This window comes from Vicia villosa, linkage group LG6, assembly GCF_029867415.1.
Source record: "Vicia villosa cultivar HV-30 ecotype Madison, WI linkage group LG6, Vvil1.0, whole genome shotgun sequence".
In the NCBI taxonomy this organism is placed as follows: Eukaryota; Viridiplantae; Streptophyta; class Magnoliopsida; order Fabales; family Fabaceae; genus Vicia; species Vicia villosa.
In genome coordinates this window covers 163,038,773-163,180,535 of record NC_081185.1, presented here as the reverse complement: position 1 = coordinate 163,180,535, position 141,763 = coordinate 163,038,773, and the positions used below count along the sequence as shown (strand labels likewise).

General features: G+C 32.1%; 8 protein-coding genes and 1 pseudogene across 12 annotated transcripts; 3 read left to right on the top strand and 6 right to left on the bottom strand.

Moving 5' to 3' along the window:
• Positions 1 to 18,997: 18,997 nt before the first annotated feature.
• LOC131610939 (uncharacterized) lies at positions 18,998 to 41,373 on the bottom strand. Of its 2 annotated transcripts, none has more exons than XM_058883035.1 (10): positions 40,857 to 41,373; positions 40,363 to 40,552; positions 40,125 to 40,258; positions 39,917 to 40,029; positions 39,701 to 39,824; positions 38,209 to 38,364; positions 31,099 to 31,251; positions 30,910 to 30,989; positions 19,260 to 19,309; positions 18,998 to 19,173 (listed from the first exon to the last, which is right to left on the bottom strand). In XM_058883035.1, exons 1-10 carry the CDS (start codon positions 41,244 to 41,246, stop codon positions 19,043 to 19,045), a joined length of 1,521 nt encoding a protein of 506 aa, XP_058739018.1. In that variant the 5' UTR covers positions 41,247 to 41,373; the 3' UTR covers positions 18,998 to 19,042. The 2 variants fall into 2 exon arrangements, with proteins under 2 accessions (XP_058739018.1, XP_058739017.1); XM_058883034.1 differs by lacking the exons at positions 18,998 to 19,173; positions 19,260 to 19,309; positions 30,910 to 30,989; positions 31,099 to 31,251 and adding exons at positions 34,512 to 34,760; positions 34,843 to 34,892; positions 35,037 to 35,116; positions 35,222 to 35,374.
• A 6,666-nt stretch (positions 41,374 to 48,039) lies between these two features.
• LOC131613064 (uncharacterized) lies at positions 48,040 to 53,767 on the bottom strand. The gene is made up of 10 exons (XM_058884780.1): positions 53,378 to 53,767; positions 52,964 to 53,153; positions 52,736 to 52,869; positions 52,541 to 52,653; positions 52,282 to 52,408; positions 48,848 to 49,009; positions 48,602 to 48,757; positions 48,410 to 48,489; positions 48,266 to 48,315; positions 48,040 to 48,174 (listed from the first exon to the last, which is right to left on the bottom strand). Exons 1-10 carry the CDS (start codon positions 53,762 to 53,764, stop codon positions 48,047 to 48,049), a joined length of 1,527 nt encoding a protein of 508 aa, XP_058740763.1. The 5' UTR covers positions 53,765 to 53,767; the 3' UTR covers positions 48,040 to 48,046.
• Positions 53,768 to 59,472: 5,705 nt separating this feature from the next.
• On the bottom strand, positions 59,473 to 68,522 carry LOC131610938 (uncharacterized; annotated as a pseudogene).
• A 1,606-nt stretch (positions 68,523 to 70,128) lies between these two features.
• On the bottom strand, positions 70,129 to 71,219 carry LOC131615214 (uncharacterized). Its single transcript, XM_058886692.1, has 3 exons — positions 71,004 to 71,219; positions 70,801 to 70,922; positions 70,129 to 70,162 (listed from the first exon to the last, which is right to left on the bottom strand). Exons 1-3 carry the CDS (start codon positions 71,211 to 71,213, stop codon positions 70,129 to 70,131), a joined length of 366 nt encoding a protein of 121 aa, XP_058742675.1. The 5' UTR covers positions 71,214 to 71,219.
• Positions 71,220 to 80,168: 8,949 nt separating this feature from the next.
• Positions 80,169 to 84,391, top strand: LOC131610937 (uncharacterized). Its single transcript, XM_058883032.1, has 3 exons — positions 80,169 to 80,879; positions 81,088 to 81,210; positions 82,616 to 84,391. Exons 1-3 carry the CDS (start codon positions 80,403 to 80,405, stop codon positions 83,990 to 83,992), a joined length of 1,977 nt encoding a protein of 658 aa, XP_058739015.1. The 5' UTR covers positions 80,169 to 80,402; the 3' UTR covers positions 83,993 to 84,391.
• A 3,604-nt stretch (positions 84,392 to 87,995) lies between these two features.
• Positions 87,996 to 98,188, top strand: LOC131610935 (secoisolariciresinol dehydrogenase). Of its 4 annotated transcripts, XM_058883031.1 has the most exons (5): positions 89,843 to 90,307; positions 91,196 to 91,467; positions 93,358 to 93,461; positions 97,037 to 97,074; positions 97,158 to 98,188. In XM_058883031.1, exons 2-5 carry the CDS (start codon positions 91,440 to 91,442, stop codon positions 97,936 to 97,938), a joined length of 951 nt encoding a protein of 316 aa, XP_058739014.1. In that variant the 5' UTR covers positions 89,843 to 90,307; positions 91,196 to 91,439; the 3' UTR covers positions 97,939 to 98,188. The 4 variants fall into 4 exon arrangements, with proteins under 4 accessions (XP_058739012.1, XP_058739011.1, XP_058739013.1 ...); XM_058883029.1 differs by lacking the exon at positions 97,158 to 98,188 and having other exon boundaries at positions 87,996 to 90,307; positions 91,196 to 92,898; positions 97,037 to 97,061; XM_058883028.1 differs by lacking the exons at positions 93,358 to 93,461; positions 97,037 to 97,074; positions 97,158 to 98,188 and having other exon boundaries at positions 87,996 to 90,307; positions 91,196 to 93,349.
• Positions 98,189 to 100,554: 2,366 nt separating this feature from the next.
• Positions 100,555 to 105,276, bottom strand: LOC131610934 (uncharacterized). Its single transcript, XM_058883027.1, has 10 exons — positions 104,871 to 105,276; positions 103,868 to 103,951; positions 103,645 to 103,778; positions 103,457 to 103,554; positions 102,329 to 102,417; positions 102,128 to 102,245; positions 101,694 to 101,845; positions 101,548 to 101,618; positions 101,090 to 101,204; positions 100,555 to 100,985 (listed from the first exon to the last, which is right to left on the bottom strand). Exons 1-10 carry the CDS (start codon positions 105,075 to 105,077, stop codon positions 100,824 to 100,826), a joined length of 1,230 nt encoding a protein of 409 aa, XP_058739010.1. The 5' UTR covers positions 105,078 to 105,276; the 3' UTR covers positions 100,555 to 100,823.
• A 6,238-nt stretch (positions 105,277 to 111,514) lies between these two features.
• Positions 111,515 to 117,780, top strand: LOC131615213 (uncharacterized). Its single transcript, XM_058886691.1, has 7 exons — positions 111,515 to 112,081; positions 114,394 to 114,628; positions 114,748 to 114,860; positions 114,997 to 115,118; positions 115,266 to 116,707; positions 116,906 to 117,225; positions 117,721 to 117,780. Exons 1-7 carry the CDS (start codon positions 111,515 to 111,517, stop codon positions 117,778 to 117,780), a joined length of 2,859 nt encoding a protein of 952 aa, XP_058742674.1.
• A 275-nt stretch (positions 117,781 to 118,055) lies between these two features.
• LOC131610933 (uncharacterized) lies at positions 118,056 to 127,022 on the bottom strand. Its single transcript, XM_058883026.1, has 8 exons — positions 126,890 to 127,022; positions 126,706 to 126,808; positions 126,499 to 126,603; positions 126,309 to 126,394; positions 125,583 to 125,824; positions 124,483 to 124,672; positions 123,932 to 124,115; positions 118,056 to 118,581 (listed from the first exon to the last, which is right to left on the bottom strand). Exons 1-8 carry the CDS (start codon positions 126,940 to 126,942, stop codon positions 118,282 to 118,284), a joined length of 1,263 nt encoding a protein of 420 aa, XP_058739009.1. The 5' UTR covers positions 126,943 to 127,022; the 3' UTR covers positions 118,056 to 118,281.
• Between the last annotated feature and the right edge of the window lie 14,741 nt (positions 127,023 to 141,763).

Below are 141,763 nucleotides of genomic sequence, written 5' to 3'. Positions count from 1 at the left end.
TTTAGACATTTAAATTTTTGATCACTCAATAAACTGATTACTCAATATATGGTTTCTGGTATTCCAAGTCTTGAGATGCCTGTCGAATTCTGAAGGTTGTTTAGTCGAAAAGCAATCGAGAAATTCTTTCATTTCGACTATGCCAATGAGATCACCCTGCATACTCGAAGTGGTTCACTCAGATGTATGTGGTCCATTCAAAGAACATACCATTGCCAGAAACAAATATTTTATTTCGCTTGTCGATGAGTATAGTAAAAAGTTATGGGATCTCTGAGGTATATGTGTAACAATTGACCTGATATAGGTTTCGCAGTCGGATTAGAGAACAAATACATGAGTGAACCAAAGGTGTCATACGTGAAGGATGAAAGAAGAATTCTAAGATACTTAAAAGAATCGATAGAGTATGGAATTCTATTTCGACGAAACTCTGAAGGCAAAGAAGCAACATTTACTTTTTTTCCAGATGTTGATTGGTGTGGAGATAAGAAAGATCGAAGAAGCACAACTGAATATTTTTTTCAAGTATTTGGTGCCCCAATTTCATGGTGTACGGAGAAACAATCTGTGGTGGCATTATCATCGTGTAAAGCTGAATATATAACAGAATTCTATGATGCATGTCAAGAAATTTCGATTAGATCGGTACTTGAAGAAATGGAGCTCGAAGTAAAGAAACTTCTTGTGTTGCAAATCCTCAACAAGTCAACCATAAATTTGGCGAAGAATCTAGTTTTGCATGGAAGGAGTAAGCATATCGAATCTAGATTTCACTTGAAAAAAAAGATAAATCGGGGTGAACTTGAAGTTAGACATTGTTCAAGTGCAGCATAATAGGCTGATATTTTCAACAAAGGATTGAAGATCGACATATTCCTAAATTTGAGAAAGAAATTATGAATAGTTCAAATTGACTATTTTTAGAGTATGTTCGACAACTTGGATTATGGGGGATATGTTGAGACATTATTGAGATTGATATTATTGAGATATTAAATATAATTAATATCAAATCTAATCTAATCTAATAATATCAAATATAATTCAAGTTGTGTAAGCCCAAGTCCAATTAGGGTTGTACATAAATAGGCATAGTCTGTATCATTATTTATACCATTCAAATGAATAATATAATTTTTATTTTCTTATTACTCTCTCTTTCTCTCCTCACTTAAAGTGTCTCATGCACTAACAGAATCATTCTTCCATATAGATATATATGGAAGAAGATTCGACTCCATATTTTTAAATTAGAGAAAGGGAGAAACAGGTAAAAATTGGTGAGTAGAGGAAAAATATGTTTGAAGGAAGAGAGAGGGCGAGTGATGGAATGAGTTAAGGTGAGGTAAGGTAAAGATTGGTGAGAGAGGGAGAAAGTGAAAGATGAAGCCATTGTTATCAAAAGGATGGAGTGAGAAATAAAAAGAGAAAGAGAAATAAATAAGGTGAATTGTTTATTATTAAAGTGACAACATAAATTTATAAAAAGAAGAAAAAAGAATTAATTTATTAGTGACACATCATCATAATTTGTTGATTGATTTAAGTGAGATGTCAAAATTTAGAGAGCTTGATATTATATAAGCGAAATTCACATTTTTTATATGATTTATTTTCGAACTTGTACCAAATAAACCAATTCCACCGTCCATTAGCGGAGGTTTCGTTTAAAATCTAAATAATACTATAAAAATTGTTCGCACTTAATTAAATTTGAACTCAAAACTTTGAGAGCTCTTAAAAACCTCCACGACTAAAGAAACCCTTGGGATTTTCAACCATTGATAATTTACTAACCCATCTTAAAAGCCATTTTAGACCTCTTCTATATAATATGATAAAGAATGTTTGAACTTAATTAGTAAATTTTATTCTTAAATAAAGCTACAAATTATTATATGAATTTAAGTTGAACAATTATGTCATTTTTATTGAAAGCAAGTTATTAGTTCGAATTGTACCCACTAATTTTATTGTAAATTATTTGTTAATAACTTTTTTTTATCAGTAAATTTGACTGATAATTTGAATGACCATCTTTAATAAATCACTTCTCTTTAATAATTCTTATTCACAAAACTCGAACTCAAGATCTATTTTTAAATTCTAGGATCATTGTGTCATTTGACAATGTCACATGTTTATATTTTATATTACTCTCCCAAAAGGTGTTGGTTGTCAAAGTGCATGGAAATTCTTGACCATCATGAATCAACAAATACATAGACTGTGTTATAACTAGCTGGGTGTGAGAATCTGCCACATGCCATGCCATCTATATCATAAAAATATCTCAATATTTTATTTAACTAAACTGACCAAAATTACAAGCCCGTGATTAGGCATAACTAATTGAGTAATATAAATACAAAAGTAAATAAATATATTTCATTTGGAAAGATGATTAAATTATGCTACAATTTTCTATTAAATCAAAATATCTTATCTATTTTAAATATATTACAAAATATAACTGCCTCCCTCCATAAAAAATAATTAAATTATATTTTCATCTCCAATTAAATTCAAATTTATGCTTTACTCTATTATAAAACATTTTAATTTATTTTACTATATTTAAACCGATAAGAAATATATTTAATTTTTCTCGATTAACAATATCATTAACATTTAATTTTATTAAATTGATAAAAAAATATAAATTAAATTTTATATTAAAATTTTTTTAAATGTTAAAGTTAAATATCATTAGTATTAAAGGTTATTACTCCCTCCGTCTCACAATAGGTGTTCTCTTTGAGATTTTCACACTTTTTAAGAAAATGAGTAATTATATTGATTTCAGTGATAAAATGAATCTAATTTACTAAAATAACCTTATTAATAATAGATAGTAGAGTACTTAAATGAATTAAAATACAATAAATAAGGGCAAGTTAGTGGAAAGAAATATCCCTCCGTCTCACAATAGATGTCATCTTTCCTATTTTTATTTGTCTCAAATTATTTGTCCATTTAGAATACAATGTGAAATTTATTATTTATTTCCATTAATTTACCCTTATTTATTGTATTTTAATTCATTTAAGTACTCCACTACCTATTATTAATAAGGTTAATTTAGTAAATTAGACTCATTTTATCATTGAAATCAACATAACTATTCTTTTTCTTAAAAACGTGAAAATCTCAAAGAGGGCACCTATTATGAGACGGAGGGAGTAATAAATTTCACATTGGTATTCTAAATGGACAAATAAATTGAGACAAATAAAAATAGGAAAGAGGACACCTATTGTAAGACGGAGGGAGTAAATTTAGTATTAGTGCAAAGGTGATTAACTATTAAGGTAGAAATATTAAAAATTGTCTTTGTTTGACTTTTGAAGTTATTGATTTTTTACATAACAATATTTATGGGGAAACTTTAACGACATGTTTCTCCTGTTGAATCTTTGGCATGGTTTTTTTATTGAAACTGTTTGGTCAGAAGAATCCTTAATAAGTGCGTCTTTGCCATATTGGACAACTCCTTTGATGATTTATTATGAAGTTTTTGATAATCTGAGGGAAAATCTTCAGGGAAGGGGAGGTAGCTCTCAATGAACTTAACGACATCAAAAAGAGCGTTTCTCTAGAGGAATGAGAAAGGGTAAGAACCATCCATAACTAGTCGGGTCTCGCCTCTATCTTTGCAATCTGAAGTGGCTGCTAACAGCCTATTCCCAGGGACCAGAGAAGAACCATCCTCTACTTGAGAATCTTGGAGGAAGGTTTGTCAAAGACTAGGCGACCCTCGAGGTGTTTCGAGGCCTCCTTTGAAGCCTCGACAACTAAGCGATTGGGGAGGGTAGGGAATGTTCGGATGTCAGCCTCTCCTTCCTCTTAGCTAAAGGGACTAGTGACATTTTACCTGGGAAAAAGACAGAAGAGAAAATCTGTTAGAAAAATATTCAAGGAACAATCCCAAAGGTTTTCTAGTAACAAATTCACCTAAATAATAGTATATCTCGCTATCATCACCCTTTAGATCCAAGTAGATCAAGGTATGGGAGCACACATACTGAGAGCTCGACAATTTGTGAACCATGTTCCGCTTGAAAGGGTGGCAAACGGGTATGCCCACCACGTTTAGACCCGCCCCTCAAAAGCCCTCGTAAAAATAAGAAGGGGAGAGGCGTGCATAGTTGAGGGTGCGAGCCTAAAACCTAGGGATAACCCTAAAAAAGTGAGGGCAGAACGGGGCAAACCCACATACATTGCAACTTTTAAGCCTAAAATTGTAAAATTTATGTTAGTGTTTGCACTAGCAAAAGCTCACAAAAAAAATACGGCGAGATGAGGCGGACACATTAGAGAGTGCCTGACTAAACGCTTGGCCCACCCCGCACTAAATTGAGTGTAAAATGGGCATGACCAATGGGACTGACTCATTTTGCCATTCTTACCCGCTTAAAGAGTTTAAGGTCATCACAAGAGAATCATGAGGAAACCTTTGAGTCACTCCTACATGATAATGGGAAGCGGGAAGCACCTGTCGCCCCATTTGACCATTAAAGTATTATCTCACTCCTAATCGTGACAAACTTATCTTTCTAATCAAGGTAGAGGTTGCAGTAGGGACATAATATTTTTCTTTTTGGAAGGTTGAATAAGGTCACTCAGTAGAACAATTAGAAAAATTAATGAGCTTGCTTCACTTAAACTTTACTAATATGTAGCTAGTCTGCAACTAATCCGTAGCTAATTCAAACACATCATTCTTATGACCTAAACTTCGTTATTTTTCATGATTTTTTTGCAAGAAAGTTTTTCACATAAAAAGGATCTCTCTCACAAAAATTTATTTATTTTTGACTTGAGATGAATTAAATATGATTTTTTTATGAGTTAATTTCCTTCAAAACAGAAATAAGGAAAATGTTAGCATATGATTGATTTTTAAGCTATTATTTTGCAGGGAGTTATATCACAACACATGAAAAGGATCTACATGATTTATTTTAATTTTTTGATCAAAACACATTTAAATGTGTTTTTTTTCAAGTGACGAAATGATGAATTTAACCATATTGATTGTAAAATGGCTGACATGCTTTATTTTTTTTTTCAAATTATTGTCTCACGTTATAAGGATCTCTCCCACAAAAATTGAATTTTTTCGGCAAGAGGTGAATTAAATAAGAATTTTTAAGTGGCGGTTTTCCATGAAATGAAAACAATGCAACATTGAAATACGATTGATTTTTAAGCTAATACTTTGTATAGAATTATATAATAATACATAAACATTATCGGTAAAGTTTCATGGCATTTAGAATAAGTCTCGATTTATTTTGATTTTTCAATCGAAACACATACATGTGGTTTGATAAAAAATTAAAATAAATTGAGACTTCTTCAGAATGTAATGAAGGTTTGCAGAAACTTTATTTATGTTACGATATAAACTCCCTGTTAAATAATAGTTTAAAACTCAATCATATGATAATGTTTCCTTGTTTTAATTTTTTAGAAATTTGACTTGTAAAATAATTTATATTTAATTCAACTCAAGTCAAAAATAAATAAATTTTTGTGAGAGAGATCCTTATAATGTGATAAACTTTCTTGCAAAAATCATTAAAAAAGAAGAAGTTTATGTCATAAGAATGACGTGTTTGAATTAGCTAGGAATTAAGTATTGATTAGCTGTAAATTAGCTACAAATTCGCTGCGATTTATGAGTTTTTGTATGGCGTTCATGTTAGCGACATATTTTGCGACGACATATTTTGCGACAAAATATTTGTTCTTATAAATAAAATTTATATTAAAAATATTAAATGAGAACAAAATGTCATATGACATGTCAACATTTTTGTCACGCTAGCATTGCCATGTCGTCAACTTTGTCAACGGACAAACGTTAGCAGAAGAGATAAAAAATGTGGATGAAAGATTTTAAAAGGGACTAATTTTTTTTTAAAAATTTTTAGAAAGACTAAAATTAAAAATAAGTATATTTATGAGGACGAATAACAAATTTACCCCTATATTATACTTACACCTTTAATACATTATTATTATTTATTATTATTATTATTATTATTATTATTATTATTATTATTATTAATAATAATAATATTAATATTATTATTATCATATTAAATTAAAGTTATTTTTTCTCAATTGCTTTTCTTTTTGAAATAATCCTGTTATTTTATTAATCTACATTGTTTGTTTATTCTCTTCAAGTCTATAGTTATTTAATAAGATAGATTAAACTTATAAATATAAATTTTGATCACCTCTCGTATATGTTTTTACACGTGTGTGTTTGTGAACAAATTAAACCCAGCAAGCATGATTATGATTTTTGGTCAGACTAAAAATATTATCTTACGTAGGAAACCTGACCAGAGAGGTTTTTCCTGGTTGTGGCTTTCATACATACATTCCTAAAACAAATTTTTACAACTTACTTACTCCCTCTGAATTTATTTATATGTAAAGATTTTTTTTTGGTTTATTAAATAATGAATGTATTTTGTCTTTTATGTAAATCGGATACATTCATTATTCAATAAACCAAAAAAATTTTTTTTCTTATAAATTAGGTCGAAGTAGTACAATATATGAACAAAAACAATGTATAGATATTGCCATCGTTAAATTATTTTATATTCTTCTAATAATAAAATAATATATTAATAATATATAAAAAAAATTCTAACAGTATAAAAAGTTGAGATCAGGAAATACAAGAAGTATTTACCAATCTCAATATGATTCAATAAAAAGACAAATCAAATAATTAGGGAGAAACCAACTCAATCGAACTCTCACACATAGGACAAGAGATATTATCAAGGCAACAATCATCTTCATTATAAACAACAGATTCTCTATAAAAGAGAACTCATTTTAGAAGAGTTATAAAAAGAAAATACTACAATAGAGGAGCCACAACTAACTCAATTGAAAGGTGATATCAAGATCTCAATCGCGGGAAAATGAGCAGAAGAAATCTTAAGATCTATTCGAGCTTGATAAGTAAAGACTACATAAAATACCATATCTATCATATTTAAATTCCACTTGTCTCTTTCTTGATTCAAAGTTAAACTATGAAGAACATAAATTAAACTATTAACCAGAAGGTTCTCATGCTCAAAGAATGGTCTTCTTAAAATTTCAATACACAATCCTACCTACCATCCAACTTAATTCTCCAATAGACCCATCTAGATGGTTAGATACGATAAAAATCTTAGAAAACTTAACCTTGAAGGAAATATTTACAACCCATGGGTCCCCTCAAAACTGACCCCACTTTCTTAACAATATCATCTACAAATCAATTAACGCAATCATCCTCTTGGAACCTAAGATGAGATACTCCTTTCCACCCGGAGGATGATGATGATCATCAAAAACCTAAATCCCTCCCACGTCTTAATGAATAAACTACTAGAAGACCATATCTAACTACCAATATATCAATCCAAAAACCAGAAATATACGAGATCGGTTTCCATTTCCATTTGGCAAAGAGAGCTAAATTGACCAAATGGAGATCTCTAACCCTAAACCTCCCTTAAACTTCGGCTAACAAACATTAAACCACTTAATCCAAGAGATCTTAGCATCACCTTTAACTCCCCCAACTAAAACCTCATTTGGATCATAATTATTTTCTTCCAAACCATCACAAGCATTTTCGGGAACGATAAGAAAAAAATAGGAATATCATTCAACACAAAATTAAAAAGGACCATTCGACCCTCAAGCTAGCAAATATATGCTTCCAAGAATAGAGCCTCTTAAATAACAAATTAACTAGAGAATCCCACGTGCCTCTAAGTAGGGGATTAACTCCCATGACCATCCCTAAGTACTTGAAAGAAAGGAACTCTAGATTGCAATGAAAGAACTCACTAGCTGAAACCAAAAAAGGATATCAAACTACTCTTACAAAAATTATCTCAAATGCCTGAAACCTGCTCAAATCCCCTAAGGATCGCCATAATACTCCACATATTCTCAATAAAAGGATCAACAAAGATAATGTTGAACAAGTGACTCCAAGGTTACGAAGAAATCGTGATTGAATTAAAATTAATTAATAAAAAACAAGAATTTATGTTAGTATAGTTAAAAATAGAGATAATTGCAGCGAAAAATGAAAAGATAGAAATGCAGAGGAAAGTAAATAACTGAAAGTAAATAAAGAGAGGTAAGAGAGGTTACGCCAAAGTTTAAAGAGGTTTGACCAATCTCTTTGTCTACTCCCTTGATCAAGACTTTTTTTAGGGTACCACTAATAATATCTTTTGAGCTTTTATCAGGTTATACCCAATAACCTTATTACAATCGATTAAAATATTTTGACAGACTGATCCCTTAAATCAAATGGAGTTTTTCACAGGCTAAACTTACGAACAATGAATGAGATTTTGACCAGTTGATCTTAAAAACCAAACCGAAATTTTACCAAGATCACCTCAACAACCAAATAAGAAAAACTTCAAGAGAATTATACTATCGACAAAATAGCTAAAATAGTTCAAAAATCAATAAAAACGAGTTTTTGTTTACTCCCCTATAATTTATTTTTGAATTTCTTCTTTATAATGTAAAAAGTATGTTGTTTTGAACCCCTAAGTTGGCAACTTGACAAGAATTTTTCATTTTTTATGACGTGACCTAATCTAAGTCATTATTTTTTACAATCCATGTGAATTTTTTTTATTACAAAATTGGCACATCGACAGCTACAGTAAGTCCGAAGAATTCCGCCCACCAAACGTTCTCTTGCAAATGTAGCCCTGGCTAGACCATCGCTTCCTATAAATTTATAAGCTTCGGAACTCCTCTCGGGACGTGCGGAAATTACAAGCAAGGAGATTAGTTAAGGAAGCGTCGTTTTACATGTAGAGTGCAGTTACTATAGGTAAAGTTAATTAAGGTAGTTGAGTAAAGAGTGTTATTGTAGTGTGAAGGAGTTGTGTAAATTGTTGATATGAAAGCAAGGATCTGGTGTGAAATCAGATGACTGGTCCCCGACCTTTTAATCGGTCATCGTTGCAGTTGAGTTGGTGTGATTTTTGGTTTTGTTTGAGTTAATGAGGTGAGTTTAGTCATGGTGCAAAACAGGTTCAACTTAGGAGTGGATCCTAATTGTAACCATTTTTTGATGATATTTATTGTCAAAGAATACAAGGTTCATTGTTCTGTTTATTAAGTGCAAAACACGAGAATGTGAATTTTAATAAATGTGGCTTAAAACAAGCTGCTATGGCAAATAAATGTTTTTTTTCATTCATTACCAAATTGGTTCAAATCCCCAATTGAAAGAAACTTGCACAAATTACAAAAAAAAAAAAAAACTTATTGTATGGAGGCATTCTTTGATAAAAAGGTTGTTGATTTTATTCCATTGTAAAAAAATAAATCAATTGGATAGATTTTCAAAAATATTTTATTTTTTAAAAATAGTTTAATAATATAGTTTATTGGTGATTAGCGTTGATCTTGGTAGGGAGGACCACGGTTCGATATCCCGCACCTGCGACCTGGAGAGGGCTGAAACCACTTAAAAATAAACACATACCGTTACATTAGGGGTGGTAAAATGGGTTGTGGCCCGCCGGCCCGGTCCGCGCACCTGCCAAAATTTGGCGGGTTGGGTTAACATTTTAGGTCCGCCGTCCGCCATAGCCCGCCCCGCCAAAACCCGCCCCGCTATTTTTTTTTTGCAGGCATATGACGGGACGGGGCAGGGCGGGGCGCGCCGCCCGCTTTGCCACCCCTACGTTACATGAAGAATAATTGAAAACATCGTAATAGCCGAAAGATGGATGATTTAAAACATAACTCGTTTCCATGACAACGAAAAATGTCATGAAGATGCACTTCTCAATTATCAAAGAAGATCATCACCTCCCACAGCGAGGGAGACATTGCTAGTATTTTACTCAATGCATTTCTTTGACTCTGCTCCATCATGACACTTCTATTTTATATGTCTAATCTTTCCATATTTCCAACATCTCACATCCATTTCATTGTTTTTCTTCACATATGACCTTCCTTTAGCAACCAACACTGAGTTTGATGAAGTATTATTCTCACCCCTTAATCTTCTTTCTTCATAAATAATCTTACTAGCAACTTCTTCAAAACTCAAAGTTTCCTTCCCATATATCAATACAAGTTTAAATACTCATAGAAAGATGAAAGAGACCATATGAGTCTCAAAACTTTATCTTCATCTTCAATCTTGACTCCAATAGTTTCTAATTCAAAAACAATACCATTGAGATCACTTAGATGATCAGATACTTTCGCATGGTCATCCATACTCAAGCTATAAAATTGCTCCTTCAACAACAAACAGTTTGATATACCATTTTTTTATATAGCCCTTCAAGTTTCTCCCAAAGCTCTATGACTGGGGACGTACCAAGAACATTCGCAAGAATATTCTTAACCAAAGACACGCAGATTGTACTAAAAGCTCTCAAATCTAGTTCCTTCCAATTCTCGATGTCCATGTTGGAAATGTTTCCTTTCAGTGCCTTTTCTAATTCTAATTTTATCAAAATATATTTGACTTGAATTTTCCACAAGGAAATATTGAGTATTTCATCAAATTTCTCTAAGTCAATCTTCATTACACTTGAAAAACTTGACATTGCAGCAAAAAGAAAAGAGTATAAGAGAAAATATAAAAAGTAAAATACAAATTTAAAGTGTTTTTTATTTGTGCATCTTGCAACGAAAAACTTGAATCCTTTATATGATCTTGGACTCTCTCTTCCTTCACAAAACTTAGCGATATGTGAGACTTTTTTAACATGTATATTTTTAACCTACCCCAACAATAAGATCTATTTCAACAAACAAAGGCAGAGTTCAACAACTCACTCATAAAAATTACTAGGAGATTATGACTCTGTTTGGTAAGATACATTTTTGAGTTTATACCTTATAACTTATAGCTAAGCTCATATGACAATTTAGTCTGTTGGTAACAGTCTTTTTACCATGAGTTTATAAATTACTCGTTTCGTTTCTTTTTAAGTGTCTTTTTTTTTGTTGACTTTTTGTACATACCAAAAAAGCTAATAAATTTTACTTCTTTTAAAGTAATAATTGTCTTTTGTACCTATAATACCCTTAATTATTTATTAATTCATTTGACTTTTTCTCTCTATAATAAATAGGTATGGGTAATTTTTGACAAAACGATATTTAATGTTACCTTGAGCTTTGAAGACGACAGTTAAAAAATATTTTTTTTACATAAAAGCGACACTTAATCAAGAAATGAGGAAGTATTTTACTAACTTATAGCTTTTTTAGTATAAACCGGGTATCTTCTGCGCACAACTGCAAAGACTAATCTCTCTAGCCTAGTAGGACCATAATAGGCGGCAAACTCTCTCTTAGAAATTTAACACTGCTGCGCTCCCATGGCTAAATTCAAACCCGGGACCTCTGATTAAGCTAGAAGAGATCCTCGTATCTCATCATCCAAGTGTTCTTGGGTAACTTATAACTTATTTTCAAGACGCTATTCCAAATAGCGTTTCAACTTATAACTTTTAATTTATCATATTTTCTTCCACTTTTACCTTTATTATTTTAACAAAAACTCACTCTATCCTTTATAATTTATTTTAATTTTAAATAAAATAATTATGTATTAAATATTTTTATTTCACTTTATATTTATAAGATAGTTAAACCGTTAATTTTATCAATCATCAGTCGTTAACTATATATTATAAACTATTTACTGACTGATGATTGATAAAAATGTGACTTTATGTGAACCAGCTACAAATTGACTTTATGTGAACCAGATAGTAATATTTCTTGAAAAAAAATTATAAATTATGAGTAGTGTGAAAAGTTTCACTTTGATTAAAAATGTGAAGACTTAAACATTTATAAGTAAGAGAATTTATATATCTATTACTTTAAAATTTTGTGTGAATATGTGGTGTGTCTCTCACAAAGGTGTGTTCTTCTTCTTCAATTTTTTTTTTAACAATCTGTTTGTTTGAGGTGATTAAGGTGTGTTCTTCTTCGAAAGAAAAATTTCTAACAGTCTGTTTGTTTGAGGTGATTTTAAGAAGAGAGAAATGTAAGAGAGAGAGATTAAGATGAGAAATGTATATCTTCTCCTACTTGGTTCATTAGAGAAATAGAGACGACAAATTAAATATTGTGGGCCCATGCACTTTTGCTCTCTCCGCACATTTGAGAAGAAAATGAACAATAACAATTATTTTAGTTCTTTTTCCACATATACCCTTTATTTCATGGACATCTATCAATGCAGACTATTATTTTAATTTATGTAATAATGTATAGTAATACTTATTCTTTTAACTATGTATTGCTAATCAATGATATTTGTGGGGCTGGCTGTCAGCGACACTGAATCTTGACTTTAGAATCTCAAATTTGGAGGATATTTGGAGTGGAACAAGGAATCAATGGAATTCCCAATGTATGCTTGTTTATAAAGTTGCGGTTATTTTTTTATCAATTCTATTTGGTTTTCCCGTAACTTTGTCAGGTTTAAAGAGACTCGGATGTCTCTGGCTTCCTCTATTGCGGGTATTGCTTTAGCGTGTGGTTTGGCTGGTAACACCTTCAGTACTCCGGGAGACACTAATATGCAGGATTTTGTGATTTTGAAGACTTTAAAGTCAATATCCAACCTCCTTGTGCCCAAAAACGTGGAAGTTATTTGGCAGCCCCATCCGTGGATGGATTAAACTCAACTGTGACGGTGCATCCCTTGGCAACCCGGGTCCTTCGCCTTGTGGAGGCATTGCTAGAGATAATGAAGGTAGGTTTCTCGGTGCTTTTGCCAATTTCCTAGGTATTTCCAACTCTCTCATTGCCGACTCACTGGTGCTATGTTAGCTATCGAGTTCGCCCATGAGAAGGGTTGGAGGAAGATATGGTTAGAATCCGATTCTTTAGCGGTAATTCGTACTGTCTCCCCACCACTTTTGGTTCCTTGGCAAATCCGTACTAGATGGTTGAATTGTGTTAATATCATTGGTAGGATGTCTTTTGCTGCCTCTCACGTTTTGAGAGAAGGTAATAGCTGTGTGGATTCTCTGGCAAACATAGGGCTAACGGTTACTGCTTATACTAACTATAGTAGTATTCCTATTTTTTAGGGCAGATTTTGTAAAGAATAGGCTAGATTTACCTTTATTTATGTTCACATCTCCTTGAGAGGGTTTTGGTTTGATCCCCTCTCATTTTGTACTGTTTTCCTTGATATTTGATAATCTTATTATAAAAAATGATAAAAATTAAATTATATATTCAATTAATTTATAACTAACTTAAAAAATTAATTTTAAAAATAATTACTAATTAAATTAAAAAAAAATATTTAAATTTACATTGATAGAAAATAATCTTTATATATATATAAGAATTATTAGAAAATTTATTTTAAATAATAAAAATAGTTGCATTAATATTTTAATTTAAGAGTATTTTTGTACTTTTCAAAATAGTTACACTTCTCTCTCTCTCTCTCTCTCTCTCTCTCTCTCTCTCTCTCTCTCTCTCTCTCTCTCTCTCTCTCTCTCTCTCTCTCTCTCTCTCTCTCTCTCTCTCTCTCTCTCTCTCTCTTATTTCTTTTATACTTCTCTTATAAAAAAGGGTTAAATACTATTCACAAAAAATTTAGCCTTCGCCCCTTAGAAAACAAGATTCTGTTTCCAGGAATCCCCTATCACCTGTTTGGCTGGCTGGGCGTATGACATGGCTGCTGCATTTGGAAAACTTGAAAAATGAAAATTAATAAGTTGCAAAACCTGGGATTCGAACCCAAGCTTACCACCAAACCATGCTTATTTTGTTGTTTATAATTGCAAATCAGTTATATATATTAATACTCTATTATTTTTCAATAATATATAATTTAAAAAAGCTGTACATATATAAATGTATTTTAATTAATGTTTTTTTTATAAATAATTTAATTAACGTTTTTAATTATCGTTTTTAATTAACTTTTTTTTATAATTACGTTTTTTTAATTAACTTTTTTCAATAATTACGTTTTTTTAATTAACTTTTTTTAATATATAAATGTTAATTAAAACGTCTTTTTAAATAATTTTATATAATTATATAAATAAAACGTTAAAAATTTATAAAATGTTATAATATGTTAAAAATTTATAAAATGTTATAAAATTTATAAAATGTTAAAAATTTAATTTTTTTAATTAAATCTATATATATATTTATTAACGTTTTTATTTACGTTTTTATTAAAAATATTTAAATTTTTTTTAGCAGAAATATTTATAAATTTTTTAAAAATATTTAGCAGAAATATTTAAAAAATTTATTAACGTTTTTAATAAAATATTTTAAATATTTATAATAAATTTTTAACGTTTTTAATAAAATATTTATTAACGTTTTTAATAAAATATTTTAAATATTTTAAATCTATATATTTATTAACGTTTTTAAATATTTTAAATATTTTAAATCTATATATTTTAAATATTTTAAATCTATATATTTATTAATGTTTAAAATTATTTTAATTAACGTTTTTTTATAAAATATTTAATTAACGTTTTTAATTAACTTTTTTTATAATTATGTTTAAATGTATTTAATATGTACAGCTATTTTATATAAACATTATATATTATTAATTTTAAATAATGATTTTAATAAACATTTTTTTAATAATAAACATTTTTAACATTTTAATAAACATTTTTAATATAACATTTTAATAAACATTTTTAACATTTTTATTGCCCAGGTTTTTTGAAAACGTTTTATACATATATAGGTATATATAGGTAGTTTATTAATATGTTAGTTTATAAAAAAAATTTAAAAAATTATTGTTTTAATGTTAACGTTTGGTATTGGTAGTATAACTATATCAAAGTCATAACTTATAACAGACAATATGTGCAGTTCGTTTGGTAGCTTGCTCCCATGATAACCTCATGCAACCGGGTTAAAAACCTGGCTGAGACAAATTTTTGATTTGTTATTTTTCCAGCCTTTTCAAAGAAATCAGCCAAACAAAGAAAAGGAAGCCACGTCAGCAGCCAAACAAAGAAATCAGCGCCCAGTCAGCCAAACATGGAATAGCATGGAACAGGGGGTTCCTGAAAACAGAATCTTTTTAAGGGGTAAACCGAATCTCGCTAATTTGGCAGGGAGGTGAATAGTATTTAACCCTATAAAAAATAATCTATCAAATTTACTATATTGCTCACATCTTTCTCTCTTCTCATTCTCTCTTACCTATTTCTCTCTTTTCACTTTCTCCCCTTAACGCCTTAACCAACCATAGTGTAAGTGTGAAGATACTCCATCATTTATAAGTAATACAAAAATAAATATAAAAATTTTCTTTCGTGTTGACCAGTTGACCCTACAAATTGCCCAACAATATTACGAGATGTGCAAAACTATTTGACATAAAAAAGTACATATTCTGCTAAACTCTTTTTTATTTTTAATTTATAGAGCTTTATTTGATTGTTAAATTTTAAAATAGTAACTACTTATATTTTTTTCAAAAATACAAAGCGCCTATGTCTATTTATTTTTTCTGACCCCTTGGCCTATCTGAATTTATTTTCTTTCTATTTCAGGGAAGGCGTGAGGATGGGCCAACCAATCAATGGCCCACAACATCAATGTACAATTTTCAAAAAAATTAAGAAATTAATCTGTCATCTCCCAAATTATATATGGTACCCCTCATTTTCAATTATTTTAAAATTGCTCATAAATAAATTTGGGGGTGCCCCAAAACAAAATTTCTGATAATTTTTGAAATTTTCAATATAGCTTTTTGATTTTTTTTTATTGTATTGGAAAATTTGAAATATACTCAAATTTTCGATAGTGTACATCTTTTTTTCAAAATGCACTATCGGATTAATCTGATAAAATTTTGAAAATTGCGGTAATTTTTTTCGGAAATTTTGAAAAAAGTTCAGTATTTCAATAAAATTTTCGATTAACACAAAATTGGACCTACATGTATTCTTTCTTTTTCTTCTCATATATGACAAAAAAAATACTCTTATATACCATTTTATTTTGAAATGATAAAGATTGATTAATTTTCTTTCTCTGCAACAAAAAGAGAGCGATTGAATGAAGTAAACGACACGTGCCAATTTTGAGGCCCAATAAAACAGTCCAGTAGGGCCCAATCACTCCTGAGACTTATTGTCACTCTTTAAAAGGAAATTGTAATATTATTGCATGCGTTATTATGGTTTGATTACTACATGACATGAATAAATAATCAATATAATGTACTATACTAGAAACAAATTGAACATATTATATACATTTCCACAACAAGAGAGATGGAGACTTGTGAAAGGTTGATTGGGTTCCTTTCACTCTAGGCTGTATTGATAGTGAAATGACTAAGTTGGTCTTAACTCAGATAGATATGCATGTGCGAGCTTTTATAAGCATATAAGGTGTTTTCATAAAGTGAAGTCTTTTGTTATACCTGTTTTCTAATTAAAATGAAGGCTTTAATTTGGTTCTATATTGAACCTCTCTAAAATGATATGTAAAATAAAGATGAAATCTCTCTTATGGTTGAGCTATACTACTTCTTTGTCTTACATATTTAAACAAAGAAACATATTTTTATAAACTAATCAAAATATTGTCAAAAGCTACTCAAAAAATTGTAATAGGTTAAAGAAATCTCAACTCGTGTAGCTGTAAACACTAACGATACCTCAACAAAGATGATGGAAATAGGTCAATAGAAAAAGTAACGATTGAGATATGATCGATTCTCTATTTTATGTATTTAGTAGTCGTCTTGATATCAAATTCAATGTCTTTATGTGTGTATATTTTTGAGCTAATCTCAAAAAAATCACGCCTTTTATTATCAAATGCATAATGAAATACCTTATTGATACACAACATATGAGTTTATACTATCCTAAAAAGATGTATTGCACTTTGGTAGGATACTCTTATTTAGAGTTTGCAGGAAGTAAAATATTAAAATACTACTAGTGCAACTAGACATTGTAACAAAATCCGTGTGTATCCATCTGAATCTGTCCCGAAGTTGACGGGGAAAATTCACTTTGACTGGATTTGAGTTGAATTTTTTCGATTATAAAAGATTGGATGAGTCGGATAATGGGGACACTAGTACCCATCTTGAACTCCACCTAAACCCCCCCGTTTATTTCGTTATGTATATTACTATTTATTTTTTATAATTTAAAATATTAAATATGCGATCAATTTGATAATTTAACTTTTATTTATTATTTAAAATATTTGAAATGTATGTATGAAGTTTTTTGATATTGTTTTATAATGTAATATAATTTGATTTTGGAAAATATGAATATTTTTATTAAAAAGATTGATTTTACTAAATGAGTGGTGGCGAAGCGGGAATATTCGAATGAATTTGAGTTTTAATTCTCCATCCCATTTAAATTTGAGGCGGAAAACGGAGATTCTTTAAAGATTCAAATTTGAATTTAGAAAAGATAAAAGCAACCCGTGCAACATGCCAGTTGCTTGAAATTTTTTTATATCTTGGCACATTAAGCAAAAACAAGTGTTGCATACCCATTCTTGAAGGAGGATATATCGTTGGAGATAGTTGTTGTGCGAGAAGAGTTTAGATGAAAAATCAATAAATAATTATGGCATTAATTTTAAAAATATTTTGATTAAGTGCGACACCACTAATGTCACCAGTCTAATAATTATTTTGATTCTTTACTCTCAGACTAAACATTTCTCAGACTAAATATATTGAAATTAGACTCCATTTTATTAGAAAACACATTTAAAAAAGGGATTTGAATTGAGAATATTTAATCAATCGTGCATTGAGTAAATTGTTGCATCTGTATTTTTTATTTTTCTACTAACTCATTTATCGAGTATGCTAACAAGTAAATGCAAATTCTTCTAACAAGTAAATCGATAAAATTTAGACAAAGAATAAAAGATGCAAATTGATCCAAATATCCACATAGGCTTCAAACTTGAGCCCAACATCAACCCAAAACACTAAATTTGTAATCTCATCAATTTTCCTATTAACTTTGTAAATTACTACGAAAATATGTGACTTATTATGTGCAAATGTGTTGTATATCAATTTTCCGTAAATAAATTATTTTTTTCAAATATTTTTGTAGTTTTTTATCTATCTGATCAAACCAACCCGTTGTTTTTTGGTTCAGTTTGGTTTGGACTTTATGACAAAAACTTGCAAATCCAATACAAACTAATCCATTTATTTTTCATTGATTTGGGTATGAGATTCTCCCAAAACTGAAGCAAACCGGTCCGCGAACACCCCTAATAAAAAGAGGGTGATATATATATATATATATATATATATATATATATATATATATATATATATATATATATATATATATATATATATATATATATATATATATATATATATATATATATATATATATATATATATATATATATATTATGGAACAAGATCAAATGACACTAAGGTGTCAAATTTAGTAATATGACACCTCTGATAACTCTTTACCGTATATTTGTTTAACAAAATCTACTGTTGGATTGAAAGCTAACATCATATAGATCATGTCCATAAAATTTAACATCAATAAAAAATCATTTGATATGTCAACGAGATGTATAAAAACCAACGTCTTACAAAACTTTAACAAAACTGCTAATTTTGATCATTTTCTTTAACATATCAAATAATTTCTGATCAGTATTAAATTTTTTGGACATAATCTATATGATATTAACTTTCAATCCAACTGTTGATTTTGTTAAACGAATATGCCGTAAAGAATTATCGGAGGTGTCATGTTACTAAGTTTGACACCTTGGTGTCATTTGATCATGTTCATATATAAAAATAAATAATGGAGATTTCATAAGAATGAATCTGAACTATTAAATTTTAAAATAAATGGTGGAGATTATGTGTTATTTTTTTTTCTGTCATTAATTTCTCTAAAGATTAAAAGCATTCCTTAATTTCACATTATATCTTAGCTATGTCTTGATAGTATTGTTTGATCCAACTTGCTATGATCTCTACCTCTTGCTTCCTTATGTCTTTAAGCCACTTTGGATCTTCCTTAGTTGAGTACCTTAGATCCACATGATGAGCTCCTACCCACACAAACACAACACACATTAATTATAAAAATACATAAACATAAAAAATGAAGAAAAAAAATGCAAATTATTCAGTTAACCTTCTTTTGCAACTATAGCAACTATAGATTTTGTTATATTCTTCAACACTCTGCAACCAAACACATCCATAGTTAGTATAGTAGAATGAGAAATTGTAATAACCAATTTTAACATATAGTGAATAATAATAATAATAATAATAATAATAATAATAATAATAATAATAATAATAATAATAATAATAATAATAATAATTGTGAGATTTTGGATCGAACTCTAGTATGGCCGAAGGGTAGCTTCTTGGTTCGACAGGGTTAAGCATGAAGTCGAAGGTTGTTCACATGCTTGTGTCGAAGATGCTAGGGTTGTTAGCATGTTAAATTAGGTTTTAGTGTTTAAACCCTAATTTGTTAAGTTAGCTTGTTTATTAAGTTGACTTGTGTAATGGGCCTTGTGGAAAAAGCTCATTAGTTAGTATGTTAGGTTTTATTATAAATAGCATACTAGTCTCTCATCATTGCTAAGCTGCAAATCCTAATTTAGGGTGAGAGAGGTTATTTGTTATTCTTGTAAACTTGTAATCTTGTTTTAAGAGAAAGTAAAAGAATAACGGTTATAACCAATTATTGTGTTCTTCTTCTCCCCTATAATTCCCTATTATACTTTGTTATTGGTATCGTTTTTCACAACAAATTGGTGCGGTGAGCGTGGAGAAGATGCCGTCAACAAAGTATGAGATTGAAAAATTCACCGGAGTGAATGATTTCGGTCTGTGGCGCTTGAAGATGAAAGCCCTACTGGTTCAGCAGGGTTGTTTGGAAGCGTTGAAGGGAGAGGCAGCCATGAATGCTGCATTAACGGCAGCGGAGAAGACAACTATGATCGAGAAAGCACACAGCGCAATTTTGTTGAGCCTTGGTGATAAGGTTCTCCGACAGGTATCAAAGGAGACGACGGCATCAGGGTTATGGGTGAAACTTGAAAGTTTGTATATGACCAAATCGCTGGTAAATCGACTCTACCTGAAGCAAGCTTTGTATTCATTCAAGATGATTGAAGACAAAGTATTGGCTGAGCAGTTGGATATGTTCAACAAGCTGATTCTTGATCTTGAAAATATTGATGTGAAGATCGATGATGAAGATCAAGCGCTGTTACTATTGTGTTCTTTGCCTCGATCACATGCTCACTTCAAAGAAACTCTCTTGTATGGAAGGGAGTCCCTGACGTTTGAAGAAGTTCAATCAGCCTTGTACTCTAAGGACTTGAATGAACGAAAGGAGCATAAACCTTCGACTGTTGGCGAAGGTTTGGCCGTTAAAGGAAAACTCTTACGAAAGGATGGTAAGTTCGACAAGAAGAAAGGCAAAAGCCAGTCGAAGTCTTACAGTGGCGAAGCATCTGGCATTCGATGCTATCATTGTAAGAAGGAGGGTCACACAAGAAAGGTGTGCCCTGAACGCCTGAAAGATCATGGAGGTAAGGATAATGGCAATGCAGCCATTGTTCAAGATGATTTTGAATCATCTGATGTTCTTGTAGTTTCAAGCAGTGACTCGAGAAGAGAGTGGGTTATGGATTCAGGGTGCACTTGGCACATGACTCCAAACAAAGACTTGTTCGAGGAATTATGTGATCAAGATGGTGGATCAGTATTGCTGGGAAACAACAAAGCTTGCAAGATTGCAGGTGTTGGATCTGTGAGATTCAAGCTCCATGATGAGTCAATAAGGTTGTTGACTGAAGTCAGGTATGTTCCTGATTTGAAGAGAAATCTGCTTTCTCTTGGTGAATTCGACAAGAAAGGATATGTTTTCCAAGGAGAGAAAAGTATCCTAAGAGTCATGAAAGGTTCGAAGGAAGTCTTGAGAGGCGTGAAGAAACAAGGCTTGTATACCCTTGAGGCTGAAGTTGTAAGTGGTTCGACAAATTTTGCATCCACGAAACCTTTGTCGAAAACAGAAATCTGGCACATGAGATTGGGCCATGTCAGTGAAAGGGGTCTGGTCGAATTAGGGAAACAAAATCTGCTTGGTGGAGACAAAGTCGAAAAGCTGAAGTTTTGTGAACCATGTGTACTTGGAAAATCTTGCAGAGTGAAGTTCAACAAAGGCAAACAAAGAACACATGGATCCCTTGATTACATCCATGCTGATCTTTGGGGGCCTGCAAGGTGTCCATCACATTCAGGAGCAAGGTATTTTCTATCCATAGTAGATGATTATTCCAGAAAATTATGGGTATTCATCCAGAAGACTAAGGATGAAACTTTTGAGAATTTCAAAAGTTGGAAGACTCTGGTTGAAAATCAGACTGGCAGAAAGGTCAAGAGGTTGAGAACCGACAATGGCCTTGAATTTTGCAATGAGGCATTCGACAGTTTTTGTGCTGCCTCTGGTATTGCAAGGCATAGAACTACTGCAGGTACTCCACAGCAAAATGGTTTGGCTGAAAGGTTTAATCGAACTATTTTGGAGAGAGTCAGATGCATGTTGACTAGTGCGGGGTTAACAAAGGTGTTCTGGGCTGAGGCTGTTTCGACAGCAACATATCTGATAAACAGATGTCCTTCGACAGCGTTAGATATGAAGACACCTGAAGAAGTTTGGTCGGGACATCCACCAGATCTCGACAAACTGAGAGTATTTGGCTGTGTAGCCTATGCTCACATTAGGCAAGACAAGGTCGAACCTAGAGCTCTGAAATGCATGTTCATGGGATACCCTGAAGGAGTCAAAGCTTATAGGCTATGGTGCCTAGAGCCAGGTGTCGCACGCTCGCGAAAAATGAACAGAGTCGCCACCAATATATTTATCCCCTAAGGGAAAGGAATATCAGAAAACCTAACAAAGGAAGGAACAGGGTCTTGCGACCAGAGAATCAGGGTACGGGAGTCGGTTACGCGAGGGGAAGGTATTAGCACCCCTCGCGCCCATCGTACTCGATGGTATCCACCTATGTTTGTTTCTATCTAAAGGGTGTATAACTATGTCTATGTCTAAATGCGAAATGAATGCAAAATGTAGGGAAAATAAAGAATTGTACTCGCACGGGCCCTACCCCGCTGCCTACGTATCCTTTTCAGGAATCAGAGTTACCGTAGCTCGGCTCACGATTTTCTGTTTGTTTTTGTGTTTTTTAGTTGGGCGGCGTTAACGCTCACGCTCTTGCACAAGGGGACAGCCTAGGATGCAATGGAGCGGAGATAACTTGCCCTTAGAAAGAAGAAAAAGAGATTGGTTTGTGTCTTTTAAGGGTAATTCCATGATGACGAGAACCCACTACAAGGTCTCGCATCACTTCCTTACTTTTGTTTTAAGTCTGAACATTTATTAGGTTTTTTGAAGTGTTTTTGGTTGGTGTTTTTTTAGGGGATTTAATTTGTGACTTAGATCATACCAAAAAGAGTTTTGTTTTGCATATTTAGAGAACGCACATCGAGGCCTACGCCACAATCGTTTCTCTAAATAGCGGTTAAGAAATATATCGAGGCCTCACACCTCAATCATTTCTTCTCCGCTAAGTAAAGGGAATACAAAAAGAAGTTTTTTTTATGAATATTTAGAGAATGCACATCGAGGCCTACGCCACAATCGTTTCTCTAAATAACGGTTAAGAAATACACTGAGGTCTCACACCTCAATCATTTCTTCTCCGTTAAGTAGAAAAGAACATACATCGGGGCCTACGCCCCAATCATTTCTTTCCTACTATGAAATATAGTAACGGTATGATCCCTGTCGGTATTTTATTAAGTATTTTAAAAGTTGAAAAGAAAAGAATGAAAGAAGGGAACTATCTCTAAATTCTAGTCTAATTTGTCTATACAAGGAAATCGAAAATGATAAAAGAACTATATACCTCATTAAAGGAAAAAACTATACACGGAATGGGTGGAAGAAAATCAATATACGGCGAATAAAATTGAGAACTACAACAAGTAAATGATATTCGCAAGCACACATACATCAATTAAGTCTATGGAAAAAGAATCGGGACTAAAATTAATCCCTAAGTCTATTAGCAAGTTTATTTACAAGGAAGTATTAAAAACAAAGAAATTTCAAACATATTGTAAAGAAAAAAGTTTATTAAAAGGACCAAAAACAATTAGAAAAAATAACAAAAATCGTGACAATTATTTACACACCCTAAAATATCTAAAACAAATTTTTATTGGTTTTTTTTTTTTAGTGGAAAATTGGTCAATGAGTCAAAAGTTATGGGGGAAACAACATTGAAAGCAAAATCTACATCTGCATAGAACTGGGGGTGTTGCAGTAATCAGGAAATGAACTAAATCAAGCCAAGTTGTGCGCTGGGCCTCATGACTGGGTGGTGTAAATACGGTTTGGCCTTAGGCCCATAACGCAGCGTGGCCCAGGTTTAATTCATTGTTGTTTCATTTTTACTCCATTTTTCATTTAGCATATGCACTATTTTATTCACAGCAAGTGTTTTATCAAGGTTTGTTTATTATGCAACGTGACTCACATATAGTATCCACATGAAATCAATTGGTCACAAGAATGTTAAGTCAGATAAGACGAAAAACACAGATGGACCAATGGCAAACCCACACCTCATCATCTAATCATTGTAGCAAGGATAAAAGCATCAATATAATGGAAAACACAACGAATTGCAGTGCGCCACCTCACCAAACGGAAGCAGCCCCATGCAAAAGACACAGACGCCGGAGCCTAGCTCCGGTCGTCTTCTCCGGCGAAGCGCCGCCGTCGACCCACTCAGAATTAAAAGGGGGACCACTTTCCCACTCGGTTTTCTCTAATGAACACGAATCCGGCATCGTTTTCCTCTAAATCTTTCTCTATCATACACAACGAACACCGACTCAATGCCCTAACTCTTATGAACTTCACCAAAATCAAAGACTTACACATCACTTAGATTGTCTTTACGCGCAGAGCTTACATACAATATCAGACGCCATGAAGTAAGAGCTAACAATCATGCATCTGAAGCTAACTGAAATCTTGTAAGACACTCACACATATACAACAAATAACAACACAAATGCACACAGCTACATACTCCTAGTCGTGAATGCTATGATAGGCCCAGCAAGATCAAGGTGACTCACCTGAGAACCTTGGATTTGAAGCTTAAAGGAAAACTCTTATGATCGATGCTTCCAACTGGTGTTACCGATTCTTGATGTTAATTCCTCGATGTTGATCCTTAACTGAGAAATAAACTCAGTGATGAAGCGTAAAAGAGAGTTGAAGCTGAATGATGAGATGAAAGTTGTTGTGGTGGTTACGAGATTCGGTTGAAGTTCACGTTAGAGGTAGTTAGAGGTTGATGGTGATTAAGGTGATTTGCGAAGAAACTTTGTTACAGGTTGTTAGAAGAAGATGAAGATAGTGTGTTGTTGTCGTGGTGGTTCTTGCATGGTGATGAAGAAGATGAAGATTAATGGAGGACGGTGGTGTTGAAGGTTAGTTATGGTGGTGGTAGAAAGTTGTTACGAGTTTGTTAAGTTTGTTGGGAGGGAAAGATGAGAGAGAATGGAGTGGGGAGAAGAGAGAGTGAAGATGAAAATGGAAGTGTGAGGGAGTTGATGAACGAAGGTTGATGGTGGATGATGGTGGTTGTCACGGTGGTTAGAGTTTGTTACGGTTGGGGTTTGTAGGTGGTGGATTCGGTTAGAGGTTGTTGAGTTTGTTGGAGAGTGAGAAGAAGAAGAGAGAGAGTGGAGAAGATGAGTGAGGGTAGAGAGAGATCCGAGAGAGATGGAGAGTAAAGTGAGGAGAGAGCTTTTTTTGAGAAAAATGAAGGAGTGTAAGAAAATGAATGTCTTAGGAGAGTGAGGTGGAGTGATCTTATATAGAGTGCATGGGAGTGTATGGGAGTTGTGTTGTGTTGCTGTAGCTGATATTTCCCTGGAGCTTAATGAACAAGTTAGGATTTGCAGTAATGTTTTACGTGTAAGATTCTTGCATGGCTTACTCCTTTTCCATGCCAAGAGTTACATGTCCATGGTACTGACTTTGTGTGCTTATATCACCTCTCTTAAGTCACCATTCTTTTCAAACTTAAGCTCAACATAAAGATGGGATGGCATGGAAGAGGAGTGGTGTTTGGAAGATTTCAAAATGATGCCTGGAGCATGGAGGAGAATTGCCTGAAACACGGTGACACACGGTGGACCTAGGCCGCACGCGTGACTTGACTTTGGCCTATGACCTTGGCAAAGGCGTGACTAGACCGGGGCATGACTTTGAGTCTTCGTATCCTGGTCCCTATATGTTCAATGGTCGCCATCCATGGCTTGTTAGAAACAGGGCATGGCAAAGGAGAGTTTGGCACCAAGATTGTCTTCAATGGAAATTTGTAGACTTCTAGAATTGGCTTCAAAGTCAGCACACCATGTGTTTGATCAAATGCATGCGTGTGCCTTGGGATTCTGACCCAACCTTATGCCACGAGATGTTTTGTGTGATCACTACTTTGAGGGCTCGTAATTTTTTCCACACTCATTCAATTGACATGATTCTTGCTTCAATGGGTAGAGGACATGGCGTAGAGTAGATGCATACCTAGTTTTCGTTTTTAGGGTTCCTGAATTGCCTTGGAATTGGCTTTGAATATAGCACACCACATGTTTGATGAAATGCTTCACGTATGCCCTGAAATCCGCCCAGCTTTGTAACTTGATCCCAGTGAAAAACTTCAACTTAGAACTTCAATAATTCTTCAACCAAGAATCAAATGAAAAAGTGTCCAACTACAAAGTTGTTCTCCTCCATGAGAGGAACAACTTTGATGTTGGAATTTTCTTCAAAAAATGCCATTTGCCACGTGTAATCTAGTGCTGAAGTAGGTTGCTCAACAAGATTTAAAGCTCCAAAATTTTTTCTAATTGTTGGAAACTTGTCTTTTTACTATTTTTCCAACTTTTTGCCGAACTCCCGATTTTATCCATTCTTCGACTTTTCTTGATTAATTTTCCACCAAAAGTCAATATTTGAATAATTTTCCCGATTTTGACCCAAAAGTCAACTGTTCCGATTCTTCCGGCTATTGATGGAATTCCCGACTAAATCTCTTCCAATCAGATCCAGTTACACAAACACATCCACACAGTCAGTATGAGAATTTTTCCACATGTAGAGTCCATTCCTGATCAAATGTTGACCAGAAAGTCAACTGGTTGACTTTGGTCAAAGAAACCCTTATTTAAAGAACCAGACGATTTGCAAGCTTGCACTCCTCAATCAATGCCCTGATTTGAAGCAGAGAGACACCCCAATGCAAGAGGACTTCAATGAACATAGAGCCACATGATTGTACCTTAGTTTTCTTATTCTCTGATCAAACTTCTTTGTAATTGAACTTTTTCTTGCTAGCCTTGGATTGATACCAATGATATGCATGCATGGGTATGGATTATGACCTAGGTGATGTATGTACATGAATGTAAAGCCTAAGCCAGTTAGAAGTAAAGGGGTAGGACAAATTTGGGGTATGACACCAGGTCACAGGAGGTGTATCACCAGTCGAGATGTAGTTTTCAATGAAGTTGAAATGGCTTTTAAGAAAACTGATGATGTTGGTCGAAGTACAGAAACATCTGACGAAGAGCTGGAACAGGTAGAGATTCCTGTTGAGGTGGAGCATGTTGATGCTGAATTGCATATCCCAGATGAAGTCGAAGAAGAAGCAGAAGATGCTGAAGTTGAGGAAACTGACGAGGACTACCTATTGTCGAGAGATAGGTCGAGAAGAGTCATCAAGCCACCTCAGAGACTTGGATATGCAGATCTTATAGCTTATGCCTTAATCTCTGCAAGTGAGGTTCTAGACGAAGAACCTAGAGACTATAAGGAAGTTATGAGGAGTCGAAATAAGATTGAATGGCTGAAAGCCATGGATGATGAGATGAAATCTCTTCATGATAATCATACTTGGGAACTGATCAAGAAACCTGTTGGGGCAATGTTAGTCAGCTGTAAATGGATTTTCAAAGTTAAGGAAAGAATTGAAGGAGTGACGTCGAAAAGATACAAGGCAAGGTTAGTTGCAAGGGGTTTCACTCAGAAAGAAGGTGTCGACTTCAATGATGTGTTTTCTCCTGTTGTGAAGCATAGGTCCATTCGAATGTTGCTTGCCATGGTGGCACAGTTCGATCTTGAACTGGAACAGATGGATGTGAAGACTGCGTTCTTGTATGGTGATCTAGATGAAACGATCCTGATGAGGCAACCTGAAGGGTATGTCGAAAAGGGGAAGGAAGATTATGTGTGCAAGTTAAAGAGATCTTTGTATGGTCTGAAACAATCTCCTCGACAGTGGAATAGGAGATTCGACAAGTTCATGGCACGCATAAGTTTCATTAGAAGTCAGTTCGACCACTGTGTTTACTTCAGATTTCGACCTGGTAATTCATTTGTTATTTTGTTGCTTTATGTGGATGATATTCTCATAGCAAGCAACAGTGTCGAAGATGTGATGAGGGTGAAGGCTGAACTCAATAAGGAGTTCGATATGAAGGATCTGGGAGCTGCTTCCAGGATTCTTGGAATTGACATTCGAAGAGATAGAAAGAAGTCGAAGTTATGTCTATCTCAAGAGGCATATCTACGGAAGATTCTTGAAAAGTTTGGTATGTCGAATTCGAAGCCAGTTGTGACTCCAACAAACCCTCAATTCAAGCTGAGTGTTGATCAGTGTCCCAGTACTGATGTCGAAATAGCCTATATGAATAGCATCCCATATGCTAATATAGTTGGTTCTTTGATGTATGCTATGGTCTGTACTAGACCCGACATAGCTTACGCAGTCAGTCTTGTAAGCAGGTACATGGCGAATCCTGGAAAGGCTCACTGGCAAGCATTGAAGTGGATTTTAAGGTACATAAATGGGTCTCTGAATAGAGTCCTAATTTATGGTGGAGCCCTGGGTGAAGATAGTAAAGCAGTAATAGAAGGATATGTCGACTCTGATTATGCAGGTTGTATGGATTCTAGAAAGTCTATTTCTGGATATGTTTTCACTATGTTTGGCACAGCAATTAGTTGGAAAGCAACTCTTCAGAAGGTTGTTGTTCTATCAACCACTGAAGCGGAATATATTGCTCTCACTGAAGCTGTGAAAGAAGCATTGTGGCTTGAAGGTTTTGCAAAGGAGCTGAAACTTCAAGGTCGAAGTATCACTGTTAAATGTGATAGTCAGAGTGCAATACACCTGTCGAAGAATTCAGCCTATCATGAGCGAACTAAGCACATTGATGTGAGGCTGCATTTCGTCAGAGGAGTAATCGAGCGTGGAGAAGTCCAAGTGCTGAAGGTTTCGACTGAAGACAATGCTGCTGATATGATCACCAAGACATTGCCGAGTTGCAAGTTTTTCCACTGTATGCAGCTGATAAAGCTGCATGAAGAAAGCTAGTTTGTTCCCTTGATGTTGTAGAGTTAGATCCAAGGTGGAGATTTGTGAGATTTTGGATCGAACTCTAGTATGGCCGAAGGGTAGCTTCTTGGTTCGACAGGGTTAAGCATGAAGTCGAAGGTTGTTCACATGCTTGTGTCGAAGATGCTAGGGTTGTTAGCATGTTAAATTAGGTTTTAGTGTTTAAACCCTAATTTGTTAAGTTAGCTTGTTTATTAAGTTGACTTGTGTAATGGGCCTTGTGGAAAAAGCTCATTAGTTAGTATGTTAGGTTTTATTATAAATAGCATACTAGTCTCTCATCATTGCTAAGCTGCAAATCCTAATTTAGGGTGAGAGAGGTTATTTGTTATTCTTGTAAACTTGTAATCTTGTTTTAAGAGAAAGTAAAAGAATAACGGTTATAACCAATTATTGTGTTCTTCTTCTCCCCTATAATTCCCTATTATACTTTGTTATTGGTATCGTTTTTCACAACAACAATAATAATAATAATAATAATAATAATAATAATAATAATAATAATAATAATAATAATAATAATAATAATAATAATAATAATAATAATAATAATAATAATAATAATAATAATAATAATAATAATAATAATAATAATAATAATAATAATAATAATAATAATAATAATAATAATAATAATAATAATAATAATAATAATAATAATAATAATAATAATAATAATAATAATAATAATAATAATAATAATAATAATAATAATAATAATAATAATAATAATAATAATAATAATAATAATAATAATAATAATAATAATAATAATAATAATAATAATAATAATAATAATAATAATAATAATAATAATAATAATAATAATAATAATAATAATAATAATAATAATAAATAATAATAATAATAATAATAATAATAATAATAATAATAATAATAATAATAATAATAATAATAATAATAATAATAATAATAATAATAATAATAATAATAATAATAATAATAATAATAATAATAATAATAATAATAATAATAATAATAATAATAATAATAATAATAATAATAATAATAATAATAATAATAATAATAATAATAATAATAATAATAATAATAATAATAATAATAATAATAATAATAATAATAATAATAATAATAATAATAATAATAATAATAATAATAATAATAATAATAATAATAATAATAATAATAATAATAATAATAATAATAATAATAATAATAATAATAATAATAATAATAATAATAATAATAATAATAATAATAATAATAATAATAATAATAATAATAATAATAATAATAATAATAATAATAATAATAATAATAATAATAATAATAATAATAATAATAATAATAATAATAATAATAATAATAATAATAATAATAATAATAATAATAATAATAATAATAATAATAATAATAATAATAATAATAATAATAATAATAATAATAATAATAATAATAATAATAATAATAATAATAATAATAATAATAATAATAATAATAATAATAATAATAATAATAATAATAATAATAATAATAATAATAATAATAATAATAATAATAATAATAATAATAATAATAATAATAATAATAATAATAATAATAATAATAATAATAATAATAATAATAATAATAATAATAATAATAATAATAATAATAATAATAATAATAATAATAATAATAATAATAATAATAATAATAATAATAATAATAATAATAATAATAATAATAATAATAATAATAATAATAATAATAATAATAATAATAATAATAATAATAATAATAATAATAATAATAATAATAATAATAATAATAATAATAATAATAATAATAATAATAATAATAATAATAATAATAATAATAATAATAATAATAATAATAATAATAATAATAATAATAATAATAATAATAATAATAATAATAATAATAATAATAATAATAATAATAATAATAATAATAATAATAATAATAATAATAATAATAATAATAATAATAATAATAATAATAATAATAATAATAATAATAATAATAATAATAATAATAATAATAATAATAATAATAATAATAATAATAATAATAATAATAATAATAATAATAATAATAATAATAATAATAATAATAATAATAATAATAATAATAATAATAATAATAATAATAATAATAATAATAATAATAATAATAATAATAATAATAATAATAATAATAATAATAATAATAATAATAATAATAATAATAATAATAATAATAATAATAATAATAATAATAATAATAATAGAAAAGATAATAAGAATTTACCCTCCACCACTCCAAGGGTCTCTTAGTCCATTAAAAAATATGATGTTACCCGAAGATCTTTTCAAAACTATCTCAATATCCTGCATATAATATATAATAGATAAATATTTATAACATTGAATATTTGAATTATTGCAAGCATGAAAATATTGAAAATTTATTTATATGAAATTAAAAATGATAACCTACATGACCACCAAATTCTGATGTAATCCAATTGGGTCTTGGCAATATTTCGTACTCATTTTTCCAGGATGTAGAAAAGTCTTCGAATGACCACTCATATTCAGAAAAAATACTTGCATTGTTTGAGGCCATTGGCATTACCATCTCTGTACAAGCCTTTATTCAAAAGAAATTGATTAGGATAATTTTATCTCTGGTTTAATAAAATAATTTTGAGTTTTGTAAGAGAATATTTTATTAAGATTTGTTTTTTTTAAAGTATTCAGATATAATTTGTACATATCGAATATAAAATCTGTATATAACCAATTAAATTACACTATATAAAATATACATTTTTATGGGATTAATTTAAAGAGTTGTATATGTATTTTCTATTATCTTAAAAAATTTAAATGGATTAAATATTTTTTTCAAAGGATTTGAAATGTTAACTTTTTTTCTTGCATATGAAATTAAAGTAAATGTAGACTAATAATTATTTGTTATCTTAATAATTTTTATTAATAATATTTAAATGAGTTCTTCTAACTCTTTTAACAATTATCTGAAATAAACCGGTTCAACTATCAATTTGTTTAATATTATTTGTTATGTAAAGTTGTCACATTCTTAAAAATAATTTAGTAGTTAAGAATTTTGCTAAAAGTTTGCTATGAGATTCTGTGTTAAATGATGGAGGAGAGAGAAAAAGAATGACACAAATTTCTACCATTTATTTTAAAATTTAATGGTTCAGATTCATTCTCATATTCCCACATAAAAATGACATTCTCACATCATTTAATTTTTACAGTATTTTTACCTTGCATTCCTCTTATGTACATGTTTTATTCTATTGCATAGTGCATGGGTAATGAAGAGCAAGACTTTTCATAAATCTAATCGGTTAGGACATTTAAGTTTTAGAAAAGATAACACATTTAAGTTTTGAAATGGCTATATATCATAACCTTCCTAAATGGGATTTACAGTTGATTAAAATTTAGTTGTGTAGTCGCTTAGAGCATATTTCTAATTGATTAGATGATAAATTTGGCCCATGAGTCATTTTCTTTCTTGGAATTTCCAATTACTATCTAAGGGAGGGTCTTCCTCGCTTCAAACCACGCCATTTTCCATTGATTTCATAATTATTTGGAATTTATATTTCTTCCTCTCCTTGAAAATCATATTTTTCCATTTGCGGTTGCCTGAGTGCTTTTGAGTGAATATTTATTTGCGAGGAAGATAACTTTTGTAAGCGGTCGTGCTGATTGTTTAAATTCTTGAAGGTGTAACAACTTTAATATATTGAGTTCTTAGTTCTTGAGAACAACCTGTGGTAAAATCTATGTTATTGGTTTATTAAGCTTTGTCAGATAAAACTTTGTTTTGGTCAATGAGATCACTCGTAAATCTCTAATTGGTTCGTTAGCATAGCCTGGGGGTAAAAACTGTTTTTTGGTTGGAGATAAGCCCGTAAAAATCTCAAGATCAAATTGTAATAAGGTTCGTGGGCATAACTTGTTAAACGCTCAAACTCTATAGTGAAAATCTCATGGAGATCTCTTGGGACAGGACTAGCACAATGTTCGACCAAACCTGTATAAATATCAGGTGCATTCTTTCTAACTTTATCTGTTTATTTCTACAATTTACCTTTCTATATTTTGTTTCCATTGTGATTACTCACTTAAAATTTACTAATACGATCTTAATAGAGAAAGGTTCAAATTAATCATGAATTTTAAATACCACAATTCATCCACCTCTAGTGCTTGAGGTTACTTGTTCAAAATAACATTTATTATTTTACTGAGTAAAATACAAGTATCTTCTACCACTTTATGTGTGACCCATTTTATAAAGTGAGAGACCCGCATGTATTTCATCCAACGAGAGAACGAGTGTTCGAGAGAGAGTGTTGGTGCCACTAAAGTTCTTGTTCTTGGGATTCCTCTACTTGGAAAGAAGAGAAAATCAATTGTTGCAATAAATATTGCCGCCTCTGAAGTTCTTGTTTCCTTTACTTAGAAAAAAGAAAAAACCAAAAGCTGAAATTGATGTTGTTGCCACTAAAGTTCTTGTTGTTGGGCTTCCTCTAATTGGAATAAAGAGAAAACCTAAAATCGATGGTCCTAGGAAATCCTCTTCTGCCTGGGATCAATTTATTAGACTTTCTAATGAAACCAAACCATTTGTTGCATGCAAACATTGTCACAAACAATATTTGTGTCATATAAAGGCTCACAAGACATCTAATGTTGTAGTTGTAACTTATTTAAAGAAGATGATTGATAATATGGATGGTTGGATCTTTATTCCATCTTCGATGGTGTACCCACATTCTAAATCGTGTGGTTCGTGATGGTTTAAAACAAAATAATTTATCTATTTCTACCATTAGAAATATTGTTAGGTTTGTGAGGTTATCACCCCAAAGATTTGCGTAGTTAAAGAGTGTATTAAGTTTTCTAGAATAAATTGAAAGGTTTCAGACAACATTTGAGAAATTGGAAGGTGAAGATTTTGACAATTTGGAGTTTTTTGAGTAGGATGGTACCCGTAGTGTTATTTCATAGGACAATGGCAGGTTTCTTGTAAGCTTTTTAAAAAAAATTCCATGATGCTACTAAAGAATTTTCTTCGTTGCAACAAGTACCCCTTCATAATTCATTCCACCAACTAGTTTTTGTCCACTATGAGATGACAAGATCATCCAAGATTTTAGAAACAATTTAAACTTCAATGGGATTTGATATGAAGTTGAAGTATGACAAATATTGGGGGAGATTGAAAATATCGACAAGTTAATTTACTAGTACGTATGGTATTGAGCCTGTGTTTTTTTGATATATAGAGTGGTGTTTTATTAATATGTATGGTATTGAGCTTGTATTTGTTTATGATTACATTGTTGTGATATATAAGAAGTTATTTTAACTATTCAAAGTTGTACAAGGATATATATGACCAACAACATGAATTTGGACCATCTACTAGACTTATTGAGGCTAGTTCATTTGGTGAGAGTCTTCCCAATGCTGAAGTTTCATCTCTTTTTGTTTTGTATTTATATGAAATGTAATGGTGTGATAAGTATCACTATGAGATGAGTTTTTAGCTGTTTCATTTTTAATAAGTATGAAAAATAACTTTTTGAGTTAAAAATTCTGAACTCACTTGATATAATTATTAGAAAATATTGAATTTTTTTATTAGACCACTATAAAAAATTGACCAAAAATTTGTCACTTTAAAAAACTTAAAATTGGCCCAAAAATGGTCCAAATTGATTGAACCCAACCATAAGAACCATTTAAATCGATAAACCACCAACTGATCAATCCGAACTTAATTTTAAGTGTAATTATGATTAACTTTCTCAACTTAAGTATTTTGATTTAGTTAATTTTTCATGAACCCCCAATAACTAACTGCTATGAATCCCTACTATAAATGTATCTTCATCTTAATAATTCAAAGGATGAATTTCTCTTTTAAACTAATGATTGAATCACTTGTTATTATTATTGTTTCATTTCTCAACCATTATATCTTAGCTATGTCTTGATAGTATTGTTTGATCCAACTTGCTATGATCTCTACCTCTTGCTTCCTTATGTCTTTAAGCCACTTTGGATCTTCCTTAGTTGAGTACCTTAGATCCACATGATGAGCTCCTACCCACACAAACACAACACACATTAATTATAAAAATACATAAACATACAAAATGAAAAAAATACAAATTATTCAGCTAACCTTCTTTGGCAACTATAGCAACTATAGATTTTGTTATATTCTTCAACACTCTGCAACCAAACACATCCATAGTTAGTATAGTAGAATGAGAAATTGTAATAACCAATTTTAACATATAGTGAATAATAATAATAATAATAATAATAATAATAATAATAATAATAATAATAATAGAAAAGATAATAAGAATTTACCCTCCACCACTCCAAGGGTCTCTTAAACCATTAAAAAATATGATGTTACCAGAAGATCTTTTTAAAACTATCTCAATATCCTGCATATAATATAAGATAAATATTTATAACATTGAACATCTGAATTATTGCAAGCATGAAAATATTGAAAATTTATTTATATGAAATTAAAAATGATAACCCACATGACCACCAAATTCTGATGTAATCCAATTGGGTCTTGGCAATATTTCGTACTCATTTTTGCAGGATGTAGAAAAATCTTCGAATGACCATTCATATTCAGAGAAAATACTTGCGTTGTTTGAGGCCATTGGCATTACCATCTCTGTACAAGCCTGTATAAAAAAGAAATTAATTAAGATAATTTTATCTTAGGTTTAATAAAATAATTTTGAGTTTTGTAGAAGAATATTATTAAGATTTGTTTTTTTTTTTTTAAGTATTCAGATATAATTTGTACATATTGAATATAAAATCTGTATATAACCAATTAAATTACACCATATAAAATATACATTTTTATGGGATTAATTTAAAGAGTATATATATATATATATATATATATATATATATATATATATATATATATATATATATATATATATATATATATATATATATATATATATATATATATATATATATATATATATTTTCTATTATCTTAAAAAAATTAAATGGATTAATTATTTTTCTCAAAGGATGCGAAATGTTAACTTTTTCTTGCATAGAAAATTAAAGTAAATGTACACTAATAATTGTTATCTTAATAATTTTTATTAATAACATTAAATATGAGTTCTTCTAACTCTTTTAACAATTATCTGAAATAAACCGGTTCAACTATCAATTTGTTTAATATTATTTGTTATGTAAAGTTGTCGCACATTCTTAAAAATAATTTAGTTAAGAATTTTGCTAAAAGTTGGTTGTGAGATTCTGTGTTAATTTTGTTACAGTTGTCTTACGCGTGTTAATGTGGCCTTACTCTTTTTGAATTTAGCTAATTACTTTTTTTTCACCATAATGGTTAATTTATTTCCTTCAAGTATTTTTTTTCTCTAGTGGGTGTTAACCATTGTATAGAGAAGATTTAGAAGCCTCCGGTGTCGTTGATCTCGTCTAGACTTCTTTTTTGAAGGCATATATATGTTAGCTGAGGATTGAGATCCTCTCCATTTCTTAAAAGAAATGGAAGACTCCATTACTATAGTTTTGGGTATATAAAATTAAATAAATGTGAAATAAATGTCACATGTCATGAAAATACGTGTTATTTACATACAAAACTATAATAATAGAGAAAATGGAGAAAGAGAAAAATGGAGAGGATCCTGACCCGTTAGCTGAGGAGGTAGGATGGTCCTCCTTAATCCAATTTTAAATTCTATCATTGTCTTCTATTTGTCTTTCTTGAAGATGTCTGTAAAGATGTGGAGAAGAATAGTGAGGATTCATGTGAGGTTTTTGTGGGGAAGATCTCTTGGATTAGGAGGTATGATGTTTGTAAACTTAAGAGACTTGGGGGTTTGCGACCTCCGCCTAATTAACCTGTCATTACTTGGAAAATAGCGTTGAAGATTTCTCTCAAAGGCCTCTGGCCTAAGGTGTAATATCTTATTCGTTAGGTATGATGGACATGTGGTTTCCTCTAGGGGCCAGGGGTAAAGCCACTAATTTCTGCATTGCTTCTACTATGTCGAATACAATTTCTCTATTAGGTTTTACAGCGGGGATGATCCTTAGGTTGGTGGTAGTTTTGGAGTTCATATTCAGGTTGTCTGAGGAACTATTTTCTCTTCTATAAGTGACTGTTTGTGGTGGCATCATAAGTCTCATGATAACTACATGTAGCATATATTTGTAAGACTCTTCTTGAGTCGAATATGGGATTATGGGCAATTTCGTCTATGGTAGAGTTTGCTCTACCTTTGGTTTGGGCTAGTTAGGCTTTATCGAAAATTATTGTTTTTCTTGACAACTCTTACTGGATAAGTTCTCATTTAGAGAGATTGTGATTAAGTGTTGGATCCTTCTTAAACTAGTAGCTAGTTCATGTGGCTTGTGTGGTGGCCTTGTTGAGTAACCTCTCTCATTTGCTTGTTACTTGTGAGATGGTTGTGGAGGTGAGGTATATAATCTTTAAGTGGTTAGGGGTGGTATCTAGTTCTGAACTTTTTACACTCTTTGAGATGTTCGCTAAATTAGGTGGGTTGTATAAGGCTAGGGGATAAGCTTCTAAAAGTTTGACACTTATTTGTATGATCTATCCAAAAATCACAGATTGTCATTATTTTTTCAAGAAATCCTATAAGTTAAAGGACTTCAAGACAAGAGTATTTTCTCGACCAGTACGTGAGATTTACCGCCTAATCTTATTCTTTTTTTTAATTGACTTTAAAATCCTATTTTCTTCATAATTCGATAGTTGATTGAGTGTTTCAATCCTCTCTAGTACTGGTATGTTCTTGTAAGTAGTTAGAGAATGATGGTTCTTATGCTTAGTTCTAGTTGTCTTACAATCTCAATATTGTGATTATAGTAAACTCCCATGGATGTCTCTTGTCTTAGGTTGTTTGTTCAGGCCCTTTAATTTTTTATTTATAAGTTTTCTCAGTTGATTGGTTTGAATTGTTTTTTTTATATTTTTTTTTATAAAAACAAAAAAAAAACATTCTTCTTAAACATACTTTCGCTCAAATACATTTAATTGTAAAATTTTAATGATATCTTTCCATTTTTTATAATTTGACATCTTTAACGCTCATATTTTTAGATATTAAATTGTACATAGTTATGATTAAACCTTATAACTAAATAAATTTTTTATAACAATATTAACTTAAAATTTGTATTATATTATACTCTTATGACAACATTATCGCATAAAATTTAAAATTTGTCATAGAAATATTTAGTGCTCATATTATACTATACTTTTATGATAATATTACCGCATAAGACTCAATATCACAATTAAATAAAATTAATAAAATTATCATACTTAAATCACATTTAAATAGAATTCTTATTTATTTGACTTTGGTTAAAGTGCAGTTAATGTACAGAACCTCTGAAACCTAAAGACAGTTCTATTGAAATTTATTAAATAACTTATATGTTTAATTTAGAACATACAAAAAAAGTTAGGGGGACAAGAGTTGAATACCTGCCATTGCCATTGTGCAAGACCATGAGGATCAGAATGATCATTTAAATTGAAGCACTTAGCATTGCCACTATAGTTGTAATAGATATTTGCAGCCTCATACAACTTGCCTAGCCTATCCTTTTCTCTCTTTGAACTGTCAATAGCCTCACACATCTGAATCAATTCCACCAAATTTCAATTATTCTCTCCAACAAACAAACAAATTCTATCAATCACACTTCATAGTGCTTTCAGACCAATTATTATACACAAAATATCCACTTCATTTTCAAACCAATCATTATTTACTAGTATTTTAATTAAATTAGTTAATATAACTATCATACAAAAAAAAAAAAAATCATATTTTATAGAAGAAAATTCTAAATTTTGACTTTGATTTAGAGTTTATTATAAAATTAAAATCAATTCTATTAAAAAAAATTAAACATATAAAAGTAATCAGAGTATTTGACTTCTACAAAACTTTGTTTAAGTTGATGTGATATGAGATGAAAAATCAAATTGAATGTACTTCAATGAAGTAACATAGTCATCTTTGAGGGTGAATAAGATGAATTATCGTCCAAGATTCAATTTTTTTTAAAATTATATTTAAATAGAGTTTCATAAAATATTTATCATATTAAAGTATAATTAAATAAAATCTTTAACTGTTTTGTCATGATTGAACTCTAATTGACCTACACAAAATTTAAAAAAACTTAAAACACCATATAAATTTCATTATAATTTATTACTTACCACAATTTTTTTATATTTCAATTAGGACGAAATTAGAAAATGACTTTGTTCGATCTCAAGATATTCATAAAATAAAATAAATTTCTTAAATCTGCTTAATTTCATTATACTTCATCCAATTTAACTTGATTCATTTTCATTCTATTTCATTTTAGATTTATTAAACTATTCATGTATCTAGACAATATAAAAGATAGATACATCACTCATACAATAAATTAAAAAAAAAACAAATTTTACTAATAATATAGGGAATAGAAAGAATATTATTTAATTAAAACTATTACTATAAAATTAACTTTTAAATCATCAATAAAATATCTTATTGTTTTATCCTAGTTCGATTGACTTCTAAAATTCAATAACCCAAGGTTTAAAGTTTGAATCTAGCAATATCGATGAATCTTTAATTTATCACATTAAACTAATATAAACATGTTACTAACCCACTTTAGACGGATCGTTTTTGTTTTTTCTTTTGACTCGAGTTGATTTTATATTTTAGAAAATCTTAAACACACACTTCATTGTCATTATCATGAAAACTTAAAACACACTCCATCTTCACACATTTAAAGGTGCTTAATTTCCAAACCCACCTAACAAACACTCGCGCACACAAATATTAATTATATTTATACTAATTTATTAGCCTCACGACATCAAATAAAATTAACCACAAAAATAGAAAAAACATTACTAATTAATTAATTAATTAATTAATTTATGACTTTAAAATTTGCACCTTTTTGACTGGATATGCTGGCAATGGATTTAGAAAATTGGTTGGTGTTGGATAATCTGTCATTGCCGTATAAACCCAAGCTGTCTGTAACCAACCTTCCAAAGCATCTACTCCAATATAATTACTATACTTATACAAAAACAATATTAAATTAATTATATCAATAATATTAAATAATTCAATTAATAATAATAATAATAATTAAATAAGACTCACTTGCATATTCTGAATGTTTTCCTTAATAATTCTAATCCTCCATGTTTTTTGGCTGTTTTTTCTATCAACTTCCATGACCCTTTTATTTGTTTGTAACAATTCTCACTCTCACTCTGTAATAATACATACACACCACGTGAGTCCACGTGATAGATATTTTATTATTAGGAATCGACAATATAATAAAACATTAGTTATTTAACGAAACCTTAAAGTCCTGTGTGACAATGTTGTCGAAATTATATGGTGAAACCAAACCCGTAAATTGAAGAATTGGAGCTGATGATGATAAAGCTCCAATTGCAACGTGTGGATACTTTATCCTGAACCAAGCAGCCAACACTACAAAAATAAAAAATAATAACATATTTTCATTTTAGACTATAGTTTAAATTAAAGAGAGAAAAAATTTTCAAAATTATTTAAAAAAAATAAATTTATTATACTTCCTCCATAGGATCCTCCAAAGACGACAACAGGGGACTCAGTTGCTGACAAATTCTTCTTCAAATCAATTATGAGAGTTGCATAATCAGCCAAAGCTTGTGCAGAACTCAGAAATCCAAGTGTTGTGCTATTTGCATATGCAACTTCCTTTTTCCCTCCGAATGGTATTGATTTTCCATAGAATCTATGCTGCATTTCAATTTTCAATACACGAGACAAACATATACATTAAAATCATATACATTAAAATCGCATGTATCTATATATTATTTAATTACATCAGTTATTCGAAACATAAAACAAATATTTACATTAAAATCGTGCAGTGTATCAGGTCTATATATTGTTCAGATATATTAGTTATTCATAAACAGAAGACAAACATTTACATTAAAATCGCGTGGTGTATCACATTTATATATTATTCAGAATTCAGATACATTAGTTATTCAATTTACGATTAATATTTAAATTTTGAAGTTAGAAGGTTTACCTCAATGAAAACCAAAAGGGCATTGAAGTAAGGTGCTTTTTCAAACATGAATCCAGTGTTTTGAGTGAACCAATCAATGTGACCTTCATTTCCAGTGTAGACAAAGATTGGAGCTTTCTTTTTTGCACCACCCCAATAGGTATCATTGATGAGATACCTTTGTTGAAAAGTTTGATAGCTTTGTGGATTATAATTGAAGTGGTCAAGTGTTTGTGTGAAGAATTTTGTTTCGTAAAGACCATTTTGGACAGAGGCAGAGTTTATCTGTTGCTCTGGATGAATAAGTGGAGAAGGAAATTTGGGTATGATATGGGAAGAAGTGAAGGTGATGGAAAGAAGAGAAAGTAAAGAAAAAAAGAAAATTTTGTAGTGGAAGAAGATAAGTGCCATAGTTTTTGTGATGAAAGTTGAGGTTAGAGATGAAAAAAGTGTATGATAAAAGAAGAAGAGAATCTTGGAAATTCTCAACTTTGAAAAAGGCTAGTTGTTGGGTCTACTCTGTTGCTAGTGACACAGAAAATGGGGTTGTGGCCCTTCTTTTGTTTTTCTTATTATTCTTATAGGAAAATGATTTTTTTTTATAATTCATTTTTAAATTAAATTTTATAATATTCTATTTTTGTAAAATAATTCATAAACTATTTACCTTTTAGGTAAAAAAAATAAGAAATACTCCCTTTAATTCTTTATTGTAAAAAGATTCCTTTTAAAATTTGTTAAATAATGAATATATTTAATGACTTGATACTTCAACAAAAATATTATTTGATAAATATAAAAAGTAATTTATTTATAATAAAGGATGAATAGAGTATTATTTTATAAAATAATCATTTTAGACACAAAAGATAAGAAATAGTCTGTATCATATAAAAAAAGATGATTCCATCCCTAATTTAGGGTGCAGTTACCATGCATAGATAAAAATCTATACACCATGCATAGATTATTATGGATCTAAAGATTAAATTCTAGATATCAATTGTTATTATTCAATATTCAATACTCATCCCTCAATACTCAATATTCAATACTAGATTATTAACATGATCCAATGACATGTAAACTTATGCATAGTGCATAAGTAAATCTTTATGCATATTAATCAAAGCCCTTAATTTATAATAAAGGCTGAAGAGAGTATTATTTAATTACATTTTTTTCCCTCCCTAATTTATCTAATTCACCTCGCTATTTAAAAAAATTGATTGTGTGTCAATAAAATGACCATTCACTTGTATAAATGAGAAATAATCCTATAGAAATGTTTTGTACAACTTTATAAATTAAAATATGGACACCTTATCGATTTTAGTGAAAAAAGTGAGATAGAGATCAAAATCATTTGAGTTTAAAAATTGACTATGTGTCAATCAGATAAAATTGGAACAATAAAATTGTCCTCCAGTCTAATATATATTAAAATAATTTAATAATATAATTAAAAAACAAAATATCAATAATTATATTAGCTATTAATAATATGATAATATCTTAAATAATAATGTCATAGTATTATAATTAATTAATGTATTATTTATTTATATTAATTTCTCTGATCTCTATATAATAAAAAAAAAAAAATTTAATTTATATGTAGATGGTATATATAATAATCGACATGTATTAATAATTCAATAAATATAAAAAAATAAAATTGTTTTATAATAAGAAATGTAAGAAGTATTAATTATTAAATAATTAATTTTATTATATTTTAGAATTATTACTTAATAAAACTGTTTTTTATTTTTAGGAATTTAATAACTAAAAAAGAAAAGAGGACCATACTTTCATCATTTCAATTATGGTGGTCTTTCAAAAGAACACGCATCCTTTTGTGTTTCACAAAGTAAGATATCTTAAAATGGATTATTTAAAAATAATCACATTCCTAAAGTGTGAGAATTTCGAGTTATATAGAAAAAGTAAAGAGAATAGAATAAAATCGTGGATTAGGGTGAAAATGATATAAAAGATTGTGAATATTGTAATGTATATAGAAAAGAAAAAAAAGAGAGATTGAAAAAAAGAAACAAAAGATCACGGAAAAACTAAATATGTAAATGTTATTGGCTATATCTCACTAACAGAAAATGTAATTTGGCTTGGTTATATGTCACTTGGATAAATGCATTTTTGGCTTTTACTAATTTTTATCATTTATTGATTTGGAATATCTTATGTACGTAATTCTTTTTGCATCTAAGTTGCTAAATGGATATTAGGATATGACCTATACTATAAGGATAGTTTAATGGACCACCCACTAAGTAGCCTGCTTATGAAAAAGATCGAGGAGCTGACACTCTTAAAATTTTATCCAATATCCCCAATTTTTCATAGATACTAAAAATACTCTTATTCAGAAAATGGCGTAGAAAAAAAATTATGTAAGCTAATAGAAAATGCGGTATGCACACGAAAAATTCAGTAAGATAATATATAAAAATTAATATGCATTTTTATTGATTTTTATTTTTTACAAAAAGAATTAATAGGTCTTTTTCAAAAGGATTAGAGATTATCAGATATTTTGTATAATCTTGAAAAATTCGATATTGTTAATTTAACGGTTTTTTCTAATAAAAATTATGAAATTACCGGGTTTTTTTAAAAACTTCGAGTGGTTATTGGATTTTTTTCCATAACATTGAAAATTTCACTAATGTTAATTTTTAACATTTGAGATTTTACATACACTTTTGTAGAATTGTGATTGTATCTACAATTTTACATTGTCAATAATAATTTCAAACTTGTATAAATATGCATGATAAATTGTTAAAAAATATCTCAGAATATCTCAATATTGACATTTCGCATTCAGTAAGGTAATAAAAAATTTAGTGTGTATTTTTACTATTTTTTTAAAAAAAGAATCGGTGTGTGTCAAAATTAATAGGTCTTTTTTAAAAAGGATCAAAGATTACTGGATATTTTGCATAATCCTAAAAAATTCGATAGTGTAAATTTATCGATTTTTTCCAAAAAAAATTATGAGATTACCGATTTTTCTAAAACTTCCCGTGGTTGTCATATTTTTTTCCCATAACCCTGAAAAATCCAGTTGTGTTAATTTTCAACCGTTGAGATTTTGCCGACACTTTTGTAGGGTTCTGATTGCAATGACAATTTTATATTGTCCATAATAATTTCAAACTTATATAATATGCATGATATATTGTTAAAAAAAAGTCTCAGGATATCTCAATATGAGTATCTCGCATTGTGTACTTCTACGACGTGAAACTTCTAGTTGATGGGTATCCAGGTACTCTTTTAATATGAGAATTTTTCTGACATCCCTTGAAGTTTACCTGACACCCCCTTTTGACCAGTGCTTTTACCATAATACCCTTGTACTTAAAAAACATAACTTCCACGATTCATTTGACATTTTTCTGAGAGTTTGAAAAAGACGTGATATCTACCTCATTTTTTAATCATCTATTGGATATTTATAGGTAAGTCTTTTTTTGGTTAAAATTATCCATTTTTATCGGCAATTTAGGATTCATACCTAATTTTAGAATAAAAAACATACATTTTTACCGGCATTTTTAAAATATATGGTAAAATCTCATATTTTACATGCAGTTATACCGACATTAAGATACATTAAGATAGTTCCTAACAGGTGCAGAGAGCTTTTGAGGAGGCGGCAGAGAGGCAGGCCCGGCCCAAGGGCAAGGCAAGTAAGGCCTTTGCCTTGGACCTCACTTTTTTGGGCATATTGGAGGCCTCCAAATAAATTGATCACTAAATATTTAAAGCAATGGTGAATTTATTAGACAATATGCATGATAGTACAGCGGTAAAGTGAAGTATTGTAGTATTACATGTCTTGTGGTTCAACTCCGACTAGCCAAGTTTTTTCACTCATATTTTTCAAATTTTCATGTTCTTTAATCAATTTTCATCCCTAAGCATTTTCATTACCCACGTTTTTCTACTCTCATTTTTAATCAATTTTCATTCCAAGCATTTTTATTACCCGACTCTCATTTTTCAATTTTTCATGTTCCTTAATCAATTTTCATCCTTAACCATTTTCATTCAATGAATTGGCAATTAATGTACCAATATTTTATAAATATCTTTCCTAATATATAAAATTAACGTTAAATATATATAGCTATATTTTTATGATTAAAATATTTTTAATAACATGATATAATTTTAATAACATGATATAAAATATTTTTGATAAAAAATAAAATTATATATTTTAAATATTAATTAATGATTAAATTAATAAAATTAAAATATTTAAAAGATTATAAATTAACTTTTTATTATTTAAAGTTTAAAGTGACGAGAATAATAACTTAAAAAATTTCATTGATTGTTTCTTTTATTTTAAAACAAAAAATTAACAAAAATTTTATTTTAAATTTTGTCTTAGGCCTCCAAATTCGTTGGGCCGGCCCTGCAGAGAGGACATAGAGCAATTTCATCTTAGGGTGGGTAGAGTAGCCCCCACATGTTCTCACCATAGGAGGATTCGATTACCCTACACTCTACACCCTAGAGGTGGTTGAGGTAGACTGGTAAGAGATCTTGATGTTGAGCCTAATGAAGTTGTTGCTAATGATGTAGAGGTTGCCCTTGCAGGTAACTTCTTTACCGGTCTTGTCATTAACCAAGAGCATGCATGTATTATGATTGAGTAGTTCTTGGGGTTACTACATGGACGATCTTCGAGGAGTTCAGGACTAACATGGAGTGCTCACTTTTGTCTTTATTGGCTCTGAGATACATATCATACATTAGCAGATAAGTCTCATGTATACATGATGCCAAGTATATATCCTTGTTTAATGAGTTTAAGCATCTCGATTGGGCATGGGGTATGATACTTTGATGATACTATATACTTCCCTTTGAGAGGATATTGTCTTTGAGATGAGACAAGTTATCGGTTATATAAATCTATTTCAGGTATGAATATTTATTATGTTTTATTTATTACTTATTTATCAAAGACATTTTATATATGTAATTTCTTTTTCTTGTGCAATATTGAATACACGAGCATTTCTTGTCCATTTGTGATAGGCGTGGTTGTGGTCCTATCACTAATGGATTTTCATGGGCCACTAGATGGATGGACAAACATTCTCATCCAAGAGGCATTCAAAAGTACAGGAGGAGGATTGACACGCTGACATGAGACGAAGTCATATGGACACATTATGCAAAGCATAAAGTGGAGTTCAATTACACAACCCTTTTTTAGTTTTCTGCTATAGGAGATTTTTGTGGCTAAATATTTACTTGAGAGGTGTTTGCCCCAATTTAGGTATGTTCAGGGCATCCCTAGACCAGTCTTTATTGTGCTATATGAGGACATTGATAGATGGCTTAGGTTTAACATTATAAATAGCACCGAAACTATTAGAGATAATGCAATGAGGGTGTCTTCTCATGGGAAGGGTCTGAATGGATATTTAGAGTGGTACTTTACAGTATCAAACTCTTGCATCATCCCAACTAGTATATGATGTTAGATATTCTCATGATGGAGGACCTTCATATGATGTGTCACTGCCTCACACATGGTATGACTGACCAACGACGACTGTAGAAGATAGAACTTTTTTTAGATAACCTCATGGGTATGGTAAATCTAAATGGAAAGGTCTATGCAGGGTTGACTGAGATAACACATGTTATTCTTGACATTATTTTGTGTTTGTAATGAATGATTTGTATATTATTGATATTTTATCTTATCAATGCATTAGATGAAAATAGTATTACATTATTTCGGGATGCTATATATCCACAAATCAAAAATCAAGTGTCATAATCATAATGATTTACTTGCATGTGAATACTAAGAGTTTGTATGGTAAGAGAAAAATAGCTTTTAACTTTTAACTTTGACCTTTTTAAGTCACATCAATAATAAAAAAAATGTTTGATAATTCTCTTTTGACTTGTAGTTTGTAGCTTTTTTCAGGTACACAATTCAAATTTAAACTTCATTCGCTCATATTACTCACATACTAACTTTATCATTGGAGTACTAACCTTGCAAGTCAAATCCTCTCTCACAGTATTGAAAGCTCAAGTCCACTGTTTCATTTCCAAACCTCTGATCTCTGATAACTTTTGATTCCTTAATAGAATATATATATATATATATATATATATATATATATATATATATATATATATATATATATATATATATATATATATATATATATATATATATAGCAAAAACATAATTTTCTATTAAAAAATATATTTAAACCTATTTTCAGTTTTTTTTTAGTGCGTACACGACATGTTATTGTACAGGATCCAAAAAAAATTTATGGTTAAATCGTGCCTAAATAGAACCTCGTAAAATATTTGTCATGTTTAAATTATAATTAAATAGAACTTCTATTTATTTTGTCACAATTGAATTGTGACTAACCTAGATAGGATGTTAAAAAAACTTAAAACTTAAGATGACCACGCCAATTATCATTATATTTTTGACATAATATACTACTAATTATAAGAGGGCCCGAAACACTTTTTTTAACACACTCTCAAACATTCTCACAAACATTCATTCTCTTTAGTGGTGGAAAAACGGGTTCGATCTTTTAGATGTATTTGGTGTGCCCCACACTTTTTTTGTGGAACTGGTCCAGGGTTTAGATATGCACCTTATAATTTGTCCGCCTCACTTTGTTCTATTTTTGCAGACTTTTGGGAACACGTGTATTAACATAAATTTTTGTATTTTTAGGCTTAAAATTGTCGTGTCTGTAGGCCCAGCCCTCACTTTTTTGCAGGCGGACAGTGATTTTAGGCACATACGCTTAACTATTTCCATCCTATCCCGCCTCATTTTTTTGCTGACTTTTACGGAGCCGGCCTAAACAAGGTGAATATGTCGGTTTTCCACCATTGATTCTTTTCTTAGGTGAAACATATGGGTTTTTTTCATTTTGAAAATAAATCTCTCATAAAGTATTATAAACCACATGTATATTTAATAAAATAAATAAATATTAGAGAAAGTATTAAAAAGAGATTGTTGAAAGCATTTCGCTAATTAATTAACCAATGATGGCATAAATAAAGTTCTACATCATAATTCAAAACAAAATTATATTTTTACGAGCAATTCATATATTAATAAATTTAATCTAGATAATGTATAATGTTCCATTAATTCATCATCAGTATAGTAGCTCTTGATAGTAATGTAATATCCAAGTTGCAATGATTTTTACTTCTTGTTTCCTTACATCCTTTAGCCATTTTGGATCTTCCTTTGTTGAAAACCTCAAGTCTACATGATGAGCTCCTTTAATTTAAAACATATAAAATTACATCAAAGTAAAGTATTAAAATAAATAAATAAACAAAATATATTATTAATTCATTTTCAAACTAACCTTCTTTTGCAACTATAGCAATTAAAGTTTTTGATATATTATTCAATACCCTGCATTCATCAAATTAGCTAGTTTCATAATATCTCCTACAAATTTAATGAAATTATCCCAAAATATAAAAAAGAGAATGTAAATGTTATATACCCTCCACCACTCCAAGGATCTCTTAAACCATTGAAAAATATAATGTTGCTCCCAAACTTTTTTAGAACTCTCCCAATATCCTACATGTAAAGCAAAATTAAATACTCCATTAATAAAAACTATTATTATAACTATAATAGTCCTAAAAAATGCATTTGAAACTAATAAACAATAGTAATATTGATTACTCACTTTACCACCAAACTCAGTAATAATCCAATGAGGTCTTGGCACTATGGCATACTCATTTTTACAATAAGAAATCGTGTCTTCCAACTCCCATTTATGAATTGGAAATATGCTCTCCTCATTGTTTCCACCTAGTGGCAATATCATTTCAGTACATGCCTGCCAATTAGTAAATACTATTAATTAATTATTAAATGTTTACTTATATGTAAAATTCAAATAATGGACTTAATTGGTATACATATATACCTGCCAATCCCATCCACCTCGATTAAGACTAGAATCCTCTGAATCACTACCAATATCAAAACATGGAACAGTTCCACTATAGTTATAGAAAACATTAGCTGCCTGATATAACTTGGTGAAAGTGTCGTTTCCAGTTGAAATGCTATCAATTGCCTCACACATCTTGTACAATAATATATATAAATGAAATTCACAATTAAAAAATAAGTATCAAAGTTTAAATAAGAATAATATGAACTCTATATCAAATTTTCATCAGAAGTTTAGAGATAAGAAAATTATAAACATTCAGAAGTTTAGAGATAAGAAAATTATAAACATTATATATTAAAAAATTAGTATCAAAGTGTAAGTGTGTATATATATATATATATATATATATATATATATATATATATATATATATATATATATATATATATATATATATATATATATATATATATATATATATATATATATATATATATATATATATATATATATATATATATATATATATATATATATATATGAGTAAAGAGGATATGCACTGACAGTGTAAAATATTTTTACACTATCAACCAATCACAACCATATATCCAATTAAAGCATAATTTTAATTAAAAAAAATTAATATGACATGACAAGTGTAAGGATTTTGATTGGATGTATGTGTAAAGTTTGTTTACATTGTCAGTGCACTACCTTTAAACTCTCTCTCTCTCTCTCTCTCTCTCTCTATATATATATATATATATATATATATATATATATATATATATATATATATATATATATATATATATATATATATCCATTATTAAAATAATTAATATCAAAGTTTAGAGATGAGAAAATTATAAACATATTTTATATTATAAGTTTTGCAATTTGAAACGGCTTTCGTGTTGGGGAGCACCAGAAATGTTTATTAGTTAAACCATTAGGATCTAAAAGACTTTGACATCACATGTTCACTCAAAATATTAAGGTATTAGGAGTATCCGTCATTTATCTCAAAACCTTAAGACTTATACATTACATAATCAATGAAATTTGAATGCAAATAATGCACCCACAAATATGAGTCACCCACATCACTAGTCTCGATTCATACTAGGATCCATTTCTGCTCCCCTACCGAGTCTAATCAGACTCTAATGCCATTTTTTGAAGGAGTTCATGGAGCCAAGCGCCAAAAGTGTCAATGGACTAAATGTTCATGGATCTAAGAGACATTGGTACCACATATCCATCCAAAACTTTAACACATTAGTGGTATGTGTCATTTCTCTTATATTACCCTAATTCCTTAATGTTTTGCGTGGATATGTGCTGTCAAGATCTCTTAAATCCATAAATATTTAGTCCATTGATATTTTTGACACTTCTCTTCCTAAACTCTCTAACACTTCGGACCGAGACAAGATCCAATTCGTATTAGATCTAGTCTCCTTAATTATAAGTATTCAAGCAGACTAGAAAATAGATTTGTCCTATAAGTACATTGGATCAAGGTCACTAACTTATGTAGACGGTCAGATGTGGTATCATAATATATTTTTTACACCTGTCTCGTATAAGGTTTAAGGACTTTAAAACCTTTACTTTTACTACATAGCCTAACTAATTGTTAAGTCTCATATATACAATATTTTAAATATTAAAATTTCACACTAATGATATCTACTGTCTTACATGTAGGTACATTTGTTAAATATTTAATTCTTTGTGGTAAGCATGATTGTAAATTCGACAGAGTCAAAGCTGTGTATAGCTACTAGAGTCAAACTTAGTTCTTAGCAGTACGATATGCATGTATTTGATATAAGGTTCAACATCACTTGTAGTAGTCAAGCGGTGTGTGTTTGATAGAAAGATTAATACAAAAGGTAGAAGTAAAAAATGTGTGTATTCGTTAGAGTAAAAAATAGTTTATCGAAGTTAGCGAGTCAATTAGTTAGAGATTGCATGATGTGCAAGCAGTCTCATTATAAATGGGGAGGGACCCTACTTTTGTAAGTAAGAAAGTAACGTGAAGTATTCAAATATAGAGAGAAAATCTATCGTCTTCTTCTCCTTTCTCCTAAAACCTAATTTTTCTATTCTCCTTTTTCTCTTTCAAAGATTTATTTTCTTCTCAAATCATTATTCGAGGGAATCATCTTGCAACCAAGGTATGGTTGAATTACTCGAGTGGAGAGCGAAGAACAAGAATTGTGAATCAATCAAGAAAGTGATTGAATATTGTTCTGTCAATAATGGTTCCAACATCTGGTAACTAGAGCACTGACTACGATTCTGGGGAAGCATAGAGCAACGGCTTCTCATCCAAACAGGTGTTTTCCAGCAAACCTTTCCATCTTGAATGACAAGAATTATGATAATTGGTGTAAGTAGATGGAGATTGTCTTCTACTATTAAAACGTTTGGGATCTTGTGAAGAATGGAGTAAGCAAAAATGCAATGAATAAACAAAAGGTTGCACATACACATTTGAAGAAGAAAGAATATAAAATCTCTCTTTATAATTCATCAATATGTTGATCCAGACAACTTTGAGAAATTTGGAGATGTAGACTCATCGAAGGAAGCAAGGGACATCCTGGAGAAATCTTTGGAGGTGCTGAGAAGGTGAAAGAGGTGAGGTTACAAAGTCTCAAAAGAACGTGTGAGTTACTTCAGATGGAATAAAGTGAAAGTATGACTGATTTTTTCACTACCGTAACAAGACTAGTGAATCAATTCAAGATGTATGAAGAAGTGTTGACATCAAGATCGATAACTACAAAGATCTTAAGGACACTGCTTCCAAAATTTGATCATTTGGTAGTAGCAATAGAAGCATCGAAGGACATGTCAACAATGACAAAATAAGAGATTCAAGGGACGCTTGAATCTCATGAACAAAGAATGGTTGAAAGATCTGCAAGCAAGATGAAAGGTGATGTTGCTCTACAGGCACAATCAGCTAAAACAAAGAAAGAAAAAGGAAGTTGGAACGCAACAAAGATAGAGGTGGTTACAACAATTCAAATGGTAAAGTCACCAAAAAGAAGGAAATTCGTCGAACCAGAGACAATCCACGAACCAAAGAAATCACAGAGGTGTTGCTACCCTAACAACGACCTTCAACTAACATCTCGTCAACATTATGTTGGACCTTGAGAGAATTTGGAGATCATCACATTAGAATAAAAACAATAACATAAATAAAAGGCACGCCATCTTAACCCAAAAAAAAAAAAGATCTATTGATTTTTTTAATTTATAAAATGTTGAACGCTATTTTTTTTCCTATGATTCATACTCGTATTTATATATCAACAAATTCGATGATGTAAGAACTTAAGCTTCAATTAAATCAAAAACTTTATTATAAGTTTTATGAATTTGAGTTTAAGGAACAAAGTCCTTTTAAATAAAGCTTGAAGAAAAATCAATTCTTGTACCTTTTTGACCGGATAAGCTGGCAGGGGAGTTATGAAATTTGTTGGAGTTGGATAATCTGTCATGGCTGTGTAGAAAAAAGCTGACTGAGGCCAATTTTTCAAAGCACCAGCACTTATTGTATTATTCCTATAATTCCAACAGAAAAAAAAAACTACCAATTAAACTACATATAAAATAATCTAAAAAAATACAAATAAGATAAAAGAATTTAAACAAATGATTGAGATTAATTAATTAATTAATTAAACATAGACTCACTTGCATATTTTGAATGATTTCTGTAACTGTTCTATTCCTCCTGGTGTATTTGCTGTGTCTTCTATTTGTTTCCAACACCCTTTAATCACTTTGTAACAATTGTCACTTTCGCTCTAAAATCATGCAATTGTACTTTATAAAATGGAGGAAAAAAATATATAATTGTTAGTTAGATATTTTTGAATAATAATTCACCTTGTAGTCTTGAGTGACAATGTTAGTAAATGTATATGGTGAAACCAAATCAAGAAATTGAAGGATTGGAGCAGATGATGCCAAAGCTCCAATGGCAATGTGTGGATATTTCAATCTAAACCATGCAGCCAACACTAAAATACAACATCATTCAATTTTAACTAAGTGAATTGAATCGAACTATATAGAAATTTAAGATAAAAATAATTAAAAATTCATTATATATACTTCCTCCATATGATCCTCCAATTACGACAACAGGCGAATCAATTGCTGACAAATTGTTCTTGAGATCAATAATGAGGGTTGCATAATCAGCTAAAGCTTGTGTGGAGCTCATGTATCCTAGTGTGCTACTATTTCTATTTGCAACCTCATTATTTCCTCCAAATGGTATTGATTTTCCATAGTATCTATGCTGCAATTAAAAAATTGCAATCTATTAATAGTTAGTTATCATTTCAATATGGGTTGAATCGTCTATCATCTTTAAAAACGAATAAAATGAGTTACTGTACAAGATCTCAAATTTTTGAAGATAAAATTATAAATAATTGAGTCTTATAATAAATCTTTTATTTTGTCACGGTGTTTAAGTTTGATGATTATGGAACTATTATCAAAAAATAATTAATTGTTTACCTCAATGAAAACCAAAAGGGCATTGAAATATGGTGCTATTTCAAACATAAAGCCAGTGTTTTGTGTGAACCATTCTATGTCTCCTTCATTACCCATGTAGACAAAGATGGGAGCTTTCTTTTTTGCACCACCCCAATAAGTATCATTGATGAGATACCTTTGTTGAAATGTTTGATAGCTTTGGGGATTATAATTAAAGTGATCAAGTATTTGAGTGAAAAACTTTGTTCTATAGAAACCATATTGAGATGAAATAGAAAGTTGTTGTAACTCTGGACTAACTACAGAAGAAGGAAATTTGGGTATGATATGGGAAGAAGTGAAGGTGATGAATATAAGTGAAAATAAAGAAAAGAATATAGTTTTGTAGTGAAAGAGAATTGCCATTATTTCTGTAATTATTTTTGAGGTTTATCAATTTTGAGTAAACTCAACACATCTTATTATCATCATGGTTATATTATTTTTTTACTCACAAAAAAGAACGGATACTACAAGATATAGAGATTTTGTCTTGTTCATAGTTTGATTTTCTAGCGAACCACAATTATCATGGTAGACAAGACATTGGAGTTACAATAACAATATGTAAAATATTTTTAATAAACCACTTGTCTTATATAAATGTTTACTAAATTGATTAATCACGATTAAATAAATGCATATTATATTTATATGAGTTATGCTAACGAGTCCCCAGGAACACTGGTTAAGCATTCTAAATTAAGAAAATATTTTAGATTCAATGCATTGAATACACCTAATCTTCTTTAAAAAATTTAATTATTTATATTAATGCATTTAATCCATATATTTTTAATAAAAACATATCTTTTTACTTTATTAAACAATGTTCAACTTACCTTTTTAATCTCTTAACCAGTGCCCCTGGGTCACTCGTTAGCATTACCCAATTTATATATACTATTAGTTGATTTTTTAAGTTATTTTGAATATTTGTAAAAATAAATTTTAAAAAATTTATAAAATATTATTAGCTGTTTGTGAGGTCTATCAAACAATGTCGGAGTGGAGAAACTCAAGTCAATTAATCCAAACATATGTCTATAATATATTAGAATATGCTTTTTGTGACAAAAATAATAATAATTGATAACTTCTCCATATATTAAGAAGGTTTATTTTATTTTATTTACTCCCTCCGGTCTCAATTATAAGCAAACATTTAATTTAATTTTTAGATTCATTCAACAATCAATGTATTTAGTCTATTATTAGACTAAATACATTGATTGTTGAATGAATCTAAAAATTAAATTTTTGCTTATAAATGAGACCAGAGGGAGTAGTTATTTATTAAATAATTTAAAACTAAAATTATTAAATGCATACTAAAAAAAATGCAAAGTTATAAATTATATTTATAATCTATGTTATTTAAAAAAGTTCACTTTTTTTAGTATAGAATTTTTATTATTATATAAATTAAAAGAAAAGAATGTTTAAATATGTCGGGATGTAATATCATAAAATATATATTTAGAGTAACAATACAGATATTAATTTTTTATATTGGATAAATTAGAAAATCAAATTTAAATTGCAATTATTCAATAATACAAAGTTTCTTGAATTTACAATATTTTTTTTTTGATGTTGACCTTAAACTCGATCTAACTTTGTATTGGTATATTTGCAAAGGGCTCACAGGGGACGACATGGGAGACAATTGATGTAGAATCCCGCCTGTTATATCTTTCTGGTCACCCGTTTTCTTAATCGAGCGCCCAATTATTAGATGCGACACCCTTCCCTTGAATATGTCGCCCACTTTCTAGGAGGCTCGTTCAAAGCATGCAAACGTATGAAGTGACATGTCCCTAATCCTTAACGGTGTGGAAGAAGGTGGCGAAAAATAACCACGATAACCTAAATAACAAGGATGAACTATCCACTCCCACATTCTCTCGAAAGTGATTGCAATTTCAAAGGGGCCTATGATCCAGGCCCAATGAAGCTATAAATACCTCAACCTTGAAGTTGATAAGGACGGTCTCACATATACATAAATATTAAATACACATAGTTTCTCACCTCCTACGTGAGCTAGCTCTAAATCCCATAACAAACCAAAACGCCTCAGACAACCCTTAATCATTATGGTCACATGTTGTACTTTTAGCAAGTAGAATTGGCGCTCATGTATTATACCATAACAACATTCAAATGGATTATTGTCCCCACGTTCAACCTCTTTGTCAATCATGGTGAACAAAAAGACAACATTTATGGCCAGCGAAAATTCCGAAGGCGAGGAAATCGCCATTGCAAATATATATGTGTGCTGCCATGGACAATCTACGTCACCAGAACCAAACTTTGAAGGATAACGTTCTCCATATCCAGGAGCCCCAGCAGGAGGTTGACCCTACAAACATGGTAAAGATGTTAGACCCCCAACCTCTCTCAAATGAGATATGGGAGGCTAAACTTCATTTACTCATCTTACTCGCATACCAACTTGATCATTAGAGTGCTAACATTGCAGGTCAACCCCTCTCTCACCGCATTGAAAGCTCAAGTCCATTGTTACATCTCACAACCTCCAATCTGCCATCATTTCTGATTCCCTAACATATATATGTAGATAGATGTAAGAAGGTTGGTTGTACGTATCAAATAAGAAGTCGTATGTAAGAAAGGTTTGCCAATTTTTTTGCAGGTTTTGATATCAGAATGACTATTATTATACCTTTCCGAATAAAGAATCATCTCACAAGTCCAACTTACTACTTTGTATTGACATATGGGCCTTTTAAGCCATCCGAGTTTATTTTAGTCCCGACTATAACATTTTAATATTTTTCGCAATTTTCTATTTCATTTATGTTTGGGGTTAAAAGCCCATTATAGTTTTTTTTCTATTTTATTTTTGTTTTGGATTAAAAGCACATTAGGGTTTCTTTTTATGTATTTAAACATCTTTGGTCATGATAAAATCTAAGTATTTTTTTGCTTTGGTGGATTCCAAAATTTTATTTGACAAGTTTGTCACTTGCAAACTTGTGTTTTTGTTATAGGCTTAGCGCTTGCTAATCTTTCATTATTCCGAGTGTCTCATATGGCATTGGAGAAGGTTTTCTCCCGTTTCTTTTTTGTAGCTTGATCAGCCATGGAGATCAACATTGACTAGAAAAGACCTTGAGGAAATTACTGCGGATTTTACCACGTCCCTAATTGCTTTGACTAACAAATGGAAACTTTAACAAATCAGGTGAACAATGCCAACAACAACGGGAACTAGTGAAAAGACAAGAGAAAGGAACCGATTAAGGTTCCGGGGGTTGAAACAACATTGTTGTTACTGCTAAAAATTTAATTTCAGAAGAAGAAACCCAACGATGAAGAGATAATTGATCATGATAAACCATGATTATTCAGTGAAGGTTAATATTCCATTATTATATAGACTGGCGGCAGTGGAGGAGTTTCTGGATTGGTAGATAGACGTCCCTAAGAACAAGCAAGTTAAGATGGTGGTGACCATGATGAAGAGTATTGTTATTGTCTTGTGAGATATGCTTGTTGTTCTGAGGCAGAGGAAAAGAAAATGGTCGGTAAGATCTTGGTAAGGAATGAAACAATTGACGCTGGAGCGGTTTTAACTAGAGGATTATGAAAGGATTCTTTATAAGATGTATATTAAGTGTGTTCAGAAAAAGAGAACTCTAACATAATACACATTTGAGTTACAACGTTTTCCTGAACGTAATGAACTAGGAGATTCACATAGGCAGAAGGTAGCTATTATGTCCCAAAAATGACGTTTTTGAGTCGCATTTTGTGGTACCTAACTATTCTATTTGTTTTATTTTCTGTTGAATAAATCTCAATTTGTTTGTAAATACGTTTACTTTACCAATAATTGTATTTTCTTGTAATTTTGTACCATTTGATAGTTTTAATGTCTTTTTGTAGGTATTGTTGCTTATTTGGAGCCTCGAGCAAATAAAGTGTCGAAGGCACGACTTTGATTGTGCAGTTTGGAGCAATAAAGAACCAAAATTCTCTCAAGCTTGCTAAGCGAAAGTTCTAGCGCGCTATGACCCATATTTTTTATCTCTGGCAGTGGCTGAAGCTTCGCAAGCTCGCTTAGCGAGATCCATTTCGCTTAGCGAGATTAGTTTTTACTGTTCCAGATATTTTCTCAAACAAACATGGACTTTCTTAGTGAGATCCATCTCGCTTAGCGAGGTCTGTGATATCGGATTTGTATATATGTTATAAAATCATATTTTGTTAGGTTTTATCATCTCTTCTTTGACAAAGTTGAGCTCTAATCCATTCTTTATAGTTTAGAGGTTCAAGCAACATCATTGGGTGGTTCATCATGTGGATTGGTCGCGGGTTGTTTCCGATTGCGCCGACAACGCGAGAAGTTTCCGCTTGTTCTCCTTCTTCCCTATGACCCATTCCAATGGTGGGTGTTGTATGTATATTTGCCGATCTTGGGATCATATTTATATTTTTTTTTTACAAATCATTATCAATGTTGTTCTTGATCTTTTTGCTTAAATGCTTTGGATTTGTGTTGTTGTAGAAATAGACATCATGAATCTTGATTAAGGATGATATATATTAGTTTCTAAACTCTATACATAGATTTAGGGCTGAGAATCTTCGTGGGTATCTGAGCTTAATGCCTCTGTGTTGTTTGTGTCGGTTGTGAAATTGTCGACGCGAGTGATATGGTTGTCTGCGACTTTGCGTTAGACATAACCTCTATTGTGGTACGTCTCATGCGATGCTTGGTGATTTTGATGCGTATTGTAAGCGTGTTGCGATAGATCTTCAGATTTAAGCATTTGGCGGTAAGAATGAAAGATGATTCCATAATGAATTCTCTTGAGCTGCAATAGATTGTTTATTTTCTATATTTACTTTTCCCGCATTTTACCTTCCGCACCCAAAATTAAACTTAGACGGATTGAAACTGTTGAACTGTAGTTTTTCCCTCTCACTAATCCCTATGGAGACGATACGATATATCCTATATCACTCGGTAATAATATACCTATTACTTTTTGCTTGCCGCTTTACCGCTTCAACAGTAGCTTGATACATCAGTGGCTTAAAGGGATCTTTGCAAGAGAAAATGCATTTACATACTGCATGGACCGCAACTGAGGCATACAGTCTAGCTTTGAGAAAGAATTTATGGAGAAATACCCTAGGAATTTTTCATCTTTTAGGTATCCTCCCCAAAATAACTTTGAAACAGTAGGCGACAAGGAAAAGAGAGCAACAATCAGAGATTACAACCCTTAGAATAAGAGGATTAGCATCCCTAATAATGTGTAGTAGGGTAAAGCACTAGTCTATAGGCTGAATAATCCATATGTTGACCCACTAGAGACACGTGTTATCATTGTAATGGAATAGTTCACTGATCAAATGTTTGTCCAACGAGGAGAGTCGTTGCTGTTATGGAGGAAAAGGAAGAGGAAGAGGTAAAAGAAGGACATACACTTGAGAATGGTGAATATGTAGGAGTTGATTTTACAGAGGAAGAATCTGATAAGAGGGTTAATTTTGTGTTACATGGAATTTTACTAGAATCCAAAGATGAAGGGCAATGCAATATCCTTTCAAAACACACTATTCTATCAAGAACAAGATGTGTGAATCTGATTGTGGATAGTGGCAGCATGGAGAATCTGGTGTTACAGAAATATGTAGATTATTTGAAGTTTTCCACAGAACACCATGAGAAGCCATACACCCTTGATTGGGTAAGAAAGGGCTCCCAAGTTCGAGTAACACTAGCTTGTAGAGTTCCTATCTCCATCACAAAGCATTAAAGAGAAGAGGTAATTTGTGATGTTCTTGATATTAATGTTTATCATATTTAAATTGGTAGGCCTTTGAAGTTTGATGACGATCTCACATGTCGAGGACGGGATAACACGATGATATTTATATGGGGCACACATAAAATTGCTATGGCTCCTGTTTTGTACTTTGATAAGAATCCAAGAGGAAAAGAATCTAGTTTCTTGATGATGACGCATAGTCAAAAGGAGCTTGATGAGGATCTTAAAGAAACTGAAACTTTCTATCCCGTGGTGATTGAAGGGCTAATGAGTGATGTAAACGAGGAAACAAGAACTCTAGAAGAAGTGTTAGAGATCCTAGAGGATTTCATGGAGTTGACCATACATAAACTACCAAACAATTTGCCTCTTATGTGAAATAAACATATGAAATTTAAACTTTACAATGTGGGAGACATTGTGATGGTGTTTCTGTGTAAGGAGAGATTTTCAATTGGTACTTACGGCAAGCTGCAACCACGTAAGTAGGCTTAAAAAGTTTTGTGCCTGCGGGTCCGCCCTGCCCTCACTTTTTTCTGGATGGGCTAAGGTTTAGGCTTACACCCTCAATTATGTTTGCTCCGCTTGGCTCTATGTTTTTGTGGACTTTAGCGAAACAAGTCTAAATGAGGAGGACGTGCCCGTTTTCCACTCCTAATTCTCTTATTAGGTGAAACACATGTGAGTTTATCATTTTAAAAATTGGTCCCACATAAAGTATTAGAACCCATGTGTATTTTATTCAATAAAAAATAAGTATTAGAGATAATGTTAAAAAGAGAGTGTTGATAGTTTTTCTCTTATTCATTAACCAATAATATTATAATAAAATTCCACGTGATAATCTAAAACAACACTATTTTTACGAGTGACTCACTTAGATTAATAAATTTAATCTAGATAATGTATAATGTTCAATTAGTTCATCATCAATATAGTAGGTCTTGATAATATTGCGATATCCAAGCTGCAATGATTTTTACTTCTTGTTTCCTTACATCCTTTAGCCATTCTGGATCCTCCTTAGTTGAAAACATCAAGTCTACGTGATGAGCTCCTATGATTCAAAACACATAAGATTACACCAAAGTGAAATATAAAAATAAATAAGTAAACATAAATATATTTTTTATAAGCTCCGAGATTTCAATATTTGAGTACAAGGAGTACTCAAAACCTAAAAAAATACAAAAGAGAAGTCCGCGCAAAATAAAACAAGATTAACTCCTTCAACAACATTCAACCGGAGAGGTGAATCGGTCATAAAAGATAATACTACTAGGATTCCCTCTAGAAAACCAAACCCAAGATAACATTTTGATTAACAATATCAACTCCTCAACATTACAAACTTTCCCTTGAAATAATATGTTGTTTCTAGTCATCCTGATACTCCACATTACTACGAGCCACACCAAACTTTCTTAGCCTTTTGAAACTAAGTTCTTCATCTAAGATGATTTCTTTAAAAAAGTACCTATGACATTACTTCCTCCTGCATGACTATCCAAGTAAAAATCCCCACCTATCCAAGCCCTTATGCTTCTCCAAATATGTCTACTAACAGAGCAATGAACCACAATGTGATAAATATTTTTATCCTCTTAAAAGCAAAGCACGCATACCCTATCATGATTTCCAAGAGCCACTCCTCTCTTCACAAGTTGGTTCCTACTTGCAATTATGTTGAGCATCATTCTTAGGCATGGCAATAAAACACAGACCCACGGGTACCCACCCGAACCCGCCCCAAAATTGACGGGGAACACCCGCTTTGACTTGGTTTGGGTTCGGGTTTGGGTTTTCCCCGATTATAAAATATGGGGACGGGTCGGGTAATGAGGACACTAGTACCCACCCCGAAACCGTCCCCGAACCCACCCCGTTTATTTGAACATGTATATTATTATTTATATTTCATAATTTATATTAATAAATATGTGGCTTATGTTTTGATAATTTGATTTGTATTTATTATTTTAAATATTTGAAATGTATGTATGAAATTTTTTGAGATTGTTTTATTTTGTTATTTATAATGTAATTTGATTTTTGAAAAAGTAAATATTTTTATCAAAAAAAATTAATTTTACAAAATAGATGGTGGCGGGGCAGGAATACCCGAACCCAACCCGAACCCGTTTGGGACGGGTTTGAGTTTTAATTCTCCATCCCCATCTCTCTCTCTCTCCCCCATCCCTCCATACTCTCTACCATATCCGTGACCTCATTCACCACCACAACTCCATTCAAAGTTGACTGATGTATTGACACAATCTTCCCAATAACCCTTTTTAGTCTTGAAGCTAAGATTTTTTATAAAATCTTATAGAGACGCCCTACCAAACAAATGTGCATCTACTCATTAAGGTTTTCTAGATGATTTATCTGAGGAATGAGTATCAAGAAAGAAGCTCTGACTGTCTTTGTAAATTTGGCCTTAAGGTAAAAATCATGAAAAAAATTATAAATTTTCTCCTTCACTGTTTCCCAACAAGTCTTAAAAAAAGAAGCAAATTATAACAAAATATATTATTAATTCATTTCCCACTAACCTTCTTTTGCAACTATAGCAACTAAAGTTTTTGATATATTCTTCAAAATCCTGCATTCGTTACATTACTAGTGTCATAAAATATTTTCTAAAAATTTACTGAAATTATACCAAATAATATGAAAAAGAGATGTCAATGTTATATACCCTCCACCACTCCAAGGGTCTCTTAAACCATTGAAAAATATAATGTTGCTCCCAAACCTTTTCAAAACTCTCCCAATATCCTACATGTAAGTAAAATCGAATATTATATTAGTAAAAAATTATTATTATAATAATCATAATAGTCCTAAAATGATTCATTTGAAACTAATAAACAATAGTAATATTGATTACTCACTTTACCACCAAACTCGGCAATAACCCAATGGGGTCTGGGCACTATGTCATACTCATATTTGCAATAAGAAATCATGTCCTCCAACTCCCATTTACGAACTGGAAATATGCTCTCCTCATTGCTCCCGCCTAGGGGTAGTATCATTTCAGTACATGCCTACAAATCAATTAAAACATCATTAGTTAATTATAAGATGTTTCATTATTTTCAAATTTTAAATAAAAGTGTTTAATTGGTATACGTATATACCTGCCAATCCCATCCACCTCTATTAAGACTAGAATCTTCTGAATCACTACCAACAATATCAAAACATGTAACAGGTCCACTATAGTTATAGAAGACATTAGCTGCCAGATATAACTTGGTGAATGTGTCGTTTCCAGTTGAAATGTTATCAATTGCCTCACACATCTTGTACAACAATATATATAAATAAAATCCACAGTTAAAAAATCAGTATCAAAGTTTATATATGAATAATATGAATTCTATATCAAATTTTTATCACTAAATATAGTTGTGAGAAAATTAGAGACATATTTCTATTATAAATTTTGCAATTTGTATATTTTAAACAGTTTCGGACTAAACCAAGACGTAATTCATATTATATTGAATTGTCAGCCGTTTTTTAGGGTATGCAAGGTAATCTACATCACATGGCCTCACATTTTTTCATAATTAAACTATGAATAAAAGGGTATCCATGCATATATTTTACGATTAAATAAGACTCTTTAAAAAGACGCACGACTCAACTCAAATTAATATCAACTTCTTACATGGGGTCTCTCAAGTTTGAGACGATTGTGATCTTAAATATAAGTATTTAAGTGGAACAAAGAATGGACTCGTCCTGGAAGTTTTTTTAATATCAAATAGAATATATTAATAATGGAGAAAAAATTTCAAAGTACAAGAAAAATATCCACAAAGCATAAGAAAGGTCTAAAGATAGCTAAAGATACACAATAAACAATAGAAAACAAACTAATAAAGCAAACAACCAAAAAATACTACTATGGAGGGGACCACCAGTACCTGACCGTAACTACTACAACATCCACCTTGCTACTCATAGGTTAGATCTCAAACCAATTAGATCCACCATCAACAAATTAGATTCCATTGAAAGAGAACTAGAAAACCCCACCAATCTCTAAATCAAAGCAAACACTCGATCCACTATTGGTGCAAGTAGAGGATAGAATTATGAAGTCAATCAGTGAAGGTGCAAGAGTTCATCTCAGTTCTACCTAAACCATTTCCAAACCAAAGTATGATCTTCTCTTCCACTTCTTTCGCTGAAATTGTGACTCGCTTAAAGAAAACATCATTACGGACTCTATAAATGGACCATCCTACAATGTGACAAACCATAAGGTAACCACTCATATATGTAGCCTACCCCCTAAAAAAAGAAGAAAGCACAAAAAGGACCCTAGGGTAATTAGGGATAACTACCTGCCAACCAAGTCAATTTAAAACTATTCCACACTAACAAGGATATCAAACAAGTGGCAAAAAGATGAGGGATCGTCTCAACTAAAGACCTAGATAAGGGACAAGAAATCCTACAAGGATTAGAAATCACCCCTCTTTTAGACAAGTTAACTTTAGATGAGAATCTATTTTGCAAAAGTTGCCAAGAGAAGACCAGGATATTAGACAGAGCCTAATTACTCTGGATGAGGGGAAGAACCCAACTTTGTTCTAGAGGTGTAACCATAGAATTTATCGACTAACCCCCTGAATGAGATAATCAGAAGCCACATAAAATACCCTTTCTAAATTGTTTTTAGATCCACTTATCTCTCTCCCTCTCTCTTTCTCTCTCGGGTAACAGTGATATCATGAAGAAATGAAAGAAACTCGTCAAAGACGAGTATCTCTCTAAGGAAGAAGGATGTCTACTATCTAAGATCCCAAGTCAAGACCCCATTAACAACCACTCCTATCTCTCCCACCATTCCATCAGACTGATGAGAGATGAAAACCAAACCAGGAAACTTTGTCTTTAAGGGAGTGCTCCCTAACCAAGGGTCATTCCAAAAGGAATATTTAGAACCTGGCTCAAATTTCCTAACCACACCATCAACCAACTAATATGTGTTATCTTTCTCTTTCTCCCAAGAAGAGACACCTCTTTCCACCAGGAATAGGAATAGAAGAAACCTTGGATCCCGCCCCTTTCAAGAGAGGAAACAAATAATGTATCATACATAGCTATAATAATATCCATCCAAATCCTTGATTCGCCTATAAGAAACTGCCATCTCCACTTCTCCAAAAGGAAGAGATTAACCATGCATAGATCATTCACTCATAACCCCCTCTGCTCTTAGGTTTACAAACATCTTCGCGCTGAACCCAAGGAATCTTATAATCTTCTTTTACTCCTTCTCAAAAAACCTCTTTTGCAACTTTTAAATCTACTTCCAAACCATAACATGCATTTTAAAAAAAAAGACAAGTAGAAGACGATGATAACCTTAAGGACAAAGTTAAGGAGAACTACACTACCACTCAATACCATTCAAGTTGACATATATATGCTTTTAAGAGTTGTGTTTTTTTTTCCAACAAAGAGACTAAATGGTCCCAATTAGGTTTCTTCAATTTCACAATGGAGGAACTCCCTAGTTGAGGAAAGAAATACATGATCCACATTAACATCAATAAGGCTACTCTTGAAGAAGTTTACTCGAAGATCTGAAGCCATCTCAAAACCTATAATAATAACCTTAACACACCACAAATTATCCAAAGAAGGATTAACCACCACGAGAGTATCATCATCATATTGAAGATGTTACACCACAAACCTAGAAGTACCAACCCTGGACCCAGAGTAAAGATCAATCTTAGCTTCCCTCATGACTATTCCACTAAAACCCTCACCCACTAGAAGGAAAAGGAATGAAGCTAGGGGATCTCCTTGTTTCAAACTCTTTTGGATGTTAATCTCTTGGGTGGGATACTTATTAACCAGCAGCATAAGATTACCAACAAAAACACAAACTCTTATCCAAGTCCTCAATTTCTTGCTAAAACCGGATCTGATCAGCATAAAATCCAGGAAGTTCTAACTAACTGAATCACACGCTTTATCAAAGTCCACCTTAAGAATGAGGCAAGTTCTTTTATATTTGTTATCCAAGTCGACCACCTCATTAATTTCTACCACTCCATTAACTAATATTCTTCCCTTAAGGAAAGTCGGTGGATTATGGGATATGAGCTTCTCCATCACTGACCCAAGTCAAATGTCCAACACTTTAGCAACCAACTTATACAGGGATCCCACAAGAGAATTAGGTCCAAAATCTTCAAAGTGAGAGGAAGATTTAATCTTAGGGATCATAGTCATAACGTATGATGCAAAACTATGAGGTAGAGATGTAAAACTATGATATTGATCTAACATGATCCCCATATCAACTATAAAAAGGTTCCAAAATATTTTTCAAAAAGGAGAAAGTAAAACCGTCTGGACTTGGACTTTTGTTACCATCATACTAGGATACAATACAATCAAGCTCCCAAAGGGTAAAGGGGGCCAATAAAAAAGATATTAACATCATTTAAAAGATACGGGAAGACTACATCATACAGACAGGGTCTATCAACATTAGGTTCTTTAAAAACCTCAATGAAATGATTCACTAAATCTCGACTAATATCTTATACCCCTTCAATCCAAATCTTTCCCACTTTTAGCACTAAAACGACATTTCTTCCGTTCCTACTCTTAATAGAAGAATGAAAGTAACCATAATTAGAATATCCATCCTTGAGCCATTTAGACCTAGATATTTGAAACAATTGGGAGTCTTTAATCCTATGAAGGGACCACAAATTTGCAATTATTTTACATGTAGCCTCGATCTTTACAACAAATAAGGTTCTAAGATCGGCCAAATCAGAATCTACCCCACTAATTTCCTCTCTTAGCTAGCCTATCTATCTTGAAGTCAAGATCACTAAAAACCTCTCTATTATAAGATTTTAGGACCCCTCTAAGGACCTTGAGCTTCTCCATCAGAACAAAAGCTTTCTAACCAAGAACCTTGTTATCTTTTCAGAAGGAAGCCACAAGCTTAGGGAGACTACTATGGGATAACCTGTTATTATTGAATCTTAATGGTTTTGAGCACCACAATTAACTATCATGCTTCAGGATTATAAGAGAGTGATCAGAGACGTCCCTCGGGAGAGCCCACTAAGATACATCTCCACAATTAACATCTAATAAAAATCAAAATATGATCAATCCTATTCGTCGTCCCACCTCTAGAATGGAACCAAGTGAACTTCCTTCTCAAGAGAGGTAAATCTAAAAGCTCCATCTGAGTAATGAAACTATAAAAGTCCAAACAACCCACTCTCCCTGATGAACTATAAACTACTCCCACACCAACCCTCTTCGGAGAAGAATGGATGGAATTGAAATCACACATAACATACCAAAAGGCACTTCTGAAACTCGCTTTTTTGAAATTCAGGTCATCCCACAAAGCTCTTTTATGTGACAAAGAACCCTTCGAGTACATATTAAAAAAAAAAACATGCTTAGAAGATTTCCACTCCAAACAAACACGCATCAACCAGAGAAGAAAAACTTAGATCTTCTTTTTCAACTGCTTGTAGTCGTCCAATGGAGTAACCTAACAAATTTTGTGACATTGGTACAAAGAGACATTTTCCTAGAAAAAGGTCTGCATCATTCAAACACTAAAACTTTACCATATAGTCTAAATAATGGTTAAGAATCCTATAAACCCTAAAACTTTATTTCTTGCACCTTTTTTACTGGATAAGCCGGCAGGGGAGTTATGAAATCGGTTGGTGTTGGATAATCCGCCATGGCTGCGTACAAAAAAGCCGAATGAAGCCAATTTTTCAAAGCGCCAGCACTTATTGTATTATTCCTGTAATTCCAACAGAAAAAACTACCAATTAAACTATATGGAAATTGATTAAAAAATACAAAAATAAAATAAAAGAACTACACAAATGATTGAGATTAATTAATTAATTAAACAAGACTCACTTGCATATTTTGAATGATTTCCTTAACTGTTCTAATCATCTTGATGTATTGGCTATGTCTTCTATTTGTTTCCAACACCCTTTAATCACTTTGTAACAATTCTCACTCTCACTCTAAAAGTCATACAATTATATTTTATACAACAGAAAAAAAAAACGTATAATTGTTAAATATTTTTGAATGATAATAATCTAATAATTAAGTAATAATTCACCTTGTAGTCTTGAGTGACAATATTAGTAAATGTATATGGTGAAACCAAATCAAGAAATTGAAGGATTGGAGCAGATGATGCCAAAGCTCCAATGGGAATGTGTGGATACTTCAATCTGAACCATGCAGCCAACACTGAAATAAAATATCATTTAATTTTAACTATGTGATTGAATTGAAGTATACATAGAAATTTAAGATAAACATTATTTAGAGGAAAAAATAATAAAAAATTTGTTATATACTTCCTCCGTATGATCCTCCAATTACGACAACAGGAGAATCAATTGCTGACAAATTGTTCTTGAGATCAATGATGAGAGTTGCATAATCAGCTAAAGCTTGAGTGGAGCTCATATATCCAAGAGTGTTGCTATTTTTATTTGCAACCTCATCATTTCCTCCAAATGGTATTGATTTTCCATAGTATCTATGCTGCAATTAATAAAAAAAAATTGGCAATATGTTGATAGTTACTTACCACTTAAATTAGAATCGTCTTTAAATATATGCAAGATAAGCTACAACACAAAAATTCAAAAATTTCAAGATAAAATAATGAATAAATAAAATTTTATAATAAATTTGACATTGACCCATATATAATTAACATAGTACCTTTAAAAATTTAAGACGACCCTGAGATCATTATCAGTTGGAATATTAATGAAAAATAATTAATTGTTTACCTCAATAAAAACCAAAAGGGCCTTAAGATATGGTGCTGTTTCAAACATAAAGCCAATGTTTTGTGTGATCCATTCTATGTCTGCTTCACCACCCATGTAGACAAAGATTGGAGCTTTCTTTTTTGTACCACCCCAATAGGTATCATTGATGAGATACCTTTGTTGAAAAGTTTGATAACTTTGGGGATTATAATTGAAGTGATCAAGTATTTGAGTGAAAAACTTTGTTTTATAGAAAACATTTTGAGATGAAATAGAAAGTTGTTGTAATTCTGGACTAACTAGTGAAGAAGGAAATCTGGGTATGATATGAGAAGAAGTGAAGGTGAGGAACATAAGAGAAAATAAAGAAAAGAATTTAGTTTTGTAGTGGAAGAGAATTGCCATTATTTCTGTGATTTTTTTTGTGGTTTAACAATTTTGAGTAAACTCAACAGATCTTATTGTCATTATCATCATGGTTATATTATTGTTTACTCCCAAAAAAGAACGGAAACTACAAGATGGTAGAGATTTTCTAGCTAACATTATCATTGTAGATAAGACAATGGAGTTAGAGCTGGCTATTTTCTATAACAATATATGAATATTGAGTTTTTTAATAAAACTTATTTGCGGCTTACAATTTATAGTATAAATATTTATTAAAATAAATATTTATAAATAAATTTGCAGACATTATTTGTATAATAAAAAATTAAATAAATTTAAATTATTTTTATAAATACTCTTAATTATTTTCTAAATTATCTAAGATTACTTATAAAAATAAATAAAAAATATAAAAAATTATAAATTGTTCTGATAATATCTCCTAAACACTGTCAATGTTTTTTAAGTCTCCAATATTCACACCGCGTTTCATTGGTCTATATCAGATTTTGAAGAGAGTGGGAGAACACTACAAAAAAAGAGCTCAGTAGTGACGTGATTATCACGCCACAAACAGAAAAAACACTTCACAAATGATTATTTGCGACGTGGTCATTTACGTCGCAGGAGGCAAGGTGGCAACTTTTAGTGACGTGATTTTCACTTCACTAATTAGTGAAGTGAAAATCGTAAAAGCATCTTTATTAGTGACATGATTTCCATGTTACTACCTAGTGGCATGCAAATCACGTCGCTAAATTTGCCTAGAGAGTTGTAAAAGCGCATTTATATTTGTGAAGTTGCGACGTGATTTACATGTCACTACTTACTGATATGGAAATCACGTCACTAATATTTTTTTTTTTCAAAAACCATATATATATATATATATATATATATATATATATATATATATATATATATATATATATATATATATATATATATATATATATATATATATATATATATATATATATTTATATTTATATAATCAAATTAATAAACTAAATATATTAAAATTAATTAATAAAATTTATAAATTAATTCAATAAACTAAATATAAATCTAATATTAAAATTAAGAAACTAAAATTATAAATCTAATATTACTAAATAATGTAATTATAATTTAATTAATAGTTTACACAAATTCAAAATCAAAAGTTATAACAACAAAATAAAAACTAAACTAAATCAACAATCAATCTGGGTCGGGAAACTCATCCTCATTTAGATTTTCCTGATCAGTCGGCGCAGAACCCCCCATATTTTGGTTTCCACCAAAGGATTGCATAAATTGTCGCATTTGTGCCTCCATATCCGATTGTCTTTTCGCCATGACCTCCATTTCCCGCTGATGCTCATTCCGCATTGCCATCATTTGGGTCTCCATTTGAGCTTTCAGTGCCGCTTCACGTTCCGCCGCCTCACGCCTCACCTCATTTACCGCCAATTGTCTTACGGTTTCTCTCTGTTCATCTGTTAAAATTACAGGACGTGAACCTCCTTCCCCGTCGAGAACTCTTTGATATAGAGTTCTATCATCAGGTCTCAAGGTGCCTGCCAAATTTCCACCACAAAAAAACACCCGTTAGGCCCCTTGCCGCCAATGACTTTACTCCAAAGATAAAAATCCACATCCGGATGAAGCGGCTCTCCCGGTCTTGGAGTATACTGAGGATTAACAGTCAGAAACTGTACAAGCAATGCCTGATAATCATCCTACACATACAAAAAAAAAGTTAAATATAATTTAGTTGCCACATGAATTTCACGCCACAAATTTAGTTGCCACATGATTTTCACGCCACAACATGTCACATGCCACATGAAAATTATAACACATACATTCTACCTGTCGGAATTAATTAATAAATCAGAATAATAATACCGATTTAATTCATACATTATAACATATACATTCTACCTGTCGAAATTAATTAATAAATCAGAATAATAATCCCGATTTAATTCATACATTATAACACATACATTCTAACTTTATCACCAATTTAATTCATATATATCAACACTTTATCGGCACTTCACAATCACCACCAAATACATCACAATTCATCGCTTACAGAAATACCGATAGCTTAAAAAAATAATACCGATAGGTTAACTAAATATAATACCCAACTTAACCAAATAATACCGATAGCTTAAAAAAATAATAGCGATAGGTTAACCAAATATAATACCCAGCTTAACCAAATAATACCGATAGCTTAACCAAATATAATACGGATAGCTTAACCAAATATAATACCCAACTTAACCAAATAATACTGATAGCTTAACCAAATATAATACGGATAGCTTAACCAAATAATACAGATAGCTTAAAAAAATAATACCGATAGCTTAAATAACTTACCATAGCTTTTTGTGTACGATTGTCAACAAAAGCTCCTGTTTTCTTTTTCCGAGTCCTCGCAACCAGCTCGGTCATAAGTGGTGGTCTATTTAATTCCTTAGTCTAAATAACAAAATAAACTATAATTAATAATATCAATTATTAATTGAAATTATAACTTTAAGAAGTGGTAATAATTATTACCATGCGACGAACATGCTCAGCAGTGCTTATACTTCCAACAGCATTAAGGCAACCACCCTTTTCAGATGCTCTCATCTTCTTTGCATTTTCAGATTTGGCCGCAAACTCATCACTCTCCCAATATTTAAGAAGTTCCCGAAAGATTTCTTCTCCTATCCAACTAGGACGGATGCCATGAAGTTCCCAACGCTTTCTAACACGTCGTAGCATGTCAGAAAGTCGTCTTACAGTTCTGCCATAATAATTTTTTTTAATCTGTCTCTCTTTCATTGGTTCCCACACACATTTTTCCTGCAATAAAAGTAGATAAAATAAAAGTTAGATAACTGTAGTGAAAAAGTTATTTAAATAACAATAACTTAAACAATAAATTAAGTATACCTGAAAATGCGTAAACCAATGTTCTCTATCATCGCCCTTAACATCTTTAAAAGTCTTTATAAGTTTTTTATAATTCTGCTGAATTATATAACTTATAACTTTGGCAGCAGTCCGACTCGGTGTGAATCTAAACAACATTAATTGAATTAACATTAATTATAAAGTTATAAAAAATGGAAACGTATACTTAAATAAAAATTGATAAATAAGAAACTTACGAGCTTCCTTCGGGCCTAATAAAAAATCTCCCGTCAATGATATGAATCTGACTCGGATCATCATTCCCTCGAAGATCGCTCCCATCCAACTGATCATCCGCAGTCTCATCCTCCGCAGTCTCATCCTCCGCCTGATCATCATCCTGTGGGGGCACATGTGGGGGATGTGGGGTGGGACCAGTCTGTGTGGGAGGTGGAAAACTAGATCCTCCAGTCTGCTGGAAAGATGAGGGACTAGTCTGTGTGGGAGGTGGAAAACTAGATCCTCCAGTGTGCTGGAAAGATGAGGGACTAGTCTGTGTGGGAGGTGGAAAACCAAATCCTCCGGTCTGCCAGAAGGATGGGGGCACATGTGTCTGCTGGAAGGATGGGGGCATCTGTGTCTGCTGGAAGGATGGGGGCATATGTGTCTGCTGGAAGGATGGGTAACCAGGTCGTGGTGGGGTAATAAAAGACGGACTGTCATATGGATACTGAGAGGAGAGTAGTGGCAGAAAACCCTGAGTACTGGCCATGGACATACGATTAACCTAACTCTGCGGGGGAGGACACGTGGCCAACTGAGGTGACTGACATACTACTACTCGTGGGCGTTGGTGCTTCTTCTTACCACTATCAGCCACACCCTTACCTTTATCAAGTCGGGGTGGCATTTTACCTATTTATAGAGATTACACAATTAATATAAATATATTCAACAAATGGTTCACTAAGTAAAATTATAAAAATATAATCTCAACAACTGGTTGTCATTAACACATTCAATACATAGTTCATTAAGTGAAATTATAAAAATACATTTTCAACAACACATATTCATTATTCTAAATCTTCGTGCTCGTCATCCACATCATTCTCATAATTTGATGTGATATTGTCCTCAGATGCAATATCTTCATGCTCTTCATCCAATATAGACGAATCAACTAGATGCCCCTCAACCATTGTATCAGACAAACTTGTAGTTTGTTCATCTGCAACCACATCATTAATTTGTTCCACTTCATCAACTTGGAAAGCAAGATCTTCTTCCACTAGATCATCAGATTCAATATGACCCATTGGTTTTGTTTTTATGACAACACACCACCCTCGTTTACGTGGCACAAATGAAGGATAAGGAACATAGTAAACTTGCCTAACAATATGTGACATTATGAAAGGGTCATACTCTTTGTACCTCCGGTCCATTTGAATCTCAACAGTACCATATGTCCTATCTATTTTTGTGCCTCTAGTTGGATCATACCATTCACAATAAAACAAGACAACTTTATTTTCCGAGTCCAAGTAAGTGTACACCAACTCGTAGATATGTTTGACAAAACCATAGAAGTCATCTTCACCACCATCTGTAAATCCTTTCACAAAAACACCATTGTTTATGGTCTTTTTCCCTTCAGTCCATGTATGAGTGTGAAATTTATATCCATTCACGAAGTATGTGTGCCATTCATTTGCGCTTTGAATAGGGCCTTGAGACAAGTTTCTCAAATGGAGTATTTCGGGGGTCGGTGCAATAATGCTATACATTCTCTCCTTAAACCATGCTGGAAATTGAGCATGGATGACACCAGATGTTGATTGTACACCGGTAGTATGAAAATAGGTGTTGTTGAATTCCCTAAAAAGAAACACATTATAAGTTTCAGGGTAATGAGTTTTATGATTGTAAAGAAAATTAAAAGTTAAGGGTATGTATACTTACTCAAGAAATGGTTTAACTTCAACACAGTTGATCAAGACATGAACATGGGCAGATTACATTTCTTGTTGGGTCAACCATTGCACACCCTTTTTTCCATATGGACGGCCTGGAAGCCCGAAGACCGATAAAGTGAATTGACTCCTTTCACTAACATTGACAGGATTTCGAATGATTCTTGGAGTTAACATCAAATGCTTGAAATAGTGACTGCAAAAATGTGATGTTTCTCGATGCAAGTAATGTGCACATATCGATCCTTCAACTCTAGCCTTATTTTTCACTGATCGTTTTGAATCACCCATGAACCTTTCAAACGGATACATCCACCTATATTGAACAGGTCCTCCAAGATAAGCTTCATAGGCGAGATGCACAGGTAAATGTTCCATGGAGTCAAAAAAACCAGGCGGAAATACTTGTTCCAACTTGCATAGAATGACTGGAATATTTCGATCCAACTTAATGACGTCATCTACTTTTAAAGCTGAAGCACAAATATCTCTGAAAAATTGACTAATTTCAGTAAGTGGATTAAGCACATGTTTAGGTAGAGAACCAAACGCAATTGGTAGCAATTGTTCCATAAAAACATGGCAATCATGACTTTTCATACCATGCAACTTCCCAGTGTTAGCGTCAGCACACCTTGCTAAATTTGAAGAATAGCCGCCGGGCATTCTCAATTCTTTTAACCATCGACAAGCCGCTTTACCTTCTTGGGAGGTCAGACTGAAACAAGCCTTCGGTTTCAATAATTTCCCATTTGGTTGAGGCTTCAACTCCAACTCTTTTCGATTGCACCATTTTTCCATGTCATGTCTAGCCTTCTCATTATCTTTCGTCTTGTCTTTAACATCCATCACGGTGTTAAATACATTATCAAAAAAATTCTTCTCAATATGCATAACATCTAGATTATGGCGCAACAAATTATCTTTCCAATATGGAAGATCCCAAAATATACTTCTCTTTGTCCAATTGTGATCAACCCCATATCCTTCAATTCTACATGCCTTTCCAGTATCTGTAATTTTTGGTAGCCCACAAACTTTGTCCCATACAGCACCTGGTGACAATCGGGGCGGAGGCATATCTGTTACCTGTTTATATTTTATGAAATTTGTCTTGTTCTTTCTATACGGATGATTTTTTGGTAGAAATCTGCGGTGACAGTCAAACCACGAGCTTTTCCCCCCTTTATCCAACGTAAACGCCTTCGTCTCTTTCATACAATGCGGGCAACCCATTCTGCCATGTGTACCCCAACCAGACAACGTGCCATATGCTGGAAAGTCGTTGATGGTCCACATCAAGGCAGCTCGCATAGTAAAATTTTGTTTACGTGATATATCATAAGTCTATTCTCCACCAATCCACAACCTCTTCAAATCATCAATTAAAGGTTGTAAATACACATCAATTCCGGCTTTTGGACTCGAAGGTCCTGGAATGACGCACGTCAAAAACATATATGGGTATGTCATGCACATCTCAGGAGGGAGTTGTAAGGGGTTACAATAACTGGCCAACAAGAATACGCACTTCCCGACGCTTGAACATAAGGAGCAAAACCATGTGAGCATAATCCAAGCCTGACATTTCTAGGTTCTGCGGCAAAATCAGGATGTATTCGATCAAAGTGTTTCCATGCCTCGCCATCAGATGGATGCCGCATAGTGCCTGGACTTGTTTTGTTTGTATGATGCCATGTCATCTGACTTGCACTGTGCATTGAAGCAAACATTCTTTTTAACCTTGGAATTATCGGAAGATAAAACATGGACTTTTCTGCTACACGGTCTTGATTAGTGTTAATGGCTCTACTGCGAACTTTATATCTTGGACTCATACAAAATTTGCATCCCTCCAACAATCCATCTTGAGTACCAAACTCATTGTCATAAAACAACATACAACCATTAATGCAACAATCAATCTTTCCTACTCTTAAGCCCAACTTCGACACCAACTTCTTTGCTTCATAAAATGTTGTAGGTAAGTTGTCTTTCATTGCAGTTGAGTCCAACATCATTTTTACAAAGAATTCCAAACACTGATCAGGAACATTCCAATTTGACTTGGCGGCCAATAATCTCACACACATTGATAACTTGAAGTCAGACGAACCGTCAAACAACGGCGTATTCATCTCATTCAACAACTGATAAAATCTCTGCGCTTCTTCGTTCGACATCTCTTCCCCATCACAATCTTCAGGTTGATCATAGGTCACGTTCACACCAAAAGCATCCTCAACCATGTCACCGATCTGATTAAAGTTTTCCTCATATTCAATAGGCGGTCTTTCCTCATATTCCATTGGCGGACGACTACTTGAAGCATGCGTACTGCTAGTCTCTGGTAAGTTACTCGGTAATTTTTCACCATTAAACGTCCAAAACCAATAATTTTCAATGAAACCCCTTCTATACAAATGCCTGACCACTTCATCTGGGTCACTAATTATAGGTCTACATTCACATTTAAGACAGGGACACCTAACTCCTCCTTCACTTCGACAACATTCTTGAGCAAACGCCCACGTGATAAACCCGTTAACTCCTTCTATAAAATTGGGTTTAAGTGCACGTCTTCCTGGTTCCACTCTATCGTACATCCAACTACGATAATACAAATAATATTTCATACTGCACATATATCCAATCATTCTCTTTTTAGTAACAATAATTAAACATTTACTTATATCAACTATAAGTAAATAATTAAACATTTACTTATATCAACTATAAGTAAACAATTAAACATTTAATTATATCAACTATAAACAACATATTATTAAATTATTTTTCAAAACAAAATAATATACTTCACACTATAATAAACACTTTTAAAACAAAATAATATACTACTTTTTAATAACTATGTAGTAACCTTCATTTAAAATGTTGTTTAAAAAATACTAATTCACACTATTTTGTTCTTAACAAACTTATTATTCCTTTTAAGAAATATAAAATATAATTCTAATCCATTGTATTTTATTTTAAATATATACCTAATATATTTGATTTCTAATAACATTTCACTTCTATTTTGTTCATCAATTTTTATGATATCTAATCATCAAAATTCAATTATACCAAATATACAAACTTATTATACCTAATATATTTCATCAATTTTTCATCATCTCTAATCATCAAAATTAAATATTCAATCAAAATTCAATATTCAATCTATTTCAACTCTAATCATCAATTTTTTTACTCTAATTTACAATCTAATTTCCAACTCTAATTTTCTACAAACCTAATTTACTACAAAACTAACATTCATCAATTTTAACCTTCAATATAATTTTCTACAAACCTAATTTTCTACAATCTAATTCATCAATAAAAAAAACCTAAAAAAAATAAAATGCCAAAATTACCTCTATCTTCCTCTATCAATCTTCAAATATCTTCCTCTAATCTTCAATCACAAATATTACACCTAAAAAAAATTTATAACACAAACAAATAAATTATACAAATCAAAACGAAATTAACAAATTAAAACGAAATTATACAGAAAATTAAAAAGGATTTCATACTTACCTTGAATGGGGAAGAGATTTTGGGAGAAAATGAGGAAGAAGGGTTGGAGAAAATGGGGAAAATGGGGAAGAATGAGAGGAAGAAGAGAAAGAAAATGGGGAAGAAAGGGTTCTGGGAAGAGGATGTACACGTGAATGACTATATCAATTTTAGCGACGTGATTTTCACGTGTCTAGGTTGCGAAGTGAAAATCACGTCGCAACATGCACACAGTAATTAATGTGTCAGTCAAACTGTTGGCGTGGTATTCTAAATAACTTTGCGACGTGAAATACACGCCGCAACAAAAAAAATGAAAATTTGAAATTCCCCCCTTTGAAATTCCCCCCTTTGTCAGACTACTTTATCTGTTTTCATTTTACTTTTTTTTATTTAAAGGTTGCGACGTGTTTTTCACTTCGCAAATATTTTTTAAAATTAAAATTTCGCCAACGTTGGTTTTATTTTTTTAATATTAAAACCTTATAGTGACGTGATTATCATGTCGCAACTCACTTTTTTGAGCCACGTGATAATCACGTCGCAACATTACGTGGCTAGATCCAACTTTTCTTGTAGTGGAAGTGATCTAAAGAATCGCTTTGTCGTCATTTCTTTCGAATCTTCATGATGTCTTTCATTTGTCTCAGTTGCGGAAATATATTCTTGATCTCTCTCATGAGATTCAAGTTGACGATGAGCAAGTTAGAGAGAACTTGATTGTTGAGGCATCTTTCTTGAGAGTAGAGGATCGCGAAGTGAAGCACTTGAGAGGCAAAAAAATTGCGTTGGTGAAGGTGGTGTGGGGAGGATCTGCTGGTGGAAGCATGACGTGGGAATTGGAGAGTCAGATGAGAGAGTCATATTCAACTCTTTCCTTTAGATAATGTTTTAGGGCGGAAATCATCTAAGTGAGGGAGAGTTGTAACACTCCATTTTTCGTAATTATTTTAATCAAGTCTATAATTATTTTATTTAATCATTGATGATTTATTTGTTTATATTGGTGATTTTTATTGAGGTAGATGGTGGGGTGTAGGAGATCATTGACAAATTGGTAGAATAACTAGAGCAATTAGAATTAGTTAATTTAATAAATTATAATAAATATAGAAATGGGTGGCTTTCTGAAAAAAAATATATTTAGTAATTAAAAAGAAAATATGAGTTAGTAGAGGAATAAGAGGTGAGGAGGAGAATATAGATATAATTAAGGGTAGAAAAGGAACAACCTAAAGGGGAGAATAATTTGCAAACGGAGGGAGCGTTAAAAGTTGGAGACATATTTCGTACAAAAGAAGAATGTGTTAGAGTTATAAAAAAGTTTCACATAGAAATCTCAGTGGATTTTAGTGTGGATCACACAAATTCTAGGAGCTACATTATTCTATATCGTCGAAAATCGATGTGCATGTTTCGGCTATCAGCATCTTACACGAAGATAAGGGATTCTTAGGAAACAAGTTTTATTGATCCACCTCACACTTGCATTACCACCAATCTGATGCAAGCTCATCGAAAACTTAGCTCTCAATTAGTATGCCAGGAAATCTTGCCTCTCATTAGCAAGGATCCATCATTGAAGGTGGATACAATTATGTCTCATATCGTTATACTATTCAATTATACTTCATACAAGAAGGCATAGATAGCAAGGACTAAAGTCGTTGAACTAGTATATGACAAATTAGGAGGATTCATACAAAGAAATTCCAAAAAAAATGGCGGCACTCAAGTGTTATGCTCCCAGAATTGTTGCAATTTTGGAGACAGAACTTGTGCTACTGGAAATAGAATATTTCATCAAATATTCTAGGGGTATGAACCATGCATCAAATTTTTTGCATACTGCAAACCTATTATACAAATTGATGGAACATGATTATATGGGAAATATAAAAGAACGTTATTCACGGTAGTGGCAGGAGATGGAAACGATGATATTTTTCCAATTGTCTTCGCTCTAGTTGAAGGTGAGACTGTTGGTGGGTGGAGTTTATTTCTCAAGCATCTCTGGTTACATGTTGCTCCTCAACCCAACCTATGTTTGACTTCAGATAGACATCCATCTATTGAGAGTGCTTATTATAACCCTGATGAAACTTGGTAAGATCCTCTTTCTACGCATGTCATTTACATTAGACGTTTTGCACAAAACTTCATGCGAGAGATCAAAGACAAGACACTTTAAAAAAAGTTGTGAACGTAGTGTATGCCTTAACAAAACCATCTTTCCAGCACTACCGCGAAGAGATCAGATTGACAAACGCGGATTTGTTAAGGTGGATCGATAACATTCTAGTGGAGAAATGGACCCGGGCTTTTGACAATAGTCAACGATGGGGCCACATGATAACAAATCTTGTGGAGTCAATGAACTTTGTCTTCAAAGGTATCAAAAACCTACCGATAAACGCATTGGTGAAAGTAACCTATTTTAAGTCGGGGTCATTGTTCAAGACTAGGGGTTTAAAATGGAGGTCAGTGTTATAATCGGGTCAGTTGTTTTGTGAATGCTCTATAAATTTATTTGGGAGGAAACTACCAAAGCTAACACACATGGTGTTACAATGTTTGACCTCATTAAAGGTTGGTTCAATGTATAGGAGACAATGGATCATAAAGAAGGGAGGCTAAGGGGACATTATCGGTTGAACTAGATAAAGGTTAGTCTGATTGCGAAAAGTTTTAAGCCTATCGTATGCCCTGCTCCGATGTCATAGCGACATTCTCACATGCTCGGCTGGACCTTTCAGACATCTATCCCCCGTTTACAAAATCTGAAACATATTAAATATGTACAACAATAGCTTCTCGGTGGTAGAAAAGAAGGATTACCGGCCTACTTATCAAGGGAAATTATATGCCACTCTTTCTTTTTGAGAGTTTAAGAGTGAAATGAGGAGTGGAATGAGAAGATGAGTAGTAAACAGTGGAGATGAATGATGTATTTATAAATAAAAAAAGCAAAACAACCCAATGGCCATAAAGTGTGGCGCATGCTCTTTACATTATAGTGCATGCACCACTGTCTATGGCATGACACATAAGCAGTAGCCACAGACAGTGATGCCTCGGTGTAAAATAGGGTTATGTTGTCTTCGGCGCATCCTCTGAGTTTTTTTTTTTTTGAATTATGGTTATTTGGAAAAATATTAAAAATAGTTATTAAAAAAAGAAAATTCTAAAAATGACATCCTCCAAGAGAATTAAATTTAAGAATATTTATTGTCTAAGAAAAGTCAAATTGAAAATGCCAACTACCAAAGCAGCCTACACGGTGTCACTATAAATCATTACACTCAGTTCAACACTATCATTTCCCACACTACAATCATTCAAACCGATTCAACCTAAAAGTCCAAACTTTAAACCACTTTTCTTATTTCACACACAATCAAAATCCACCCTTCAATCACCGTCATTGGATTCCCCAATTCATTTCATCCAACGATCCAAATCCAAACACGCAATCACTCTCATAGAATCAACCGTACACAATCACACACACACTCCTTGCAACTTTTTATGTTTCATCAAATCTAGCATTTTAATGCTGAAACAAAACAGAACAAAAACAACAACAAAAATGGACATGATGATTCCTGGGAAAATCCGAAAACGAGGATGTTCCTCATCCGCTTCATCTTCTTCCTCCGTGATTCAAAACTACCGATTCAAAAGAGCTATTCTAGTCGGCAAGAGAGGCGGATCCACAACACCTGTGCCTACGTGGAAGCTTCTGAGCTCGAGATCTCCGGCGGCGGCGATGCGGATAGTTGAATCGCCGAGGCATCCGCCGTCGCAATCGGGTGGTAAATCGAGGCAGCTTCCGGTGTCGGCGAGGAAACTGGCGGCGACGCTTTGGGAGATGAATGAGATTCCTTCGCCTAGTGTGAAGGAAATGCGGGATCATGCGAAGATGAAGAAAGAGGGGAAATCGAAAGATAGGGTTTCGACTGTTAGGTCTATTCGTTCTGGCTCTTTGCCTCCTCATTTGTCTGATCCATCTCATAGTCCTCCATCAGAGGTTTTTATTTTGTTTTTGAAGTTTCAGATAAATTTGTTTTCTTTTTTAATAAGTTTTAATTATTTAATGAGAAAATGTGGAATTTGGAATATTCTGAGTCCAGATCATGTGTTAGTCTGGAATTTTGACTTCACTTGCAAGCAATGATGTTGAGATTTAATTATTATATTATTATTATGTATTAGTATTAATTTTTTTTTTTTGGTAGAGAATGGATCGATCTGGGATTGGTAATCGGCATAGAAGAACGCTGAGTAATTCTCATAGGATGAGGATAACAGAACACCATGTTGGACCTTTGGATTCTCTTAGCAATGCCAGTGTTATGGAGGTATGTTGTATAGATTTATGTTGAGACAGTTTTGAAAATGTGGATGTTTTTTTTCTTCTATTTGTGGTTGGAATAACAAATTTATAGATCAAGTAGGGAATTGATTGTCTTATTGGAGATTTTCACTTGATAAGCTTGTGTAGAACTTACATGTCTATCTGTATTTTCATAAACATCGAGTTAGTGGGGTCTTATGAAACTTTGTGAATGCTTATGAAGATGGGGGACTGGAGTGGATACTCTTTTGTTAAATTCTTATACATGACTTTATGATGTAAAATTTTGGTGCCAATTTATCAATTCATTGACATCAAATAGGTGTTAGCGTAGCAGAGATGAGGATGTTGCGTTGGATGTGTGGTAAGATTAGGCTAGATAAGATTATAAATGACAATTATAGAGAGTGTTGGGGTAGCACCTATAGTAGAAAAGATGGTGGAAAATAGATTTAGGTGATTTGAGCATGTAGAGAGAAGACATGCCGATTCTGTGGAAAGGAGAGTTGATCAGATGGAGAGAAGATAAACAACTAGAGGTAGAGGAAGACCTAGAAAGATTATAAGAGAAGTTATTAAGAAAGATCTCCAGATTAAGGATTTGGATAGAAGCATGGTTTTGGATAGAATGTTATGGGAAAATGTTGATCCATGTAGCCGACCCCAGTTAGTGGGAAAAAGTTTGGCTGTTGTTGTTGTATGTATTGGAATCAAATAGGTGGATCCTATCATAATTTGCCCATGGCTATGGATAGAGAGAAAAAACATAATTTTGACATGACAAGAACATGAGAATTCATCCTCAGTTAAGCTAGTTTACCGGTGCAGAAGCATGAGTCTTAGAAAAATCACGAAACCTATGTAAAAATTTTATGGAAAAAATTAAAAGATGACTGAGTGGGAAATGAAATCAACAGGAGTTTGACATGTGTTTACTTTAGGTCATTGTTTTAGATAATTTCCAGATCCGCCCCTTTCATATTACTAGAAACACGCTTTTGGTAGTGTATATTGACAAATTTGAGCAATATATCGGGCGAATTGAGAAACTATCTTGTTTTCTAGATGGATAAATAGAACAGATAAATGCAAATGCTAAGTGGGTGCCTACTTCCAAGGATTTTGTATGCACACTGTTCATTGTTGATATGCGTCTTTCATTGAATATTTTATGCATCTACTAGTCCAATGACATTACTGACAGATAAATCTTCATGATTGTGAGTGAATAGAAGATTTACTATAACAGATTATGACATGCCAATATGTTCTCTATTCGTATCAGAATGTCAAGACTTCATATCAATTTCTTTTTATTATTGTTTCTTTGAATGGACGGTTCGATTTAGTTCTTTATCGCTATCGTGGCATGCCTTCTTATAGTTGCATGCATCTTTGTTTTCTTGCAGATTGAAACCAGATCTCGAGCACAGACCCCTGCTTTATCTACGGTGGGATCTAAACCGCGTTTGAAAGATGTCAGTAGTGCTTTAACGACATCAAAAGAGTTGCTTAAAATTATAAACCGCATGTGGGGTCATGAAGACCGTCCTTCTTCTAGTATGTCCCTTATCTCAGCTTTGCATGCTGAGTTGGAGAGGGCTCGACTACTGGTCAATCAGCATATCCAGGAACAACGGTCAGATCAAAACGAGATAAACTATTTGATGAAGTGTTTTGCTGAAGAAAAGGCTGCTTGGAAAAGCAAGGAGCGAGAAGTTGTTGAGGCTGCGATTGAATCTGTTGCAGGAGAACTTGATGTAGAGCGGAAGCTTAGGAGACGGTTGGAAAGCTTGAACAAGAAGCTTGGGAGAGAGCTGGCTGAGACCAAAGCATCCCTTCTTAAGGCGGTGAAAGAACTTGAAACTGAAAAGAGAGCAAGAGAAATTATCGAAAAAGTATGCGATGAGTTAGCAAGAGATGTTGATGAGGATAAATCTAAGATAGAGAAACAAAGGAGAGTATCAACAAAAGATTGTCGGGAGGTAGAGAGAGAAAAAGAAATGATGCAGTTAACCGATATGTTACGCGAGGAGAGAGCTCAAAAGAAACTCTCGGCGGCAAAATATCAGCACGAGGAAAAGAATGCTGCTGTTGATATGCTCAGGAATCAGCTTGAAGCTTTTCTAGGAAACAAACAAGTTAGAGAAAAAGGACGTAGTTCCACTCACTTGAATGATGAAGAAATTGCTGCATATCTGGGAAGAAGCAGATTAAGCAACCATCATACCGAAGATAAAGAAGACGATGAAGGGGAGGTTGACAATGGAGTAGAATGCGAAGAGGAATCCGGGGAAAGTGACTTGCATTCTATAGAGTTAAATATGGACAACAACAACAAAAGCTATAAATGGACCCACCCTTCCGACGGTAGGAAGTCTATCTCTGGGAGAGCTTCTAGGATAAGCATATCTCTGCAAAGAAGTATATCAGATGGAGTGGATTGGGGCGTCCGAGGTGATGAGAAGCTCCTAAATTCCGGAGATGGAATAGATTGGGAAAGCTTTTATGAACTGGAGAAGCAAGCTCAAAGAAAAAGTCACGGCGATGAAGTACAAAGCTATAAATCGGTGAAAGGTTTAAAGGACCAGATATTGGCTGGTTCTAGGCTTGGATCTTCTAAAGGTTATGCCAGTCCAACTAGACAATTTTCACAACCTTGGCCGTCACGAGATCCAACAAGTACCTTCCAAGAGAGGCATGCTACACTGCAGAGTTCTGGTCAAAAATCAAGGTTAGGAGAAGCCAGAGGCGAGTTCCCGAATGTAAGGAAACCTAAAAGGTGAAAAAATGATAAAATCTTCTAACACAATGCCTTGTTTGCCAAGCAATATCATTGACAAGGAGAAGTTGAAAAAAAGTTTTTCCTCCATGTCATGTTTTATTTTGTTGATAACCATGTAATGGTAAAGTTGCAGCACTCTGCTGCATAGTTTTTCATCTGACCAATATGGATGTATGGTCTTGTTTGTAGAGTTCAGAACATGTGTTATAAGTATAACCATGAGTTTTTTCTTTTCTCTTGTAACATATGCTGATGTTGAGTTGATTAAGAAAGTTTGTTTTTTTTTTCTTTACTGGTATTGTGAGGCTCTTGATGCTACCGATGAACTGACAATTAGTTTAATTAAGTCACTTTGAGTAGATATGGATGAAAAGTGTGGTGAAAATATTGTAGGTTGGAATTTCGAACTATCTGCCTGATTTTCATGGTCAGATCCTACATTTAACTGTTAATTATATATTTTGTATAAAATAATTAATAATATGTAATTACTCAAAATTTAAATTACTCGAACAGAAACTAAAATATAATTTTTTTTTTAAATTAAACTAGAATTAAAATTTACAGTTCATTTATTTTCTACTAAATTGGTTGCTTCTGTTCTGTGTATCAAATTTTGAGAAATCTTCCCTAAATAACTTTCTATATCTAAAAATATTTAAATAATTCTAGAAAACCTTATTCTGACTTACAAGTTATTTTTTTCAACTAATAAATCTGCCCGGATCAGTATGCTCGACTTTCAGTTCATCAAGGCCTTCAAAATCAATTTTCTCCCCCCGAAGGCGCCGGTTATTAAAGAGGTTATTTGGTCTCCTCCTTCATTTGGCTGGACCAAATGTAATTGTGACGGAGCTTTCGTTTCGGGTTTTGTGCGGGTGGGTGGGGGCGGTATCTTCAGAAATTATAGAGGTAATTTTTTGCTGGCCTTTGCTGAAAGTTTCCAAGGTGTCTCTTCTCTTCATGCTGAATTTGGCGCGGTGATCAAAGCTATGGAGATTAGTATAGATAGGGGTTGGTCCAAGCTTTGGATTGAAACTGATTCTAGTGTGGTGGTCAAAGCTTTCACCAACCATAAGTTAGTTCCGTTAATATTTAGAAACCGGTGGAGATTTCGTACTCTTAATGATGGGCTCTCCCATTTAATCATCACTCACATTTACAGGGAAGGTAACACTTGTGCCGATTTTTTGGCGAGCTTCGCGCTTGGCACGAGTGCTACCGTTTATTTTGATTTCATTCCTCCGGGGATTCGGAATGATTTTGTAAAGAATAGGTTAGGTATACCTTTCTTTAGATTTTCGTGATTTCGGGGCTAACTTGTTCCCCTTTTTGTATCGGTTTCGTTTATTATATATATCACCCTTTATTTATATATATATATATATATATATATATATATATATATATATATATATATATATATATATATATATATATATATATATATATATATCTTTTTGATTTTGGTAAGTTGGCGAATTTTTTATTTTAATTCATAAACTCTTTTTATGTCACTTTCTTGTTTGTTGCATTTGTATATGATGTCAAAGTTCCATAAAAAAAAAATGACATGTCCAACAATAATTTAATAAATAATATATATTACATAAATATTACATAAGTGTTTTAATATTTAATAAATTATTTAATATTGTAACTATTAATGATTAATTAATTGATTAAAGATTACATAATTATTAAATATAGTAGAAACTTTAAATAATTTTACTTATGGTTGAAACATTAAATAGTTGAAATATTTAATAAATAAATTATTTAATAAATTAAATAATTTAAATATTAATAGTTGAAATATTAAATAGTTAAAATATTCAATAAAATAATAATTAAATTAAATAAATAGTTCAAATATTAATAGTTCAAATATTAAATACTTGAAATAATATAAAATAATTATTTAATACTTAATAAATAATTTAATCATTAATAATTTAAATTTAAATAATTTATTAAATATTAATAGTTAAAATATTAATAAGTAATTTCATATTGATATCTGAAATATTAAATAGTTGAAATATTTAATAGGCTAAATAATTGAAATATGTAATTGGCTAAATATTTAATAATCTAAATAGTTGAAATATTAATAGTTTAAATATTAAATAGCTGAAATGTTATTAAATAGTTATTTAATATATAATAGCTAAAATATTTAATAAAATATAAATAATATTATTATTATTATTTCATACTATTAATAAAATTAAAATTAAAATATAATATGAAATAACTATTAAATAGTATGAAATAAAAATTAGTTTATTAAATAATAAATTAATTAAATATTTCAACTATTTTATGTTAAGACTATAAGTAAATTTTTTAGTTTATTAAATATTTTCTTTAAATTATTTAAATAAATATTAATAGTCTGAACCATAAATAAATTATTTATAGTTTCTAATATATTTAATATTCATTTAATATTTAATAAATTAATTAATTATTATTAGTTGAAATATTAAATAATTTATTAAATGAAATTTTAATTAAAGCTAAATATTTTAAAAAATCATTTGAAACTTTAATCTAATAATATACTACATTTGTTTGATTTTTCCTTAATCACATTTAAAATATTACATATGAGTGTTTGTGATATCCAAATTGTGTAAATAAATTTTTAGTGACAGTGTATACCAATTAAACTTTTTTGAAATAAATTTAATTGATATACATCAACGGTATAAAACAATTTTATAATGTCCAATTAAATATAATTGTCAGATATTTATAAAGATTTGAATTTTATTTTAATCACATTCAAAATATTATGTTTGAATTTTAACTTAATTACATTCAAAATATTATATAGGAGTGGTTGTGATATTCCAAGTAAATAAAATATTATATAGGAGTGGTTTTGATGTTCCGCTTAAGTAAATAACATCAATAAATATCTTTCTCTTGGATGGTTAAAGTGATTCTGCAGGTGAGGGACCAAGTAAAGAACTCCGTACAGTGGGATCAGATGCGACAAAGCCAGAATTTTAAGATGAAGCTGATGTATAAAAGCTCGTTGGATCAATATGCAGATGTGGATTGGAAGGGGCTGGTTATGGAAAATCAGGCTAGACCCCGTGCGAAGGTTATTTTGTGGCTAGTCTGCCATGGTAGACTTGCTACCAAAGATAGATTGGTTAAATTTGGCATAATTAGTGATAACAAGTGTGAATTCTGTGCTGAACCTGAAACCTTGCAACATTTATTTTTTGAATGCAGAGGAACTAAGAACATATGGAAGGATGTCATGAGATGACTCCACATTGAGCACCATGATAGTGGATGGTTGCAAGTAAAGGAGTGGTCGATTAAGCTGTGCTGAAGTAGAAACTGGAGGAAAGAATTTTATAAGATAGCTTTGGCTGAATGTATATATGCTATATGGATGATTAGAAATAAGAAAGTGTATAGAAAGGATACCATAGATAGTGAGATAGTTACTCATATTATAAAGACTATTGTCAATAGAGCTAGGTTACTTAATGATGTATTGAGTGGGTTTTGTTCCCATATGCTAGACCCTATGGGTCGCTTGTTGTTAACTGAAAAATAAATATCTTTCTAAATTTTTTTAGAGGAGCTACTCCTATTTTCTAAATTTTTAAAAGGGTTAATGAATTTTTTCGTCCCTTTAAATATTTCAAATTTCGTTTTTAGTCCCTCCAAAATTTTCCTTCAAGAAATTGTCCCTTCAAATTTTTTCTTCCGAACTATTGGTCCCTAACGTCAAATTTCGTAGCTAATCGGTGGCTATATTCGTAGCTAATCTCTAGCAAATTTGACGTTAGGGACCAATAGTTTAGACGAAAAATTTTGAAGGGACGATTTCTTAAAGGAAAATTTTGGAGAGACTAAAAACGAAATCTGTAATATTTAGAGGGACCAAAAAGTTCATTAACCCTTTTTAAAAAGCTATTTAAATATAATCATGAAAAAATCATTTAAATCTCAATTCCCACCTCAAATCTTAAACATATTCTAATTAGAAAACTTTATGCAATAATAAAATAAAGTAAAAGAGAGAGAATTTCACGGTCACCACCTTCACTCTTTCTCTTCAACTGCTCCGCCGTCGTTTCACCGTGAGCCACCGGCGACTATAATTTCAAATTAAAACAGCATCGTCGTTTCTGGAAATTCAATTTCTATGCATTCTTCTATCCACCAACACTGCCCTTCTCCTCGTTCAGCTGCAACCATAGCAACTCTCCTCAAAGCGTGCAAGAGAATTCAACATCTTCAACAAGTTCACGCTTCCATCGTTCAAAGAGGCCTCGAACAAGACCAGTTCCTCATTTCCCAGTTCATTTCACTCGCCAATACTTTCTCCACATCAACTCTCTCCTATTCCACTACCGTCTTCGACCGTGTTATCAATCCCTCTACCTTCCTCTGGAACACTCTCATCAGAACGCATTGTCAAAAGAGTTTATTTTCTGATACCCTTTCCGCTTTTATTCGTATGAAAGCTGAAGCGGAAGGGGAAGGGGCTCTCCCAGATAGATACACTTACCCTTCTGTGATTAAAGCTTGTTCCAGCATGTGTGAGGCTTTGGTAGGAAAATCGGTTCATGGGTCGGTGTTGAGGTGTGGGTTGGATGAGGATGTGTTTGTGGGAACCAGTTTGATTGATATGTATGGTAAATGTGGGGAGATTGGTGATGCGCGTAAGGTGTTTGATCGATTGTCTCAGAGAAACGTGGTATCTTGGACTGCTATGGTTGTTGGGTATGTCACTGTTGGGGATGTGGTTGAGGCGAAGAGGATGTTTGATGAAATGCCGATGAGGAATGTGGCTTCGTGGAATGCTATGATTCAGGGTTTTGTTAAGGTTGGGGATTTGAAACGTGCTAAAGGTGTGTTTGATTCTATGCCCGAGAAGAATGTGGTTTCCTTCACGACTATGATTGATGGATATGCTAAGGCTGGTGATATGGCAGCATCGAGGTACTTGTTTGAACAAGCTGCGGAAAAGGATATTGTTGCTTGGTCTGCTTTGATATCGGGTTATGTACAGAATGGTCAGCCTAATCAGGCGTTGACGGTGTTTCTTGAGATGGAATCGATGAATGTGAAGCCTGATGAGTTTATTTTGGTTGCCTTGATGTCGGCTGTGTCTCAGTTGGGTCATTTGGATTTGGCTCAGTGGGTTGATTCTTATGTTGGTAATAGCTCTATTGATCTTCAGCAAGACCATGTGATTGCAGCACTTGTGGATATGAATGCAAAGTGTGGAAACATGGAGAGGGCGTTGAAATTGTTCCGTGAAATGCCTAAGAGAGATTTAATCTCGTATTGTTCGATGATTCAGGGGTTTTCTATTCACGGGCATGGGGAAGATGCCGTGAATCTATTTAATAGGATGCTGATGGAAGGGCTAGTTCCAGATGAGGCGGCTTTCACAATTGTGCTGACTGCTTGTAGTCATTCCGGGCTCGTTGATGATGGTTGGAACTACTTCAACTCCATGGAGGAAAAGTATGGCATTAGTCCTACACCTGATCACTTTGCATGTATGGTTGATCTTCTAAGCCGGTCCGGGCAATTAAGGGATGCTTATGAACTTATAAAATCAATGCACGTGGAGCCAAATGCTGGTGCCTGGGGTGCACTTTTTGGAGCATGTAAACTACAGGGTGATTCAGAGTTAGGAAAGACTGTTGCGAATCGTCTTTTTGAACTCGAGCCTCAAAATGCTGCTAACTATGTGCTGTTATCTAACATCTATGCATCAGCAGATCGATGGAAGGATGTTTCCCTTGTGAGGAGTAAGATGAAGGAAAGAGGAGTGCGGAAGATACCTGGTTGCAGTAAACTTTAGTCCATTGCTGAGTCATTCTGGTTCCATGTATGAAGTTCTGAATGTACAGAACATGGAAGGCGGTATGTATTCTTTTTCTGTTGATCTGGAACCTTAGCAGTTAATCCATGGTTGTTAATTTGCAATTAAGGGATGCTTATGAACTTATAAAATCAAAGCACGTGGAGCCGAATGCTGGTGCCTGGGGTGCACTTTTTGGAGCATGTAAACTACAGGGGGATTCAGAGTTAAGAGAGACTGTTGCGAATCGTCTTTTTGTACTTGAGCCTCAAAATGCTGCTAACTATGTGCTGTTGTCTAACATCTATGCATCAGCAGATCGATGAAAAGATGTATCCCTTGTGAGAAGTAAGATGAAGGAAAGAGGAGTGCGGAAGATACCTGGTTGCAGTAAACTTTAGTCCAATGCTGAATTATTCTGGTTCCATGTATGAAGTTCTGAATGTGTACAGAACCTGGAAAGAGGTATGAACTCTTTTTCAGTTGACCTGGATCTAGAAGTTAATCCATGATTGTTAAATTACAAATGAGTTGATGGTATATAGTTTATTCCCATTTTTCACTGTCATGTTATAATATTCATATGGCATGAAGTTAATGTATTCTTTCTTATGCTACTTTGGGTTGAGATTTTCATTACATTTGTGTTGTTTTTGTGTGTTGAACCTATCCTGCTTTCATTAGAAGCCATGTCATGTATGACACTATTTGTTCACAACTCAGTTGTTTAAATTTTTTCACTATTTTTTAAACAACAGGGTATTATGAACTTTTTGCAATTTACAATTAAAACGCTCTGGGGGTGCCGAACTGCCAAGGATTTGTATGCACACCATCCTTTTTTGATACCCTTGCCATTCATTATATTTCCAATATATCTACTAGAAGTTCGATGATGTCGGTGACAGATTAATTCGATTTCTTTATGATTGTGGTTAGAAGATTTACTAAAACAGATTGTAACATGCTAATGTGTTCTCTGTTTATATTCAAATTGCCAAATTGTATATCAAAGTTAATTTATACACCTTTTTTTTTTACTTTAAATTGAGGTTTTGATTTATTTATTACTTTAACAAAACTGCTGCATAATGCCCTCCTTACTGCATATCAAATGTTTTCATTTTTTCCTGTAATTATAAAAATTACAACAACAACCAAACTTTATCCAACAAAGTAAGTAACTATAAAAAATAATATTTTAACAAGTGAAGTTCAAAATAAGCAGCTCAATATCAGTTTGTTACATGTAGCTCTTGCATAGCTTAAGCACTCAATATCTCAAACATGGTGTTGCTTACTGGTTCAAATGTCTTGGCTGATTCTCTTTATGTTTTTGTGTTTCTTTTTAAGGTTTTTTTCCACCTCAGGTGCGGTATTTTAACTGTTGCTCCTATTGCTTTGAGAGTCACTACTATTGCTACAGTTTGTCATGAAGATTCACTTGTGGCTTATTAAGTCAGTGAAGCAAATGGCTTGGTAGGGTGGAAAGCGATCCTTGACAATCAAATCACAACTTCCTTGCTTCTTAGACTACTGGTACCAAACCTTGTACACGAACAGAATCGTGTATGATGAATCCCAGTCTATTACCACGATGGTTATTGCAAATTTTGGACTAAGAGGTACCCTTCACAACCTCAATTTCTCATCATTTCCCTAGCTTCTCATTTGGATATAAGTAAAAGCTATTTTTTGTGGAAATATTCCCCACCATGCTAGTAGCTTTTCTAGAGTTTCTTAATTGAAATGGGGTGACAATTTTATTTAAATTGGTTTCTTTGGTGAAAGATCTAAATTCCCAACAGCATTGAAGTTGTTTTTTACTTCAATAAAGTGATGTCTGTCAAGCAACTGGCTGTTTTAATCTCCCTTGCTCTGGCTTTACTCAAATTAACAATGATACGGGTAGGAAAAAGTTCACGTTTTTAGGCATACCAATTGGAAGCAACCCAAGAAGAATCTCCACTTGGGATCCTTTATTGAGGAATATAAAGAAGAGACTGGCTTCTTGGAAAGGGAGGTTCCTTAGCTTTGGGGGAAGACTTACCCTTATAAAGTCGGTCCTAGGAAGCTTAGCTATTTTTACATTATCTTTTTATAAGGCGCCCAAGAAAATCATTAAGGGGATTTTTAAAATTCAAAGTAATTTCTTGTGGGGTGGCTTGGATGATAAAAGGTGCATTCATTGGGCGAGTTGGGAAGCGGTTTGTTTACCAATCGAGAAGGGGGGTTTGGGGATTAGAAGGATAGACGATTTTAACTCGGCTCTTTTATGTAAGTGGAAGTGGAGAATTCTCGAGCATCCCAGCACCTTGTGGTATGGAGTCTTGAAAGCGAGATATGGTGACATTAATCTTTGTATGGTGCACGGGGGAGGAAAAAAGAAGGGAAAAGTTTCTATGTCGCCTTGGTGGAAGGATATAATGTCCTTGGAGCTGGTCAAACCTCTTGACTTCTTCAACTCGGCTTGCAAATTTACAGTGGGAAATGGCTTCAACTCCTCTTTTTGGCATTCAAATTGGAGCATATTCCGTATGGTCCCTCGGGTAAGCATGATAAAGCGCTTATTCTTGTTTGGAAGAACGACGTCCCTTCGAAGGTAAAAGTTTTTGGTTGGAGGTGTTTTGTTAATAAGCTTCCGACGAGAGGTGCTTTAACTCGTAGAAGCATTCTCCCTTATTCCAATTCCTCTTGTGTTTTTTATTGCTTGAACGAAGAAACAACGACTCATTCGCTTTTGTCTTGCCACAATGTGGACTTGGTTTGGAAGGACATTGCCGCTTGGATCGGCTTTGATAATTATAGAGCGGTGGACGTAAAGGAAAGCTATTTGAGATGGTTCTATTTTGGAAAGAAAGTTAAAGTTAGAAAGGGAAAAGAGGGAGTGGTGTGGTTGGCGGTTATTTTGACTCTTTGGTTGGTTTGAAACGGTATTATTTTTAGGGAAGACACGTGGAACATTTCTGACATAGTTTGGGACGTGAAAGCGTTGGTTTGGAGATGGGCTTTTATCGGGAAAATTACCCAACCCAATTGTAATTTTTACGAGTTTTGTAAGCATCCTCTTCATCTTTCGTAAGAAGTAATTGGCGTGTAATTTTCTTCACGAGTTTTAGCTCGCTTTTTGTATTTTCTTGGAGAACTTAGGTTCTCATATCAATATATTCCTTGCTTATAGAAAAAAAAAACAATGATATGGGTCTGGGAGCAATCATCTTCCCGTTTTCTAACTATGCTTCTTCCAAATTGGTTATAAGTATCCTTTTTTAATATTGTCTTTTGTTATAGGAAATTATGCAAAGAAAATATGCCCCGTACTTAATAAACACTAAAATGACATCAATGAAATTGTTCTGTACATACACCATTTAATTATAATTTTTTAACATTGATTTTATTATTCCCCGAGTTTTTAGTTTTGCTTCTGTGTTTATTTTTCTTTTCCCGATGATAATGATTGAATCTCTTCATGTTTGCATCTTTTAATGCCTCTATTATTTGTCTATGTCTAGTGCCGAATCAGTATTATCCCCCTTCTAGTGTCATGCACTCAACTCCAAAAGAGGATGCTCAGAAACTTATGGATGAAACTGCTGAAGCTAAATCTTATCAAAATGTGAGTTTGAGTTCACTCTTATCCTTAATTTTGCTTTACCAATTTCCTTTTACTGCCTTTTTCTTTACTATATAATGGAATGAATTGCACGAGGAAGGAAATCCTAGAAAAGTGTAAAAAAAGAGAGTAAATGGTTAAACTATGCGGGCAGGAAAATAAAAACTTTCATATTCACCCTGAAGAAGGCTATCCATAAGTGAAGAGTGATCGTTCCGTTCAATGAAACAAAATCGAATTGTTGTACTATGGTTAACCTATGTCCAATTGTTATATTCATATAAATTATAATAATTTATCTTAAAGAGCTTATATAGACATGTTATATTTCTATCGACTCTACCAATAAAGAAAGTGATATGAGGAAGCTGAGCAAGAAAGAGTGAGAAAAGAGAAAGACGTGCTAAACACAGTTTGAGACAGTGGTTTTGGGATCCACAATAAATTGCAAATCATATGTGAGAAGAGATAGCATAGAGATTAGAGAATTAAAAAGATAAATGTCTAAAAAAAGTGGATAGAAAATGTGGAAATTAAGATAATTTTTTATTTGCTTGAAATTGGATAGAAAGTGTGGAAAGAAATATAATTTTTGAGTTGTTTGAAATTAGTGAAAGGGAAAGAAAATTTTTGAGTAGTTTGAATTTAGTGAAAGTAAGATAATTTTTGCGGTTTGTATTTTACAAATCGAACCGCATTATATTACAAACTTTTTCTGACTATTATATGTATTTTTAATTTTTTTTTTAGAGAAATCAACAAGTACTATATTTATATTTTATTGTTTATATGGTATTTATTTTAATTTACAATGAGATTGTTATAAATTTATTTTTGTTTGAAAAGAAATAGTTATATATTTATTTTTGTTTTTACTTTTGTTTGATGTTGATAAGAATAAGATTAAGAGAAAAAATTTAATTTACATTACTTTTGTATCCCTTTATATATAAAATATTGATAATAAAAAAGAAATTATAGTGTTATTCATAGTCACATGCATTCACTTGCTCGTAACTACACAATATAATATTTCTATGTATATTGTCCTTTAGATATGTTGGAACTGTATTTCTTATGTATTAACAAAGGAGGTTTTCAAAGAGATTTTGTAAAGAGGTCAACAAGTTAATCCTTGAAATTAGCAAAAGAAGTTCTTATGGTCCCGATGGTAATCTTCTCTCTAAAAAAGTGACAGCCGACTTTTATATGCTTTGTCCTTTCATGAAAAACTGGATTGGAGGAGAGGTGCAAAGCTGATTAGTTGTCACATACAAGTTCCATAGGGCCGACTTTACAAAAATGAAGTTCGTGTAGTAAATGCTTTAACCACAACAGCTCACATGTGCCATGAGCACGACTCAAGACTCAACTTCTGTACTTGATCGAGCAACGACCATTTGCTTTTTTCTTTTCCATGAGATCAAATTTCCGCCAATAAAAACTCAATAACCTGATGTAGAGCGTCTATCGCTTGCATCTCCTGCCTAATCAGGATCCGAGTATCCAATGATATCAGTGTTGCCTCTATCACAAAAAACAAGTCTTTTTCCAGGGGATTGTTTGATATACTCAAGGATTCGAATAACTGCATCTCAATGGTTGTCACACGGAGAATTCAGGAACTAACTTACTACATTGACTGGAAAAGGTATATTAGGTCTAGTCAAGGTAAGATATTTTAATTTTTCTACAAGTCTTCGATATCTTCTTGAATCAGTATATGGCTCCCCGTGATTAGGGAGAAGCTTTACATTAGGATCCATAGGAGCGTCAACTGATTTACAATCTGAAAGACCTGTTTCTTCCAGAATATCAAGCATACTTCCTTTGAGAGATAACAATACCTGACTTTGATTGAGCTACCTCAATTCTTAGAAAGTAACGAAGAGGACCCAAATCCTTAGTCTGAAAGTTCTAAAATAAGTGTTGTTTTAAAGCCTTGATACCCTCAAAATCATCACCTATAATTACAATGTCGCTAACATAAACCACTAGATAAATATATTTATTTGAGGAAGATTCGGTGAAAAGAGAGTGATCTGATTCACATTGGTTCATTCCAAATTGTTGCAACACTTTACTAAATCTTCCAAACCATGTCCGAGATGATTGTTTCAAGCTACACAAAGACTTTTGTAATTTACATACCTGATTACACTCCCCCTTAGCAACAAATCCATGAGGTTCCTCCATGTAAATCTCTTCTTCCAAGTCATCATGCACAAACGCATTCTTGATATCCAATTGATATAGAGGCTACTGTTTCACGACAACCATAGCTAGAAAAAGGCGAACAGATGTCATCTTCGCAATAGGTGAGAAGGTATCACTATAGTCATGACCGTGGACTTGAGTGTATGCTTTTGCCACTAAGCAAGCTTTCAATCGATCTACATGTCCATCAGGACCCACCTTAACATTAAATATCCACCTACAACCAACAATAGATTTTTCAGGTGGGAGAGAAACAAGCTCTCAAATATGATTAGATTCTAAAGCTCACATTTCATAAAGTATTGCTTGTCTCCACCCTAGATGGGATAAAGCTTCCGGAATAGTTTTAGGAATAGAAACATATGCAAGTGCAGTAACAAAAAAGTGCAATAGGTAGAAGATAAACGGTGATAAGACACAATTATAAATAGGATAAGGGTTATAGATTGAACGGTTATCTTTATGGATGACAATGGGCTAGTCAGAAGACGGAGCCGGAGCAGGAATGGAAGCACTTAGAATAGAAGCTGAATCATGTGGTCTCAACTTTTTTTCATAGGTAATGCCAATGCCATACAGGTTCGGTTCAACGGTGGTGGAGACTCATCTATCACAACCTAATGCACATGTTTTCACCCACAAAATCAAATAATTTATTAGATAATGATGTTGCACATGTTCTCAATATTTTAGTTGAATAATGTTATGTTGCACATGTTTTCACACACAAAATCAAATACTTTACTTGGATAATGATAATGTTACACATGTTTCAAAGAGTTGTTTAATTTATTTTTACGTTTTTTTTCATTGGAACATGGGTTTTTAACGTGATTTGATTTCATAATGTGAATTCAAAGTCGCGTATCATCATGTTAATTCACCTATTAACAATAATTTCTTGATCTTGAAAAATCATCTAATTCATTAAAATATTTATGAAATAAATAAATAAATATATTAAAGAAGAATATGATGGAAAGATGCAAACAAGAAATAACAAGAGAATAAGAGGTTAAACAAAATACAAATGTACTAGTAAATAATTTCTCCTAGATAAGATTCCAACTTAATTATTCCTAGTACATAGTTGGAGCTAATTTCGGCGTATTACATTGAATTAGCATCTACAATAATGATCAAGACACCCACAGCCAGACAAATCGGTTGGAGTTTGTGATTACATTAGTATTATATAAATAAAATATTACTATCTTTCTGTATTTGTATTTCTTGGTTAACATTGATAGCATTGAATGAATGAAACAAATCTTTGGCCTGCATAATCAGTGCTATTAATTAAGCTCGTTTTAACATTCTATTATACTGATCCTTTCTACTTTTCCCTCATTTTCTCATAGAAAATCATGGCAAGTTCAAGCCCTACAGTTAACAGAAGGTATGCTTCATGATCTGAACATTATATAGTAAACACCTTGTTTGTATTTTTCTGCTGTGAATACAATTTTTTCTTCTATGCAGATTGGAAGGAAAAGTGGCGTTGATAACAGGAGGAGCTAGTGGAATTGGCAAACGAACTGCAGAAATATTCGTCGAACACGGCGCCAAAGTAGTGATCGCAGACATCCAAGATGAACTTGGAGATTCAGTTGTTCAATCTATAGGACCATCAACATGCACGTATGTACATTGCGATGTCACCGACGAGAACCAAATAAAAAATGCTGTGGAAACAACCGTACAGACATACGGGAAACTCGACATCATGTTCAACAACGCTGGCATAGGCGGCCCCAACAACTCTCGGATCATCGACAACGATAAAGCAGATTTCGAACGTGTATTAAGCATCAACGTGACTGGCGTTTTCCTCGGCATCAAGCATGCAGCACAGGCTATGATCCCATCTCGCACAGGTAGCATCATAAGCACTTCTAGCATAAGCTCCTATGTCGGCGGTGCTGCCTCACATGCTTATTGTTGCGCAAAGCATGCTGTGGTTGGTTTAACTAAAAATGCAGCAGTTGAGCTTGGACAATTCGGGATAAGAGTTAATTGCTTGTCTCCTTATGCTTGTGCCACTCCTTTGGCAACACAATTTGTTGGATGTAATGATGGTGAGCTTGAAAGTGCCATGAACTCGTTTGCTAATCTTAAGGGTGTGACCTTTAAAACCGATGATGTCGCAAATGCAGCACTTTATTTTGCTAGTGATGATTCTAGGTATGTGAGTGGCCATAACTTGCTAATAGATGGAGGATTTAGCATTGTTAATCCATCTTTTAAGATGTTTCAGTATTAAGAGTCTTGAATTTGTTTACTGCCATGGAGCAATAAAAATCATGAAGCTAGAATAAGGGATCAATCATCTTGACTTTAATTTCATATGATAATACGATCTCGACCGCTGATTTGAGATTAGATGGTCTACCCGTGTTACATCAAAGCATCTCGAACTTGCAGTAAAGTATGTGTGCCATATGAACAAAACTCATTGAACATTAATGTAATTTTCCTTTTTCATTTATTAAAATAAGTTATTTTGATTCTTATATATTTAAGAAGGTCATCACAATCGCAAGTGTTTTTTCTCTTTCAACCTCAGGTTTCCCTCTTTCATACCTCACATCTCACGTTTCTCTCTCCCTCTCCTATTCCTCTTCATCTCCGGCTAACCCTCTTCATCCGGGAGATGAGATAAGATTGGGGGGTTTCTACTGATGTGGAATTCAATTTTTTTCCAAAGAGTGCAGAACTATGAGGAAATCACTTTATAGGGGTGGAAGGGTATTGGGGAGTCTAGAGTCGGCAAGTGTTTATTTTTCATCGATTTGTAGAACAATTGTGTATTGTTATAATCTTTCTGATATCCGTTTCTATAATATTCGATTTTATTAACGCATTACTCGATTCTACAATATTCGTTTTTATTAATCGTTGAAACAAATAACAGAAATACTACTCAAATTAAAATTAGTTTGGATTGAAAACACCACAAAGTTATTAATTTGGTTCTAGAAAAAGATACAGACAAGAATTCAGAGATGCATATATGAATTTACTAAATAATAGTTCGAATATACATCTCCGAACTTATTTCTTAAGAAATTGGGTGACAGTTTGATTTAGTAAATTCACCGAAATCACCTTTCGTCCATACTAAATCAAACTGTCACCCAATTTCTTAAGAAATAAGTTCGGAGATGTATATTCGAACTATTATTTAGTAAATTCATATATGCATCTCTGAATTCTTGTCTGTATCTTTTTCTAGAACCAAATTAATAACTTTGTGGTGTTTTCAATCCAAACTAATTTTAATTTGAGTAGTATTTCTGTTATTTGTTTCAACGATTAATAAAAACGAATATTGTAGAATCGAGTAATGCGTTAATAAAATCGAATATTATAGAAACGGATATCAGAAAGATTATAACAATACACAATTGTTCTACAAATCGATGAAAAATAAACACTTGCCGACTCTAGACTCCCCAATACCCTTCCACCCCTATAAAGTGATTTCCTCATAGTTCTGCACTCTTTGGAAAAAAAATTGAATTCCACATCAGTAGAAACCCCCCAATCTTCCTTTTGATGCCTTGTATAAAAAATCACAGTCTCTTGACCCCCACGTGTTTTCATAGATTGTACCTTTTACCTAGGGTGGAAGGGTATTGGGGAGTCTAGATTAGGCTTTAGAAAGCATGAGTCTGACTTATGATAAAATTACAAGGTCTGAGCCTGGCCTATGGCCTATTATAAGCACTTTTTTTCATCATGGACTGGCCTTTTTAAAGGCCTGACCTGACCTGCAAGCCTATTTAAAAGTCACTTTCTCATTAAGATTTTCAATTAATTCATATTACTTAAGAAACCTTATATGTGAGCCTATATATGAATATTTATGTTAACCTATTTAATATTTTTTCTAATATATATGCATATATAGACCAACCTATTTAGCATTTTTTCTAATATATATGCATATATATGCCAACTTATTTAGACTATATATATATATATATATATATATATATATATATATATATATATATATATATATATATATATATATATATATATATATATATATATATATATATATATATATATATATATATATATAGATCGGCCTATAAGACTTTATACACCTTTTAATAGCTTAAGTTTGACTTATTTAATTAAATAAGCTTTTAAAAAGTATAAGCCTAACTTTTTATCAAATAGGCCTAGCTTGATCTGGCCTTAGATAAACTAGGTTATAGGTCTCCGGTCTGACCTCCATCTTAATTTCTTGAATACCTATCAACTCAGGATTATACTTCCTAATGACTTGAGACACATCTCTCTTCTTGATCACCCTTCCTAATTCCCTTATGTTATAACTCATGATCTTCATTAATTCACAACAACAACTACTTTTATCTCCTGATCTTTACCTTCATAATGACCTCTCCCTTTAATAATGGCCTCTTCATCTCTTGTGGCCACCCCTTCCTCTATTCTTCAGTGGGGCATGGTATTGAATTTAAGCTTGAGTTATATATGTAGAGCAGGTTTTCTGTTTTTCAGCATGGTATTGTCAAGCAGGGAGGTTGACTGAGGTTGACTGTAGTGATTGTGAGTCATCGGCTTGGCTCAGATCAGCAGCGCGGCAGTGAATGCGAGTCGTCAGCTCAGCTTGTGGTTGCTCGACTCTAGCCTTGGACCTCAATAATTATTTTTTAAAAGGAGTTTTAGCCCTCCAATTAAACATCACTATTTTTGCTTGAATATGACTAAATTAATATATCAAATTAAAGAGTGGCAAACAGTCTCATTAAATGAATGTAAGTATATAAAATCTGCTGCAAATTAAATTTTGATTTAAAAGAGTTGAGAGTGATGAATAATATAGAGTAAAAGAGAAGGAAAATGTGTGAAATTGGTGTAAGAATCTCTCTTCTCTTGGCAGAATTACATGGGATATATATGTTCTCTATGAAAAAGTAAAATAAAATAAACTATATACTCTATCTGTTAAGGGGCAAAATTTCTTCCAACATACGCAAAAACAAGCAATATAAACTACACAAGACCCTGTCATAATCCAAAATTGTTGGCTGAAGCAAATGAAGAAAACCATATCTCATACTTCCTACCCAGGCCCTGGAAAAAACATCTTCACTCTCAAAAATTTCAACATTAGGCAGCAGAAGGTGAGTAAAGTTGAACCCAAGGAAATTCATGCTTGTAAGGTGAACTTGCTTCACAAGAGGCTTCACATGCATACACAACAATCGAAGCCCAATCCAAAGAGTTTGTTTCATTCTCCACCCCAAAGTAATACAACAGTTGTGGCAAAATCTGGCAAAACCAACATTAACAACTCGTATTATCAGAAAGAAGCAGAAAATATTTGGTTCACTGAAGAGAAATGGAAAAACATGCAGAATGACAACAATAACTACCTGAAATTCACAACACATGGATCCACTGCAATAGCTGCATTTAGGGATATCATCTTTGGATGGTCGGCCACTTAAAATGGGCCAAATTGGCTTAGCATTAGAATTCCTATAATACCTGTTATTTACCACAAATATCATATTATAACTACACATAACAACATCCAGGTTATCAAAACAATGCACATTCTATAATCTATTTTCCAAATGTTGACTCCCTACATCAAATATCAGATTATGCAAATATAGAATACTGAAAAAAGGTTGGTGTACCTCAAACGATAAGTTAGACAGTGGCAAAGAATTGTTTTCCTGGTTTCCTATTTATTTATTTCTTCATCTTGTTAGACAAGAAAAACGTTTTTGACTAGATTTTCTACCAACCATTTCAGATAATAATGTCACACACAAGACCGACTTTAAATCGTTTAAGCTTTCTAAATATACTAAACATTGATTACCTCAACACTTGTTCAGGGGCATTGGCAATGCGCTCCTGGAAGTGGGCCCAACTCTTTTTGTCATCATCACCCTATTCACACAAATATAGTGAGCAAATAATATACTTCAAAAAAGTAACATAATCTTAATGAAAACAACTTAATACCTGAAAACTATCCATGAGTGAATTCATAGTGTCATCACTCCTATTCCTTGAGATCAAGGCATTAGATAAGGGATTATCCTCAGATGTATCTACAATAGATTCACTTTGATCTTCGATGATCTCAAATTCAGGCCATGTGTTTTTGTTTCCAACTGTTGTAGAGAAAATGATCCATAAGATGTGAATTAGCACAAAGCTAAATAGTAGGTATGTATTATCATAAAAATTTATATAGTAATCTCTAATATAAATTAGTCATATTTTATTTTGAAATGGGGTCCATGCACTTTTCACTTTCTTTGCGAATTAGATCATTTGTACAAGCACTATTAAAATTTCGTTTTATAGTTTATTGATTTTGTCTAAAAATTTGAGAGCCTTTTTGTTATCAGCAGGAAGCAAACAATCTCTGCAAAAACATATAAATTTTAAACCATTGTGGCCTTTCCGAGACTCCAACGAGGTGGTTCCATTTTTATTGGGTCCAAGAGCAGGTGAAGAAAGTTTTATTTGCTGGCAAGCAATTTTATGCTCTGCACGCCAACTCATGGACTGTATAATAAAAGAGGAAGAATGTTATAGGAATCAAATTTAAGGAGCGAAAACTATTAGACACATAAAAGTAATTTGGTTACCTGGTGTTTCTCAGAGCAATACCGCACTTGTTTGCAACTACTGCAGAGCTTGTCTCCTTTCCAGGTACCACACCAATCACATAGAGCAGCTGAAAGAAAGAAAAGCTTCCATCAGATTAGAATAGAAGTAGATTTGGAAGTGTTAAACCACGGATAACGGATAATAACAGAATGTTCAAATTCCAATACGCATTATTACATTGCCTCCATTTGACAATACTTAGTGCATGTTTGGTTTAGTGGCATGAAATGAAAAAGCACGGCGAAAACTCACAGTAGCATAGAAGCTACACTTTGTAGCTTCTGGTTTTCACGGTAAAATGCTATCCAAACATGCAGTGGCAGTGAGAAAAAGCTATACCAAACATGCTATTAGTACTAAACAGGGTATCACAGAATAATAAATATTTGTTCAAATTTTCCTATGGGGGCTTTAGCCGTTATTTGACAATACTGGAATAAATCCATTTATCAGTAGAGCATACATGTTCTCCAACACCTAAGTCAACAAAAGTGCTAATCAACTTGTATTGATGGTAAGGCAAGCTGTTGATATACACATTAGACAGAAATAGATGTTGATATAATGTTAACTTGTTAAGCACCACAACAATAGCATACAATGTGAGCAGCTTGTTTGGGGAAATCAAATTAAGTTTTTAATCTTAAGATTGAAATATTACATCATGTTAATATTTCCCTAATAAATGCATGGTGCTATTGTATAGTAGCACTAGTATAAGGATTTTTCTTTTGACTCAGCAGTAGCATAAAGATAGATACACAAGTAATCCTGATTCCTGAACTTTTTCTAACACTCTCATACTAGTGCTCACAATAAGACAATTACAAATTCATACACAACTAAGAAGGCCGGACGTAAAGACCTGAACCGAAACAACAACCTATCATAAATAACCAAATCAAAGTGAAGGACCCCTGAACAATTATGAACAGCTATTTTCTTCAAGACATAAACTACTTATAGTTAAGCATTCATCAAAGTAGGACACAGGGAAATTATATAAATGATCCTAACAAATAACGTAAAATGGGATTATTTTGAGCATAATGAGACAAGTACATTATGATGATGATGATGATGATGATGATGATGATGAAACTAACCTCCACTGCCAGTAGGTTTGTCGTTTCCATCATATTTGGGGCATTCACTCAAGTAAAAAGGATTAATGCGAGGTAACTGGCAACGGAAAACCTTCACACTTCACCACAAAGCACTACTTCATCAGAGATCAACAGTCCAAGGAACTAAAAAGAATGGAAAACTTGGTTCACAGAGGATGATCAAATACCTTCTGGATGGTTTCTCTGGATTGCGTTTCCATTGTTCATGCTGATCTCTGAGAAGACACGTCATGGAAGGACACATGAAAACAAATAGCATCCGGTGAAATGTACTATCCTTCTCAACAACTGGTGCATAAACCTAGCAGTTCAAGGGTTTAGTACAACTTTTGATGATCCAGGATAGGAGACAAACAATAACCACAGCAAATAATAATTTGAGCTGAATACCTGAAGCACAAAATGTAAAGGGTCTCCACAAAAGTCACACACAGAAGACTTCCCAGATGGGATATTCAGAGGGTCAAGCCAAGCCTATTTTTCAAACAACGGATCATATAACCATTAGACATAGAAACTCACTTTCTTTCAATAATCAAATTCATCTATCTATCTATCTATTCTAGGAAAAGTCTTTCTCCAAATAACACAAGCTAGAATTTCCCATCATTCTTTCCTATTCTAAAAAAACTATTGATATCCGGCAAGGGTCTTTACTAGTTAAGGTTTGCTTGAATTTGCTTATTTGAGCTTATATAAGCTTATCAAAACAGCTTATAACATGTCTATAAGCATTGTTTAGATTATTTATATAAGTTCTTTGGGATGAATTATGCTACCAACACATTATCTTCAACATGGGCTCTCTTATTAGTTGAAATGCAAATGAGTCACACTAAATTTATATCCATATATTTGAATTGGTGGAATGTGATGGAATGGATTGCTATATAATCAGATTTCATTCTTTGGATTCGCAAATAATGGATTGAGCGGAATGGAACATGATGGAATCCATTCCATCATATTCAATCCAACTCTTCAATTTTTATTCCCCAAATTGGGTGCATGTGATGGAATAAACTAATTAGTTCTGCTCCGTTGTGTCAAATTATAAAAAATACACAAACAATGAAATGAAATTTCTATCTCTGTTCCATTCCGCTACACTCCATTTCATCATGTTTCATTCCGCTTTGCTTAGTTCTAGTCCATCAATTAAAATATAGCAGTGGAATCCTTAGAATCAGACCAGTAAAAGAATGTATTTACACCTTATATAAAATCAGTTTCACTTTATTTTTTATTATAAAAATAGTTTACATTATAAGCGATTATATAATAAGCACTTCCACTATAAGCGTTTAATTAAGCTACTAATTTAAACAATCTCATCATTGAATAAAACAATAGAGAAGCAGAGTTCAAAAGATTAATTGATAAGGTAAACTACCGGGAGTCCTCCAGCTTTGCTTGGGAAAAACTGACGAGAAAGAGTAGAACGGTTTTTGGGCTTTTCCAGAAAACCAAGAGTGATAGGTTCAAGCTCTTCATCATCAGAATCATCAACAAAATCTTCATCTTCATCTGCAAACTCATCATTTTCCATTCTAACAGCCTTGAGTTTGTTGGCAGAATTTCCAATTGCACCAGTGTCCATGTGTACAGAGTAAGAGCTGATTGTGCAGTAGCACGGAAAGTTCTTGTTAGGTCGCCGGAGTAGGCGGTGCTGGATATACAAATGGCGGTTGGAAAATAGAGAATGAGAAAAAGGCGGAGGGTACTAAAGGGGTTAGGGTTTATGAGGGTAAGATTGAATCAAGGGTTGAGATTAGATTTTATGGTGAAGAGAGATATCTATAATATAAGAAAATTAATGGCTCTGGAAAACACAATTTTAACCTTTTTTCTTTACCCTCCACCTCATTGATCTAGGGGTAAATTGTGTCCAAAATTTACTTTTTGTAACCAATTTGTACTTTTGGTTATAACTTATATATAGTTACTTATGATTGTTACAAATTGCAAATGTATTTGTATTTAAATATTTAATAGTCAAAGTAGGACAAAATGGTAATTGAGAAAGTACACTTTTTAGAACAAAAGTACTTGATTACCAAAAACCATATATTTCGTTTTCTTTTTGCTTTGCTGGAAACGATGCAAAACTTTGCCACTTCATAAAAAAGAATTTTGATTTTGGAAAATGCCAGTCACATTTTTTGTTTGTTTTAAAACTATTATTCTATGTGTATATTCATAAAAGAGATTTTTTATTTTATTTTTAAAAGAAATAAAACAAAATAGTTGTCCAATACTTCAGATCTAAATAAAAACAAACAAAATAGGTACAATGAAGAAACAAGAGGAGTTCAAAATACAAAATATAAAATAGAAGTGAAATTGATAAAGAAATAGAAATTTTTTGTTATACTCTATTCTTAGAAGTTACTATATTTTATGAATATATTTTATATTTAAATAAAAATTAAAACCAATATTATTAAATTTGAATTAAATGAATATTTTTTAAATTATACATATAAAATTTGAAGAAAAAAAACTAAAAAATAGATGTGAAGTAATAAAAATATAATATAGATGAAGATGAAGTCGTGGAGCTAATTTTTAGGCTTAATGAAATACAGTAATGTGTACAGGGCTATTTTACTCATACCAATGAAGTCTTGTAGCTAATTTTTTGACATAATGAAGTAATGTGTACAGTGTACTAAAGTAGTAGCATGTCTTTTTCAAAAAACTAGAAGTGGCAGAGCTATTTACTTATACCAATGGTATTGCTATGCCTTGTCCAATCGTTATGCTGACAATTTATATGAGTACTAGTACTAAACAAATGCATGAGCAGTTTTGGTTTACCGCAGTTTTGGAGTACTAGACAATAAGCTGTATTTTTTTAAAGCAAAAATGGTACATAAAAAATCACTTTTATTTAATTTAATTATCTATTTATATTTAAAATACAATTAAACATAAATTGTATTTTAATTTCTCTCTATTTTTTTCAATAATCAATAAAAATTATGTTACATATTTTCATAATATTATTTTTTAAAAAACAAAAATATATACTCCAAAATACTATATTTTGATTTTCTTAATAAATCCCTTTTTTTTATAATTTAGAAAAAAAAGAGTATCTTGATTAAATATTGACACGAGAAACAACCTATTAAATTCAAACAAGAAATCATGCAATGGTATTAGAGAAAAAACATAATATATATATATATATATATATATATATATATATATATATATATATATATATATAACAAATTCTTTTGGTTGAACAATTTTGTCTTTTTTTATTTATTTTATTTTTATTATATTTTAGAAACAAATGTGCCATATACTAAGAAGGAAAACATAATCCGAAGTGTTTTTTCAAAAATGGTATACGGAAAAAAATTATTATTGATCTAAATATTTTTATATATTAAAATTTACTATTGATCTAGATATTTTTATAAATTACACCTAAACAAAAATAATATTTTTAACCATTGATTATAAACATTTCAAAAAAAACATTGATCTGGAATTTTTTTTTTATTTTCTAAAATAAATCTATCTAACAACTATTTTTAGAGAAAGGGGGTCATGCACTCTGACAGTGTAACAAAAGTTTTATCTTATGGTTAACCAATCACGATCCTGTATCCTACCAAGTCATACTGTTATTTTTAAATTGCTAAGATGACATGAGAAATAATATATTCTCATTGGATGACAGAATTGTGCATCACCATTAAACTCTTTTATGTATCAACAATCTACTATATTTATCTTATGAGAAAATGGTCATGCATTGACAGTGTAAAATATTTTTACACTGTCAACCAATCACAACTATGTATCTAATTAAAATATTCTTTATTTAAAAAAAATTTAATGACATGGCATATTGATGATTCTCTATAGGATGACAGTGTAAAACTATTTTACACTGTCAGTGCACTACCTTTTAACTCTTATCTTATAAATTCTACTTATTTATAAATCGTTAAGAAAAAATTAAAATTTTTTCGTACAGAAGGAAGGCTATTGCCCAACTAGAAAAAGAAAGAACTAATTAATTAACCAATTCTGCTAGCGTCTTTATCTATCTCACTTAGAAGAAATGTCGGACACTCAGTGAATTAAATTTTGTCTCCCCCTCGAAGTTTCAATCCATACTTTGCTAACATATCAGCACTTTTATTCGTCACTCGGTGGATCTTCAGAACTATGGCTGTCGTAAAGGAATTCACCCAGGCTTTGAGCTGACGAATTAATCTCGTGTCATGCAACATTGTTTTGGTTCCGTTTACGATATTGACCGCTTCTTGACTATCCACTTGGACCTCAACCTGGTTGTAGCCCTTTGCCTGAGCCAGCTTCAAACCTTCATAGATACCTCATAACTCAGTAGTGAGCACGCTGCACTTCCCCACATTTTTGGAAAACCCTCACAACCAAATGCCGTCAGAACACCTCCGCAGGCCGCGTCGTTATTATGAGCCACTGCGCCATCAGTGTTGATGTTGATCCAGTTTCCCTCTGGACGCTGCCAATGAGCACTAGCAGTAAAATTCCAACTAATCCCCACTATCCGCTGCATAACTCTACTAGCTTTATAGCATTGCACCATGTCCATAACCACTGCAGCCAAATTTGGAGGTGCCACAAACTCTGAAATGAATCTCCGCTTGCTCCACCAGTGCCAAAGTTGGTGGCATGTGGTTGCCCAAACAGCCTGCCAATCGTCAATGTCGTTAACCTTCAGCCTCAAATTGTGTTGAAGCCAGTCAGGTAACGCAGCTGCGAAGTATGTCGTCGTATTGTGAGTTGCTAGAAGTTGTAACCACACTTGCTTCGCTTGTGGGCAATCTCTCATAATGTGTAATAGTGTCTCTTCCTCCTCACTAGAATCGTCACAGTAGGGATCGCGCAGCTGTAGCCGGTGGAGATACTTGTTAGTTTTGAGACCATCATGGTGCAACATCCACACTAGACTTCGGATTCTCTCAGGGACATTTAATCTCCAAATGTCTTTCCACGGCACGAGGTTTTCGTTCATCATTATACCTGCACAGATAGAATACACGTTAGAGATAGAAAACTTTCCAATTGTCGTTCCTCCCCAGCTATAGATATTAGGTACATTTCCATCTAACTCAGGTGGGACAATAACTTTGATTCTTTCAACCATCTCATGAGATACGAGTTCCTGCTGCAACGACCAATTCCACTCCCCATTGTTGGTCATAATGTTTGCCATTGTTGTCATCCCGGCAGTATCGACTGGGTTAATGAGGTGATCAATGAGCCGAATTCCTGGTTCGGTCCAGCAGTCACTCCACACATTAATATCATGGCCATTTTCCACTTCCCACTTGGACATGTGATCTAGCATAGGCCAAAGTTTCATAATTTGTTTCCAAAGGCTCGAGTCGTAAACCTGACCTTGAATCTCATTTTTTGTGATGTTGCGCCTATCATACTTTCCATACATAACTTTGCACCATAAGGATTTACAACCACTTTTAAGCTGCAAGACTAATTTTGCAAGACAAGCTTCATTCATGTCCTTGAGGTTGTGCATTCCCAAACCCCCAAATGCTTAGGCTGCGTGATATCTTTCCAGCGGATGGTATGCGTTTCTCATCCTAGAAAAATTTAAATTTAAATTACTTATAAACAATTATTTTTTAGAGACTAAAGAATTAACACTAAAATAAATACTTAACAACAACGTTTATCCTGCATGTTTTTATTTTTAAAATATTATTATGAAATAATAAATATAAGGGTTTTGATTCATTATATATATATATATATATATATATATATATATATATATATATATATATATATATATATATATATATATATATATATATATATATATATATATATATATATATAATTTTACATATATACAAATACAATGAGTATCTTTAAACTCTTTTAAGTTTTATTTTAAAATTTTATACTATCTACAACAATAAAAGTTGTTTCAAGATTAAATTTATTTAAAATGAATCCCTTCTAAGGAATTAAAGATGACAAATTTTTATCTCACTCCATGTGTTTCTTACGCACCATCGAATTGACCAAACTGTTATCGTACTTTCGTAGATATACTTTCGAAAACATTTTTTTTGTTTAACGTTGTTTTATTTCGTAGCTGCATTTACGGAAGATTTCCGTAGATACATCTACAGAAAGGTTTGACGTTATAACTCGCGCCAGACATTTCCCTCCCTCATTCTCTTTATTTCAAACATTATCAAACTCTCTCAACCCTCAAACACTCTTAAACTCTCTCAACCCCAAATTTCAAACTTCAAAATTTTTTTCTCCTAGTTCGGCTACATTGTCTGCATCAACTTCAAATCTCTAACATGTTCAAATCAAGCATTTTAATCGGTAAGTTTTTGAAATTTTGAGTTATATCAGAGTATTTTTGAAATCGAATTAGAATTTGATATTTATGTGTAGAAATGATTGGATAGGTTTAGAGATATTGTTTAGATACAATGTAGGTGTTGTTTGAGATTTGTTACGGACGATCAAGCATAAATATAGAATTTTTGGGTGATTGAATAGTGGAGTTACGCCATTGTTGCGTTTTTGAGCTTCAGCACCTTCCGTAGATACACCTTCCATAAATTTTGAAACTAAGGTGTTTCCGTAGATTTTATTCCCTAAGGGGTCTGCGGAGAGGCGTGTGGTGGATGTTATGATTAGGCTAGCACAGAAGGCATTTCTATTCCGTAAAAATCGTGCCAGGACTGGTGGGACACTTGACGCTAGAGGCAGAGTCAGGAGAGGCCGTGGTGGACGCAGAGGCGGAGGCGGGGCCAGAGGCAGAGGAGAGCAGCAAGATGATGTCCGACATACACAGTAGTGATGCCTATGATTTTTTTTTGATGTTTTGTATTTCTTTGATGATGTATGTATGTTATTTTGATGATGTATTTGACATTATGACCGACATTATTTATACGATGTATGTTTTTTGGTCTACATACTATTGTCTTTAAAATGCATTACTTTATTTTTACATTTTTGCAATAAAAATTGAGTTTTGGAGTGAAATCAACATGATTTGAAAATATAACAGACTCTTCCGGAGGTGCATCTACGGAACACTCTGTGTTCACCATGTTCCATAGATACATCTACGGAAAGATTCCTCAACTGAAATCATTTGCTTTTAAATTTTATTATACTATTTTTTTAATGTTTTCGTAGATGTATCTACGGAAGGAAACACTATTTTTTTCTAAAATAGGGGTGCTTACGAAAGTGCATCTACGAAGTTGGGGATAAAAATAGAATTTTGCGTGGTGTATAAGAGATCTATGGGGCACGTTGAGAAATTGTCTTAAAGATAAGTCTTGATGAATTTTTTTATAAAATATTGTTAGTTAAATTACTTTTAATAATGTCTTTTTTTCTATCAAATAGTAATGAATAATTTATAAAAAACGAAAAGGCTATAATTTTTAATGTATGCTTTTTAACTTTATCAATAATTTCTTCTAGCTTATTTAAAGATTATATATTCGAATTTAGTTTTGGACATTCAACTGAATTAAATCTTTTAAAGGAGGAGGAATTCGTTAAATCTTTTAAAAGAGAAAATGGGATCTATTGTTGTCATCTTAAATCTGAGATATTAATATTTATTGTGCTCACAGAGAATATTTAGTTTCTAAATTATAAAAAAAAACAAATCGGATGTTTTATTTCTGTTTGAAACAATAAGTAATGCTAATAAAATTGAGGAATTACGATATTCGTTGGGTTTTGAGTCGTGTTTTACTGTTATTAGAGAAGGCAGAGGTGGTGGGCTGGCAATTTTATGGAAGTTTTCTAATTTTTGTTCAATTCAGAGTTACTCTATCAATCATATTGATGTTATTGTTCATGACTCAAGAGTTGGCAATTGGAGACTCACTGGTTATTATGGACATCCTGAAGCTTCTTGTAGGAGGACTTCTTGGAATTTAATTCGCAATCTCGCTAATTATTCTAATTTACCTTGGTGTATCTTGGGAGATTTCAACGATATATTGTCGCCTGATGAAAAAAAAAGGAAGAGTAGAAAGACCAAATTGGTTAATCAGTGGGTTTAGACAAGCGGTTCAAGATGCTGGCTTGGTAGACATTCCAATGGAAGGTTACGTGTTCACGTGGTTCAAAAGTCTAAGTACGGCACGAGCAGTTGAAAAAAAATTGGATAGAGCTATGGCAAACAACGCTTGGTGCGGGCTGTTTCCGAATGCTAAGATGAAGAGCTTACCGGCTACAACCTCTGATCACTACCCCATCTTTCTCTGTTGTGATCCGCCTTCGGCTCACGTAACGACTCGGAAAGTATTCAGATTCGAGAATGCTTGGTTGATGGAACCAGGTTTCAGCGATTTTGTTCACGAACAGTGGCTTAGACATGGTGAAGATTATGACAGTATTATGAAGAAATTGGAAGCCTGTGGAGATAGTTTGCTTCACTGGAGTAAAAATAATAGCAACAAGACTAGAATTGATATTGAGAGTATCAGTAGAAAGCTTAATATTGTTAGACAGCATGTTGAAGGGGATAATTTTAATTATTTTACAGCTCTTAAACACCGCTTGAATTCTCTTCTGGTTAAAGATGATATATGTAACATCCCGATATTTTATATGCAATAGATTTATCGTTTTACTAATTTTATTTTGTAAATAATTTATTTTATGTGTATAGTTATATTTTAATTAATTATTATTATCAATCTATTTTAATTATTTGTTTCCATCCCCTAGTATAATTATTCTGATAACTTAGAAATATTAAAATTATTTTATTTATTTATTTTTATATCTTCTTTATTTAGTTAATTTTATAAATATATTGATTATATTTAATAATTAATATTGTTATATACATGATTCTATTATTGTTATAGTTAAATAATTTTAATGTTAATATTTTAAATAAATATATTTTATATAATAATAAGAGTGGTGAGGTGGAGTTAAAAAAAAAAAAAAGAAAGAGTAAAAAGAATGAAACGTGGGGTTTATAAAAGTATGATTTAGTTATTAATTTTTTTATAATAATTATAATAATAATAAATAAAGGTAATTAGGTTAAGTAATTTCCTCCATTCCTATAATTAAGTTGACTAGTTCCTCGACTATTTTACTACGTGTAGTTATTCAGTTTCCCCACTTTCTCTCAACTCCCATCTTTAAACTCTCCTAGGCTTCACGTACAAACCCTTACAGAATCAAAAATCTCAGAAAATATTTTCTAATCGCCGGTGAGCCTTGTAACATCAATAATTCTTCAATTTTGTTCCGGTATCGTTCCTGAGAGTGCTTTTTAAAGTTGTTGTTGGAGTAATCATATCGTAGGGCTATTTTCAATTCAGAGGGACACACGTTAAGGTAAGGGCTTTTTCTCATTCAACTCTAAACTAGACTCGAGTTAGGAATTAGCTAAATATTATATGCATAATTTTCATGTTTTATAGACTAATATATACTTTGTTAGGGTTATTGTATAATCAAAATCGAGTATGTAAGACTAAGAAATAATATTGTATATAAGTTTTATAATTAATATACGATTATGTTCGATTTCTCTTTAATTATATAATTTTCATTACATAATCCCTGGCTATTTGGTGGCTGTACATTGTGGATCTAAAATTGGCCATAACTAATTGTGAGTTGTGTCATATGAGCTTATGATGTGTGTGTTAAATTGGCTATGATGATTTACTTGCGGTGTGGCGTATGCGTACATGCAATAGGATGAAGCTGTATTGGATTAAAGTTATAAAATCATAGTGTAGGAGTAATAATAATACAATATATGAAGTTGATGTATAGTGTATTACAGTATCTAATAAGTTAGAGAGTTAGAGCAAATAGGTTATATATATAGTATGACATATGTAAGTGTGCCTGTTATTAGCGAGGGATGTTATCTCTATATGATATTTGGTTATGGTGTATTTTCTATTTTGTGAAAAGGCATAATAAATATTATTTTGAATTTGTGGTGTCTTAGTGGCGGGTAGAACTTCTGTGTGGATGCCTCAGTGGCGGGTAATTATATTATTCATCATGTTTGGCATGACATATGCATTTCTGTGTGGTGCCTTAGTGGCGGGTTATTTTCCTCATTGATATGAGATGAATTCTTTGTGGTGCCTTAGTGGCGGGCTGAAATATCCGGATCATATAGTTTAAGAGCATGCATATTTTCATCTAATTCTTTGTGGTTGTTGTTGTTGGTGCGGTTAATCTTGAGTTAATTACTTCGTATGCTTTCGGTTATGGTTACATTTCTATATTAATAACTTTGGTGAATTTTTCGTTTATTTAGTTCTCTTGGACATGAGATGAGTATCAATATTTTTCTAGTTTTTAACTCTTGTTTAGTTTATTTTTGACATGGGTAACTGACCCTTACAACAACATTTTAGGTACGAATATGGAGTTCCAAAGTTATTGATGCTTGCTTGATGCGTGATTGTGGGGAAGGATGGGTTTTCAAAATAAAAATATTGTAGTATTTTATAGTTTGATTGTTTTATATTTCAAATTATTTATTTATTTATTTTCCTTTGAAAGAACTAGAAATGCGGTGATTTTTTTCTTATGAATTTGGATGGTCATAAAGTTTGATTAATTTCATAACTTTTTATTGAGTTAAACAAGTATTTTAATCATTTCTAAGTCATATCTTGGATGAAAATCTGGGGCGTTACAATATATTCTGGAAACAAAGAGCAAAAGTGCATTGGTATAAGGACGGTGATTTGAATACTCTCTTCTTTCATATTTCTGCTTCTACTAGAAAAAATATCAATACAATTTGGTCGCTCACTAATGATGATGGGGAAGTTATCAGAACGTCGGAAGGGATGTGTAAATTAGCTCATGACTACTTTATTGATTTATTTCAGAAAAAGCCAAGTTCTCGGGACCAGGTTCTTCAAGCTATTAACACATCCATTACTACTGAAGATAACAATATGTTGACTATTCCATTTGTTATTACTGAATTTAAAGATGCTATTTTTTCTATGCAAGCGGATAAAAGTCCGGGTCGTGATGGGTTTAATTTTGGCTTCTACCATCAGTTTTGGGATATATGTGGGGTCAAAATCTTCAATGCCAGTTGCTTATGGCTGGAAAGCGGTATTTTCCTGATAAGCTCAATTCGACAAATATCACTCTTATTCCGAAAAGAGATTCCCAAACCACCATGAAAGATTGGAGACCGATTGCGCTGTGTAATGTCTTGTATAAAATCATAGCTAAAGTTCTCGCTAATCGGCTTAAGCGAGTCCTTGACAAATGTATTTCTGATAATCAATCGGCTTTTGTGCCGGGAAGATCTATTTTGGACAATGCCATGGCAGCTATTGAGGTGGTGCCATCATATGAAGGCAAAGACTAAAGGTAAGATTGGAGACATAGCTTTTAAAATTGATATCAGCAAAGCTTACGATAGAATTAATTGGGATTATCTTAAGGATGTACTTTCTACTATGGGTTTCTGTCAGAAATGGATTGGGTGGATTATGCTTTGTGTAGAAACTGTTGATTATTCTGTGGGTGTGAATGGTAATATGGTGGGTCCGATTGTTCCGGGACGGGGATTGAGGCAAGGTGACCCTTTGTCTCCGTATTTGTTTATTTTGTGCTCTGAAGGACTCTAAGCCCTCATTAAACAAGCAGAAGCGCGAGGAGATATTCATGGTGTTAAAATTTGTAAGAATGCTCCCATTATCTCTCATTTACTTTTTACCGACGATTGTTTCCTTTTCTTCAGAGCAGCTATTAGCGAAGCAAATATGATGAAGAATATTCTTACCACTTATGAAGAAGTCTCTGGTCAAGCTATCAATTTCCAGAAGTCTGAATTCTATTGTAGTAGAAATGTTGATTCTGGACTTAGAAATCTCTTGGCTGGTACCTTAGGACTTCAACAAGAATTAGGTACCGGAAAATATCTTGGAGTCCCCTCTATGATAGGAAGAAACAGGAAAGCTACTTTCAAGTTTATCAAAGACAGAATTTGGAAGAAGATAAACTCTTGGAGTAGTCGAAGTCTCTCGCAAGCAGGTAGGGAAACGCTTATAAAATCTGTTCTCCAATCTATTCCGACATATATTATGAGTATCTTCTTACTTCCTTCATCCTTGATTGATGAAATTGAAAAAATGTCGAACTCGTTCTGGTGGGGTCATACAAAAGATAACTCAAGTATTCATTGGTTATCATGGGACAAGCTGTCTATGCCTAAGAAATTTGGTGGTATGGGGTTCAAAAATCTAAGTGCTTTCAATTATTCCATGTTAAGCAAACAAGCTTGGAGCCTTATGACTAAGCCTAACACCTTGGTTTCGCGCCTTTATAAGGCTAGATACTTTCCCAAGTGTGATTTTCTTAATTCAGAGATTGGACATAATCCGAGTTATGTCTGGCGTAGTATTTGGAGTGCTAAATTTGTGGTGCGAGGAGGGAACAAGTGGAGCATTGGTACGGGCGGGTGCATCTCGGTTTGGGATCAAAACTGGTTATACGACAGCTTTGTGGTTACTAATTTGTGGCCCAACAATCTGATGGTGGCAAATCTCAAAGTTTCAGATCTTATTAACCCAACTTGTAAACAATGGAAGTTGAATTTGATTTATCCGTTAGTAGGTGGTGAAGTGGCGCAGAAAATTGCAAACACTCCATTATTCGAAGCGGTACATGAGGATAGAGTGTTTTGGAATCTTGAGAAGAATGGTATTTTTTCTGTGCGTAGTGCCTATCGTTACTGTGTCAACGAAGCCATAGACACCTCTCATTTGCGTATTAATAAAAATTGGGATTTAATTTGGAATATGAAGATCCCTCCAAGAGTCAAGAACTTCTTGTGGCGCTTATGTAGAAATTGTGTCCCTACTAGAACACGTCTCATTGACAAAGGTGTCGGGTGTCCTGATAGTTGTGTGATATATGGGAATGGTTATGAGAATAATAATCATTTATATTTTCAGTGTCCTAAGAGTATTGTCTATTGGGAAAAAGTGGGGCTTTGGCAAACTATTCAGCAGTTAGTCAACAACGGAGGAGATTTTAGTTCTGTTGTATTTTCTTTTCTGCAGGTCTCTACTCATGAAAATCAGGCAGTCTTTTCTACTATCTTGTGGAGTATTTGGAAAAGTAGAAACAATGCCCTTTGGAATCAAATCGAAGATTCTCCAGATAATATCTGCTTGCGAGGTTTGCATCTATTATCAGGTTGGCGAGACGCTCAATAGGCCAGGAACATAGCTTCTCCTATAGATCAATCGGTAACCGATCCTAAGTGGTGTAAGCCACCCACCGGTTGGCTAAAATGCAACATTGATGCATCTTTTTCTAGCAACAAGGTTGGTATAGGTGCCTGTATCAGAAATGATGAAGATATTTTTATTATAGCTCGGACGGAATGGTTTTCTCCTATTACTGATGTTGATACCGTCGAAGCTCTTGGACTCTTAGCTGCTATTAATTGGGTTTTGGACCTTGGCTACGATAATGTGGTTTTCGAGTCGGACTCTAAAAGTGTAGTGGATAGTGTGACTATTCATAAGCCAAACGACTCAGATTTTGGCACCATTACTCGAGTTTGTTATCAGGTTCTGACTCACTCTACTAGGAACTTTCAGATTAAGTTCATTAGAAGACAAGCTAATGAGGTTGCTCATGCTTTGGCTAAGGCGACTCCATCTCTTGCTAGTTTTCATATTTTTAACGATGTAAAAAAAAAAAAAAAACTCGTTTCATTGTAAATAATTTCATTAACATTAGCTAAAATACTACAATTATATAATTTGAATATTGTTATTAAGGGACAAATTTTAGTTGCCTGGAGTGAGCTGTGAAGGTGACCTCATATTTTAGAGTATGTTTGGATTAATGGGAATATTGTTATTAAGGGACAAATTTTAGTTGCCTGGAGTGAGATGTGAAGGTGACCTCATATTTTAAAGTATGTTTGGATTAATGGAATGAAATAAGAGGTAATAGAATGGTTTAAAAAAACAAAGTGAAGAGGAACTTAATGAAATACATTTCATGATATTTTTGAATCTATTTTATTCCGCTAATGTTCTATTTTGCCATATTCGTTTTCCAATAATCTAAGATATCTTATAAACTTCGGGAAGTGATGTAATGTTGGTGATTATAAGTTGATTGTTTTTGAGCAACCACGGTTCAAATTAATCATTTACTTTTTGCTAAATTTGTAGAAATTATTCATCCCAGATTATCAGTTGTGTAGATTTTCTTCTGGACTATCTTCCAAATGATGTATCAAATTCTGATATTTTTTAAAAATAAGTCATGTTATTGACTCTCAACTCTAAATAAATCAATAAAATTCCTTTTACTCTTTCATTGTGTTTCTTTTTCAGCATATAAAAAAATGCACTTAGTCTCTCCCTTTCCGTAGTACTCCAATGGTTAAAAAGCAATAAGTTGCATCTCTTAGATTTTAGCAATCAACAAGCAACATGCATTCGAGATAGCATTTGATACTTAGATTAAAATAGTAAGAATATAGGCAATGTATACAAACGAGATCTAGTTATATACCCAATTCAGAAATATTGGGTTGAAGATGAAATAGGTAAAATGGTAATAGAAAAATTGTTAGTAATCTCCAATGGTAAATTGAGTACAATATCTCAAGATAGCCATTGTCTATGAGATTACAAATTGTGGATGACTTGCAACACAAGTGCTTCCAAGAAAAAAACAAACAATTTTTTATTTACAAAGACTACGGTAATTTATATATTGACAATAATTTACTCACTCGAATTTGCTAGCCCTACCATATTGAGCATATGCCGGTCTTCCTTAAACCTCTCAAGTACAGTTCCCTTAACACCATCATTCTTGTTTTGTACACCTTGAGTCACTCCCCAGCATTCTATTGTTTCAGGTATTATACGGTTAGTTTTGGAGAGGCAAGGGTTACCAAATGTTGAACATGAAAATGTATGTCCTTGGTCAAAGTTTGCTGAGATAAATAGTCCTAAGTGATTTACTTTTCCTCCAAAACCAATGCCATTTGGAATGTCCTCTGAACTGAAGTTGACAGCACACTGCATTACATGGAAATTCAGAAATGAAAATAAATTAAAAAAACAACGAAAATAAATAAGTCTATCAAATATTCGTTTACAATTGATAAATGATAATCATGTTGCAGCATCGACATCATGTTACACACCCTTGCATATATTACATATTAGGATAGACAGATACAGAACCGCAAGTTATGAATATGGAAACTTGTGTATTTATTTATCAATTGATTCAGCAACAAAGCTTACTATCAAAAAAGGATCAACCATAGTCATAGACTTCTACAAGAGAGACATTCTCTCCTAACAAATTTTTGCAACTAAAAAGCATGATTCGCTTCACCTAGCCTCTCCCTCATATAACTAAATCCCCTAGAATTTAGGAATACCACTTACTTTCATCCCTCCCTCATTTTCTCTCCTTCTAGAATACAGTGCAAGTACTCTGATAGAACACAGAGTTCTCATAGGTGTGATCGCTGATGACCCAGTCATTGGCCACAATCCACATAAGCACACCTTCTAGAAGTTTATAGAAGCTGTGAGAATAAGTGTCAGTTAGAATATTCCGAGTTTAAGAGGTTTTCTGTGATACGAGAGGGAGGGGAAGTAGAGAGGGATTCAGAAAGTTTGTTAGGATAGTTACTCTCAGATTTAGGAGTTCATAGAACTCTGGTTTAACCCTTTCTTTCTGCATTTTCAGCATTGTAAGAGCTTTAAGCTCAAACATTTGCTATTAATCATACACTTTGTTACCAGTAAATTCTGGTTCCTATCATTGGTCCGATCTGTCGGTCTGTCAGATTCAATAAGGAGAGCCACTAATCAGCGGAAGAAAAAGTGATAAGCCATTCAAGGAATTGAAAGATTTTCAACAATCAGAAGAGGTTGAGGAATATAACTAAGATTTTGAATATATTCTTCACAAGTTCGTGGACTCCCTGAAGAACAATACCCAGGGTATTTTCTAAGCCTGAAATTCACATGAGGGTGAGAACTTTCAATCCTCAAAACTGAATCCAGGACATGAAACTCCCTAGAGATGTGGAGGTGGAACTTCGAGGTTGGGCGGCGCCAAGAGGAGGAAGGAATCACGAAATTTGAAGGGGAAAGGGGAAAGGTGGAAACATGGTTAATTATGGGTCAGGTGTAAGGGATACTAAGGGGTCTGGTTATAACCCGGGCTCAACTCATGTGAAATTTGAAAGTGGGCCAACAGGAACCTCTCAACTCATGGGAAATCTGTTAGAATATTCCCCGAATTTAAGGGATTTTCTGTTATAAGAGATAGGGAGGGAAAGTTGAGAGGCATTCAGAAAGATTGTTAGGAGAGATACTCTTTAGTTTAGGAGCTTCACTCTAGTTTAGGAGTTCATAAAATTCTGGTTTATCCTTTTCTTTCTGCATTTCCAGCAATCACATACTTCATTACCTGTAAATTCTGGTTCCTATCATACTCCCTAGGAAAATACACCCCTTTGTCTCCAAATACTAGCAAAAATGGGTCAAAGAAAGGTGGTGCATTTGGAACACAATTTGGACCAAATACATCCCATTTTCTTTGATTTATTTTTACTTGTATCATTCTATGTAACAAGGAGTTCTCCATTATGTGCATTTTATTTTACGACATGGTAATAAATTTAAACCATCATCTTATCATTACGTTAGAGTGAAGTTGTTATACCAAGAAGTGAAGTTGACAAAAAACTATTTGGTAGAAAATAAAAAGAAATGGAAGACAATTGTGGCACCATAATGAAACATGGATGGACTGTTAGAAAGGAATGGAAGACAATTGTGGTAGAAAATAGGATGGATGGATTGATAGGAGGACGAGGACAACTACACTTTTGAAGTATATTAATACATCCAACATATCCGAATCAATTGACAAACAACTCATTGAGATGATAGATGCAATTGTTGAAGAGGTTGGGGAAACATATGCCATTCAGGTTGTGACAGACAATGCAGCAAACTACAAAATTGCTGGTGAGATGTTAATGCAAAAGAGAAACAAATTGTATTGAAAACTTTCTGCAGCACGTTGTCTTGATTTGATGCTTGAAAACTTAAGAGAATAAAGCAGTGGTTAATGGAGAGTCAATTTTAAAAGGTACTAAAATTGGTAAGTTTTATCTATTCCAAAACTTCTCTCATTTCTATTTTGCATCGTTTCACAGTAGTGAAACGACGCAAAATAAAAATGAGATGTGAAATAAATAAAAGTTGTAATATTTTATTCTTTGGAATTATCTCTCCATGAACCGGTATCTTCTCGAAGTATTCTAGCATTAAATGAAGATACTGTGATGCATCAAATTTCCAATTGTCCTCTTTTGCACTGACATCTCGCATCAAATTTCCAATTGTCCTCTTTTGCACTGACATCTCAAAAGCAACATTGTAGGTTGTTGCATTATTTGTCACAAATAGAATGACATTGAATTCTTCAACCTCTAAAACAACTGCATTTATCATTTTAAAGAGTTTTGTGCTTGTTTTGGATATGTTATATGTCAACAGTCCACCATTTGAACTATTCACCAAAAAGTTTAATATTGTCCCTTGTCCTTCTATACGTCTATCTATATGTAGTTATGGTGCAACCAATTGTCTTCCATTCCTTTCTAATTTCTTCCAAAGCATCATTTGTCAATTTTACCGCTTGTTTAATAATTTCACTCTAGGGTCATATAATAAGATGGTAACTTAAATACATTACTATGTCATGAAATAAAATCACACATAATGGAAAACACATCACTCCTTGCTACATTGAATGATATACAATGCTATAAAAAAATTTGCAATTCCTTGAAATGTATCATCTCTCAAACTCTTCTTTAACATTGGATTCAAACACCTTTTCTTAAATATGTTTCCGTAACTATTATTCTGTGTCTTACTCACCAACCTCGATAATCTCCTCTTCCACATGAGTTATTTTTTTAATGGCAAAATAATTTATAAGAGAAAAGGGGTTAACCCACAAGAACTCATTCTTTTTTCACCAACCTCGATAATCTCCTCTTTCACACGAGTTTTTTTTAATGGCAAAATAATGTATAAGAGAAAAGGGATTAACCCACAAGAACAGAGTCAACGTCAACATGCATAAGACGTGCCAAGAAACCAAAAGAAAAACAACCAAGCCAACCACAAAAATAAAGCAAAAGCATATAAAATAAACACCGAAGGCCAGCTACAAGGGAACAACTGGAAAAGAAGACAACTCCAACAAAACACCCACTCTACGAAGCACCACCCAACCGATGACCCAGTTAGTGTTGAGGTTGCCAGGCCCATCATCAATAGACCAAGGAGCCGCAGCAACACCGAAACCACTGAACATCTATGGATTAGGTCAGAACTCTTGATCCACTAGAGGTTTAGGCACAAGTAGGGTTCTGAAGCCAGACAAAGAAAGAGAAAGAGTTCAAGGTTGACCTACTGTGAAACCATCGCCAAGCCAAAAAGTACTCTTATCCTCAACCTCTTTCACATTTGTTGATGAACCATAAAACAACTTATAATTACATAGACCAAATGGTCCAAACCACAGCATGCCAAATCATAGCAAAATCTCCCCTAGACTTAACCTTAGTTCCTAAAGATATGAAAAACTCAAAAAGAAACCTAGGTTCACTAGAAAGAGCTGACTGCACCCCTATCCACTTAAAGATTCTATCCCAGACACTAGAAGCCAAATTAGAAGTAACAAATAAGTGAGAGGAATATTCAAGTCGGTCTCCACATAGGATACAAGAGATACCCTCGGGGTCAACTATGAGCTTCCGCTTGAACAGGTTCTCTCTAGAAGGGAACTTATCCAGCAAATGCTTCCAGGAGAAGGTGTTTGTTTTCTTGATTAAATTTTCTTTCAAACTAGCAAACACTTTCAACATCTCCTTATTGACTTCATCTCGGACAGCCTTTGGCTCCACAATTTTTGAGTTACTTGACTTCAGCTCGGACTGCCTTACATGGTTTCACAATTTTTTTGAGTTCCAACCAAGTGATGCTTTAGTAGCCTGTAAGCCCTTCCAGTTATAATTTTTTGACAATACGTGCACCGTATATTCCTAGGGTTATCCCTAGGGTTATCGGGAGTTGTAATGCCATGTTTCCAAACTACACCACTTCTATTACCAGCAGGAGGATTTTTTGGTAATGCTTTCTGTCATGGTGCACTTGCAGAGGGAGTAGAGATGGCACCAACAACAAAAGTTCCAATAACAGAGTTTGAAGCCATGGATTAATGAAGGGGCAATAGTAACAGAGCAATGCAGAGAATAAAGGGAATGGATCAAAGGGTGTATAGAAAAAGTGAATAGAAAGAAAGGTTGCACACGATGGAAGGCAAGGCAGCACAAAACTGAAAGAATATAAAAACATAGGAGAAGAGAATATTTATCGTGAATACGTGAGTGATAGAGGGAGTGCAATGAATCTTTGAGTATTGGGGAGCTTTCCACAAATTAATCAACTTAGTGGGTGCATTAGAAAGGTTTACTGAAATTAATTGGAATAATGGGTCAGAAAGTAACCATCACCATTTACAGAAAACCAAAATGTTGTTTTTTAGGGTTTCTACATATTAAATGTTGTTTTTTACCAAACTGGATCACTATCCCAGCTGCTCCCACCAATGTCCGATTCAGGCCACTCGCGAACATGTCAAAGGGAGGCAAGGTCGTGGAAGCATACAGTTCTACTGTCCAGACCCCAGTTTTGTCTACAATGACTCCTACGAGAGACAAATGGATAATTCCTATCACCACCTAGCCTCCTTAATATAACTGAATCCCGAGTAATCTAGGAGCAACTTACCAACTTACTCTCATTCGTTTCTTCTATCTCTCTTCCTTCTGGAATAATTCTCCAAGTAATGGGCATCTTTGGACCCAAGTGTAACATGTAATCCAATCCCTTCTCAATGCCATCCTTAGACCCACGGTTCCTACCATTAACTTGTATACCATTTTAGAATTTTGAATTAGGCCTAACTCAACATCAAAAGCTATTTCATGAGTTGAAAGTTGTCCACAACATATAACATCGGTTCATACCATAGCACTATACAACGCTAACTCGCAAAGAAATCATCTTCCTTTTATAACAAATATTCAAGTATACTTATACTTAATCCTCACACCAGAAAAATGGCATTGAAGCTTATAGGACACATGGTTTAATACTCTATAAAGAGCACCTAATGGTTCTTGTTTATGTATAAATTTGTTTTAATTGCAGTATCAATGTTGTTTTACTTTGAAACACTGTCATATATTGAGAGCAGTTTGATTCTTACAGTTTTAGCATACAAAGCAATTTAGAATATTCGAAAGAAACAGATTTTTACCCATTGTAGATTAGTGTTTGCTCCAGTCGGCCTATATATAGATGCCTTTGGATTTAGTTGAAAAAGGTAACATTTCATGTCTCCATAAAATTCAGCATGCCGCTCCCATTGTTGAGAAGCATATCCTCCATATATATAACCATCTTTATCCTTAATAATTAGCACAGTTGGGCCTTTGTGGTTTCTGCAATTAAGATTAAGAGCTTTTAATGCATTCCAAATTTCCAATCCAACAGAGTTTAGTTGAAGTAGCTATTAAAACATTCCTTAGATAAAAATAAACTGGATTAACTTAACCGACATTTAGCATTTACAACCTCAGAGAACAACATAAATTGATAAACGACTCTTTGTCAATCATCAAAATGGTAATAATGAATTAGTTGCATTACATGTTGCTTCCAACTTTTACAGTAATGATAGATAAAAGCCTTTAATTTTGGATTGAAACATCACAGATCCTAAATTTTTTAGTTCACGACTAAAGTCAATCAGGTAAATCTAGACATCAACAATTATAGGATGCTTAAAAGGGAAGAAAATGTACTTACGAAATGTTGCCCAAGAATGTATTGAAACTAAGACCATTAACAGAACTATGATACAAAAGCTTCCAATCTTCCAGCTCGTGCTGAGAGAGTGCTCCTCCTATATGCCAAGCATACTCCTTTCTCAAAAGTACAGTGCTAGAATCAATATCCTTTGGGGTCAGTAGATTAGGAACTTGAGTACCCGGTCGTCCTACAAATAAAGCAGAACACTGGAATAAGAAAATATGCAATCATTACCCCCGAAGTTTTTTCAAAACTAATCCGGCAGCATTTTAATATGATGTAAATAGCAAATGGGAAAGGAAATTTAGTATGTTGCAGGGAAAGAACAAATTTGATAAGTTGGGTAGTTAAGGGGTGTGTGTGTGTTCCCATTTCAATTTCAGCGTATTATATCTTTATATCTTTTAGACCATAAGAAAATTACATCGGTTGGAAAAGTTTTCCATAAGTCCCCATATTTACTTCGCTTATCTAATCAAAAACACTATCTCCCATAGGAATTGTTCATATAAACAACCCTTTATAAAAGATTCTTTCTCAATATCTTATAACTAATTTTCCCTCTTATTTGTTATTTACAAGTCAATCCCTCCTCAAAATGGATAATCATCCCACACAGGTCGGTCACTCGGACCTCTATGTGCCAGAGTTTTCTCCATCAAACCTGATTCTCAGGGAAAACCAAGTCTTCCCATACCATTGAGCTCTGATTCTGCAGCATGTTTGTCGTAGCCCCTTCTAATCACGGTGGACTATTTCAATTGATTGACCTAAGTATTCCAAATTTCAAATGTTTTTGCAATATCAAATCATTTATGCATGATTTGTCCAAGAAATCATACTATACAACACTACATCCAGAGCTAACATAGTTGCTACAGGTCGTATAATAAACTTGAGTCATGCAAGAAATGCTTGTAAATTACAAATTTCAGTAACGAAATTCAAATGCCAAGAGAATAAAAAATCCATAATTCATAATTTCATATGCTTGTCACTCCATGACCTTAATTTTAATATTGTTAAGTCACGTTTTAGATAAACTAATAAAATATTAAGTCAGTACCAAAAATATCACAAATCAAATGCGGCAAGACCTGAATCAGGAGGCAAAAGCAAGCTTCCAAGAAGCTTCCTCACAGTTGGCAGATGAGAACACCAACTTCTGAAATCTTCAAAAGACATAGCCTCCTCAGTGCACTTTTCATCATGTATGGAGAAATTGGCAGCATTCAGAAATATGTTGACAATATCTTGATGTGAGCTTGATCCAACTTCAGAACCTTCTAAGCATAATATATCGGTAAAGATAGCATTCATAACAGATTCCAAATCAGACCTGCATCAAACATAAAAGATTCCAAATCAGAACTGCATCACAAATGCAACATGCATCAACATAATTTAAAATTTTAAAAGAACCAAAAAATGTAAAATAATTTTTATAACCTTATTATAAAAGAAACATACATAAAGTAAACTACAACATTTAAAAGTCCCTTGTTTTAGAAACATAAAAAGAATATCAATCGGACTAATCACTTAGAACTAATCATACGGTTCAACTTCAACCACTAAACTTGCACAAAGTTGTTCAAATCCGAGAAATTAAACCTCATAGCTTGAAAAATTATCATCGGACAAAAACATAAATGTACAATAAAGAGACATCACTAAAAACAACTATCCGTATGAGCAGATTTCGTCGCTTAATTATTTTATAACAAATAAACAGTTGTGTATGATCATTGATCAGAACCCTGTAATCAAATTCAGAAGTATATATAATATAAAACTAGAAGTTTAAAGTGAGTATATTCTACCTCCCTACAAAACTATCCCCAGATACATCTAAAAAGCGAAATATAAATTCTTCAATTTCATCTTTTGTTCCTTTCTCATAAGTAGCCTGCAACATATAAAGGCAAAAACACACACACACATGAAAAGTTAGATAAATAAATCATAGCTTTATGAACAATAGCAACAAAACATGAAGAACTAAGAACTCACTTTAGTAATTACAAGGTCTTCAAAAGTTAACTTTTGATCCTTCCTCTCCTGAGAAGCCAAATCAAACATCCTCTCTCCAATAGGGCCATGGAGTTTGAAATATGACTATAACCCACAAAACGAAAACAAAAAAGAAACGATTTTTCATGCATTATAGGGAAAGATAACAATGAAGGAAATTAAATTAATCGCTGAATTGCGAATTACCTGAAAAACTGAAGGAGAAATGAATTTTCCATTGCTCTGTGATTGAGATGCTAAGGAATTGAAGAGTGATCGTAAGTCTTCAAGCCCCTTTTGAGCGAAAGCTCTGCAATGGTTTTGTGGATTAATCTATGAAAATTGGTATTGTGAAAAGATGTGAATGGAGGAAGAAGAGAAAAAGAGGAACCTGGATGCTGAAAGAAATTGAGGATCAGTGGGAGGGGACTGAGCGTTACCCATTGATTGATTTGCTTCGAGTTTTCCTGTGATTTGGGACAGGTGTTTGTGATTCTGCCATACTTTTCTTTCTCAAAGATATATTATAAATTAGCTTATATATTATATTATATTGTTATTTAATTTAACTTTAACAAAAGGTGGCATTTTTTTAAAACTACCCAATGCGTTGAGTGCAGAATTTCAAAAAAATAAAATAGTACTAGTCATCTACCGGCATAGAAGATGTTCGCGATGCGGTTTAGACGGTTTTGATTAAAAAATCATTCGGTGAGAGAAAAAGTGTGCGGTTGGGTTTGGTTGAGTTGACTTTTATAAATAAAATCGAATCAAACCAAACCAAATCAGTGCGGTTTGGATTGATTCGATTGGTTTGGTTTTTTTACAAAAATTTATTGAGTCATACATATAATATAAATGACAACATAATTTTGTATTTAGTCATTTATGTGTTATCAATTAACAACGAAATTCATCATATTTGGATAACAATTCTCCATTTAATATACAAAAATAAGATTAGATAAAAGTGAAATAAAAAACATAAAATAGTAGCATAAAAAAATATCAAAAACATTATAATATAATAGAAAAAAATATGAGAGATTAGAGAAGATGAAAAACAAAGATCAGATGAGAGATTATATACGAAGAGGAACATTAAAAACGTAATTGGAAGAGAGATCAGTAGAATAAAATTAATAAGATGAAAAAGAAAGAACTTAAGAGATGAAAGACTAGAAAAGAAGATGACATATGGACTTTGAAAAGAAGATGAGAAGAAGGCGCAATACCGCTGGGAGAGATTTGAGAAGACTAAACTGAAACCTTAAGTGTGGGGATAGAAAATCATTTGTAATCGTAAGGCTAAGGCATAGTATGTTTGAGTTTGGGTTGGATATAGGTTAAGTAAAGTTTGGGGGTTGTAACATAATGCGGTTTGGTTCGGTTTGGTTTGGTTTGATTTGTAAAATTCAAACCGTAAACCGAACCGAACCGCGCGGTTTGTTAAAAAATGGCTCAAACACTTCCGAACCAAAAGAGGTTTTTTACCGTTTCGGTTTGGTTTGGTTTTTACGGTTTTCTATTGGGTCGGTTTGATTTTGAACTACCCTAGTCATGCATGTTTTATAAAATTTATGATTAGTACTCCCTTCGTTTCTTTTTAAAGTGTCGTTTTAGCAAAAAGCTCTTCAACCAAGATAGTGGGTTGTTACTTGTTAGAGTTATTTTTCCTATTATAGCCTCATTTATTTTCTCTTTCTCAATAAATTCAATCATACTCTCTCTCTTTTTTCAATAACTAATGGAGAAAATAATTAATTTTATTAAAAATGTGAAGTGGAGTTATTGAGAAAGTAAGAGTATAATTGACAAATTATAACATTAAACTATAAAAACGACACTTAAATAAAAACGAAAAATTTCTTCTGAAATGACAGTTAAAAAAACGAAGGGAGTATAATTTTAAAAAATAAATTAAAAATATTAAATAATATACCATCAATTTATATGTTATATTATTTTTAAACTCTAATCTTGTCTTAAAAGTCAAATATTGCTTCTTCATGTAAGAAATTTATAAAATAAATAAAAATACAAATAAACATATTATTAATATTATATTATATAATTACATTGAATTTATCAGTGACAACCATATTTGTTTAGAGAAAGAATTTTGGTGGAATTTAAATAAAAATATGGGATATATATTTTCTTAGCTATTTTAATTATTAATTATTAAAGAATAATGTAATTAGTGAAATTTAGATTTAATATGTTTTCTATTTTAAAGAGATTTTTAATTAATTAGTTATTAAAAAATAGAGTGATGGTAATGGAGTTAGTAGAATAAATAACTTTCATCAATAAATAAATATACTAATTAATCATTATAACAAATGAATATTATGGTCTGATTTTTTTATGTGATTATGGTCTGATTTTTTTATGTGATTTGTGGACGTAGATATGGTTGTCAAATTATAAATATAGCTTAGAGTTTAATGGGGTTATGGGAAGTTTTAACTCTTTTTAAAATTATTTTAATTTTAATTAAGATTTACTTAATTAATTCAAAATGGATTTAGTGGGGTTAAAAGAAGTTTTAATATTACGTAGAATAAAAGAAATTTTAATATTACGTGGAAAATATCAATTTTCTGTTATTAATTTTTATTTGATTAATTATAATTGTTATTTTATAAATTTTAATATTTTTATTTAATTAATTTTATGCGGTTTTATTTTAAAAGTGAAGTGGGAGAAACTGTTTGAAGGAGAAGATTATTTTTGTTTATTTTTTATTTATTATTATAAAATTTTATTGATTTATTACATATTTAATTAATTTATTATTTATTATAGATTTTGACGGAAAAAATTGGTGGGAAGAAGCTCTAGGATTATAATTTAGTATGAGAAGATTATTTTTGCTTATTTTTTATTTATTATTATAAAATTTTATTGATTTATTACATATTTAATTAATTTATTATTTATTATAGATTTTGGCGGGGAAAATTGGTGGGAAGAAATTTTAAGATTATAATTTAGTATGATATGATGATTATTTAAAATAATGTTTTTTCGGTTAAAAATGCTTACAAATTTCTATTTACAAAATTTTGTTGCAGAATTTCGATGGATAAAAATATATGTCTTATAAAGTTATTTAAAATAAAATGTTACCATTAAAAGTCACTATTTGCCTGATGTTTAATGTATAATAGATTGCTTAGAAAAGATAATTTGGTGAGGAAAAACCTTTTTTCTTAGATTGAGATAATTTGGTGAGAAATTTGTTCGACTGTCCATATTTTGGTAATGTTTTGAGATCCATTTTGGGTTGAGTGGGGGTATTTAGAGCTCCTTTTCAAATGATGCTTTTAAATATGCTTGTCATCAATAGAGGATTGTCTAGTTTAGTTAGTCCATTTCAAAGACAAGGAACATGATAATTTTTAATCAACAAGGGCTAGGTCAATTCAATTATTTTTTCAAGAAAAAGTTTAAATGAGTTAGGGTCAGATGACTTACCAGAGGACAAATTTCAAAGTTAAGAGAATGTTTATAGTAAAATGTTCGTGGGACAGTTTAATTTGGTTTTAAAAAAATTTAATACGGAATCGATCGAAAATATATGAATCAATTTGGATTAGATTTGAACATTTTTGTGATACAACACAAACCAAACTAAATAGAAAAATAAAAGAATGATTTAAGTTGCATTGATCAGATACATTTTTTAATGTGAGCAAATATTTGGAAAAAAAATTAATTTATTTAACATCAAATAGTAATACTATAAAAATTTTCAAAACTAGACTAAGCAATTTTTCTAGAGCATATTAAAAAATATCTTAACCTTGAAAAATATGTAATACAAAGGCTTTTGAGTCCGCAATTAAATGTAATTTTTTTTTAATTTTTTGTTTCTCTATATATAGGCTAACATTACAAACAATGCTTCATTTTCTTTTTCTAAATTGACCGTTTGATATTAATTTTCATGATAATAATGATATAAATTATAAGAGAACTTGCTGGTAGAATATTAAAAATTTATTGTCTGAATCAATTAACATTGAGTTTTATTAGGTTGATTCAGTTTTTTACAGGATTGGAAAATATCAAACTCAAGCACCATAGTTTAGTTTGAATTTCGATTTAATTTGAATTTCCCCAAGCACCCCATATATACCCATGTATAGATCGATACTTATAAGTCAATTTAATTGTTAGAAGGATGTTAGATTAACTTCTGGATTTTGGTTCAAATCTAATAATAATGACTTCAAAATTACCAACTATTATATTTTATATGCATCACTCAATAATTAAAATTAGGGTTAATACTACTTTACCCCTGCTATATAGGCGAGATTCAGTTTACCCCCTCTAAAAAAAAATTTATTGGACAAACCTTGCAAAATAAAGATTCCATCAAATTTGACCCTGATCAATTTTTTTGACCGAGATTCTTAGAATATTGCCTACATGGCATTTTTGGTAGTGCTGACTGTAAGCAATGTGGCACAGTCAGCACTGCCACGTGGAATTTAAATTTTTTTTTAAAAAAATATTTTATTGATTTTTTTTTAAAAAAAAATTATTATTTTTTTAAAAAAATTTTAATATTTTTTTTTTGTTGATTTTTTAAAAAAAAAATTAATTATTTTTTTAAAAAAATATTTGACAGTACCTGCGGATTTACATACGAATTTGACAATACACGCGGATTTACCTACGGATTTAAAAATACCTGCGGATTCACCTACGGATTTGACATTACCTGCAGATTTACCTACAAATTTGACAATACCTGGGGATTTACCTTTAAAAATACCTGCGAATTTGACAATACCTGCGGATTTACCTGCGAATTTACCTGCGGATTTACCTACAAATTTGACAATACCTGGGGATTTACCTTTAAAAATACCTGCGAATTTGACAATACCTGCGGATTTACCTACGAATTTGACAATACCTGCGGATTTACCTACGGATTTAAAAATACCTGCAGATTTACCTACGGATTTGACAATACCTGCGGATTTACATACGGATTTACTTGCGGATTCACCTACGAATTTAAAATTACCTACGGATTTACCTTTAAAAATACATGCGGATTTACTTGCGAATTTGAAAATACCTACGGATTTGACAATACCTGCGAATTTACCTACGGATTTGAAAATACCTGCGAATATATATATAATAAAAATAAATTTTAAATAATAATAAAAAAATGGAAAAAATTAAATTTTTTAAAAAAATATTAATAAATTTTTTTTTAAAAAAATCAACAAAAAAAATTAAAAAAAATCAATAATAAATTTTTTTTTAAAAAATCAATAAAAAATTTTTTTTAAAAAAAAATAAATTCCACGTGGCAGTGCTGACTGTGCCACATTGCTTATGTGCTGTACAGTCAGCACTACCAAAAATGTCATGTAGGCAAGATTCTAAGAATCGTGGCCAAAAAACTTGATCAAGGTCAAATTTGATGGAATCTTTATTTTGCAAGGTTTGTCCAATAAATTTTTTTTTAGAGGGGGGTAAACCGAATCTCGCCTATATGGCAGGGGTAAAGTAGTATTAACCCTTAAAATTAATATCATAAAATAAATTAGTGTTTTAACAATGAGTTTAATAAAAATACACTGATAGTTTAAATTTTTTACATTGTTATCCAATAAAAATATATTATTTTATTATATCATACAAATAATTTAAAAAACTTAACCTGACTTGACGAAATACATTATCGTCATTTATTAATAGTGTAAAATTAATTTACAATGACAACACCTCATCCATTTTCTCTTTTAACAATAACCTCAAAATTATAAATAAATATGTAGCACATAAAAATAAATGAATTCAATCCGTTGTAACACACCTACCCACCAACAAAGATGGAAAAAAATGGAGGGTGTAATAAGCATCAAACATAACAACATTAATTAATTCAACGTACTTAAAAAGAAAAAAACTTGGAAGCAATCTCAAATGGCAATTAATTTTGAAGCTGGTGGAGAATCTACTATCACGTGAAAGGAAATATCTTGGAATCCATAAAATATATTGGTGTTTTAATGTGAGCATTGAAGTATTTCTCATTGAAATCTACAACAAAAACTAGTATAGTACTACAATTTAAAAGCAATAGAATAGAATGGTAGTAATAAGTAATAGTAACACATAGCAGAATAGAATTGATTTTGATGGTGAGTTTGGTTGGCAACTTGGCACATGAAATGGATCCGTTAATGGCGTTTGAATGCTGCACCACTCTCATCCGTATGAGTAACTAAATGCATTTCAATGAGGCGTTTGAAAATTCAATTCAATTTTTCATCAATGGAGTATTCTAATTTATGACTACGATCTGCTTGGTTTGTAGTACTACTACTAGCACTATTATATGATATCTTTATAAATAAATGCAGTAATTAAATGCTGAATTTCTTTATTCATTTTCTTCTTTTTCAACCTTTGATAACCACTTGTAATGAACATTAATCTCTCTTTTTCTATTCTTGTTTATTATGTTTTGAAAAATATATAATAATAATAATAATAATATAGTATCATATAAGCTCTCTCTTTGATATAGTAGAGGTTCAAATATGATCTATATAGTATGTTTTTATGGAAAATTTATAGTTTGAGTGACATTAGAACTTATTTTGTGTTCTAAAATTACTTAACAAACAATACTAGATATTTCGTCCCTATAATATGGTTTAAAAAATAAACTAGCTTTCAATTGAGAGTAGCTGCGTCTCAACCTCTTCTTTTAAAGTTACATAAATGGTTAGCACTAATTTTTAATTATCATTAACTATGGTCATATTTATAAGTAGACAATTTTTTTTTTTAATATTACATACGTATGTTCTTTAATTGTGAAAATTACCCTGATTGATTGATTGTTAGTTTATAGGAGATTGACAATAAATCGAACCAACTTGAATATAATTTAGAATTCGATTCAACTATTAAAATGCTGAACTAGATTCATGAATTAAATGAGTTAAATATGAACAAAAAATTAAGTTCGTTTACTGAGTTGAAGTTGAACTATACATAGTTCGACTTGTTAGATTCATGAGTCAATTCGACTATATATGAGAAAGGTTATATTGACTCTATAAGTAGATTTAAAGACTTATTCTCAATCTTAATCCTACATTTTTTAATCTAACGGTTTTGATTAATCATTTATATTTTCAAATGAACAAAATATTTTTAAAAATAATTATACAAATAAAATCAACATCATATAAATAATACTTTTTTAAAAAATAATTTAAAAATTAATATATATTTTTAATTTAAAAAATATTTTCTAAATTTTAAAATATATTCATCTTTTGTATAGAATAATTTATCTGTTGCCCCCTCCTTCAAGTTTTGGGAAAGGTGGTTATGTGAATTATTTTGGATTTGATATTTTCATTTAATATTTAATATCTGTCATGACATCTCATTTGCTAATATATATTTTATTTTTTTTTTAAAATTTTAATCATACTTTTAGTCATTTAATATTTAATTGATTTATTTACAACTAATCAATGATATTCTTGCAGTATTTCATCTATTTCTAAAAGTGCATATTAGATAGCTAATAAGAGCCAATCAAATATTTAAGAATATTTTTAGAAGCGAATTAATCAAGAAAATATCATACTAATTAATTTCCATGAATCCTATTTCTTTGAAGGTTGATGCCACTGTATGGAGATTTTTCACCACACTGTTGTGCCCTATGCGCTGCAATGTATTTCAACCTTAAAAGTCCACTAATATCACCTATATCTGGAAATTCAAAGCAAATGTTTTGAGGTTGGGATTTTGAAGGCAAAAACAACAACTATTGTGTTAGGAAAGTAACTATCATTTTTAACACTTAAAATCAAGAATGAAGATTCTTAATATTATTTAGTGAATCTACTGTTGTAGAGATTCATTGGTAATGCCTTTGTTTATAATGAGTATCTAATTCCTGTATGATTAGGATTTGAAACTCATATGATTAGGGTTTCCCTTAGTTCATGTGAAGTGGATTGACATAAATTTGGGCCTTCGCTATTTAGGTCTTCGACCGACACAAAATAGTTGCCCCAAAGGCTTGTCGGGCGCTTAGGGAGCCAGAGAAGTCCTTAGCGGTCGTAGCCGACCTCTGAGAATATTGTTCACTTCGAGATAGAAATGGAAACACTTTGAGCCAATTGAAAAAGTAGTGGGGAACAAGCATATTAAATGCATTTCCTTCATTGAAATGTTTTGTTACTTCCTTCTGACACTTGGACTGAAGTGACTAGTTAGGGCATGTCGTTGCTTATAGTGCACTTGAGTGCACTCGAGTTTGTTTATGTTTCCCAGCGAAGATCTAGTCATTGATTTTGTAACTTCTTTATTGATCTGGTTCGTTTAAACATTTTCCTATATATAGGGGTGGCTTAGCACAAAGGGAATTTTTTTGCAATCCTTGAAATTTAATTTCCATTAACGAGTGTTTCTTGTTAGCAAGTGTATTTCTCCCTTCCCAAAATAGTTGCAAATCTTTGCTTAAAGCTTTTACCTTTCTCCATTCCTTTTGCTTCATTAACCTTACCTCAACTCAAGTTTTTATCTTTAGCATTTCATGTTATTTGGTCAAGATGAGTGATAGCCCCATTCGCATAGTTAGTGATTTTGAGAGTGTCAGTTCTTATATCGTGAGAACAAGAACATCTCCTGATTTGAATCCATCTTCCTCTATGCATGATTGAATGAGCCAAGAAGTTATATCCGCCTTCAATGATATTTTGCTTCCATGTTATAGGAAGCCCGAGATGTCTTTCCCCCGCTTATTCTTCCCTACGGATCTTTGATGTTCTACTAGAGTAAGTGGTAGAGTTACCAAAGACCAAGGGATCACTGTTATTTTGTGCATTCGGTTCCAACCATCGGAGATCTGATAGTCTGATTGCATTGGATAGGAAAGTCTATTATCTACGAGATTTCTCGTAAGGACTTTCCTTCATGGTGGAAAATGCTGCTATCGCTGGTAGGTTCGTGTTGATATTTCTTGGAATTTCCTCGTTCCTCGAACGTCTTTGTGTAATTAGATCTTCATTTCTTGTCTCAATGTCAAAATGCTAATTGGAAGAGTTGTTATAATCGATGGATCGCTACCGAGTATAACATTGTTGTGGATCTCGGTGGTGACAACAAGATGTGGTAGAGTAAAAATTAGAATATCTGACACTTCACGTCGTAGCAGCATATAACATGATTCATGTTGGTAACCGCTTCAACCACTAATGATTCTGTATTTGGAACTCAATTTACTTAGTCGTGATCCAGTAACTCCAGTGTGATACGATATTAGTTCATCGTTCAGAGGTTCTGTGTCACATGGAGAAAGTACTCCAGTAATATATCCACGCCAGAAGTTGTTATGGAGTCGCGATATAGATCATGTTGATGATGGATAATCGAGGCAATGCGAGACTGGGGAAGTTGATCGAAAACCTTTGGTACGATTTTAGAGGTAATTACCCCCGTTCTTTGATAATTCTAGTATAAATCTAAGTTTGGATATAAGATAATCGATTCGTGGAAATCTTGCAGTAATTAGAAGTAGTCGCTTCCCATAGACGACGCCACTGTTCCGTTTTAGAACCAGAATTAGAAGCAAAATGGTGATGCAAAATCCTGAATTGGTGGTGCTGATCTTCGATATGGCGGCACATGATGGACTTTCATGATTAGTACTCTAACGCCCAAATAAGTTCAAGATGAGTGTAATTAAAAATGAAGATTAAAAAGTATACTTTGCATTTGGCGTAAAATGACTTTTATTCCTTAAATCATATAGAGTGGATTGACACAAATTCAGACCTTAAATATTTGGAGATCTGGCTAGCTAGAAATATATGTTACCTAAGATATTGAATATAGTTAGTAGAAGAGGTATTTTTGTTTGTACGGAAAATCAATATGCTATAACATCAATCTCGTTTATAATAAACTCTGATATCCTCCCTCAGAAGTTGGTACCCATTCCGGTCTTATCCACAACATAGGACATTCAATTATTATACCAACTCAATAAATTTATACTACAACTCACTACATTACTTTTTATTACATGTGTATGGTGAATTTGTTGTGTATTTATTTTCACACTTCATTGTTGGTACATATATTTAAGGATTATTAATCGCATGGTAACCAAGCATAACAATTATTTTTAAGAAGTTAGCTTTTTTTTTTATTGGAGCAACTAAAGACTTTCCTCTGATTTTGTTTATAAAAGTATTTAAAATCTAGTTAATAACAAGAATTTTAGTCAATGGAAATAATTATTTTTAATGTATAAAGAGTAATAGTTTTTTTTTAATAGTAATAGACAATGATAATATTAAAAGGAGTATAACTGGTACTCCATCCAAAAACAAACGAAAAATTCCTACAATCCTAAATAAAAGAATAATAGTAGTATTATAGATCGGGGTTTAGTTTAGCATGAGAGTCTAGAGCGGCAATTTCATTCACTAATTTATCAAAAATTTTCAACAAGTAATTCATTTAATCTATCTATTAGAAAATAACTAATTGTTTAAATTCAATTTATATATATATATATATATATATATATATATATATATATATATATATATATATATATATATATATATATGGGGACGTATCAAATGAGAACTTTGGTTATTATGAGAACTGAGAACTTTTAATAATAACCGTACGATTTAAAATCAATGCCTCAGATTTAGTAAACAGCAGACAACATTATGTCCCTATTAATTTTTCTCATTGACTTTGTAATAGAGGAGTGCCATATTTAGTAAACTACCAAATTAGTTTTCTTTAACTTGGCTCATCCTTATGAGGTGTCCTATAAAAGTAACCTTAATTTCTATAATAAATTATACTTCATCCGTCTCAAATTAAATTAAATATCGTATTTGAGTATTTCGCAAAGATTAAAAAATATAATAAATTAAAGAGAATATCAATTTTATTATATTATCTTTTTTAACTATTAGTGTGATCATAAATATTAAGTGAAAGAATAGTAAATTAAACATAATTGGATAATATTAAGAGAAAAAAATATATATTGACACCGTAAAATAATTGTACAGTGTTAACCAATTATAACTATGTTAAACGCCAAATCATATTATTATTTTAAAAAAAAATTATGTGACATGGCTGATTGCAGGGCCGGCCCAAATAATTTGGAGGCCCCGTTCTATTTTAAAATTAACTCTATAATAGATAAATCACAACAAATTAAAAAAAAATCATATTTTATTTAAATTGTAAATAAAATTAAATATATAAAAAATAAAAATGATATAGAAATATTTTATAGAAATTTGACTCATCGAAGTTTAGATTTTTCGTATTTTTCTACTCTTACCATCTCCGGTTTATAGAAAAGTTTATATTATTTAATGAAAGAAAATAATTCTTTAAACAATTTCTCCAATATTAATAACGAAATGTTTTATTTAATTGTGAAATTACAAATTTAAATTTTAAAAATTTTCATACATCTAAAAAAATATAATAATAAAAGAAAAAATTGATTAAGTTAATGGCTGAGAGATAAGATTTACTTTAATACATTAATATTAAAACTTAAAAACTGTATGTTTTAAAAACTATGTTGTAGCGGTTTTTTTTTTAAGAAATAGAAAATATACCAAACTATGCTGTAGTGGTTTTTTTTTAAAGAAATAGAAAATATACCTAAAATGAAAAACTTAAGAAATTAATATTAAAACAGGATCGAACACGGAACCTGCAACTTCAAAAGCTGTTTAGTTACAGCTCTACTGAACAACAACATATAACAGAAAATGGAATTAAAAGTATATATTATATATGTTTAAATTTATATTAAGCCCATTTTTGAAATTTGAGGCCCCAAAATATCGGAGGCCCTGTGCGGGAGCACTCTTTGCACCCCCACAGGGCCGGCCCTGGCTGATTGATGAATTTCAATTGGATGAAAGTGTAAAATTATTTTACACTGTCAGTGCACTACCTTTAACCTCTAATATTAATTGAACGACACAATTGAAAAAAATGAAATTGCATTATAAATTAAATGAAAAGTGACACTTATTTTGAAATAAATAATTTATTAAATAAATATTTAGGATATATATATATATATATATATATATATATATATATATATATATATATAATATTTTAATGTAATAGTAATTATAATTCTGTCAAAATTATTCCCAATTATTCATTATGGAGAGAGAAAAAATATATCAAAATTATAAAAAGTTAAAAATATTATAGACAAAAGAAAATTATAATTTGAAAAATAAATAAAAATTATTAATTTTATTGTTATATGTAAAAAATTAAAAAATAATAATTAAAAAGGAACGGAGGAGGGAGTACCTACCATTCCCACTTAGAAATACTAGCAATAATATATGAAGTTAAATGTAAAAAAATAATATAAGCAAAACGAAGATGAAATTTCATCATTTGTGTACATTAATAAAAAATAATTTTAATATTCTTTTGATTTGTGTAAATAAATGTATTTTTAGTTTTTGTTCTTTAAAAAATAATTTCAAAAATAATTTTTGAATGTTAATTTTTTTTTATTTTAGTTCTTAAATTTAAAATTTACAGGACTGTAAATTTTAATTTTAAGGATTAATACCAAATAAAATTTAACATATGAAAAAAAATATACAGAAACAGAAAATAAAAACTCATCAACTCACGGCGGAAAGACTATTTAAAACATACAAAATTATCATCATCCAAGATTAATAGATTAAAAAAAAACTAGGGTCAACCCTAAATAATACTCCCTCCGTTTTTTATTATAAATCGTTTTGGAAAAAAATTGTATTTTAATATAAGTCGCTTTACAATTATAATGAATAATTAATGCTATTTTTCCTATTATATCCTTAAATATTTATTATTTTCTCTCCTTTCAATTATATAAATTTATCTACCACATGTCATTAATGAAAGATAATTTTGTAAAAACCTTCATAATTTCTCATTTTCATACAACAATTATTATTTTTCTAAATCTGTGTGAAAAGTCTAAAATGACTTATAATAAAAAACGGAGGGAGTACTCATTTCTTAGTTTAAATATTTTTGTTCACATAAACAATTTTTTGGCTTGTTGGTTACAACCTGCAAGTAAACAGTTAATAGCAATTAATAAAGGCACACACATATACATGGACATTTAATTTCTTGAAAAGTAAGAAGAATTCAGTATGTGATTAATTAGATTCTCAACTAGCCCAACTTCTAAACATGAAACATTGGTTACAAAACTTAAATCAAACTATTTGTAATCAGTATACATAATATTGCTTCTTACCAACCTCTCGTTGTGACTTGTGTTATTGAATTGAATTTTTGTACATATTGTACTTTATCTACATATTAATTAATTAAAGACATATACACTTCCTGTGCAAAAATAGTCCTTTTTCATGTCTTGAAATTATTGATCGATGCTTACAATCAGAAAAAACTTGAATGACAGAAAATCTAACTAGTAGTTGTATGAATTTTCATTGATATATTCTGAACAAAAAGAGTTCAGCTTGAGAAGACAACTAATGAATAATGGATCATCTGCCATCATTAATTCCCCTGTGATTCTAAGGTCCAGAACATTTATATAGTATTTGTTATTTTTTCTTAAAAAACCCCTATCTCTCATAAATAATCAATGGCCCAAAATTGTTTGTCGAAAATATTTATTATATATTTTATAAGGAGAGATATTCTTACTCCAAAAGTAAGTTATTAAAATTTATTCCACATCTTGAACATTGATTCTTTTGAATCTAATGGTTAAAAATAATAAATAATTAAATATGAAGAAAGAAAACTATTATTTATTATTTTTAACCATGAGATTTAGAAAAATTAATGGTCAAGATGTGGAATAAGTTTTAATAATTTACAATAAGAATATCCCTCCTCATACTTTATAAAAATAAGTTTTATTTTTAAATAAGAAAGATTAAATTATTGTTAATATTGATAATCGTTCTATAGAAATAAGTTGATTGAATAATTTCATTGATTAATTATTTGCTGATGTATGTGCTAGACTGTGTTTAAAAAATGGAAGTTACAATCAAACATCAAGTGATCCAGGGTTTCATTTTGATTGCAGAAGCTTCAGACTACATTTGTTATCATTGACAATTCCGAACTTTATTAATCTATCCTTCGTTAAGAGTCATCCCATCCGTGCAAGCCAAATGGTGAAATTTCCATGAGGTCGAGCATGGTTATTGTAGAACAATTTGTTGGTGTACAAGGTGATGAAATCAAAGAGGAATAAAGAGAGAAAGCAAATGGCGGCTGCTATTCATTAAAGAAAGAAGGAAATGATTGGTACATTTATGACAACTACCACTAGTCTATTTATATACAAACAAAAGTGTCACATAGGCCCTAGTAGAATAAACTTAACAACTAAGTTATCTCTAGAATAGTAAATACTAAATTACCCTCTAATACCATCCCTTAATTTAGAATTTCTAAAAACTAACTACACCAATTTCATTCCTTAGGCGAAGAAATTGACCTGTCTTGATTGCCTTCGTCAGAATATCTACTAGTTGCTTCTGGGTGCTATAGTGCACAACTTCTAATACTTCATTTTGTACTTGACTTCTGAGAAAATGATACTTTGTCTCATTATGCTTGCTTCTCCCATGCAACACTAGGTTCTTGGCAAGATTGATTGCAGACTTGTTATCAATTATCAGCTTCAGAGGTTTATCTATCTTAACCTTCAGATCTTCTAATAGATTCAGAAGCCAAACAGCTTGACATGCAGCTACAACGCCTGCAATTAGGGGTGGCAAACGGGCATGCCCACCCCGTTTAGGCCCGCCCCGCAAAAGCCCGCGAAAAAATGGGGCGGGGCGGGGAGGGCATATTAGAGAGTGTGTGTCTAAAACCTTACCCCGCCCCGCAAAAAAGTGAGGGCGGGTCGGGGAAAGCCCGCGGGCATTGAATCTTTTAGGCCTAAAAATAGTAAAATTGTATGAAAAAACTCATGTCCGCAAAAGCCCGCAAAAAAACGGGGCGGGGCGGGCATACTAAACGGAGCGGGCCTAAAACCTCCCCGCCCCGCGAAAAAGTGCGGGTAAAACGGGCTTTCCCCGCGGGCCGGGCCCGTTTTGCCACCCCTACCTACAATGTACTCAATTTCACATGTTGACAAAGCAACAACAGGTTGCTTCTTGGAACTCCAAGA

Coding starts and splice junctions, on each gene's coding strand:
- LOC131610937 (XM_058883032.1), top strand. CDS start 80,403: ATGCTGAAACAAAACAGAACAAAAACAACAACAAAAATGGACATGATG. Junction 80,880..81,087: donor CTCATAGTCCTCCATCAGAG/GTTTTTATTTTG, acceptor TTTTTTTGGTAG/AGAATGGATCGATCTGGGAT. Junction 81,211..82,615: donor GCAATGCCAGTGTTATGGAG/GTATGTTGTATA, acceptor GTTTTCTTGCAG/ATTGAAACCAGATCTCGAGC.
- LOC131610935 (XM_058883029.1), top strand. CDS start 88,169: ATGCATTCTTCTATCCACCAACACTGCCCTTCTCCTCGTTCAGCTGCA.
- LOC131615214 (XM_058886692.1), bottom strand. CDS start 71,213: ATGCTACGACGTGTTAGAAAGCGTTGGGAACTTCATGGCATCCGTCCT. Junction 70,923..71,003: donor CTGAGCATGTTCGTCGCATG/GTAATAATTATT, acceptor TTTGTTATTTAG/ACTAAGGAATTAAATAGACC. Junction 70,163..70,800: donor GTAAGTTATTTAAGCTATCG/GTATTATTTTTT, acceptor TTGTATGTGTAG/GATGATTATCAGGCATTGCT.
- LOC131615213 (XM_058886691.1), top strand. CDS start 111,515: ATGAAAAAAAAAGGAAGAGTAGAAAGACCAAATTGGTTAATCAGTGGG. Junction 114,861..114,996: donor ATGCCATGGCAGCTATTGAG/GTGGTGCCATCA, acceptor GGTTTCTGTCAG/AAATGGATTGGGTGGATTAT. Junction 116,708..116,905: donor AGATAATATCTGCTTGCGAG/GTTTGCATCTAT, acceptor TTTTTATTATAG/CTCGGACGGAATGGTTTTCT.
- LOC131610933 (XM_058883026.1), bottom strand. CDS start 126,942: ATGGGTAACGCTCAGTCCCCTCCCACTGATCCTCAATTTCTTTCAGCA. Junction 126,809..126,889: donor CAATTTCTTTCAGCATCCAG/GTTCCTCTTTTT, acceptor AAACCATTGCAG/AGCTTTCGCTCAAAAGGGGC. Junction 126,395..126,498: donor AAGACCTTGTAATTACTAAA/GTGAGTTCTTAG, acceptor TATATGTTGCAG/GCTACTTATGAGAAAGGAAC.
- LOC131610934 (XM_058883027.1), bottom strand. CDS start 105,077: ATGGACACTGGTGCAATTGGAAATTCTGCCAACAAACTCAAGGCTGTT. Junction 102,418..103,456: donor CAAACCTACTGGCAGTGGAG/GTTAGTTTCATC, acceptor TCTTTCTTTCAG/CTGCTCTATGTGATTGGTGT. Junction 101,846..102,127: donor GTCTCGGAAAGGCCACAATG/GTTTAAAATTTA, acceptor TCTCTACAACAG/TTGGAAACAAAAACACATGG.
- LOC131613064 (XM_058884780.1), bottom strand. CDS start 53,764: ATGGCAATTCTCTTTCACTACAAAACTATATTCTTTTCTTTATTTTCA. Junction 52,409..52,540: donor AAATCATTCAAAATATGCAA/GTGAGTCTATGT, acceptor TTGGAATTATAG/GAATAATACAATAAGTGCTG. Junction 48,758..48,847: donor GAGGTGGATGGGATTGGCAG/GTATATATGTAT, acceptor ACTAATTGGCAG/GCATGTACTGAAATGATATT.
- LOC131610939 (XM_058883035.1), bottom strand. CDS start 41,246: ATGGCACTTATCTTCTTCCACTACAAAATTTTCTTTTTTTCTTTACTT. Junction 40,030..40,124: donor TTGTCACACAGGACTTTAAG/GTTTCGTTAAAT, acceptor GTATTATTACAG/AGTGAGAGTGAGAATTGTTA. Junction 39,825..39,916: donor AAAACATTCAGAATATGCAA/GTGAGTCTTATT, acceptor GTATAAGTATAG/TAATTATATTGGAGTAGATG.